General features: G+C 48.4%; 2 protein-coding genes and 1 pseudogene across 4 annotated transcripts in view; 1 reads left to right on the top strand and 2 right to left on the bottom strand.

Moving 5' to 3' along the window:
• LOC146334085 (uncharacterized) overlaps positions 1-27,838 on the bottom strand; it is a 28,675-nt gene extending 837 nt beyond the window's left edge. Inside the window, exons 1-7 of the mRNA XM_084824917.1 lie at positions 27,826-27,838; positions 26,223-26,539; positions 25,814-25,894; positions 23,437-23,488; positions 2,097-2,158; positions 1,033-1,078; positions 1-188 (exon numbers count right to left, since the gene is read on the bottom strand). The exon at positions 1-188 is cut by the window's left edge and continues 837 nt beyond it. Of these exons, the coding sequence (XP_084681043.1) occupies positions 148-188; positions 1,033-1,078; positions 2,097-2,158; positions 23,437-23,488; positions 25,814-25,894; positions 26,223-26,539; positions 27,826-27,838 (612 nt within the window). The 3' untranslated portion in view covers positions 1-147. The remainder of the gene's footprint in view (positions 189-1,032; positions 1,079-2,096; positions 2,159-23,436; positions 23,489-25,813; positions 25,895-26,222; positions 26,540-27,825) is intronic.
• A 571-nt stretch (positions 27,839-28,409) lies between these two features.
• Positions 28,410-28,799, bottom strand: LOC146334084 (uncharacterized; annotated as a pseudogene).
• A 25,477-nt stretch (positions 28,800-54,276) lies between these two features.
• On the top strand, positions 54,277-120,583 carry LOC146334083 (RNA polymerase II elongation factor ELL-like). Of its 3 annotated transcripts, XM_084825021.1 has the most exons (12): positions 54,279-54,503; positions 69,750-69,797; positions 85,722-85,843; positions 90,166-90,329; positions 94,426-94,679; positions 95,566-95,690; positions 98,507-98,603; positions 99,896-100,367; positions 110,976-111,042; positions 112,942-113,113; positions 117,187-117,231; positions 117,894-120,583. In XM_084825021.1, exons 1-12 carry the CDS (start codon positions 54,372-54,374, stop codon positions 118,008-118,010), a joined length of 1,815 nt encoding a protein of 604 aa, XP_084681147.1. In that variant the 5' UTR covers positions 54,279-54,371; the 3' UTR covers positions 118,011-120,583. The 3 variants fall into 3 exon arrangements, with proteins under 3 accessions (XP_084681146.1, XP_084681145.1, XP_084681147.1); XM_084825020.1 differs by lacking the exons at positions 117,187-117,231; positions 117,894-120,583 and having other exon boundaries at positions 54,277-54,503; positions 90,169-90,329; positions 112,942-113,602; XM_084825019.1 differs by lacking the exons at positions 117,187-117,231; positions 117,894-120,583 and having other exon boundaries at positions 54,278-54,503; positions 112,942-113,601.
• Positions 120,584-142,677: the final 22,094 nt, after the last annotated feature.

Below are 142,677 nucleotides of genomic sequence, written 5' to 3'. Positions count from 1 at the left end.
AGCCCCCCCCCCCCCCAAAAAAAAAAACCCATAGAGGAAGCGCCTGTAAATTTTAACACAGAAGACAAGCAAGAGTTTTAAGTGTCCTCGTTCATATCTTGGCTGTCTGTCCGGGCGATTTTGCGGGGTGGGGCAGAGTTTTCACCTTCAATATCCACTTGTTCTGGGTCTCTTTTCTTTGCTGCATTCTGAAGGGGAAGAGAGGGGGAGAGAAAGGGTGGGTAGGGGGATATTTATTATTTTCTGCGAATATCTATAGATGGCTGACATCTACAGATTACAATGTGGTGCAGACGGATCATTAAAAACATAAAAAACAGGTCCCAAGTTGTTTAGGGCAAGAATGGGCAGAAGGAAGATCTCCATGTGTTTTGGACTTCAATGCCCAGACGCCCCTCCTGAATGGCCAATAGTCAGGAATGCTGGGAGTTGGAATTCCAAACCTTCTGGAGATCTACTTTCTCTCCATCCCTGGTTTAGAACTTTAGCACCAAAGTCTTCAATCTGGGCTGGTAGCAATTAGGCCAGGCTTTCCCCAACCTGGTGTTCTCCAGGTGGGTTGGACTACAACTCCCAGAATCCCCCAGCCACCAGGTGGAAGGCACCAGGCCAGGGAAAGCTGGAAGAGGCAGGCAATGTAGTCCCATCAAGCACAGGTAACGTATGCTGCCAATACGTCACCCCACTCAACAATCAAAGCTAAAGCATCCTGTACCAGCTGCAAAAATGAGATTCACTTCAAAACAAATTTCTTTGCATTTTGCCTTCAGGCTTAGAAAGCTAGGATCTCCTCAAAAGCACAGACAGAAGCGGTGTGATCAATTTTCCTTCCAGACTTCTGACATCACGGCCTGGTTCACACATAACCCTAAGCCCTGATGCGGTTTATCAAAATCCGGCTTGTTGCCAGGTCCTGACCCGTCCCCACAAAGAAACCATGGCTTGGTAGGCAGAGACAGACCACGAACAGAAGCCACGGTTTGTGGTCAGCTTGCCACATCTGACTTCTTGAAACCACAACTTGTGGCATACCCGTGTTGCTGTCTTCCCTCAAAGAGAGGCACCTGGCAAGAGCAGCCTGAAAACAGAAAAAAGCCGGTAAAATGGGCAGGGAAGAAACAAACCAGAAATAGAGAAAACAAGCCAGACTTTCTTTGCTCGTCTGCAAGATAATTCATGGCTAAAGCAACAAACCACGGTGAACATTGACCAACAGCAGGGGTCCCTGACTTTTTTGAGTCAGTGGGCACATTTGAAATTTTGAGTGTGTCCTGGGTGCTCTCACAGAATGGCTGCTGTGCTGGGCGTGGCCAGTCCCAAACACTCGTTTCCCAGAAGGCAAATACGTAAGAGACGGAGGGAGCAATCCTATGGGGATAGGCAGCCGCCTCCGAACCTGATTTCGGCTGTCTAGGCACAGTGCTTTGGAGCAAAGGGGGGGGGGGAGACAGATGACGCATAGGAAGCATCATACCAGCCCTTCCAAGGTCCCTGCACCCAGGAACACACCCTTTCTTCCCACTCCACACTGCTCTTACAAGCGCGGATCCCGGGACGATCCACGCCACCTATGAGGCAGCAGGGGTGGGGGAGGCAGTTTTCTGGGAACCCAATAATCCTATGGCCATCCAGCTGCTGCCTTGTGGCTGTAGGATTGTGCCCTAAAAGAAAAATAACTTCCCAGAAAATCTAGGTCCAAAGCAGAGATGGGGGCCAAGCTGGAGGAGCAGGAATTCACTTTGCAGCATGCCAGCTTCCCCGTCTTCAAAAAAATGTTTGGGATATTAAAAAATCTGAAGGAATATAATAAAGATGAAAGGGAGTAGGGAGACAGGCAGGCGCCAAGAGAGAGATCTATGGGCACCTATGTTGATATCCACGGGCACCACCTTGGAGACCCCAAAACGAATGGCTTTGTGCTGCATGCGAATGCAGCAAGAAATCAAGAAAATGCCATTCAACTATTTCTCCCCCAAGCCATGCGCAGGACAGGGACAGCTGTGAAACGTCCCACACACGTGCACGCCTTGACAAACCCCATTTTAAAACTATCCAGACAGGTTGGTCTTGGAGCACAGTTTTCATCAAGGCCGTACCTTTTTGTCCCACTGCTGATGTAGGTAACGCAAGAGTATGTTTGTCTTTTCTGTTACAATGACTGCAGAGAGAGAGAGAGAGAAGGGAAACCTTAAGAGAACAGCTGAGCAAAAATGAATTGGAAGTGTGCTGAGATCAGGCCGAGTTCTCCGGATTTCCCATCATTCATTGCAAACCACAAAGCCCTGATCTCTCCATGCCAGCTTTACCCAGCAGGGGGAAATTCCTCATCTAATGTAGGCATTTAGCCATGCCTGTATCATCCAGCGACTAGTATGGCATGACCTTCTTCTCCACCCAAATAAAAATCCAGGGAAAGATGGGCATGGTGGAAAATATTTCCTTACCATGGGTGGGAGGTAATGCAGCTGTTTTTAGTTTTTTTTTTAATTGTTTTTTTAATTGTTTTTTGTTGTTTTGTGTTTTTTTTCTGGGGGATTTTGTTGCATTTTTAGGGGTGGGTAGCCTGCCTGATAGGCGGGAGCGAGGGGGCATGTGTCCACTTGATGGAGGCAGTGGGGGGAGTGTTGGGGGCCAGAACATACCGAGGCTGGGCGGCAGGCGCTGGTGGAGCGCTAGGGGCAGGCCATGCCAGGTAAGGGGAACAAGGGAGAGATGTGTAGTATCTGTCCCCTGCTCCGGGCCTGTCCAGAGACAAAGGATGGCTGGGGGAGGCGTGACCCCATCTTCTGGCCTTCGTTTGCTGCTCTGCAATGCCAGGTCTGTTACCCAGAAAACCTCCCTCATCCATGACATGATCCGGGATGAGGGTGCGGACCTGGCATGTATTATGGAGACCTGGCTGGCCGAGGCTGCTGCTCCAACCCTTGCAGCCGTGTGTCCAGCCGGATTTTCGTCTGCACAACAGCCGAGGGCTGGGGATCGGGGAGGGGGAGTGGCTGTTATCTACCGAGAGTCCTTGGTCTTCACCAGACCCCCTCTCCGGGAGACCAAGGTTGCTGAGTGCATGTACTGGAGGTTGGGCCCAAAGGGCAGTCTGGAGATTCTGCTCGTGTACCGTCCACCCCGCTGCACGACTGACTCCCTGGCCGAGGTGCTTGAGGTGGTCTTTGATGTGCATGTACAGTCCCCTAACTTATTGGTGTTGGGGGACTTCAACGTACATTCGGAGGCCATCCTCACAGGAGCACCTCGGGACTTCATGGAGACCATGGCCTCCTGGGAGATGCACCATATTCTAACTGGGCCCACCCATGTAGCCGGTCATGCACTAGACCTTGTGTTTGTTTCTGGAGAAGTGGGGAGTGATCTGGAAGTCGGGGGTATATCCACCACCCCCTTGTCATGGTCAGATCACTATCTGGTGACGTTGGACTTCTCGGTTCCACAACCCCTCCGCAGGGGTGGAGGACCCATTAAAATGGTCCGCCCCAGGCGTCTCATGGATCCGAATGGATTCCTGAACGCGCTTGGGGATTCTCTGGAGCATGCCAACGGCCACTCGTTCGAGACCCTGGTGGGTGGGTGGAACGCCGCAATCACTGGGGCATTAGATCGGGTGGCTCCGAAACGCCCTCTCCCCCTGAACAGGGCTCGGACTGCACCATGGTTCAGTCCGTGGTTACGAGCTCTGAAACAGGAGGTGAGACGGCTAGAGCGCAGGTGGCGGACGTCTCGCTCCAAAGACGATCAGACACGGGCTAGAGCTGTATCTTCAGCCTATCACGTGGCGGTGAAGGCAGCAAAAAAGGAATATTATTGCTGCCTCTATCGCATCTGCAGAGTGCTGTCCCAGGAGGCTGTTCCAAGTGGTCCGGAGCCTGGTCGGTCCTGTGGCTCCGGAACCACTGGAGCATTCTAAGGCCTCCTGTGAGGCCTTGGCAAGGCTCTTTGCAGATAAAATTGATCAGGTTAGGTGTGTTACTCTGCACGCTGTGGATACAGTTAGTGAGCAAGAGGCGGCCTGTGGCAAACCGGTTTTGTGGGATCGGTTCCAGCTTCTTCCTCCTGATGAAGTGGACAAGCTGCTTTCATCTGTAAGGCCGACCACCTGCTTACTTGATCCTTGCTCATCTTGGCTCATTATGGGCTGCAGAGAGAGACTGGGTGAGGGGATCAAGGTGGTGGTGAACGCCTCCCTTGAGGAGGGAGTGATGCCATCAGCCCTCAAGGAGGCAGTGATAAGACCGCTCTTAAAGAAGCCCTCCTTGGATCCCCAAGACTTGAGCAACTTTCGCCCAGTCTCAAATCTGCCATTTTGGGGCAAGATAATTGAGCGGGTGGCGGCGATGCAGTTGAAGGTACACTTGGAAGAAACTGGTTATCTAGACCCATTTCAGTCGGGCTTCAGGCCTGGGCATGGGACAGAAACGGCCTTGGTCACCTTGGTAGATGATACGAGGAGGGCTCTGGATAGGGGTGAATGCTCCTTCCTTGTTCTCCTCGACCTCTCAGCGGCTTTTGATACCATTGACCACGGTATCCTCCTGGACCGCCTGGAAGGGTTGTGCATTGGAGACACCGTATTGCGGTGGTTCCAGTCCTTCCTCTCTGGCAGGTACCAGAGGGTAGCACTGGGAGAGGAGGTTTCGGACCCGTGACCACTCACTTGTGGGGTGCCACAGGGTTCCATCCTCTCCCCGATGCTATTTAACATCTATGTGAAGCCGCTGGGGGCTATCATCAGGAGGTTTGGGGTGCAGTGTCATCAATATGCGGATGACACGCAGCTCTACCTCTCATTCAAATCTTCACCAGGGTTGGCCGTGGAATCCCTGTCCAAATGTCTGGAGACGGTGAGTGGCTGGATGGGGAGGAATAAGCTGAAGCTGAACCCTGACAAGACCGAGGTACTTTTGGTGGGAGACAAGAGGAGGCTGGGGGATGTTGACCTGGTGTTGAATGGGGTACGGCTACCCTTGAAGACCAGGTCCGCAGCCTGGGGGTCATTTTGGACTCCCAGCTGTCCATGGAGGCTCAGGTGTCAGCTGTGAGCCGGACAGCGCTGTATCAACTCCACCTGATACGGCGGCTGCGCCCCTTCCTTCCCGACCATCTGCTCCCATCGGGAGTACATGCCCTGGTCTCCTCTCGTTTAGACTACTGTAATGCGCTCTACGTGGGGTTACCCTTGAAGATGGTTCGGAAGCTGCAGCTGGTGCAGAACACGGCGGCTCGCCTGATTAAAGGCAGCCGCCGGCGAGATCACATCACTCCAGTGCTGAAGGAGTTGCACTGGTTACCAGTTGTTTTCCGGGCCAATTTCAAGGTGTTGGTTTTGACCTTTAAAACCCTATATGGTTCCGGCCCAGCCTATCTTAAGGAGCGCCTCCAGCAGCACCAGACAGGCCGCTTAACAAGATCAGCCTCTGATGGCCTTCTCTCTGTCCCATCAGCCAGGGCAGCTAGACTGGTGGGGACGAGGGAGAGGGCCTTTTCTGTGGTGGCCCCCACTCTGTGGAACTCCCTCCCTAGGGAACTCCGCCATGTCCCCTCTTTAATGAGCTTCCGCTGTGCATTAAAAACATGGTTGTTCAGGCAGGCATTTGGGGTGGGTTAGGGTATTTTAGAAAATGTTTTTATTGTAGAATTTTATTGTTTTAAACTGTTTTATTGTATGCTGTACATCGCCCAGAGTGGCTGGGTGACCAGCCAGATGGGCGATTAATAAATTTATTAATAATAAATAAAAAGTAAACTATGGAGGCACACCGGGAATTGCTCTGCACAAGAGCAAGTTGTAGATGTTCCGCGAAACCCAGAAGTGCGTGCGCACACACCCACGCACAGAACAACCACACAATAATGCTATTGCTAATTAACCTTCAGGTATGGCAGAGCTCTGAGGATCGTACACTGATGAAAGAATCTGCTCCAACGCTTCAAACATCAGGCGCTTACTTTCTTCTTCCCTTTTTCCTTTTCTATCGCGTCTATCAGATTGAGAACAGGGACTAATTTGTGTTTTAATGGGCCTGTTTACACATCACGAGAGCCCGCCGTGGGTCAATGGGTGTTGTCACATCATGCCAGGCGCCTGTGGGTACTATTTTTGCTTGGTGCCCAACTTGCCATGGTTTGCCATGTCGTGCAAAGCCAGGCATGCTGGGGTTGTCTGAAGGTTGAACAACTCTCAACCCCTAAACAAGCCACGGGTTAGGTGAGGGTTGCCAAACCCTCAAACAACCCCTGCTGCCTGGGTTTGCATGATGTGACAAGCCAGGACAAGCTGGGTGCCACACAAAAATGGCGCCTGTGTGATGCAGCAGCCCCCGTGGGTAAATTAAGCCACAGTGGGCTGTTGTGGCATGCAAGCCAAGTCAATACCTCTATAGCAGTTACAAAGTAGGCACATTACAAGGGCATTACAGCAAACTCCATGTTAGGCATAATTAGAAAAGGAATTGAGAATCAAACTGCCCATATCCTACTGCCCCTATACAAATCTAGGATGTGGCCACACTTCGAATACTGCATCCAGTTCTGGTCACCACACCTAAAAAAAGATATCGTAGAGATGAAAAAAGTTCAGAAAAGGGTGACTGAAATGATGAAGGGTCTGGAGCATCTCCCCTATGAGAGATGGCTACAACAGCTGGGATTGTTTCGCTTGAAAAAAAGGAGGGTCAGGGAGACATGAGAGACGTCTGCAAAATTATGCATTGGGTGGAAAACATGGAGAGGGAGACAGTTTTCTCCATCTCAAAATACTAGAACCCAAAGTGATCATCCTATGAAGCTTATTGGTGGGAGATTCAGGACAGATCAAAGGAAAGACTTCTTCACCCAGCGCAGAGTCAAACTATGGAATTCGCTGCCACAGGACATAGTGATGTCCACCACTTTGGATGGCTTTAAAAGGGGGTTGGACAAATTCCTGGACGAACAGGCTATCACTGGTCTTGATGGCTCTGTGCTACCTCCAGTACCAGAGGCAGTGAGTCTGTGTACACCAGTTGCTGGGGAACATGGGCATGAGGATGCTGTTGCACTCATCTCCAGCTTGAGGGTTTCCTTTGGGCAGCTGGTCGGCCACTGTGTGAACAGAATACTGGACTAGGTGGACCCTGGTTTATTTACAATATTTATTGATTTACAATATTCTTTGTACTGCTTAATATATTAAAATTCCTAAGCAATAAGAATCCTTGTTAGATCAGTTCAATGGTCCGTCTAGTCCAATGTCCTTCTTCTGACAGCAGCCAACCAGATGTCCCAAACGGGAAGCCCACAAGCAAAGGCAGAATTTCCCACACCCCCTGCTTATTTGTCATCAGTGGAGGTAGACTGCAAATGAACATGGAGGCTTTATTTAGCCATCATGGAAAAAAACCAACCCCATACAACCACCACCAATTCCCAGAAAAGTGGCCATGTTAGTCTACTGAAGCAAAAACAAGAAAAGGCCACCTGAAAGACCAACGATTTCATTCTGGCACCAGCTTTTGTGGACTATACCCCACTTCATCAGATGCTCGGCGGGATTATGGATAGCCCCAGGTTTATATACTATACATATTAGGGAGTGGATGGGAGAATTGTCAACAGTGGGGCAAGAAGGAAATTCAATGCATAAACAACATCGAAGGGAGGACCCCCCCCCCAAACAGAAATTCAATGCAGAAACGGACAACCACGTCATTAACCGTAGTCACACGCACCATAGTTCTTGCTGATACCACACGGACACAAAATCCCCCCCAAATCAAGTTGGGATGCTAATGCCACGGCCCAGAATCCTCCAAGAAGGGTGGTGTCAGGTGACCTAGAAGAGCCAATCTTGTACCACTCTGGTCCCCACTCAGGCCCTGAAGCTCACTGGGGGACTTTGGGCCCACCTACCTTGCAGGGTTGCTGTGATGATAAAGTGCAGGGGAGTGTAAGCCTCCTTGGGCTCTTTGCAAGAGGAAAACACAACAGGATATAAATGTAATAAGAAAGAAAAGTGTTCTAGCTGCTGAAAATGTGATTTGTTGTTTATTCGTTCAGTCGCTTCCGACACTTCGTGACTTCATGGACCAGCCCATGCCAGAGCTTCCTGTCGGCCGTCGCCACCCCCAGCTCCACTGAGGTCGAGTCCGTCACCTTCAGAATATCATCCATCCACCTTGCACTTGGTCGGCCCCTCTTCCTTTGGCCTTCCGCTGTCCCTAGCATCAGCACCTTCTCCAGGGTGTCCTGTCTTCTCATGATGTGGCCAAAGTGCTTCAGTTTCGCCTTTAATGTCATTCCCTCAAATGAGCAGTCTGGCTTTATTTCCTGGAGGACGGGCTGGTTTGATCTTCTCGCAGTCCAAGGCACTCTCAGAATTTTCCTCCAGCACCACAGTTCAAAAGCATCGATCTTCCTTCGCTCAGCCTTCCTTATGGTCCAGCTCTCGCAGCCATAGGTTACTACGGGGAATACCACTGCTTTAACTATGCGGACCTTTGTTGTCAGGGTGATGTCTCTGCTCTTCACTATTTTATCAAGATTTGTCATTGCTCTCCTCCCAAGAAGTAAACGTCTTCTGATTTCCTGGCTGCAGTCAGCGTCTGCAGTAATCTTTGCACCTAGAAAGCCAAAATCTGCCACTGCCTCCATGTTTTCTCCCTCTATTTGCCAGTTATCAATTGAGCTGGTTGCCATAATCTTGGTTTTTTTGAGGTTTAACTGCAACCCAGCTTTTGCACTTTCTTCTTTCACCTTCGCCATGAGGTTCCTCAGCCCCTTCTCGCTTTCAGCCAGCAAAGTGGTATCATCTGCATATCTGAGGTTGTTAATGTTTCTTCCAGCGATTTTAACTCCAGCCTTGGCTTCATCAAGCCCAGCACGTCGCATGATGTGTTCTGCGTACAGGTTGAACAGGTAGGGTGAGAGTATACAACCCTGCCGTATTCCTTTCCCAATCTTAAACCAGTCCGTTGTTCCGTGGTCTGTTCTTACTGTTGCTACTTGGTTGTTCTACAGATTCCTCAGGAGGCAGACAAGATGACTTGGTATCCCCATACCACTGAGAACCTGCCACAATTTGTTATGATCCACACAGTCAAAGGCTTTAGAATAGTCAATAAAACAGAAATAGATGTTTTTCTGAAACTCCCTGGCTTTCTCCATAATCCAGTGGATATTGGCAATTTGGTCTCTAGTTCCTCTGCCTTTTCGAAACCCAGCTTGTACATCTGGCAATTCTCGTCCCATGAATTGCTGGAGTCTACCTTGCAAGATCTTGAGCATTACCTTACTGGCATGTGAAATAAGTGCCACTGTTCGATAGTTTGAACATTCTTTGGTGCTTCCCTTTTTTGGTATGGGGACACAAGTTGATTTTTTCCAAACGGTTGGCCATTCTTGTCTTTTCCAAATTTGCTGGCATATGGCATGCATCACCTTGACAGCATCATCTTGCAAGATTTTAAACAGTTCAGCTGGGATACCGTCATCTCCTGCTGCCTTGTTATTAGCAATGCCTCTTAAGGCCCATTCAACCTCACTCTTCAGGATGTCTGACCACACCGTCAAATCTATCCCCGATGTTGTTGTCCTTCCTATACAGATCTTCCGTATATTCTTGCCACCTTTTCTTGATCTCTTCTGCTAGGTCCTTGCCATCTTTGTTTTTGATCATACCCATTTTTGCCTGGAATTTACCTCTGATGTTTCTAATTTTCTGGAAGAGGTCTCTTGTCCTTCCTATTCTATTATCTTCTTCCTCTTCCGCGCATTGCTTGTTTAAAAATATTTCCTTATCTCTTCTGGCTAACCTCTGGAATTTTGCATTTAATTGGGCATATCTCCCCCTATCACTCCCCTTCATGGATCACTGCCTTGTTGTGGTGAAGGGGCTTGCGTAACTCAGTGAAGCCATAAGCTAAGCCATAAGCTATGCCATGCAGGGCCACCCAAGACGGACAGGTCATGGCAGAGAGTTCTGACAAAATGTGGTCCACTGGAGAAGGAAATGGCAACCCACTCCAGTATTCTTGCCAAGAAAACCCCATGGAACGTATCCCAAGGCTAAAAGAGATGACGCCGGAAGATGAGCCCCTCAGGTCGGAAAGTGTCCAATATACTACTGGGGAAGAGCAGAGGGAATTTCCAAGTAGCGCCAGAAAGAGTGAAGTGGCTGGGCCAAAGCCGAAAGGACACTCAGCTGTGGATGTGTCTGGTGGTGAAAGAAAGTCCGATGCTGTAAAGAACAATATTGTTTAGGAACCTGGAATGTAAGATCAATGAATCAAGGTAAGCTGGAGGTGGTCAAATATGAGATGGCAAGACTGAACATCAACATCTTGGGAATCAGCAAACTAAAATGGACAAGAATGGGCGAATTTAATTCAGGTGACCATCATATCTACTACTGTGGGCAAGAATCCCTTAGAAGAAATCGAGTAGCCCTGATAGTCAACAAAAGGGTGGGAAAAGCAGTACTGGGGTACAATCTCAAAAACGACAGAATGATCTCAGTACGAATCCAAGGCAAACCATTCAACATCACAGTAATTCAAGTCTATGCCCCAACCACTGATGCCGAAGAAGCTGGGGTTGATCGGTTCTATGAAGACCTACAACACCTTCTAGAACTAACACCAAAAAAATATGTCCTCTTCATCATAGGGGATTGGAATGCCAAAGTAGGAAGTCAAGACATAACCGGGATAACAGGCAAGCATGGCCTTGGTGTACAAAATGAAGCAGGACAAAGGCTAATAGAGTTTTGCCAAGAGAACACGCTGATCATAGCAAACACTCTTTTCCAACAGCACAAGAGGCGACTCTACACATGGACATCATCAGATGGTCAATATCGAAATCAGATTGATTATGTCCTTTGCAGCCAAAGATGGAGACGCTCCATACAGTCAGTAAAAACAAGACCTGGAGCTGACTGTGGCTCAGATCATGAGCTGCTTCTGGCAAAATTTCGGCTTAAATTGAAGAACGTAGGGAAAACCACTAAACCATTCAGGTATGACCTAAATCATATCCCTTATGAATATACAGTGGAGGTGAGGAATAGATTTTAGGGATTAGACCTGATAGACAGAGTGCCTGAGGAACTATGGACGGAGGTCCGTAACATTGTTCAGGAGGCAGCAACGAAATCCGTCCCAAAGAAAAAGAAATGCAAGAAAGCCAAGTGGCTGTCTGATGAGGCTTTACAAGTCGCTGAGGAAAGAAGGGAAGCGAAAAGCAAGGGAGAAAGGGGAAGATATATCCAACTGAATGCAGAGTTCCAGAGAACAGCAAGGAGAGACAAGAAGGCCTTCTTAAATGAACAATGCAAAGAAATCGAGGAAAACAACGGAATGGGAAAGACTAGAGATCTCTTCAAGAAAACTGGAGATCTCAAGGGAATGTTTTGTGCAAAGACGGGCATGATAAAGGACAAAGAAGGCATGGACCTAACAGAAGCAGATGAGATTAAGAAGAGGTGGCAAGAATACACAGAAGAACTCTACAGGAAAGATCTTAATGTCCCTGACAGCCATGAAAGTGCGGTCACTGAACTTGAGCCAGACATCCTAGAGAGTGAAGTCAAGTGGGCCTTAGGAAGCATTACTAACAACAAAGCTAGCGGAGATGACAGTATCCCAGCTGAGCTATTTAAAATCCTAAAAGATGATGCTGTTAAAGTGCTGCATTCAATATGCCAACAAATTTGGAACACTCAGCAGTGGCCACAAGACTGGAAAAGGTCAGTTTACATTCCAATTCCAAAGAAGGGCAACGCCAAAGAGTGTTCAAACTATCGTACAATTGCGCTCATTTCACATGCCAGCAAGGTTATGCTCAAAATCCTACAAGCTAGGCTTCAGCAGTATGCGAACCGAGAACTACCGGAAGTACAAGCTGGGTTTCGAAGAGGCAGAGGAACTAGAGATCAAATCGCCAACATTCGCTGGATCATGGAGAAAGCAAGAGAATTCCAGAAAAACGTCTCTTTCTGCTTCATTGACTACGCTAAAGCCTTTGATTGTGTGGATCACAACGAACTCTGGCAAATTCTTAAAGAGATGGGCATACCAGACCACCTTACCTGTCTCCTGAGAAACCTGTACGAGGGTCAAGAAGCAACAGTGAGAACCAGACATGGAACAACCGATTGGTTCAAAATTGGGAAAGGAGTACGACAAGGCTGCATATTGTTGCCCTGCTTATTTAACTTATATGCAGAGTACATCATGAGAAACGCCGGGTTGGATGAATCAGAGGTCGGAATTCAGATTGCTGGGAGAATTATCAACAACCTCAGATACGCAGACGATACCACCCTAATGGCAGAAAGCGAAGAGGATCTCAAGAGCCTCTTGTTGAGGGTGAAAGAGGAGAGTGCAAAAGCTGGTTTGAAACTCAACATTAAAAAAACTAAGATCATGGCACTTGGCCCCATCACTTCCTGGCATAGAGAAGGGGAAGAAATGGAAGCAGTGACAGATTTTATTTTCTTGGGCTCCAAGATCACCACAGACGGTGACTGTAGCCATGAAATTAAAAGACGCTTTGCTTCTTGGGAGGAAAGCTATGGCACATCTAAACAGCATAGTAAGAAGCAGAGACATCACCTTGCCGACAAAGGTCCATATGATCAAAGCTATGGTTTTCCCAGTAGTAATGTATGGCCGTGAGAGCTGGACTATAAGGAAGGCTGAGCGCCGAAGAATCGATGCTTTCGAACTGTGGTGCTGGAGAAGACTCTTACGAGTCCCCTGGACTGCAAGGAGGTCCAATCAGTCCATCCTAAAGGAAATCAACCCTGAGTGCTCATTGGAAGGACAGATACTGAAGCTGAAGCTCAAATATTTTGGCCACCTAATGCGAAGAGAAAACTCCCTGGAAAAGACCCTGATGCTGGGAAAGATTGAAGGCAAAAGGAGAAGGGGACGGCAGAGGATGAGATGTCTAGATAGCATCACTGATGCAATGAATATGGACTTGAGCACACTCCGGGAGAGAGCGCAGGACAGGAAGGCCTGGCGTGCTATGGTCCATGGGGTCACGAAGAGTCGGATATGACTGAACGACTGAATAACAACAACCCCCTATCACTGTTGCCTTTTGCTTTCCTTCTTTCTTGGGCTGCTTCCAGTGTCTCTGCAGACAGCCATCTTGCCTTCTTGGTTTTCTTTTTCTTTGGGACGTTTTTTATTGCCGCCTCCTGAACAATGTTGCAAACTTCTGTCCATAGTTCTTCCGGGACCCTATCTACTAAATCTAGTCCCTGAAATCTATTCTTCACCTCCACTGCATATTCATGAGGAATATTAGTGAGCTCATATCTGACTGATCTGTGGGTCTTCCCTATTCTCTTTATTCTGATTCTAAATTGTGCAATAAGAAGTTCGTGATCTGAACTACAATCAGCTCCAGGTCTTGTTTTTATCGACTGCATAGATGTCCGCCACCTTTGGCTACAAAGGATGTAATCAATCTGATTTCGGTGTCAACCATCTGGTGAAGTCCATGTATAAAGTTGTCTCTTAGGTTGTTGGAAGAGAGTGTTTGTCATGCACAGTGAGTTGTCTTGGCAAAGTTCTATCAGCTCATGTCCCACTTCATTTTGTTCTCCCAGACCATGCTTGCCTGTAATTCCAGGTGTCGTTTGACTACCCACCTTAGCAAATGTGAAATGTTTTAATTGTGATATGTTTTAATTTTATTGTAAGTCGCCTTGAGTCTTTTTCCCCCCCAAGAAAAGCGTCTAAGAAATTATTATGATTATTCTTAATATATTTGAACACTAATGAGACTGCACTATCGCACCCTCTTTGTGGCAAAGTGCTCATACTTCTCTGCCAACATTACATCCTCGAATAACACGCACGCAGGAAGTCGCTTTATACAATGGAAACAGACCCTGGATCCATCTCACCCAGTAATGTCAGCACTGACCGGCAGCAACAGTTCTCCAGGGGTTCATAGAATCATAGATCATAGAACAGTAGGGTTGGAAGGGGCCTACAAGGCCATCAAGTCCAACCCCCTGCTCAATGCAGGAATCCAAGTCAGAGCATCCCTGGCAGATGGCTGTCCAGCCTCATCTTGAAGGCCTCCAGTGTGGGAGAGCCCACCACCTCCCTAGGTCATGGGTTCCATGGTCGTATTGCTCTAACAGGCAGGACGTTTCTCCTGATGTTCAGCCGGAATCTGGCTTCCTGTCACTTGAGCCCATGATTCCGTGTCCTGCACTCTGGGATGATCGAGAAGAGATCCGGGCCTTCTTCTCTGTGACAACCTTTCAAGTCCTTGAAGAGCACAGCACTATCATATCTCCCCTCAGTCTTCTCTTCTCAAGGCTAAACATGCCCAGTTCTTTCAGTCTCTCCTCATAGGGCTTTGTTTCCAGTCCCTTGATCATCTTTGTTGCCCTCCTCTGAACCCTCTCCAGCTTGTCTGCATCCTTCTTAAAGTGTGGTGCCCAGAACTGGAGACAGTACTCCAGATGAGGCCTAAACAGTGCTGAGTAGAGGGGAACTAGTACTTCCCGGGGTTTGGAAGCTATGCTTCTATTAATGCAGCACCAAATAGCATTTGCCTTTTTTGCAGCCACGCCACATTGTTGGCTCATATTCAGCTTGTAATTGACATCAATTCCAAGATCCTTCTCGCTCGTAGCGTTGTTGAGCCATGTATCCCCTATGTTGTAACTGTGCATTTGGTTTCTTTTTCCTAGGTGCAGAACTTGGCATTTATCCCTATTCAATGTCATTCTGTTGTTTTCTGGCCAGCACTCCAGTCTATTCAGATCACTTTGAATTTTGTTTCTGTCTTCCAAAGTATTAGCTATCCCGCCCAATTTGGTGTCATCTGCAAATTTGATCAGCATTCCCTGCACCTCCTCCTCCAAGTCATTAATTAAAATGTTGAAGAGCACTGGGCCCAGCACTGGGCCCTGAGGTACCTCGCTCATTACCTCTCCCCAGTTTGAGAAGATCCCATTGAGAAGCACTCTTTAAGTCCGATTCTGTAGCCAACTGTGGATCCACCGGATCGCTGTTTCATCTAGCCCACTTTGAGCTAGTTTGCTCATCAGGATATCATGGGGCACTTTGTCGAAAGCTTTGCTGAAAGTCGAGGTATATGATGCCCACGGCATTCCCACAGTCCACAAGGGAGGTGACCTGATCAAAAACTGAGATCAGATTCGTCTGGCAGGATTTGTTCTTGACAAATCCATGTTGGCTTCGAGTAATCACTGCATTGTTTTCAAGGTGCTTACAGATGGATTGCTTTATAATCTGCTCCAGACCAATTAGCCTGCTCAGCATAACTGGCAAACTTTATGCAAGCCACTTGTTAGATAAACTTAAATTATGGATTGAAGAGGAAAATCCATTGGCTGAGGAGCAGGCTGGATTTAGGGAGGGTAGATAAATTCAGGGTCACAGCTTAATTCTGCAACATTTAATAGAGAAGTACGCAGCTAAAACTGCGGTTTCACTATATGCAGCATTCATTGATCTTAAGACTGCATTTGACTCTATATCTACAGAAAGATTATGGGAGAAACTTGAAGTCACACCCATCGATCTAAGGCTTTTATATTTAATATGAGCCCTATATTCTAACACATCTTTGAAAGTCAGATGCAATAGGATTGGACATCTTACTGACTCCATTATAACATCAAAAGGAGTGAAACAAGGATGTGTTTTGGCACCCTTATTGTTTACTTTTTATATTAATGACATGATCAGCTGTCTAAATACCCGATATATTCCCCCCCCCAGTTTAGCAGATAGAAAGATTCCTGCACTCTTATATGCCGATGACACGGTATTACTCTCCAGAACTCCTGTGGGTCTCAGAAGAGCCCTACGGGCATTTAGTCTCTATTGTAATAAGAATTAGTTGGAGATTAACTGCCAAAAAACAAAGATTATGTCTTTTGGGAAGCGTCCTAAAATTAGGATATGGAGCATTAATGGATACAAAGTGGAGCAGGTGATGTGCTTTAAGTATCTGGGGGTGATGTTACAATCTTCAGGGGCAAGGAATGTCCATCATGAGTATGTGGCCAGGATTGGCCAAAGATCTGCTCAGGCTATATTAAAAAAATTTCACACTGATGGAGGGCAATATATACCTGCTGTCCTTAAATTATATCAGCCCAAAACACTATCTCAACTTCTCTATGGGACAACTCTAGGCCCAACATACTCTTGTTTTGGCCTATTAGAAAGAGTTCATTCCAAATTTATAAGGGCAATTTTCCGTATGCCCAGTTGTGTTTCTAACGCTAGTATGTGTTTAGAATCTGGCCTGATTAAAATAGAGGCTAGGGTAAGCCTTGCCTCTATTAACTTTTGGCTCAAATTAAATTATTGCCCGCAAGGATTAACTTCTTTAATCCTTTGGGACAGCTTTCGTTCTTCTTGGCCAACTGCAGTCCATCAAAAGAGTACATTGTTGGGATTCTCGCCACAGACTCTCCTAACGATGGGATTGGGTAAGGCGATGGTAACTACCAAACAGAGTGTGTTAGATACTGAATGGCACTGTGATATTAGCAGAGTACCAGACTCTCTGGCACCAGAGGACATCAGATACACTGTAAAAATGTCAGGCTATGTATTGTTCTTGGAGTCTCCTACTCTTCGCAGGGCTTTCTCTTTAGCCAGATGGCGAGTACTCCCCTCAGCGGTGCTGGAGGGGAGGTGGAGTAAGACTCCAGTGGCAGAGAGGTTTTGCCCTTGCGGTGTTGGAGTGGTTGAAACAACCGAACATGTTATCTTTTCTTGTCGGTTTTATCAAGAAATCCGTGTAAAGTTTATTTCTCCTCTGCTTAGAAGGTTTCTGGGCAGATCTGATGTCGAGGTTGCCCGGAAGCTTCTTTTAGGTGCTAATATGCAGTTAACAGATCTGTGTGCAAGGTTTTTTGCAGCTGCCTCTAAGATCTGTGGGGATATTGTATATAATGCTTTAAAATCCTAATAATATAAATTTTAATCTGTAATAGGTAATCTTAAATAATGTTTTATTGTTCATTTATTGTTTATATTGTTCACTTATTTATTGTTTGGGAACATTCTAGTTTATTGTGACATTTTTAGATTGTTTATACATATGAGCTGGTCATAGACTGTACTATTAAAATCTCTCTTAAAACTACTCTTAACCATTCCAACATACAGGAGAGCATTCACGCTGGCCAAGTTCAATGTGTTCCCTTCTGCACTTTTGGAGGGTAGATATAATGGTACCTTATACTCTGAGTGCTTATGCCCCTGTGAAGCTGGCATGGTGGAGACTGTGGGCCATATACTGCTGCATTATTCCTTCTATTATGATTTTCTGCATATTTTTATTACTCCTATTTTACAAGGAATACCTGGGAGATCTGATGTGTTCTATACAGATTATCTGTTGGCCGACCAGAATACTCAGGGAACCTCTAAGGTGGCCAGATACTGCGCTGCTGCAATTGTTTGTTGGCATAGGATGACAATTGTTTGATGATGTTTTAATTTGTTAAATATTTTACTATTATGAGTGGGTTAGGTGTAATTCTTATTTATTTGTATTTTGACTAATTCCTATTGCTTTTATATTATTGCATTTGTAGTGCTACCTCACTTTGCTGGTCTTGTGACCATAATAAACTATTATTATCTGCTCCAGAATTTTCCCAGGGATTGATGTCAGACTGACGGGTCTGTAGTTCCCAGGTTCCCACTTTTTGCCCTTTTGGAAGATAGGGACAACATTAGCCCCCTTCCACTCATCTGGCACTTCAGGCAGGAGTTTTTCCAGCCCTGCTTGGGGCTGTTGCTGGGGATTTGCAAGCAAACCTGGGCTCTACCACTGAGCCAGCCAGCCAGCTGAGCTTTTCTGGGTGGTGAAGAGGTGACTGCAGAGCCTAGGTGGGGAGATAACAGAACCCTCTGAGGCCTGCTGCGACAGGCTTGCTAGGTACCGCAAGATCAAGTCACTCATACAGTCAGGGCCAGAAATACTGGAGCAAGGATAACTGTTTTGGCAGTTGGCCTCTGCACACCACCACATTGAAGTTGAAAGGAGACACACCCAGGAGGGAGCGAAGTCAGGACTTCCAGCTGTAATTCAAGGGGCTTGACAAAAGTGGGGCACTAACCATTCAGGAAGGACAGCCAGTGGCATGCACACACACCCATCGTTGGTGGCTCATAAGTAATGGAACAAACCAACATCATTTCAAACTTAAGGATCGCCTTTAATACCTAGAGGAAAATCCTTCGCAGTCAATGACCGCCTGAAGTCTGGAACCCATGGACATGACCCAATGCTGAGTTTCCTCCCTCGAGATGCTTTGCCAGGCCTTGACTGCAGCTGCCTTCAGCTGCTGCTTGTTTGTTGGTCTTTCTGCCTTCAGTCTTGTCTTCAGTAAGTGAGAGGCATGCTCTATTGGGTGGAGATCAGGTGACTGACTTGACCATGGAAGAACATCCCACTTCTTTGCCTGGAGAAACTCTTGGGTAGCTTTTGCTGTATGTTTTGGGTCATTATCCACCTGCAATATGAAGTAGCATCCTATCAGTTTGGCAGCATTCGGCTGAATCTGAGCAGAAAGTACAGCCCTATACACTTCGGAATTCGTCCTGCTGCTTTTATCAGCAGTCAGGTCATCAAACACCAGTGACCTGGCTCCACTGGCAGCCATACATGCCCAGGCCATAACACTGCCTCCACCATGGTTGACAGATGATGTGCTATGCTTGGATCATGAGCTGTTCCTTTCCTTCTCCATACTTTTCTCTTCCCATCATTCTGGTACAAGTTAATCTTGGTCCCAGCAGTCCAAAGAATCTTATTCCAGAACTGGGCAGGCTTTTTTAGGTGTTTGCTGGCAAAGGCTAATCTGGCCTGTCTGTTCTTGAGCGTTACCAGTGGTTTGCACCTTGTTGTGAAGCCTCTGTATTTACATTCATAAAGCCGTCTCTTGACTGTAGATGTTGACAATGACATGCCTACCTCCTCAAGAGCGTTCTTGACCTGGCTAGATGTTATGAAAGCGTTCCTCTTCACCATGAGCAGAATTCTGCGGTCATCCACTTTAGTTGTCTTCCGTGGTCTGCCAGGCCTTTTGCTGTTGCTGAGCTTGACAATTAAGTCCTTCTTTTTCAGGATGCTCCACACTGTTGTGTTGGCCACTCCCAAAGTTTTTGCTATCTCTCCGATGGGTTTATGTTGTTTCCTCAGCCTCATGATGGCCTCCTTTACTCACATGGACACCTCTTTGGACCTCATGTTGGGAGTTCCAGTGAACAAATGTAACACTCAGAACCACCTCCAGGCCTGTTATCTGCTTGACTGGTCATGGAGTACCCAGGAAACAGGCCACCCCTGGCCATGCAGCTGCTTGCCAGCCATTTGTTCCATTACTTATGAGCCACCAATGATGTGTGTATGTGTTCATGCCACTGGCTGTCCTTCCTGAATGGTCAGTGCCCCACTTTTGCCAAACCCCTTGAATTACAGCTGGAAGTCCTGACTTCGCTCCCATCTGGGTGTGTTTCCTTTCAACTTCAATGTGGTGGTGTACAGAGGCCAACTGCCAAAACAGTTACCCTTGTTCCAATATTTCTGGCCCTGACTGTATATGCTCCAAATGTGACGCTCTTATCAAAACAGATCCAGACGAGGTGTCCAGAGCACCATCCTTATCGGCTCTGTAGGATCATTACACGGGCAGCCGCATTCTGTGCCAAGACCTTCAGTGGAGGTGCTTCTCCAAGTGGGACATTAATGCCATGACAAGGAAGAGAACTTTCTCGGTGGTGGTGCCCCAGTCGCAGGACGCTGACACCAACGTTATATGCTTTTTAGCACCAGGCTGAAACCTGTTTCCACAGGCATTTCCATTTATTCATTCCATTCCATTCCATTCCATTTCTATACCAGAAAAGCTCTCTGGGCAGTTCAGAACAATTAAAACAAGAAAACACAACACAATAAAATACATGATCAAAGTTGAAACCTACAGTATAAAAAACAAAACAAAATCCAAACATAAAACCTAACAGCAAGGCAAAGATTTTAAAACACAGGAACAGATTTAAAACCAAAGATGCTAAAAGACTAAAATGCCTGGGAAAATAAGGTCTTCACCTGGCACCACAAAGCGCATAATGTAACGTACGAACCTAAGAAGACCCTTGGTGGATCAGACCAAGGGTCCGTCTAGCCCAGCATTCTGTTCACACAGTGGCCAACCAGCTGCTCATGGGAAACCCACAGGCAGGACCCGAGCGCAACAGCACCCTCCCGCCCATGTTTCCCAGCAACTGGTGTGCATAGGCATACTGCCTGATAATGGAGGTAGCATAGAGCCATCAGGACTAAGAGCCATCATCTAACCCCCTTTTAAAGCCATCCAAACTGGTGGCCACCACTACGTCTTGCAGTAGCGAATTCCATAGTTTGACTCTGCGCTGTGCAAAGGAGTGCTACCTTTGATCTGTCAGCTTCATGGGATGATGTCGGGTTCTAGTATTTTGAGAGAGGGAGAAAAATGTCTCCCTCTCCACATTCTCCACACCATGCAGACCTCTCTCACTGTCACATTCTGTAGACCTCTCTCATGTCTCCCCTGACCCTTTTTTCCAAGCTGTTGTAACCTTCCCTCACAGGGCAGATGCTCCAGCCCCTTGATCAGTTTAGTTGCCCTTGTTGGCACTTTTTCCAACTCAATGTAGGCCCCAGGCAAGCCTCTCTGGGAAGCTCATTATACAACCGGGGAGCGGTTGAAACTGCCTTGTTAAGCTGGCTGATGTGAGCTGTCTATTTTATGTTTTTTTCCCCTAACTTTCAATTGTTGTCGCTGATGTTGTTGTTTTTCTTATCTATCGTATTAGGGAGTTTTTAAATTACATGTTGTAGACCGCCCTGGCATCGTAAGAGGGAAGGCGGTATAAAAACCTTTTTAATCATCAATTCTATAAAATAAAACTTCCAGGCACACTGCTGGTCTGTCTCCAATTGCTAGATGGGTGACGAATAACAATTCACACTTGGCCTTGGAAATGACTTAGGATAATGGAGGAGGACGATACATTCCTATTCTCCATTTATATGATTTAGCTTTTGCCAATTTATTTGGATGATCGTATTATCAAGCAACTGTTTGCCTAGAATGACCGTTTGTTCAAGATACATGGATGGATTAATTTGGCCCTCCAATGGAAGATTTTTCAATTAGAGTTTAGGCCAAAGTGTTTCTTGCAGGCCACTGACAAAGATGGATGTGGAAACACATTTGGCCCATGTGTAGTTTTTATGGTTTTATATATTCTGGTTTTAACTTCTATGTATTGTTACTTGTGTCTTTTTTACACTGTTACCGTATTTTGGCATTTAGGTTTTCTATATTCAAGTTTTAATTGTACATTTCGACACATATGTCTCTGTTTGTTGTTGTTGTTGTTCAGTCGTTCAGTCGTGTCCGACTCTTCGTGACCCCATGGACCATAGCACGCCAGGCCTTCCTGTCCTGCGCTCTCTCCCGGAGTGTGCTCAAGTTCATATTCATTGCATCCGTGATGCTATCTAGCCATCTCATCCTCTGCCGTCCCCTTCTCCTTTTGCCTTCCATCTTTCCCAGCATCAGGGTCTTTTCCAGGGAGTTTTCTCTTCGCATTAGGTGGCCAAAATATTGGAGCTTCAGCTTCATTATCTGTCCTTCCAATGAGCACTCAGGGTTGATTTCCTTTAGGATGGACTGATTTGACCTCCTTGCAGTCCAGGGGACTCGTAAGAGTCTTCTCCAGCACCACAGTTCGAAAGCATCGATCCTTCGGCGCTCAGCCTTCCTTATAGTCCAGCTCTCACAGCCATACATTACTACTGGGAAAACCATAGCTTTGATTAGACGGACCTTTGTCGGCAAGGTGATGTCTCTGCTTCTTACTATGCTGTCTAGGTTTGCCATAGCTTTCCTCCCAAGGAGCAAGCGTCTTTTAATTTCATGGCTACAGTCACCGTCTGCGGTGATCTTGGAGCCCAAGAAAGTAAAATCTGTCACTGCTTCCATTTCTTCCCCTTCTATATGCCAGGAAGTGATGGGGCCATATGACATGATCTTAGTTTTTTTAATGTTGAGTTTCAAACCAGCTTTTGCACTCTCCTCTTTCACCCTAAACAAGAGGCTCTTGAGATCCTCTTCGCTTTCTGCCATTAGGGTGGTATCGTCTGCATATCGGAGGTTGTTGATAATTCTCCCAGCAATCTTAATTCCGACCTCTGATTCATCCAACCCGGCATTTCTCATGATGTACTCTGCATATAAGTTAAATAAGCAGGGTGACAATATGCAGCCTTGTCGTACTCCTTTCCCAATTTTGAACCACTCGGTTGTTCCATGTCTGGTTCTTACTGTTGCTTCTTGACCCTCGTACAGGTTTCTCAGGAGACAGGTAAGGTGGTCTGGTACTCCCATCACTTTCAGAATTTGCCACAGTTTGTTGTGATCCACACAATCAAAGGCTTTAGCGTAGTCAATGAAGCAGAAATAGACGTTTTTCTGGAATTCTCTTGCTTTCTCCATGATGCAGCGAATGTTGGCGATTTGATCTCTAGTTCCTCTGCCTCTTTGAAACCCCGCTTGTACTTCCGGCAGTTCTCGGTTCGCATACTGCTGAAGCCTAGCTTGTAGGATTTTGAGCATCACCTTGCTGGCATGTGAAATGAGCGCAATTGTGCGGTAGTTTGAACACTCTTTGGCGTTGCCCTTCTTTGGAATTGGAATGTAAACTGACCTTTTCCAGTCTTGTGGCCACTGTTGAGTGTTCCAGATTTGTTGGCATATTGAATGCAGCACTTTAACAGCATCATCTTTTAGGATTTTAAATAGCTCGGCTGGAATACTGTCATCTCCGCTAGCTTTGTTGTTACTAATGCTTCCTAAGGCCCACTTAACTTCACTCTCTAGGATGTCCGGCTCAAGTTCAGTGACCACACTATCATGGCTATCAGGGACTTATAACATGTCTCTGTTACACGGGTTTTACTTTTTGAACTTTTTAGCATTAAAACCATTTTAATTGATGACATTCATGTCACTTAAGTTTTTTCAAACCAACAGCAAGGTACAGGCATCACCTTCATGTCACCAGAATTGCAAAGTTTCACAAAGGCATCTAGTTCGCTTGGGGGGGTGGGGTTAAAAATTGGATTAAAAATTGACTTTTGTGCCTGTTCCAGCAAAGGCTCTCTCATGTTCTTAAAGCAAGAATGGGGCTGAAGAACAAGGTATAAATGCTCTAAATTAAATCAAATTAAGAAACAAGAATTAAAACTCATGATCACTCAATGCAGATTAATTTCTACCTTAACTGTTGAGGGATTCAGACTACACAGGCTTGCTTTATACATTTAACAAACATCAGTGGGTCACGCAATCACAGTAAGGCAAAAAAGACTTACTTTGTTCTGATGGGTATTCCCGCGTAGGGAGATAAACCGATGGTCTTCTGTTCTGTAAATTTAAACAAACAAACAAACAACCAATGACATTTGAGAGATTTCTGGTTCAACCATCATCTTGTTAATTATCCACGATGCATTCGTAAATTGTAATTCTTGCTGTTACTGTTGTTACAGTGTCATCAGTCCATGTAACCTTACAGAGCCAAATGGGCACAAAAATACACACGTCTCTGCCTGCAAGGAGCTTACAGTTTAAAACGAGAGTCTTCCAGGGATTTGGGCTCTCAAGGACGAATATGAGGTATCCAAAAACCACAATACCGTTCATGAAGACAGGTTAGACATTTGGTTTATTTACTTAAAATATTTTACCACACCTTTCTACTCAAATCTGTTTTTGCCCACTTCACCTGGTGCGGGAAATTCCAGACAGGTTGAAATCTCAGATTGCTAGAACTCAGCAAGTGGGATTTTCCTATGTTATGCACCCTTCAGCTGACCCCACCTCCAATCTCCTGGAAAATTATTTCCCTGGGGACTTCTGGTTGGGCTCACCATTGTTTCCTGTGATCTCACCGAAAATCAGTTTGGAATGTGGTTTCTTAGAAACTAGTTCCAGAGGATAGACAGAGTGCAAATCCAAAGTCTGTAAGAAGTGTTGGATACTGGCTGGAAATGTACTATATGTCTGGAAAGCAACCTTAGAGCGTGAAATACACTTTACCATATTTTTATTAATAGAAATAGAGCATTACCTTACTGTGGCTTTTGGATTTTCTTCCCTTAAAACGTTTATTACAATATTAAGTTGATACAGATTCAGGTTTTACAAACGTTTGCAGTTTCCCTTTAATATGAACAAATCTGTTAAGTTAGCCTCAGAAACAGAGTCCAACACCTTTGGAGCCATTTCTTGGCAGACAAAATTCTCGCTACGTTAAACAAATCCTCGATGCTTTTCAAGAATTAATTCTTCACTGTACACCAGCAGAAACAGTAACGGGGCTAAACAAATTAAATGTAGAATAGAAGAGAGTAGCCTGCTGGTTAGACTGTAAGTGCCATCTGTTCTAGTCAGTACAGCCAATGGTGATGACTGATGGGAGGTGTAGTCCAACCACATTCCCCATCCCTAGAATAGAATATCCTAACATTTTCTCTAATATAGTTTTTAGAATCATAGAATAGTAGGGTTGGAAGGGACCTTCAAGACCATCGAGTCCAACCAAGTCAGAGCATCCCTGACAAGTGGCTGTCCAGCCTCATCTTGAACACTTCCAGTGTGGAAGAGCCTACTACCTCCCTAGGTTATTGGTTCCATTGTCGTATTGCTCTAACAGTCAGGAGGTTTTTCCTGATGTTCAGCCGGAATCCGGCTTCCTGGAACTTGAGCCCAGTCCTGCACTCTGGGATGATCGAGAAGAGATCCCGGCCTTCCTCTCTGTGACAACCTTTCAAGTACTTGAAGAGCACTATCCTGTCTTCCGTCAGTCTTCAATTCTCAAGGCTAAGCATGCCCAGTTCTTTCCGTCTCTCCTCATAGGGCTTTGTTTCCAGTCCCCTGATCATCTTGGTTGCCCACCTCTGAACCCTCTCCAGTTTGTCTGCATCCTTCTTAAAATGTGGTGCCCAGAATTGGACACAGTACTCCAGATGAGGCCTAACCAGTGCCAAGTAGAGAGGAACTGGTACTTCATGTGATTTGGAAGCTATACTCCTATTCATGCAGGCCAAAATAGCATTTGCCTTTTTTGCAGCCACATCACATTGTTGGCTCATATTCAGCTTGTGATCTACAACAATTCCAAGATCCTTCTTGCTTGTAACACTGTCAAGCCAAGTATTATTTTCCCTGAAACAATCTTATTTTTTTTTTTCTCCCAAACCAATACCACCACATACGAACACGCGGACTTCTGTTTTTCTGACATTTTGAACGAACTGCGCTACACAAAGGGCTTTGGATGGTTGCTTTTTTCCCCTAACGCACCAACCTGTCACCCACAATTTGTGTGTAAAGTATGTACCTCACCTCCTTTGGGGAACGCAACCCTTCGGGGGCAGGGACGTCAGTGTGGGATGTGCCACATTAATTTCCCATTTCTGGACTTGAGCAAGATGATGGGCTTGGAATTGGCACCCAAGCCGTTCTAGTAACATAATACAAACCCTAGATTGACAAGTGCAGACTAGCACTGGTACTTACATAAGGCATTTCCAGAAGAAATTACATAAAAGCAGGATAGTAGTCAGAGGAGGGTTTTCACTCAACTCAATCCTTTCAAACGACCAGAGTTCTGGTGATAGCGTCTCCCAGCCCTGAGTGCAAATCCCCACCAGTTTACAACCAATTGGAGGAAAGAAAGACACTCACCGATGCTTTACATACGGAGTCTGCGTGGAACCGGCTGAAATTACTTTTGTTGTAAACCGGCAACCCTTTCAGAAAGTCCGCCTAGATTTTTTTTTTTAAAAAAGGCCAGTCCCAGACAAGTTTTTTAAGGAATCACTTCCTTTGGCAAGTACACAGCCTTTCTAAGGAACTAGTCCCCCGGCTCGCCACTGCAGAGCCCCTCCAGGCCTCCCAACGGAGGCCCCCTCCCTGGGCAGCCTCTGGGCAGCGCCGGACACCCCCCCCCTTCCTCCCCCTTCCTCCCCCTCCTCCTCCTCCTCCTCCTCCACCACCACCACCACCACCACCACGCCCGGTTCCTGCCCAGAGCCTGGCACGCCCCCTCCCTGGGGGAGGGAGCCTCCTGCACGGGGGGGTATCCCCCACCTACCATCTTCCCCACCAGACGCCTCCTCAACAACTTCTCGCCCGTCACCGCCCAACCCGCCCCGCGACTGCTCGGCCACACCCCCTGGCCGGTGCCATTGGGCCGCCCGAGGCGGAAGCGGGCGGGCCATTGGCCGGCGCCGCCGCCGCTCCGGAGCCAGCGCCCGCCTCCTGCCTCCTCGGCGGCCGCGGAAGGGGAAAGGCGAGAGGGGTCGAGGATGGGCGGGGCTTCCGGTGTGGCCTCACGGGTAACGTAGTCTTCGCTCCTATCGCGCTGTCTCCGCAGACGGGAGGCGAAACGGATGCCTTCAGCTTCTGCCCCTGCCCAGGGGGGAGCGCCTGCGTCCTCCCCCGCCTCACGCAAGATATTGTTGGACTCCAACTCCCATCAGCCAATGGTCAAGGCTGGAAATTCTGACATCTGGAATTCTGCACCTGTCTTAAGAGCCTCTTCAGAGCAATAAGCAAAAAAGGCTCTGAGCCAGGGGTGTTGGACTGCAACACCCATCATCCCCAGCTGCAGGCTGGGGGTGATGCGTGTTGCAGTCCGATACCCCTGGAGGGCCTCAGGTTGGGGAAAGGCTGGCTCAGACCATTACATCCTCAGCCACACATTCCTAAAATCCATGCTTTGGTTGCACATACGACCCACAGGTTGGTTAGACTATTGCAAGGCAGTCTGCGCAGGGCTGCCCTTGGGAGCACGTTCGCAAATTGCAGCTGGCGCAAAAGGCGGCCTCCAGGTTGCTTTCCTGTCCTTCTGCCCATATTACACCAAGTCTTGTGTGGGTCAAGCGTGCACGCTGCAAATGTCTTTCCGGGCTCAGTTCAAGGGGCTGGTCTTCACCCTACGTGGCTTGGTGACAGGGTATGTGAAAGACCGCCTCCTCCCATATGAACCTGCTCCTGGGCTCCCAGATGAATTTGCTCCTAGGTTACAATTGTATTCTGAGGCCCTGTTGTATGTCCCATCCCAAGAGAGATTCAGTTGGCAGGAACACCGGACAGGGACTTTTGGGGGGCAGCACCTTCCCCTATCTTGCATCCTTGACATTTGGGCCTGCATCTCATCATTCCCAGCCAGCATGTCTGGGGGATGCTATAGATTGTAAGCCTGCAGGCAGCCACTGCATTGTTTTATTCATTTTTCCACCTAAAAAATGTTAGGTGCTTCGTGTTAGTAGTAGTATCGTTATTATTTCCTCCGAAGGAGACAAGGCAGGATATAAATGTAATAAATAAGCTCTCGGTTCTCACTTTCCCCCACCCACAATTCTATCCTCAGAACAACCCTGTGAAGCTGAGCGACTGACCCAACATTATCAGTGACTAGACATACAGATTCGAAACCAGGTCTCCCTAATCATAGGCCAGGACTCTAGCCACAATGCAGCACACTGCCTCTCTGTCTCTTTTTGCTGTATTTATTATTTTTATTGTATATCTTTACAAGCAATGGTGCATTTTAAGGCACAATCGTATGTATGTTTAGACAGAAAAAAAAGTCTGACATCTCCCACCATTCCCCAGCCAGCAATGCTATGCTGGCTGGGAAATGCTGGGAGATGTCGGACTTTTTTTCTGTCTAAACATGCACAGGATTGTACCTTCAGTCTTCATCGTAAGCCACCTTGTGTATTATTATTTTTTTAATAGAAAGGCAGGATGTCAACTTTGATGATAAATAATACAGTTTATGTCTGTGTGATGAAATGACAGAGGTGACTCGTTGTTACATCTCAAAATGTCCACTTTTCTGTTTGTTTTAAATGCATGGTGCTGGTTATTTCTTTTGACACGATGGATTTTTTTTCTTATACAATCAAGGAAGGATGTCAATCCTGATAAAGTAATATCCGTGTAATAAAATGAGCAGAGAACTTGTTACGGTGTAGGCAGTTTTTAATAATGACATCTCAGACATTCACTGTTGTCGTTTTTTCAAAACACACAATGCTAATTAGTCATTTTGACACTAGAAGAGAGCTCAGCCAATGAGTTGTCCTAGAAGAAAGGATGCTGGACCCACAATCCAGGCAGGAAACAGCCCATATCGTTTGACATGGAAGATCTGAGGTTCAGGTTGTCGAGTGGAATTCCTCCCCACCTAAATATCAAAAAAGGTGGCTGATATTCTGAGCGTAGAGCTTCCGATTTTCTCGCTTCAGCTTTCATTCTGATAGTGACCATTTTAATGGCTCAGAGACTTCCTCCCATTCAGCATCCTTTGGAGAATGATTTCAATCCAGCTGGGCTCGCGGATGCATTTAATCCAGCCATGTTTGTGCTTCCGCTTGAGATTCAATGGCTGGTACTCGTTGCCGCGGGCTTTGGTGCGGACCTGCTGGCTAATCCAGGGTGCTGCCAGGCCAGGGAGATCTGGGGAGACCCTCAAAGGCTCCAGAGACAGGCAGGGGTTGAGAGTCCGTCTCCACAGTGTGGAGAAAACAGAACAGATTCTGCGCTGGTAAATAACCGAGGCTGAGGCTCACCAAATCAAGAGGAGAGATCTGGGGATGCATAGTGAGAAAACAAAGATGGAAAGGAAGGAAAGGTTCCTCCTGTGCAAGCACCGGGTCATTACTGACCCCTAGAGGGACGCCACTTTCGCTGGCGTTTTCATGGCAGACTGTGACGGGGTGGTTTGCCATTGCCTTCCCCAGTCGTGACTACCTTTCCCCCGGCAAGCTGGGTACTCATTTTACCGACCTCGCAAGGATGGAGGGCTGAGTCGACCCGAGCCGGCTACCTGGGACCCAGCTTCTGCTGGGATCGAACTCAGGTCGTGGGGAGAGTTCGGTTGCAAAGCTAAAAAGTATTAATATTGCTTCATATTATTATTATTACATTTATTTGTTTATTCATAATACTTATATACTGCTTAATATAATAAAATCTCTAAGTGGTTTACATATAAATATTAAAAATCACTATTTAAAATAATTTCAACCACAATAACAATGTTTAAAAAGGGTTGTTTATTTAATTTTTTATCACTCTCCTCAGCCAAAAAGTCTCCTAGAACAGTTTACATGCAATTAGTTACACAAGACAGGCCCAGCCCACAGGCTTACGATGTCAAAATACACGACACACAAGCAAAAAGGCAGGGAAGAGGAAAAATGAAGTCATCTTTCCGCAGGGTTATCCTGTCCTTCCTCCAAGGAGCGCAAAGTGGTGTACAGGGGTCTCCCCCGGCCCCATTTTATCCTCAAAACAATCTCAGAGGCTCCAAATCACCCAGAGACACTCTGTGCGTGCTCAGAGGCTCCAAATCACCCAGAGATGCTCTGTGCGTGCTCAGAGGCTCCAAATCACCCAGAGATGCTCTGTGTGTGCTCAGAGGCACCCAGAGTGTCTGGGTGGAAACTGACCGCATACAGCCCCAGAGCAGTTCTGATTCTGAGGAGGATCAGCAATCCGTGGGAGAGGAGCTGGCTCATCCCTCACAGGCACAGCAGCTGGCAGAGATTCCTCCTGCCGGCATTCATGGGAGAGAGAGTGACCCTGGCAGTGAGAAAGTGCGGGAACGGGGCTTGCTCGACGCAGACGCAGAGAGTGACGAGCGATGGAGGGCGCGGAAAGGAGGCGTAGCGCCTGTTTGGCACACAAGCAATGGCCGCGTCCCGTGGACCCAAGGGAAAGAGGGAGGATCTCTCCCCAGCCCATAAGTTCAGGGTCTTCCCATGATTCTCCTTCAAATGGGGACCAACTGCCTACCCGGAGCATAGGCTACTCCTCTGTTCCTTGCTTAGTCGCTGGTGATTAGCATCTGAAAGAGTCATTAAGTTGTAAAAGGATTAAAGCCTTGAAAAGAATCCTTTTGTCTGTGTCTTGAGTTGGCTATTGGAGTCTACTGGAAGAGGCCGCTAGGGCGCTCCTGACACAGAGGCTCCAAATCACCCAGAGGCGCTTTGTGCGTGCTAAGCAGCACCAAATCACCCAGAGGTGCAATGTGTGTGCTCAGTGGCTCCAAACCACCCAGAGGCACTCTGTGCGTGCTCAGCGGCGCCAGAAAGAGTGAAGCGGCTGGGCCAAAGCCAAAAGGCCAAAGCCGAAAGGACACTCAGCTGTGGATGTGTCTGGTGGTGAAAAGAAAGTCCGATGCTGTAAAGAACAATATTGTTTAGGAACATGGAATGTAAGATCAATGAATCAAGGTAAGCTGGACGTGGTCAAGCATGAGATGGCAAGATTGAACATCGACATCTTGGGAATCAGCGAACTAAAATGGACAGACATGGGTGAATTTAATTCAGGTGACCATTATATCTACTACTGCGGGCAAGAATCCCTTAGAAGAAATCGAGTAGCCCTGATAGTTAACAAAAGGGTGGGAAAAGCAGTACTGGGGTACAATCTCAAAAATGACAGCATGATCTCAGTACGAATCCAAGGCAAACCATTCAACATCACAGTAATTCAAGTCTATGCCCCAACCACTGATGCCGTAGAAGCTGAGGTTGATCGGTTCTATGAAGACCTACAACACCTTCTTGAACTAACACCAAAAAAAATGTCACAAGAGGCGACTCTACACATGGACATCGCCAGATGGTCAATATCGAAATCAGATTGATTATGTCCTTTGCAGCCAAAGATGGAGAAGCTCTATACAGTCAGTAAAAACAAGACCTGGAGCTGACTGTGGCTCAGATCATGAGCTGCTTCTTGCAAAATTTTGGCTTAAATTGAAGAACTTTGGGAAAACCAGTAAACCATTCAGGTATGACCTAAATCATATCCCTTGTGAATATACAGTGGAGGTGAGGAATAGATTTAAGTGATTAGACCTGATAGACAGAGTGCCTGAGGACCTATGGACGGAGGTCCGTAACATTGTTCAGAAGGCAGCAACTCAATCCATCCCAAAGAAAAAGAAATGCAAGAAAGCAAAGTGGCTGTCTGATGAGGCTTTACAAGTAGCTGAGGAAAGAAGGGAAGCGAAAAGCAAGGGAGAAAGGGGAAGATATACCCAACTGAATGCAGAGTTCCAGAGAATAGCAAGGAGAGACAAGAAGGCCTTCTTAAATGAACAATGCAAAGAAATCGAGGAAAACAACAGAATGGGAAAGACTAGAGATCTCTTCAAGAAAATTGGAGATCTCAAGGGAACATTTTGTGCAAAGATGGGCATGATAAAGGACAAAGAAGGCAGGGACCTAACAGAAGCAGATGAGATTAAGAAGAGGTGGAAAGAATACACAGAAGAACTATACAGGAAAGATCTTAATGTCCCAGATAGTCATGATAGTGCGGTCACTGAACTGGAGCCGGACATCCTAGAGAGTGAAGTCAAGTGGGCCTTAGGAAGCATTACTAACAACAAAGCTAGCGGAGATGACAGTATTCCAGCTGAGCTATTTAAAATCCTAAAAGATGATGCTGTTAAAGTGCTGCATTCAATATGCCAACAAATCTGGAACACTCAACAGTGGCCACAAGACTGGAAAGGGTCAGTTTACATTCCAATTCCAAAGAAGGGCAATGCCAAAGACTGTTCAAACTACCGTACAATTGCGCTCATTTCACATGCCAGCAAGGTTATGCTCAAAATCCTACAAGCTAGGCTTCAGCAGCATGTGAACCGAGAACTACCGGAAGTACAAGCTGGGTTTTGAAGAGGCAGAGGAACTAGAGATCAAATCGCCAACATTCGCTGGATCATGGAGAAAGCAAGAGAATTCCAGAAAAACTTCTATTTCTGCTTCATTGACTACACTAAAGCCTTTGATTGTGTGGATTACAACAAACTGTGGCAAATTCTTAGAGATGGGAGTACCAGACCACCTTACCTGTCTCCTGAGAAACCTGTACAAGGGTCAAGAATCAACAGTAAGAACCAGACATGGAACAACCGATTGGTTCAAAATTGGGAAAGGAGTACGACAAGGCTGCATATTGTCGCCCTGCTTATTTAACTTATATGCAGAGTGCATCATGAGAAACGCCGGGTTGGATGAATCACACTGTTGCACAAAATGCTAGTTTCGCCCCCTGGAGGCTAGTCCAATTTGCCCCAAAGAGGAGAGTCAACTTCAGGCTGGGTCCAACTCGATTTTATTGTTTGCAAACAGTTCGACAAAGGAGCTCACGCTCAAAGCAGAGTCGACCCTGGGCGACCTCCGCGCTACAGTTTATCACTTAGCTTGCATTCCTCAGCCAGCGTGTTACTTTTGATTGGTTGCCAGCGGTTTGCTTGGCAACCTTATCTTAGGGTTACTGTCTGCTCATTCCAGGCATGCGCAGCTCTTACAGTACTATGTGCTGCTTAAGACACATACAATGGCTTTTAGGTTACATTTTTACTACAATTCCCCCCTCAAAAGGCTTTTCTCAAATTTATACTCTCTTTGGTCCCGCGGTGGACTATGCACTTAAAGGCGCAAACTATTATTGCTGTGGCATTGATGGTTTTCTCTAAACAGCAAGTGAGGCCTAGGACGCCTTTGTTCTAGCTACTAGAATGTTGACAACAAAAACACTTTTTTTTTGAACTTTTGGAACTCAGTTTTGTTCCGTTCATCAGGAACCCTTGAAAGGAGAGCGCCCTCTTTCTGTAGAGCTACTTGAGTCCTTTCAGGGGTTCATTATTCCAACGGTGCCCTTCAGGTGGGTCAGCTTCCGGTGTGACCCTCTCTGGTGCGGGTGATGCCTTTATTCAGTGTGATGAATCCACTTCTTTTCTTTGGCGACTTTCATAGCAATGGGAGTGGTAAGTAGGATCTGAAACAGACCCTTCTGCTTCTTGGTAGGTGGTTCATCTTTCTAGGACTGGATTAGCACCCAATCTCTGGGACTGAGATTATGCACTGGAGCATCTAAAGGCCAGGATTGGTGCGGTGTCGCAAACCTGTGAAAACAAAACAGACTGCAAGGCAGTAATGTTAGAAAAAGAGACTCCGTAACTGTTGGCGTCTCAAGTTACATAAAAGCCCGAGTGGCGAAAAATGTAGGCAGAGCAAAAAGAAAATCATACTGATGTGCTCATGACTAACAGTTTAGTAAGCTGATACTGACTGTTTATTGGCTATTGACTTGGTGAGCCGATGTACTAACTGTTTCATTGGTTACTAGTAAGAACAATAGAAGCAATATGGTATAAAAGGCTTTTGCACACGTGTCTCGAGGTCCAGACTGCTCTGCACCCGTTTTGCAAAACGTTTCAATAAAATAGTGTTGGATCCACTGCTGCCTGCCTGGCATCCTTTCCTTCTAAACCGAAAGCAAGGACTATTTTTATCTAACAATTTGGTGCCGTGACTCGGATCCTGCTTCGGGGCGCGTCCCCTTCGCGCTGAGCCGAGGGGCCACGGAGGAGAAGTGGCCACAGGCGGTTGTTTACACTGCCTTCTCCTCACGATGGCGGCGGCAGAGGCGCTCGGGGACCAACGCCAGAGGAAGAGGGAGACGTTATCACTCCTTTTAGGCACCGGCAGTGGATCAATAAGCAGCTGGATGCAGCTGCGGGCGGGACAGAAGAGGCTTTTGGGGTAAGTGAAACAGCTTACATTAGGGGATAAACGCGGGACGGTGGTGTGTTTGTGCTTGTGTGAGACGCCTACGGGCGAAGCGAGTGGGGAGCCCCGATCTGCATTTCCTTACCCCGGAGACGGGCTAGGTCAGAGGAGGGCGAAGCGCAAGAATTGCTGACTGAAATTCCCACCGTCATGGGCGGGTCCCAATCTAAGTCTGCGAAGAAGTCCCATACGCCCTTGGAGTGTTGTTTGCGCAATTGGTCACGTTTTAAGCAAGATTATAGAACTAAGATGACAAAGGATCATCTTGCCTTTTTTTGCACTCGGGAATGGCCAGTATTAGAACCCAAATGGCCACCTGAGGGGTCTTTTGACCCAACCTTGGTATCTGATGTGCGAACAACAGTAGCACAGAGGAGAAGTTGGGACCAGTTCCCTTATATTGATTCGTGGGCAACTTGTGTACCCCTCGGCGGCAGGCCCGCCCCATGGGTAATTAAATGTATATCCTTGGCCCTCCCTGTGATAACTAAGAAAAAAATTGACCTTCCCTATTAGAGAGGTCCCCGACTCTACCGCCCAATATCCTCAAGAGACGTTGTTTGTTTATGTCCCATTCACGACATCTGACTTGTATAATTGGAAACAATTTAACCCCTCCTTTGAGGAGGACCCCAGTCCATTGTTGTCCTTAATAGAAAATGTGAGGCTCACACACAATCCTACCTGGGACGACACACAGATGTTATTAAACACTTGTTTCCTTAGTCAGAAACCGATTATTCTTGCCGGCGCGCGCCAAGCTTAGGGAGGAGCTCCCCCTCGTGACCGAAGATCAGATAGCAGCAGTGTTGCCTTTAAGACAGCCTGATCGGAGACTAGCCACCGCTGCACAAAGGCAGAGGCATGCCGTATTTTCGGCTCATTTTAGCAGGCATGAGACAAGCTGCGCAGAGGGCCCCAATTTGCAAAAAGTTCTGACTTTAAAACAAGACAAAAACGAGCCTCCTGCCATGTTCCTCCGAAGGCTAAGGGAAGCCTTCACCAAATATACTGACATTGACTTGAATGATCCAAATAATTTAAGGATCCTCACGACTCAGTTCGTGGGAAATAGCTGCCAGAACATCAGAAAGAAGTTGCAAAAAGTTGAAGTAGCTCAAAAGGTTTATGAGAGGCGAGAAGAAGAAAAAGGGGAAAAAAAAGAAAAAGACAAGAAGCAGGCCAAGCTCCTTGCTGCGGTTCTTAAACCTGACAAAGAGGGAGCTAGAAAGGGGAGGAAAGGGGGAAGGAAGGGATCTCCCCTGGGGAAAGATCAATGTGCCTTTTGTAAGAAAATGGGGCACTGGAAGCGTGACTGTGAGGCTTTGAAGCAGAAAGAGAGAGGGGAAAATACAAGAGGAGCGCAGAGAGTTCTGTATGAACAAAAAAGAGATTAAGACAGACCGGGGCCCGGCCCCCTCTTAGCCGTCTCTGAGGCAAGACGGGACCCCATGGTCAAAATAAAGGTTGGGGGCCGCTCCTACAAAGCCCTTGTAGACACAGGGGCCGCCCCGTCCGTCCTCCCCCTCAGTGAGCCCCCAACGGGAGGTGGGGGGTTCACCACCATAATGGGGGTCGAGGGAAGGGCAACCCAAGTGCCCCTCTCTCGTCCCCTGTTCACCAAGGTTGGGAAAACACACCTAGAACATGCATTTGTCTGTACCCCCTCCTGTCCGGTGGCATTGCTAGGGAGGGACTCATTGACTAAACTCCAAATTGAGATTGCTTTTACTCCTGACGGAAGGATGGAGATACGGCTCCCTAAACAGCAGAGTAGTAACTACCAAATGGCCCTTTTAAAGGTTGCAGAAAAATCCACCCCAGAGGCCACCGAGGACTGGAGCCTAATAGAAAACAGAGTCAACCATCTAGGGGGGGTTATAAAGTGTCAAAAGAAAAAGTACAGTTGGCCCAACCAACGGTAAAATTCCTAGGCCACCACTTAACTAAAAGGACTCGGAGCCTAGGGCAAGAAAGAGTCGGAGTCATCCGTGACACTCCTGTCCCTAAGTCCCCCCACGAATTGAGGGCCTACCTGGGGTTGACCGGATTCTGCCGACTATGGATAGCAAACTATGGGGAAACAGCGCGGCCGCTGCATGAGGCGCTGCAGAAAGAATAAATAAGTCTTTCCTCAGTCTTAAAGCTGCTCTTGTGTCACCACCCGCACTGGCCATACCAAATCCCAGCCGGCCATTTAGACTTTATGCGCATGAAAATAAGGGCATAGCTTGAGGAGTGCTTTGCCAGCGAAAAAGGCCCTCTTGGAGACCAGTGGGATATTATTCCAAAGTCCTAGATGTCGTAGCATGAAGATGGCCAAGTTGCCTAAGAGCAGTAGCGGCAGCAGCTCTGATCTGTACCAAAGCCGAGAGAATGACGATGGGAGGACCCATTGAAGTTTGGGTGCCGCATGGAGTGCCGCAAATTTTGAGATCAGGAGGAGGAAGCAAATTTCTCAACGCAGCCCGGCATTCCCGATATGAAATAGGTTTACTGACAAACGAAAACCTCACTTTTAAGGCTTGCTCTAGCTTTAATATCGCCACACTACTGCCAACATTACTGGGCACAAACGGATCAGGACTCCCAGATCATGACTGCCTTGAAGTATTAGACCTAGACACCAAAGGCCGACCGGACCTTGAGGATGAACCAATAGAGGGAGCCAGAGATCTGTTTGTAGATGGGTCTAGCTATATGCTGGATGGAAGGCGCTACACAGGAGCGGCCCTCTAGACAAAAATGTGCACGAAGAAAGGTTGCCTCCTCATTTCTCCGCCCAATCCGCTAAGTTGGTAGCCTTAACAAGAGCCCTGCAGGCAAGCAAAAGGAAGCGAGTATACCGATAGCAAAAATGCCTTCGCCGTTGTGCATGCTCATGGGCAACTGTAGAAAGAGAAGGGATTCCTTACAGCAAACAGACCTCCAGTGGCTAATGGCGGCCTAATAGTAGATCTTCTAGATGCCCTCCAGCTACACTCACAAGTAGCTGTTGTCCACGTCCGAGCCCATGGGAAAGAAAAAGAGGAAAAATGGAGACAGGGAAACCAGAAGGCAGATGAGGCCGCAAAAAGAGCAGCCAAAGAGGGAATCCAAGGAACATTCCTCATTCTACCCAAAAGAAAAGAGCGCCCCACATACTCCCCTGCTGAGTTACGGATGGCACAAGAACACGGAATAAGTCCCTGCGACGACAGATGGATCCAGATGACAGATGGAAGACTGCTTCTTCCACAGACCCTGCAGAGGGTTGTTCTAAAACACGTTCACCATTCTCTTGGACACCCTGGAGCATCAGCCATGATTGACTATTGCAAGAGGCTGTTTGTCTCCCCTAGCATAACTGTATGTGCCCACCGACTGGCCGCAACCTATAAAGTCTGCCAGAAAACCAACCCTCCCAGGGCACCCCCTCCTCCAAAAGGAGGGCGACCATGGGCCTACTATCCTTTCCAGAGGGTGCAAATTGATTTTGCTGAGATGCCACCATGTAGGGGTTACAGGTATTTGCTTGTAATAGTATGTCAAATGACAAGGTAGATAAAGGCGTTTCCATGCAGAAACTGCCAAGCTAAAACTGTTGTTGCTAAATTGTTACAGGAGGTGGTGCCCCGGTTCTCCCTGCCCGAAGTTATAGAGTCCGATCAAGGCTCACATTTCACCTCAGTTATTACACGGGGGACGGCACAAGCTCTAGGAGTAGAGTGGCATTTACATTGCCCCTGGAGGCCCCAGGCAAGTGGACAGGTTGAAAGAATCAATCGGAGCCTCAAGGAGACTTTAACCAAACTCCAACGAGGGGTGAAGCTCACTTGGGTTGAGGCTCTGCCAATAGCTTTAACGAAGCTTCGAAGGATGCCAAGAAAAGACATAAAATTGTCCCCCTTCGAACTGATGTTTAGGTTCCCGCCTCGGGTACACTGCGAAAGGAGGGAGGAAGTCAAGTGGGAGGTGGGTGATCAGATGCTAAGAGATCAGTTGACTTCTCTACAGTCTGTTCTTTCACAGCTACGAGCTTATTCCGTTCCGTTACAGAGACTGCCGGTAGATGCACCTATCCATCTCTTCCAGACGAGAGACGAGGTGTTGCTAAAAAAGTGAAATAAAGAAGCTTTAAAGGAAGGGTGAGAGGGGCCTTATTTGGTGAGACCAACCAGCCACGCGTGTGTAAAGCTTGTGGGTTCTAGCAAATGGACACATTGCAGCCAGATAAAGCCATTTAGGCGACCCTTGCTTCCTTCTGTCACCTGGAAAGAACAGAAAGACACGGGCAACAGTCCTTTGCTCCCTGGCACCCCTCCGGAAGCTGCCAGGGACACAGGCGAAGAAGCCATCCAGGAGCCACAATCACCTGTAATATACAAGTCACAACATCTGGGAGAAGCTCGAGATCGAATTACAAAAAACTTGTAATATGAAGCAAGTATTGTGGGTGTTGTTGGTAACGTTAGTCAAAAAATATTAACATAGATGGTGATACCTCAAGGACTTGGGCTTGACAGCTTTAAGATAAAACCCCGAAATGTCACACCTACAGCCCTCAGACCACTTCTGGTACAGATCCCTGAGAAAGAGAGGCGTCCCTGGAGAACCAGGTTAGGGATCTCAATAACAGAAGAAACTGATAATGTGTAGTTAGAGTAGATAAAGTATACAGCCAAGTCTTTAAATAAGTCTGACTGTTTTGTTTGTGCCACAGAGAGATCTGTAGCAAAGGTGCTACCCTTTCCACTAGGATGGAACACTCCTTCCCTCCTCACCTGTGTGATCCGTTTGTTCCAGCACCCTAACGCATGGGGAGAAAAAAAGTGCCAGACTCTCAATAAACTATACCCGTGATGCTATAAAGAGATTGGCTGAGCAACTAAATGCCACCAGCCAAATGGCTTGGGAAAATCGGCGTGTTCTTGATATGTTAGCAGAAAAAAGAGGGGTTTGTGTCATGCTAAGTGGACGGTGTTGCACCTTCATCCCTAACAACACTGCCCCAGATGGCATGGTAACAAGGGCTTTGCAGAGCCTCACCGCCTTGTCTGAAGAATTAGCCAAGAATTCAGAGATTAACAACCCCGTGACTGCCTGGTTAGAGAGATAGTTTGAAAAATAGAAACACCTAGCAGCCTCAATCCTTATTTCGCTTGTAGTGATGATAGGAGTTATAGTGTTATTTAGTTGTTGCATTATCCCCTGTGTTAAAGGCTTATCCCAGCGATTGATAAAAACCGCTCTGTCAAAACAGATGCTCTTGCTTTATTGTACCAATAAAGAGGCTCCGTTTTAAACGCTTTAAGACATGAATAAAGACTTAAAGGAGGGAATTGTTAGAAAAAGAGACTCCGTAACTGTTGGCGTCTCAAGTTACATAAAAGCCCGAGTGGCGAAAAATGTAGGCAGAGCAAAAAGAAAATCATACTGACGTGCTCATGACTAACAGTTTGGTAAGCTGATACTGACTGTTTATTGGCTATTGACTTGGTGAGCCGATGTACTAACTGTTTCATTGGTTACTAGTAAGAACAATAGAAGCAATATGGTATAAAAGGCTTTTGCACACGTGACTCGAGGTCCAGACTGCTCTGCACCCGTTTTGCAAAACGTTTCAATAAAATAGTGTTGGATCCACTGCTGCCTGCCTGGCATCCTTTCCTTCTAAACCGAAAGCAAGGACTATTTTTATCTAACAGTAACACAATCTTGAATCTTAAAACTCTTACTTCTAAATTTACATTTAAGCTGTCAGCCATAGGTAATATCCGAGGTGGGCGCTTATAGAACGTTTAAAGGGTGTCAATTTAATACTTCCCTTGGGGGCGCACCGTACTCGAGTCAAGGTGATTGGCAAGGCCTGTGGCCTTTCAACTTAATCTTTAAACAAATTTTAATGAGCATTGTCTTTAAGGTGCGGTTCATCTTCTCAACTTGACTTGTAGATTGAGGTTTCCAAGGGGGGTGTAGCTTCTAGTTAGTTTGTTATGCCTGGGCCACTACTTGCGTCATTTGTCCAACAAAATGGGGCCCCTGATTTGATTCACTCTCTTTAGGTAACAAGAGCTTGGGGATTACTTTTTAACAGGATCTTGGCTACTGTCTGAGCAGTGCAGTCAATTGCCTTTATCATTACTAGCAGGTACCGATAGCCACCCCTTCATGGATCACTGCCTTGTTGTGGCGAAGGGGCTTGCGTAACTCAGTGAAGCCATAAGCTATGCCGTGCAGGGCCACCCAAGACGGACAGGTCATGGCAGAGAGTTCTGACAAAATGTGGTCCACTGGAGAAGGAAATGGCAACCCACTCCAGTATTCTTGCCAAGAAAACCCCATGGAACGTATCACAAGGCTAAAAGAGATGACGCCGGAAGATGAGCCCCTCAGGTCGGAAGGTGTCCAATATGCTACTGGGGAAGAGCAGAGGGTATTTCCAAGTAGCGCCAGAAAGAGTGAAGCGGCTGGGCCAAACCCGAAAGGACACTCAGCTGTGGATGTGTCTGGTGGTGAAAAGAAAATCCGATGCTGTAAAGAACAATATTGTTTCGGAACCTGGAATGTCAGATCAATGAATCAAGGTAAGCTGGAGGTGGTCAAACATGAGATGGCAAGATTGAACATCGACATCTTGGGAATCAGCGAACTAAAATGGACAGGCATGGGCGAATATAATTCAGGTGACCATCATATCTACTATTGTGGGCAAGAATCCCTTAGAAGAAATGGAGTAGCACTCATAGTCAACAAAAGGGTGGGAAAAGCAGTACTGGGGTACAATCTTAAAAATGATAGAATGATCTCAGTATGCATCCAAGGCAAACCATTCAACATCACAGTAATTCAAGTCTATGCCCCAACCACTGAGGCCGAAGAAGCTGAGGTTGATCGGTTCTATGAAGACCTACAACACCTTCTAGAACTAACACCAAAAGAAGACATCCTCTTCATCATAGGGGATTGGAATGCTAAAGTAGGAAGTCAAGAAATCACCGGGATAACAGGCAAGCATGGCCTTGGTGTACAAAATGAAGCAGGACAAAAGCTAATAGAGTTTTGCCAAGAGAACATGCTGATCATAGCAAACACTCTTTTCCAACAGCACAAGAGGCGACTCTACACATGGACATCACCAGATGGTCAATATCGAAATCAGATTGATTATGTCCTTTGCAGCCAAAGATGGAGAAGCTCCATACAGTCAGTAAAAACAAGACCTGGAGCTGACTGTGGCTCAGATCATGAGCTGCTTCTTGCAAAATTTCGGCTTAAATTGAAGAACGTCGGGAAAACCACTAAACCGTTCAGGTATGACCTAAATCATATCCCTTATGAATATACAGTGGAGGTGAGGAATAGATTTCAGGGATTAGACCTGATAGACAGAGTGCCTGAGGAACTATGGACGGAGGTCCGTAACATAGTTCAGGAGGCAGCAACTAAATCCATCCCAAAGAAAAAGAAATGCAAGAAAGCAAAGTGGCTGTCTGATCCGGCTTTACAAGTAGCTCACGAAAGAAGGGAAGCGAAAAGCAAGGGAGAAAGGGGAAGATATACCCAACTGAATGCAGAGTTCCAGAGAATAGCAAGGAGAGACAAGAAGGCCTTCTTAAGTGAACAATGCAAAGAAATCGAGGAAAACAACAGAATGGGAAAGACTAGAGATCTCTTCAAGAAAATCGGAGATCTCAAGGGAACGTTTTGTGCAAAGATGGGCATGATAAAGGACAAAGAAGGCAGGGACGTAACAGAAGCAGATGAGATTAAGAAGAGGTGGAAAGAATACACAGAAGAACTATCCAGGAAAGATCTGAATGTCCCTGATAGCCATGATAGTGCGGTCACTGAACTTGAGCCGGACATCCTAGAGAGTGAAGTCAAGTGGGCCTTAGGAAGCATTAGTAACAATAAAGCTAGCGGAGATGACAGTATTCCAGCCGAGCTATTTAAAATCCTAAAAGATGATGCTGTTAAAGTGCTGCATTCAATATGCCAACAAATCTGGAACACTCAACAGTGGCCACAAGACTGGAAAAGGTCAGTTTACATTCCAATTCCAAAGAAGGGCAACGCCAAAGAGTGTTCAAACTACCGCACCATTGCGCTCATTTCACATGCCAGCAAGGTGATGCTCAAAATCCTACAAGCTAGGCTTCAGCAGTATGCGAACCGAGAACTACCGGAAGTACAAGCTGGGTTTAGAAGAGGCAGAGGAACTAGAGATCAAATCGCCAACATTCGCTGCATCATGGAGAAAGCAAGAGAATTCCAGAAAAACGTCTATTTCTGCTTCATTGACTACGCTAAAGCCTTTGATTGTGTGGATCACAACAAACTGTGGCAAATTCTTAAAGTGATGGGAGTACCAGACCACCTTACCTGTCTCCTGAGAAACCTGTACGAGGGTCAAGAAGCAACAGTAAGAACCAGACATGGAACAACCGAGTGGTTCAAAATTGGGAAAGGAGTACGACAAGGCTGCATATTGTCACCCTGCTTATTTAACTTATATGCAGAGTACATCATGAGAAATGCTGGGTTGGATGAATCAGAGGTCGGAATTAAGATTGCTGGGAGAATTATCAACAACCTCCGATATGCAGACGATACCACCCTAATGGCAGAAAGCGAAGAGGATCTAAAGAGCCTCTTGTTGAGGGTGAAAGTGGAGAGTGCAAAAGCTGGTTTGAAACTCAACATTAAAAAAACTAAGATCATGGCATCTGGCCCCATCACTTCCTGGCATATAGAAGGGGAAGAAATGGAAGCAGTGACAGATTTTACTTTCTTGGGCTCCAAGATCACCGCAGATGGTGACTGTAGCCATGAAATTAAAAGACGCTTGCTCCTTGGGAGGAAAGCTATGGCCAACCTAGACAGCATAGTAAGAAGCAGAGACATCACCTTGCCGACAAAGGTCCGTCTAATCAAAGCTATGGTTTTCCCAGTAGTAATGTATGGCTGTGAGAGCTGGACTATAAGGAAGGCTGAGCGCCGAAGAATTGATGCTTTCGAACTGTGGTGCTGGAGAAGACTCCTACGAGTCCCCTGGACTGTAAGGAGGTCAAATCAGTCCATCCTAAAGGAAATCAACCCTGAGTGCTCATTGGAAGGACAGATAATGAAGGTGAAGCTCCAATATTTTGGCCACCTAATGCGAAGAGAAAACTCCCTGGAAAAGACCCCGATGCTGGGAAAGACTGAAGGCAAAAGGAGAAGGGGACGGCAGAGGATGAGATGGCTAGATAGCATCACGGATGCAATGAATATGAACTTGAGCACGCTCCGGGAGAGAGCAGAGGACAGGAAGGCCTGGCGTGCTATGGTCCATGGGGTCACGAAGAGTCGGACACGACTGAACGACTGAACAACAACAACAACCGATAGCCATGAGTCTGGGGCAACTCTGAAAAGTCAATTTGAAATCTCTGAAAAGGATAGTAAGCGCATGGGCGACTTCTCATTTGAGCTGGGGGCTCAAACATCTTTGCATCATTTTTGAGGCACAAAGGGCAGTCAGCCACTGTTCTCAGGTCTTGGTCTAACCTGAAGGAGGTGCTATCTGCCTCGGGCGCACCCAAAATCAGGGTGTTAAAGGGGGATGATCCCTTTATTAGCTAACCATAATTTTTGAACTTCTCAATGAGCGGCTTCAAGCCTGCACAGGTGGCTTTCTTCAGAGGATACTGCCTCACGCACACAGGGCTCTCCCTTTTTAAAGAAGATTTTAATTTGTGTTATGCATTTGGTCGGGCAGGGGTTCTGTCTGCCCACACACATGGATCAACATTCTCTAAAATCTCAGTCTCTTTGGCCTCTGACACAATCTTGATTGCTTGAAAGGCCATTTGATAGTTTGAGCCCTGCATTGCTGGCAGCTGTACTACAATCTGATTATCACGGAAGAAGATTTTAGCTTGCAGTTTTGTTAACAAGTCCCGCTCCATGAGGGCAACCAGGTATGCAGATGAAACTATAAAGGCATGTTCCAGTATGTTATTTCCAGTCTTCGTGAGGAGGGGCTTACACATGGGCAATTTAGTTTTTTTTTTTTCCCTTTAATTCTTTTTACAGTTACATGCTTCCCACTTTTTCTCGCTGGTGGGCTTCATAGGGATCATAGAAAATGTGGCTTCAGTATCTACTAGGGCCTCACAGTCCTTGCCACCAACCCTTACTTTTACCTTGGGATTCTCCAGAGCATTTGTTTGTAGGGTGGTGGCCCTTCAGCTAGACTCCCCCCCAGCTCCGGAGGGGAGCTCTGCCCACGTTTGGCAGCCTTCAGGGTGAGTCTCTTTTCTCTTCTCTTTTAACTCTGGAAAATCTTTCTTCTAGTGGCTCATCTTTTGACAATACGCACATTTATTGAGCCCCGGTTGGCCCTTTCCTTTTCTGCCTCTCCCCCCCACTGTGGTCGCTTCTGTGCTCTCAAGCCGCGGTTTATATCTCTGCCCATGGTGGCTGCCAGCATTGCCTTTTCCTTTTTTCAGGAATGGCACTTTTTTATGTGCTCTCATGTGCACCATAGCTCTAAAAACTTCATGATCTGGGGTCTGATAAGGCTAAAGCAGGCGGTGATATTAAGGCTTGCTTCAATTTAAGAAAAGCCTTTTTTATTTTAATTGTCCACTTCTAGTGGGTAATATTTTTGTTAAAGCTTCATACGGGGGCTTCGCCCCTTTTTATGGCTACTATAGCCTCCTTCTTGTAACAGGCACACTTATCTTTTGGCTTGCCTGTTCTGCAGATCATGTTTCAAATTCTCTGTGCCATGCACCAGTTTTAACTCTTTGTCTTCTCTGCAAGTTAGGCTGCTTGCCATTGCTTCAACAGAGACTCACTTGCTTAGATCTTCTTACTAATCTCAACAGCACACATTTGGGATACGTTTTCTTTTTTTTTAAGCCTTTTTGTCTGCTACTTTCTTCTGCCTTCTTTTATACCTTTTTCATATCATTAAAATCTTACACCATGACTGGAAAACATTTGTTTTGCATCGTAGGGCATGGTGGAGCAGATCTAACAATTATACTGCTCCTCTGACTGCATGGTCAGGGTCTATCAAAATCAAGGGAAGGGCATTTTCATACATGCAAAGAGTTCCAAGCCACCATTTTTGCATCAGCAACTCCACACTGCATGAGTTTTGGCAGAGTGTCAGGTTTGCCTCTGAGCAAATGGAACGTCAGAACAGTTCAGATTTTGAGAAAGAGCTGGAACACATGGGGCAGGAACTTTCTTAGGCTTCAGAAACAAAGCTGGGCTTAGAAGTATCACGGGAGAGTGGGGGACTCTTTCCCTCTCACCTCTTAAGTTAAGAGAATTTGCTGCCCCCCTTTTTAAAGGGAAACTAACTTTCGTGGTTTCTCTTTGAACTTTTTGAAGGCTGTTTCCTTTGTAGTCTGTGAATCTCTAGCAATTTGCATATGTGTGCTTCATTAGGGTAAATGAAATCAAAGCTTTGGAAATCATAGCATCATAGAATACTAGGGTTGGAAGGGGCTTACAAGGCCATCGAGTCCAACCCCCTGCTCACTGCAGGAATCCAAATCAGAGCATCCCTGACAGATGGCTGTCCAGCGTTGTCTCCAGTGTGGGAGAGCCCACCACCTCCCTAGGTAATGGGTTCCATTGTCATATTGCTCTAACAGTTAGGACGTTTCTCTTGATGTTCAGCTGGAATCCAGCTTCCTGTCACTTGAGCCTATTATTCCGTGTCCTGCACTCTGGGATGCTCGAGAAGAGATCCTGGCCTTCCTCTCTGGGACAACCTTTTAAGTACTTGAGGAGTGGTATCAGATCTCCCCTCAGTCTTCTCTTCTCAAGGCTAAATATACCCAGTTCTTTCAGTCAAATGCAGCTTTTTATCTGAGTGTTGAAATCACAAATCAAACTGTACACTGAGCTGATCACAAACAAACACACAATCTACAACAACGGGAGTTTAAGGCTATGACAAGCCTCACAGTACTTTTTATGGCAAGTCTTTAACTGTCCAAAGTTCCAGTCCATGTGCAGAGTGCCTCTAACAAAGAAGGCTTTGGGCCATAAAGAAGGGATGTTCTTAACAAAAGCTCTGTGTCTCTTCATCAGTTCGAATGGGGAAGGTGTAACCTTACACCTCTTCTAGATTCCTCCACAGGTAAGAACAGAGCAGTGCTGCTCAGCTTTCCAGCTGTGATGCTTTTCTTGTTTTTTTGAAATCTCACTCTTTTGTCAGGTCTTCACAGACACCTTCCAGCCTCTCTGCTTGCTAAGGCTAAACCAGCCACAGGGCGAAGGGGGGTTAGGCAAGTCCCCCTTGGCTCTGCTCTGAGCAGGCTGACAGAGAGAAGCTCACACAGACCCTGATATTTTAAGAACTTGCTCTGTCTTTGTTTCTTGATTTTGCCACAGTCCTTAAGTCGTCAAACAAATCTCTTTCTTCAGAAGTTGCAACGTTTTTCAACTGCTTTTGCTTCTTCTAACAAACGTGGATACGGTGGCAGACAAACTGTCTCTGGCGGGCCCCCTCCCTCCCTCCCCCAACAACCTCTCCTCCCAACCTAACAGACCGAATCAGACCGGGGGGAGCTCAGGGCACCTTGGGCAGGGTCTCCCAGTCTTCAAGCTCCTTCCGTGGGGCTTGAATCGGGGGGAACAGGGGCCTTGGGCTTCACCTCGGAGCATACCATCATGACTTTACAATATTGAACTTTATATTCAACCTTTTCTCGCCTTCAGTGGATTTTGGTTGGCACTCATCCAAATGCTGATAACCTCACCTTCCCTGAGGCAAATTTATCTCTCACTACTTGATTCAGACACCACCCGGGGTCTCTTGCCCCTGCGGTCCTTTGCCAGTAACACATTTGCACATTTACACTTCTGTAACTAAGGGGGATTCTTTCCGCACCAATTCAACCAACCATCAATATAGGCAAATTGATCCCATTGCCCATTATTCACCACATTTTTATATACAGCATTTACAAGATTTACACCAAAGGATCCTATGTCTGGCCAACTAATTCCAAATGCTGGCCATTCCAATTGACAGAGTGTAACCTGCTTGCCTTTCGACATCTTAGTACACGGAGCCTGACAAACCTCAGACGCTCCGAAGGCAACTCAAACAGAAAGACAGAAGGGAAATCAAGTACTTACTCCGCCCAGCACCCTGGCGCCGTCTCTTCAGACCCGTTCAGCCTGGTTGACTCAATCAATGGAGTCCACGCCTTTAACCTCCTGGGTGTCCGGACCCCCGTTCTCTGGTGCCGTGGCAGACCTCAAAGGCAGTCCGGCGCGCCCCACAGGCACCTTCGCCGGTTCTGTCGTTTGACCCCAGGGTGGTCCAAGGGACTCCTGACTACTCGCCAAATTGTTGCACAAAATGCTAGTGTCGCCTCCTGGAGGCTAGTCCAATTTGCCCCAAAGAGGAGAGTCAACTGCAGGCTGGGTCCAACTTGATTTTATTGTTTGCAAACAGTTCGACAAAGGAGCTCACGCTCAAAAGCAGAGTCGACCCTGGGCAACCCCGGCACTACAGTTTTATCACCTCAGCTTGCATTCCTCAGCCAGCGTGTCACTTTGATTGGTTGCTAGCAGTTTGCTTGGCAACCTTATCTTAGGGTTACTGTCTGCTCATTCCAGGCATGCGCAGCTCTTACAATACTACGTGCTGCTTAAGACACATACAATGGCTTTTAGGTTACATTTTTACTACAACAGGTCGGAATTAAGATTTCCGGGAGAGTTATCAACAACCTCAGATACGCAGACGATACCACCCTAATGGCAGAAAGTGAAGAGGATCTAAAGAGCCTCTTGTTGAGGGTGAAAGCGGAGAGTGCAAAAGCTGGTTTGAAACTCAACATTAAAAAAAATTAAGATCATGGCATCTGGCCCCATCACTTCCTGGCATAGAGAAGGGGAAGAAATGGAAGCAGTGACAGATTTTACTTTCTTGGGCTCCAAGATCACCGCAGATGGTGACTGTAGCCATGAAATTAAAAGACGCTTGCTCCTTGGGAGGAAAGCTACGGCAAGCCTAGACAAGAAGCAGAGACATCACCTTGCCGACAAAGGTCCGTCTAATCAAAGCTATGGTTTTCCCAGTAGCAACGTATGGCTGTGAGAGCTGGACTATAAGGAAGGCTTAGCACCGAAGAATTGATGCTTTTGAACTGTGGTGCTGGAGAAGACTCTTACGAGTCCCCTGGACTGCAAGGAGGTCCAATCATTTAATCCTAAAGGAAATCAACCCTGAGTGCTCATTGGAAGGACAGTTTCTGAAGCTGAAGCTCCAATATTTTGGCCACCTAATGCAAAGAGAAAAGTCACTGGAAAAGACCCTGATGCTGGGAAAGATCGAAGGCAAAAGGAGAAGGTGATGGCAGAGGATGAGATGGCTAGATTGCATCACAGATGCAATGAATATGGACTTGAGCACACTCCAGGAGAGAGCAGAGGACAGGAAGGCCTGGCATGCTATGGTCCGTGGGGTCACGAAGAGTCGGACACGACTGAACAACAAATGCATATATATATATGTATATGTATATGTATATTCTTACTGCTCTCTGAATAAAGATATACACATACTCTTTCTGTTAAGTAGCCTTCCCAAGCCTGGGCGGCCTCCAGATCTGCTGGACTACAACTCCCATCCCCAGCCAGCATGCTGGCTGCGGATGATGGAAGTTAAAGCCCAACATAGCTGGAGGCCACCCAGGTTGGGGAAGGCTGAGATTTATTTATTGATTGATTGAAAACATTTCTGGGCCGCCTTTCAGGGCTGAAGCCTTCCCAAGGCAACTTACAGCAGTAAAATACATAAAAATAATTAAAATATTAAATGTGATAGAAACATAACTATAAAAACAGCAACAACGATACCAGCAGCAACAGCAACAACAGCAGTCATTCCAAGAGAAGGCCACGGTAAAATAATATGTTTTCAAGGCCTTCTTAACAGCCTGCAGTGATGGAGCACAGCGGACCTCCAATGGCAGCTTGTTCCAAAGGTGTGGGGCCACTGCAGAGAAGGCCCTCTCCTGTGTGGTCACCCACCTGACTGCTCTCACAGGTGGGCAAGCGAGAAGGGCCTCTCTTGCTGATCTTAAAGTGCGGGCAGGCTTATAGGGTTAAGGCGGTCCTTCAAGTAACTTGGTCCCAAACCGTTTAAGGCTTTAAAGGTCCAAACCAGCACTCTGAATTGGGCTCGGAAACACACCAGTAACCAGTGCAGTTTGCGCAGTATAGGCATTATGTGAACGAATTGCCTCACCCCCACCAACACTTGGGCAGCCGCATTCTGCACCAGCTGGAGTTTCTGAAACGTCTTCAAAGGCAGCCCCACATATAGCACATTACAGTAGTCCAGCCTGGACGTTACTAGTGCGTGGATAACTGAGGCAACGTCAATCCTCTCCAGATAGGGTCGCAGGTGGCATACCAGCCTAAGCTGGTAAAAAGCACTCCTGGACACCGCAGCCACCTGGGCATCCCCAGTTAGCTCAGAGTCCAGGAGGACTCCCAGACTGCGCACTTGGTCTTTCAGAGGGAGTGCAACCCCATCTAAGAGCAGTTGTAAACCTCCATCCGAAGTAGTTGACTTTCCAACCCACAGTACCTCCATGTTGTCTGGATTACGTTTCAGCTTGTTTGTTGTTGTTGTTGTTGTTCAGTCGTTCAGTCGTGTCCGACTCTTCATGACCCCATGGACCATAGCACACCAGGCCTTCCTGTCCTGCGCTCTCTCCCGGAGTGTGCTCAAGTTCATATTCATTGCATCGGTGATGCTATCCAGCCATCTCATCCTCTGCCGTCCCCTTCTCCTTTTGCCTTCAGTCTTTCCCAGCATCAGGGTCTTTTCCAGGGAGTTTTCTCTTCGCATTAGGTGGCCAAAATATTTGAGCTTCAGTATCTGTCCTTCCAATGAGCACTCAGGGTTGATTTCCTTTAGTATGGACTGATTTGACCTCCTTGCAGTCCAGGGGACTCGTAAGAGTCTTCTCCAGCACCACAGTTCGAAAGCATCAATTCTTCGGCGCTCAGCCTTCCTTATAGTCCAGCTCTCACAGCCATACATTACTACTGGGAAAACCATAGGTTTGATTAGACGGATTTTAAAAAGCTCAGCTGGAATACTGTCATCTCCGCTAGCTTTGTTGTTACTAATGCTTCCTAAGGCCCACTTGACTTCACTTTCTAGGATGTCCGGCTCAAGTTCAGTGACTGCACTATCATGGCTATCAGGGACATTCAGATCTTTCCTGGATAGTTCTTCTGTGTATTCTTTCCACCTCTTCTTAATCTCATCTGCTTCTGTTAGGTCCCTGCCTTCTTTGTCCTTTATCATGCCCATCTTTGCACAAAACATTCCCTTGAGATCTCCGATTTTCTTGAAGAGATCTCTAGTCTTTCCCATTCTGTTGTTTTCCTCGATTTCTTTGCATTGTTCATTTAAGAAGGCCTTCTTGTCTCTCCTTGCTGTTCTCTGGAACTCTGCATTCAGTTGGATATATCTTCCCCTTTCTCCCTTGCTTTTCGCTTCCCTTCTTTCCTCAGCGACTTGTAAAGCCTCATCAGACAGCCACTTGGCTTTCTTGCATTTCTTTTTCTTTGGGATGGATTGAGTTGCTGCCTCCTGAACAATGTTACGGACCTCCGTCCATAGTTCCTCAGGCACTCTGTCTATCAGGTCTAATCCCTGAAATCTATTCCTCACCTCCACTGTGTATTCATAAGGGATATGATTTAGGTCATACCTGAATGGTTTAGTGGTTTTCCCTACATTCTTCAATTTAAGCCGAAATTTTGCAAGAAGCAGCTCATGATCTGAGCCAAAGTGAGCTCCAGGTCTTGTTTTGACTGACTGTATAGAGCTTCTCCATCTTTGGCTGCAAAGGACATAATCAATCTGATTTCGATATTGACCATCTGGTGATGTCCATGTGTAGAGTCGTCTCTTGTGCTGTTGGAAAAGAGTGTTTGCTATGATCAGCGTGTTCTCTTGGCAAAACTCTATTAGCCTTTGTCCTGCTTCATTTTGTACACCAGGGCCATGCTTGCCTGTTATCCCGGTGATTTCTTGACTTCCTACTTTAGCATTCCAATCCCCTATGATGAAGAGGACATTTTTTTTGGTGTTAGTTCTAGAAGGTGTTGTAGGTCTTCATAGAACCAATCAACCCCAGCTTCTTCGGCATCAGTGGTTGGGGCACAGACTTGAATTATTGTGATGTTGAATGGTTTGCCTTGGATGCATACTGAGATCATTCTATCGTTTTTAAGATTGTACCCCAGTACTGCTTTCCCCACCCTTTTGTTGACTATGAGTCTCCATTTCTTCTAAGGGATTCTTGCCCACAATAGTAGATATGATGGTCACCTGAATTAAATTCGCCCATGCCTGTCCATTTTAGTTCGCTGATTCCCAAGATGTCGATGTTCAATCTTGCCATCTCATGTTTGACCACCTCCAACTTACCTTGATTCATTGATCTGACATTCCAGGTTCCTAAACAAAATTGTTCTTTACAGCATCAGATTTTCTTTTCACCACCAGACACATCCACAGCTGAGTGTCCTTTTGGCTTTGGCCCAGCCGCTTCACTCTTTCTGACGCTACTTGGAAATTCCCTCTGCTCTTCCCCAGTAGGATAGTGGACACCTTCCGACCTGAGGGGCTCATCTTCCGGCGTCATCTCTTTTAGCCTTGTGTTACGTTCCATGGGGTTTTCTTGGCAAGAATACTGGAGTGGGTTGCGATTTCCTTCTCCAGTGGACCACGTTTTGTCAGAACTCTCTGCCATGACCTGTCCGTCTTGGGTGGCCCTGCACGGCATAGCTTATGGCTTCACTGAGTTACGCAAGCCCCTTCGCCACAACAAGGCAGTGATCCATGAAGGGGCCAGCTTGTTTACCCTCATCCATTAATGACTTCACGCGTCTTCTTTTTTGCCCTGCAGTGCTGCTGTTAGAGACACAGACCCCCGCTCCCACCCAGTGGCCTCTGATACTGGAGATAATCTATAGCCATCGCATCTAGTAGCTTTACCCTCCATATCCAATCCTCTTTTAAATCCATCCAAGCGGGTGGCCATCCCTACATCTTGTGACAGTAGCGATTTCCACAGTTAAATTCTGTGCTGTACAAAGAAGTCTTTCCTTTTGTCTGTCCTAAATCGCCCACCATTTAGTGTCATGGCATGAACCCATTGGGTTCTAATATTATCAGAGTGGGAGAAAAATGTCTCCCTCTCCACTTTCTCCACACCAGGCATCATTTTGTCCACCATTATCATGTCCCCTATTCCTTATTTATTCATCCCTGGCATTGCCTGTAAAAGAATATTAAGAGCGGGTCTTGTGGCAGTAGCAATCTACATCTTGTGATCAGGTGACAGTAGTGAATTCCACAGTTAAACTCCGCGCTGTACAAAGAAGTCTTTCCTTTTGTCTGTCCTGAATCACCCACCATTCAGTGTCATGGCATGAACCCATTGGGTTCTAATATTATCAGAGTGGGAGAAAAATGTCTCCCTCTCCACTTTCTCCATACCAGGCATCGTTTTGTCCACCATTATCATGTCCCCCATTCTTTATTTATTCATCCCTGGCATCACCTGTAAAAGGATATTAAGAGCAGGATCAGGAAAGAGCCCTCTTTGCCCTGGAAGGTTATAGGGCGAACCAAAACTAGATAGACCAGCAGTCTGCTTCAGCATAAAACAGCTTCCTTTTCCAAGAAAGCACTGAGGTTTGCGTACATAGGAATTGCAGATGTGAATATATGCGCCAGCATCCACTTTGCAAGACACATGAGAGATCACGTAAAGGACAATCTTTAAAAAAAAAGAAAAAAAAGACTGTTCCTGTTTGCAGGTTTATCTTTTTGTTTTTAAAAAGACACAACACAAAAGGAAAAAGGGAAGAGGAGGGAGGAGGAAAAAAGCAGGTGGTCTGTCAGCAGGTCCCACTTCAACTCACCTTCCATCACAGAGGTGGTAGCTGGACGCATGAGGATAATGTGCAGCCATCGATATAAGGGGGTGTTCCAACACCTGTGTGTAGTTGCGCAGTCGTGTCCAGAAAGGGAACCCGGCGCATGGGCCAGTCTGGGCTCAGGTTGATGGAGCGGTGGAGGGCACTGAAGTCTTGGTGGACTTTCTCCAGGGCCTCCTTCCCATGGATCCAAACGATGCAGGAGTCATTGGTGTATCTCAGGTAGGGGAGAGACTTCTGGGGCTGGGAACTGAGGGAACCCTCGCTGTGTGAGTCAGCCATAATTATAGACTGGCATATTGGAAGTGGCTGTAGGTTGAGAAAAAAAGCAGCCATGCTTAGTGGCCAGATGTGTTTCGAGCACTGGGATATGGGTGGGCCACTTGTGGGCCTCCCAATGTTTGGGCCTACAGCCCCCAGGATCCCTCCTCATTGGCTATGGTGGGTAGGGCTGATGGGAGTTGTAGGTCAAAACATCCAGAGGGCCAAACGTTGCCCACTCCTACATTAGGAGGCATAACATTCCTGATGCCTCATAGCCCATCTTTGTGGGGGATGCTGGGGCTATTAATCCAGCCACCTCTGCACCTTGGTTACCTGGGCTTGCTCAAGATCTTGAAAAGGGACCGGGCTTCCAGGAGGTGGAGCCCAACACAACATCCCCTGGCTCGTTTTGAATCAGGAGACTTGGGTCTCCTTTGATCCAGGAGAGTTGAAAGCTACCAAGTGCTGTCCTTTGGCAGAACAGCTTCAGGTGGGGAGAAAACGTCAGCTTGGAAATTACACAGAGTTCTTTGCCAAGCAAAAAGGAAGCCCAGCTCTCAGCAATGGCGAATATCTGCCTCTCTCCTTCCGGAGGCAACGCACCACCTTTTGAATTTCCATATATGGTTTCCTTATGAAATTGCAGAATGGGGAGAGATTAAGCCGAGCCTGGAGACTGAAAGCAAAATTCTGGGTTTAAGTTTCTGGAAGTTTTTCTGCCTTGTCCCCCCTTCCTGTCTGGGGGATGCTGGGAGTTGTAGTCCAATACATCTGGAGGGCACTAGGTTGCAGGGGAGACTGCTTCAGAGCAGGGATGAGGAACCTGCGGCCCTCCAGATGTTGATGGACTACAACTCCCATCAGCTCCAGCCAACATGGCCAATGGCCAAAGAAAATGTGATTTTAATATTTATATGTAAACCACTTTGGGATTTCATTATATTAAGCGATATAGAAGCATCACAAATAAATTAAAACAAACCCTGTGGGACTACAACTCCCAGCATCCCCAGCTAGCACGGGGAAAGGGTCCTGGTTGATGGCAGTCGTAGTCCGGCACCATCTGGAGCAGCCTTCCCCACCCACAGAGGTTTCAGACTACAGCTCCCATCATCTCCAGCCAGCGGGGGGGACTCGGGGGTTCATGGGAGTCGTAGTCCAGCACCATCTGGAGCAGCCTTCCCCATCCCCTAGGGGCTTCAGACTACACCTCCCATCATCTCTGGCCACTGGCGGGTGGGAGCTGCCGTCGACAGCCCCCCAGGGCCCCCGCGGGGTGCCTGTCCCCGGGTGGGCGGGGAAGACCGCTCCCGCCATGCCTCGCGCGTGCGTGTCCGCGGCGCGGCAGAGGGCGCGTCCGGCGCCAGCGCTGCCGGAGCGGAACGTCCCCCAAGATGGCGGCGCTGGCGGAGCGGAGCTATGCGCTGTCGTGCGGACGGCTCGGGTGCGGCACCCGCGTCTCCGTCTTCCACGTCAAGCTCACCGAGTCGGCCCTCCGCGCTTTCGAGGCCTACCAGGGACGCAAGGTGGGTTCGCGGCGGCGAAGGGGGAGCGGGGAAGGGGCGGCTCCAGCCCCTCAGACACGGAGCAGGGGAGGGGAAGAGGCCCCTCCTAAGCCGGCTGGTCGGGGGGCAGTGAGCCCTCTCATGGGCAGAGCAGGGGAGGGCAGGGGAAGAGGCCCCGCCTCGGAAACACCGGGGGGAAGGGCGGAGAGTCCCCTCGTAAAGAGTGGGGGAGGGGCAGGGGAAGAGGCCCACCCTCATAGACAGAGTGGGGGGGGGAGGATCGGAAGACCCATCCTCCCCATTTGCAGAGGAGGGCCCCAAAAAGAAGGGGCTGGAGAAGGAGGGATCCCTTCCCCCTCTCATAAATATAGTGGAGGGGAGAGGAGGAAAGTGGGGATCCCCTCTCTCCCTAGGAACTAGTCTGTGAAGAGAATTGCCCCCCACCACACACCCATACACTGCCCAAAAACACATACACTAACCCTACACACACACTCCTGCCAGCCCCAGCCAGCCAGATCAATGGTCTGGCATGATGGGACTTGTAGACCAAAGTGACCTGGAGGGCGCCGAGTTGGGCAAGGCGGGTGGAGGGGATTTGGCGAAGGGTTGCGTGTAATGTTGAGGTGTGGTGAAGAAAGGCATAGCCTCCCCTGCCAGTGCTGGGGGGGGGGGGGGGAGGTGCTGGACTGGAGGTATATTGAGGGGGAATCCGCCCCCCCAGTCTTAGTCTGTGAGGCGCTGCCCCTGCAAAGTAGGCCAGAAAAGAGGGGATGTAGTGTGTGGTAGGGAGAATACTGAGGAAAAACAGCCCTCCCATGCTAAGCTTCTAATCTTCTCCCGCTCCAAAATGTGCCTTTTTATATAAATACTGGAAGGAATGAGGTGGTTGAAACAAGCCTTTCCCAACCTGGCACTGTCCAGGTGTGTTGGGCTGGAACTCCCATCATCCACAGTCAGCATGCTGGCTGGGGATGATAGGAGTCATAGCCCAACACACCTGGACAGGACCTGGTTGGGAAAGGCCAGTTTAGAGCTTAGTCAGAAAAGATAATCCCTTCCCACCCCCCTTCTTAGTCTGAGAGAAAAGGTTCCCCCGTTCCAGGAAGAGGGGGCCCTCATAGGTTGTGGGGGTGGGAGGAATAGGGGAGGCAAAGGGACATGAGCTTTAAACAGGAAATTTCTCCCCCTGCCTCACACACACACACAATTCGGTGCAACCCCGAATAATGTCATGGAAAGGAAAGGGGAGCCCCCTTGTCAGTACAGGGGTACTTTTGAGGTGAGATGCATGCCTTGCCATCTATGGGGGAAATTTGGCACTCCCTGGAAAGAGCCACCCCTGAACAAGTGCTCTGGAAAAGAGGGGAGCCCCACCAGAGATTGTGGGGAGGAGAGGGTGGCTCTCCCCACAGTAGGGGCTTGGGGGTCTTAGGTTGGGCACAGGGTGAAGGAAAAAATAGAGCTTTGCACTGTGCTTCTGTTCTCCCTCTCTCCCAAATATCCTTTATTTTTAATGTATTCTTTGCCCCTGGGCAGAAAGGTGGGGTATAAATTATAGTAATACCCAACAATGCAGAACCGTGTAGAGAACGCCTCCACCTCTGGATGGCAGGAAAATGGGGGAGTGCTTTAGAAAATCTGGCGAGCGAGAAAGCTGTAAGGTGGAATTGGGGAGTGTGGGGAAGGAGTTCCTTAGCTGGGAAGGAGGGTGCATTTGGAAAGGGGAACTTGGCTGAGGACCAAGCGTTCTGTGATGGTGGGGGGGGGGGCGGTCTAAGTGGGAGATCCTTTTTCCATTTGCTATGATCAGGTGCAGAAAGGGCAGGTCCCCACTGGGCTCATCAGCTGTCCCCCCTCGAGTGGGGTGGGGATGAGTAACTCTCCTGTCTTTTGACGGGGTGGGGACTTGGGAAATGAGAGGTCCAGTAGGATGGCTGATGAATGCCCCTTTGTCTGTTGGGGGGATTCCCCAAGTGTTGGGGCATCTGTATGAGGAGCCCCTGTAGCAGGGGCTTGGGGCATTACACCCTCGGCTGCTGTATTTTGTGGGGTGGGCTTCTTGTTCAGACCAGCAGGCATTCAAGAAGATGCCTGGATAAGGCCTCCTTCGGTCGTCTTCCTCAGGCTTTGTGCCAGGGCATGCTCTGATGCCTGGCTCTCACCACATCTGCAGGGGGCGGTTTTTTGGTCTTAAGATGGAGAGAGGAAGTTGGCACTTGACGTCAGTCATGGAAACATCTCTCCTGCCCACCTTTCTCTCTCGAACCAGAGAGCCCTGTCTACCTCAGAAGCTTGCATCCTGTGGCTGCCCCAAATCCATTGCCACTGCTGTGTGGTGGGTTGTGGTTGGAGATCTTGTTTTCCAGTCTTTGGGGCAGGGGGGCCTTTCTCATTGCTGCTGTTATCCCCTGCCTCGAGCAAAAATACACGGAGTGTACCGGCTTGCTTTCTCATCCTCCAAGAGTGTTGCGTTTGGCCAAGAACATGGGCATTGAATGGTAGAAGGAGGCTTTGTCCTTTTTGTTAAGTTACAGATCCTGAGCAATCCCCCCCCCCCCAACTTTGGGTGTTCCTTCACCAGTCCTTGCCACCTTCTGCCTCGCTGAATGACATTGTCTGGTGATGAAGCACCCAGCTTGGGTGTCTCAGGGGCCTGCCAAATTCTGTACTTTAGAGGCTCTCCTTTGGGACGGGGATGTCGAGATGCCCCTTGGTCTCTCAAAGTGAACTTTTGGACAATGTTTTAAGCAAGGCAGCTAGAGAAGGAAAACGTCAGCTCCTCTTGTTTTGGCACTGGTTTGGGCATCCCATTTAAAACATTAAACATAAAAATCTCTCCCCAGCCCCCTAACTCTGCTCTCCTTCCATCAAAGGTGGGTGGACAATAGCCGAGAGGCAAGCCTGTTTATCGTTGACAATTGTGGCCTCTGGTGAGGGCGATCCGGGACTGTGTCATGGCTCTATAACATGGGGTGTTAGTTACCCGGTGGGCCTCAGCTGAGCCGGCAGGAGGAGGGGTTTTGTGCTAATTGCAAGCTGGGGCATTGATCCACTTTGCATGGGTTTCTTACAGCCATTGCTTGTTAATGAGTGTTTATCAGTTGCAGGAAAAGTTGCAGGAAAAGGGGGTGGCTGGGCAGGGGGGGAGGTTGGCTGATGACTTTCTCCCCCAAAACCATGTGGCGGTGTGTGGTTGCTGCCATGCTCCATCCTTTGACGGCATGTGCGCTTCCTAATGAAGAGAAGCGTCCATGTGGTCCCCCCCTCCCCGCCATCAACCCCCACATAAAACCACAATTTCTAGCTGGCTGCAGTGTTGGCTGGCGTTACGGCAGTGCTGTTCCATGCGCTGTACTCCAAGAATATTGGGTCATGTGTGGTTGGTGTGAATGGGCATGCTGTCTGGGAAAGATGGGAGTTGCAGTCCAACGCATCTGGAGCACCCCAGGTTGGGCAAGGCTCCTCTTGACCCTCTACTTGTGGGGTGGACCAGCAGCTTACCTTGCCCCGAAGCCGTCGTTTGGTCCTTCCTGCTCAGTTCTGCGTAGGCCCAACATACCAGGATGGTTCCAGGTTGGGGAAGACCAGTTTCAACTGTAATCAGAACAGTTCTCCCCCCTTTCTTAATTTGAGAGAAAAGGTGCCCCCTTTCCAGTAACTGGGGTGACCCCTCATAGGTACTGTTGTGGGGGTGGGAGGATTTGGGAGGAATAGGGGTGGCAAAGCTGTGTGGGGTTTAACCAAGACATTTACACACACATGCACACACGAAAAACTCAGTGCAGCCCCGAATAATATCATGGAAAGGAAAGGGGAGCTCCCTTGTCAGTATAGGGGTGCTTGTGGGGAGAGATGCATGCCGTGGGCATCTGTGGGGGAAAGTTGGCACCCCTGTCTACTAACTGGCAGCAGCTCTCCAGGGTTTCAGGCCTTTGGGTCTTTGCCAGCCCTACCTGGGGATTGAACCTGGTGCCTTTTGCGTGCGAAGCAGGTGCTCTGCCTTCTCCTGAATGGTCCCTCTCCTTTTCCAAAGGGCTATTCAGTGGAAGTCCCTTTTGGCATTCGCCATTCAGGAGAGCATTGGCATCTTGCAGGTTTCAGGACAGGAGGTTGTTGGCATGGGCCTGTTCAGACAGCGCTTTTTAAGTGTATGCCGAAATGTGCGGATGCAGCCCATAGGTATGTGAAAACCCGATGGGCGTAGATCCAAGCTAGGCTAGACTGCAGGTTTCCGTTGGACCAGTGCAGGATTGTTGGCATGTTGCGTGCCGAGCTGCCCCATGAGTAGCAGGAAAGAATATTATTTGGCCTTGAGGTCCCGATCCGTGTCTCTGGTCATGACACTTGGTCATGAAGCTTGCCAGGTGGGAGGTTCTTCTAGCCTCTCCTTCACAGGAGAAGATGTTGGAGAGAGAGAGAAAGAGAGTGAGTGTTATCAAATTCTGGAAGAAAACACAAATTCCGGCTTTGTGTTTCAGAGCTCAGACCCCGCCCCTGCCTTGAACGGAGGGTCTTGGGCGAGTTGCCTTTCTTTTACCGTCACCAGTTTGCCTTCTGGGAAATGGGCCTTTTGTGGCTGGCAGCACCCACCGCGGCAGCGATTTTGTGAATGGGCCGGCTCCCCTTGCATGGTGGTCATTTTGTGAGTGCCTGTAATGTTCGCTCAAACTTCCAGATGTTCCCACCGGCCCAGAAAGTTTGGGATAGTGGCATTTCTAACAAGGCTGCACATGTGCCCTATTGGGAGATCGCATGGCGCAAAGGTGGAGGTGCCCATCTCCTCACCCCTCCAAATCCCAGAGGAATAGGTCAGTGTACTGTGATTAGCAACGGCTTACGTGGAATGGATGCTCCTCCAAGCCTCCAGGCCAGTCTTGAGTTCCTTAGAAGTTTGACGCAGAAGTCCAGGAACTGGTAAAGTCGTCTGTACCTCTGTGCGCCTTGCAGGTGGTGCCTCCGAATGTGAAATATCCTTTTGTCCGGCCCCACCCTGTACTTAAACCTTCTCCGACAGGTCCCTGTCGTGCCTCCTGTCGCAATCCTCCCAGGAGAAAGCCATTCCACCACACTCCAAGCAGCTAGGAGGATTTGTCTCTGCTCCCGGCGAGGTGCCTTCACCTCTTGCTTGCTCGCCGCTGAGGCCTGTTGCAACCAAAGCCCAGTGGCGTCACCGCGGCGGTTGTGACATCCCGAAACGAGCCAGCTTGGCAAGGAAGTGGCTCTCCTGAGGGAGGGAGCACCATCCAGCGGGGACTGGCAGGGATGCAAAGGAGCAAGGTGGCTAGAAAGCCCTGGGTCCAAGGTGAGCTTAGTAGCAGAGCTCTTGCTTTGCACGCAGAACGGCCCAGGTTCAATCCCCTCCACCTCTGCTTGAAGAGGATCAGGGGGCATAAAGACCCTCTAAGTGGGAGCCACTGGCCGTCACCACAGACAGACAGTAGGCTGACCATTCATTCATCCATTGTATTTCTATACTGCCCCGTAGCCGAAGCTGTCTGGGTGGTTCACGAAAATTTAAAAACCATGACAATACATTATATGAAGTATAAAGCCATTCCCATAATGACATAGAACAAATAGCACACACCACAACATATCTCTAAAACCATTTAAAACAATCAACCAGAGGCAATCAGAAGACTCATTACATGCTGCCAGATGGCTGAGAGAAGAGGGCAGTTTGAACCCAGCGCCAAAAAGATGGCAACGTTGGCCCCAGTCAGGTTCACAAACATTAAAACCACAAACTACAGAACAACAACAAAAGTATAAAATATAAAAGCTGAGAACGACGGTATAAAAATGCAGCCAGAATAAAACCTAGCAACAATGGCAGAGATTGAAAATACAGTTGCGGATTTAAAACAGCAAAGTTAAAAGACGACGCTAAAATGCTGGGAAAATAAACAGGTCTTCACCTGGCGCTGGAAGGAAAGTACGACATAGGTGCCAGGTGAACCTCTCTAGGGAGCTCATTCCACAACCAGGGGGCCATAGCAGAAAAGGCCCTCTTCCTGGCAGCCACACCGACTAATGGTCTGACTTTGGGAAACTGGCTTTCCCTATCTCCAATCCCAGGGACCGTCACTCCCGGATTAGTCGAGCGCCCCTTTCAGCCCGGGCGCTGTCTGTCTGTCACCCTGCACCCATCAGCTGGCCGAGGCAGTCCTCCTTTTTAGGGGAGTGTCATAGCTCAGCAGCAGCCCCCCTGCTTGGCAGGCCGGAGCTCCCAGGTTCAGTCAGCTGCAGCTCCAGGTACGCGGGTCAGGGAACAGGTGAGATGCTTCTCTGCGTGAGACCCTGGAGAGCCACTGCTGGTCAGGATAGAGCATATTGGGCTGGATCCTGTGCTTATTGAATATTCAAGGAGGAGGGTGGCACTGAGGTTTCCTTCCCTTTACCTCGTCCTTGTTTCTGGCCCTCTAGCACAGCTTTCCAAATCAGCCCCCCCCCCCCCCCCCCAAGTTACGAGGCTTCAAAAAAAGATGCTTTCTCCCTGCCCATATGTACTCGGTAGTTATATGTGACTCACTGACAGCTGAGGAATAACACAACTCCTTCCTGGTTTGCAGAAGTGTCCATCTCTGCTTGGCAGTCCTTAGTCGCTGTAGTTGGGCGTTCAAGCACACACTTCGGCCAAGAAGAGCGCGTGCCTGCAGCTCCCCTGTTCCAATGCTCTGCCCAGCCTGAGCCTCAGACGAGGTTTTATTGACATGCTCCCATCCAGCATTGGCATGGTAATACTGAACTACCTTGCAAGGCTGTTGGAAAGATTACTGAGATGCGTGTCAGATTCTAGGGGGCTAGCCATGTTGGCCTGTTGCAGCAAACACATCCAAACTGTCTGATGTCACCTTAGAGCAGGGATGAAGAACCTGAGGCCTGGAGGACAAATCCAGCCCTCCTGAGTTCCCAGTCCAGCCCTACAGGGTTCCCAAGAGGGACACACACACACGCGCGCGCGCGATGTTTTGGTGGCTTCCCAGCTGTTGCGCACTTTCCCCCATTCTAAAAGGCTCTCCTATGGCTTAGTTCCTGGCAGTAAGAGCTTTATTTGACCCTTGTCATGTTCCTCCCACCCCACCTCCCAGCCTGGGCTTTACAGGCTGACAGATTTATGATGGCAGAATCTTTGGTGGACTTATTCTTCTTTCTTTCTTTACTGTATTTTTATCCCGCCTTACAATGTCAAGGGGGAAGGTGAGAGGAGGGACGGACGTCAGCAAGGCCCAGTCTGTGCTAGCTAGTCCACGGGAGCGGAAGCCCTCTCGGCTGACCAGCATTCAAAAGAGGAAACACCGGGACGGTCTGTGCTATTCTGGGAATTCTCTGCACCTCCCTGTGCTGCTCCAGAGATTCTGGGGCTCCATTTTGCTAAGGGTGGTGAATTCTGGCCCTAATAATCCGGAGCGGGGTGCTTTCTGTGAACAGTTCATTTGAACACCAGAAGCGACCTCCTTCTCCACCCAGCCCAAGAGATGCTCTCCAAGGTCTCAGACTGAGGGAGGTCTTTCCCCTACCATACCTGCTGCTGGAGAGATGCTTCAAAACAGAGCCCCAATTTTATTTTTTTTAACGACCTGCATAGGTTCTCTCAGCTCGTTTTCTGGGAAGTGTGGCGGTCGGGAGACGGGGTACTCGTATGCATGGATTTATCACCGAAAGGGACCCCAAGTCGGCACATTTGCCCTCTGAGATCTGATTTCCCCATCCTGGCGCCCTCCAGATGGCTTGGACTGCGACTCCCATCATCCCCAGACATCAGACTTTCCTCCTCTCTTCCCCCATCCCACTCCCCAGAGCGTTGGCAGAGGCTTTTCCCAGCCCTGTTACTGGAGACCGCTGAACCGCAGATGTCAAGGGCTCAATCTGGCAGGCATTGCTTCTCCGGAGCCCTGCTTCTCCCCCTGGGAGTTCACGTTGAGCAGGAGAACCAAGGGAGGGTGCTGAGTGCCTTTGGAGGGCTGCCAAGGTTAGCAGACGCCAATCCAAACCGATCACTGGTAGAGCAGGTGGGGTGGCCTCAGTGTGGGGCCGGCAGGACCTATCCCTGCTCCTGGGGCCGTTGCTCCAGGATTAGCTGAGTGAGCCATTCAGCCTGGGCTCTTGCCTGTCCCCAGGGTTCAGCTCTTTGTCGGCTGGCCGGGGTGTCTCTTACCCTCCTCGGAGGGTTTTCTGTTTACTCTCTCCCCCCTTTCCTGTCCTGGGGAGCATGGGCGAGAGGGTGCTGTTGCACTCATGTCTGGCTTGGCAGGTTTCCCACGGGCAGCTGGTTGGCACTGCTGTGAACCGAATGCTGGACTAGATGGGTCTCATCCAGTACGGCTCTTCTTATGTTCTTACGAAGCCTGTGACAGATCAAGAGGGCAATAGCACCCTCTCGCTCGTCTCCCGCAGCGTGGTGACCCCAATCCTTGCCATCATGACTGGTAGCTTTTGATATGCGTATCCTCCATGCGTTTGTCTAATCCTTTTTTTAAAGCTGTCTGAATTTGTGGCCGTCACCACATCTTGTGGAAGTGAATTCCATCGTTTGACTATGTGCTGCATGAAGAAGTCCTTTTACCTGTCTTGAAGCTCCCACCACTCAGCTTCATTAGAGAACCCCAGCTTCTAATATTACACGAGAGGGAGAAATATTCTCTGTATCTGTTTTCTCCACACCATGCATAATTTTATGAAACCTCTACTGTGCCCTAGTTACTAAACTAAAAAGCCCCAGGCTTGTAGGGGAGGTTGCGTTGGCCCCCTGATCATTTCGGTTGCCCTTTTCTGCACCTTTTCCAGCTCTACAGTACCCTTTTTGAGGTGTGGTGACCAGAACTGTACACACTGTTCCAAGCATGGTTGCACCATGGATTTGCAAAATTACCGGTTTTATTTTTAACACGTTTCCTAATAATCCCTATCATGGAATTTGGCCATGTTCACAGCTGCCGATAACTGGGTCAGCACTTCCATTGAGCTCCCCGCCATGACCTCAAGGTCTCCTTGCTGGTCAGTCACTGCCAGTTTAGACCCCATCAGTGTATAGGTGAAGTTAGGAGTTTTTTTGTACCTGTCTGCACCACTTTACATTGAACCATATGGGCCTTTTTTAGCCTGAGGACTTTTTCTAGCCTGCTAGTAGGCTGTATTTCCATTCCGCCATGGAGGAGGAAAAGCCCCCTCCTCTGCAGTTACTTCTTAGCAGACTCCTTTAAAAAATTGCCTTTGGAGCTGATGAAGGAGAGATCCATCCCCCCGTCAGCCCGCTTGTTCACCTGCATGGAATTCCTGGTCGTCTGTGGCAACCAGGCAAATCGTTAAATGCAAAGCTGCAATAGAGATGTTCAGAACTTCGGTGTGGGGAGACCGCAGTAGTGCAACTAGCTAATTTTAGATCCTGGATGTAATGGTCTCCCCCCACCCAGGTCCTTCTCCAGATGGTCATGTGGATTTCTTTAATTGTGTGTTTCACAGTGCACATTTCTGTCAGGCCCATGTGAAAGGGGCTTCTCCTGTGTTGTTCCCATTCTGTGGAATGCACTATCTCAAGAACCATGATTGACCGCTGCTCCCTTGGCTTTTACAAAGGGGGTGAAGATGCTTCTTTTTAACCTAGCCTTTTAAATTATGTAGTTTTAATGTTGTACTGTTCTTCTCTTGTTTCAAGGTTTTATGGTTTTACATTCCTGTGCACTGCCTTGATCAGCAAATACGGTGGCATCTAAATGTTTGTTTATTATTATTAATAAAATAAATGATGGTGAATGGTCATAAGAACATTAGAATCATAGAATAGTAGGGTTGGAAGGGGCCTATAAGACCATCAAGTCCAACCCCCTGCTCAATGCAGGAATCCAAGTCAGAGCATCCCTGACAGGTGGCTGTCCAGCTTCATCTTGAAGGCCTCCAGTGTGGGAGAGCCCACCACCTCCCTAGGTAACTGGTTCCATTGTTGTATTGCTCTGACAGTCAGGAAGTTTCTCCTGATGTTCAGCCGGAATCTGGCTTCCTGCAACTTGAGCCCAATATTCCATGTCCTGCACTCTGGGATGATCGAGAAGAGATCCTGGCCGTGACAACCTTTCAAGGACTTGAAGAGCGCTATCCTATCTCCCCTCAGTCTTCTCTTCTCAAGGCTAAACATGCCCAGTTCTTTCAGTCTCTCATTCTTTTGTCCACCTCTATCATGTTTCCCCTCACTTGCCCAAGCTAAGCAATCCCAGCTGTTGTAACCTTTCCTCATAGAGGAGATGCTCCAGCCCCTGGCTCAGTTTAGTTGCCCTTTCTGCCCTTTTTCCAACTCTACAATATCTTTGTTTAGGTTCCTGTCTTGTTGTGAGGCTTTCTGATGCCTGTGTAAAGTGCTCCGAACACTCATATGGGTTAGAGAAGAGCTGGGTATTGGTTATTGCTTGGGGTGGGGTGGCTTGGAGGCCAAATGGTTTGGATTTGCAGCCTTGCGCAGTCGAATGTCTGTTCCAGTTTCACACATGCTTAATTGCTTGAACTGGTGCTGGCCTGCAGGGCTGATGGAGAAGAGTCGACAACTCATGGTAGCCTTTGGAAACTTGCTCCTGACGCTGGCATCCAGCTCAGAAGCATTTAGGCAGATGGGGGGGGGGGGGGCTATTAAGTGTTGGTGGTGATTTAAAAGGGGAAGCTTCCATGTTCAGAAGCACTCTACCTCTGAATCACAGATGGCGGAAACAAATACGGGGAACGTCGCATCCTTTTTGGCACCTGGTGGCCTCTGTTGGCAGTGGCACCCTGGGCCAGATGACGCCTTGCTCTGAACCAGGAAGGCACTCTTTACAGTCAGGGCCAGAAATATTGGAACAAGGATAACTGTTTTGGCAGATGGCCTCTGTACACCACCACATTGAAGTTGAAAGGAAACACACCCAGGTGGGAGTGAAGTCAGGACTTCCAGCTGTAATTCAAGGGGGTTGACAAAAGTGGGGCACTAACCCTTCAGGAAGGACAGCCAGTGTCATACACCCCCCCCCCCCATCCTTGGTGCTCATAAGTAATGGAACAAACCAACATCATTTCAAACTTAAGGATCGCCTTTAATACCGGGATGAAAATCAGTTTGGCAGCATTTGGCTGAATCTGAGCAGAAAGGATAGCCCTATACACTTCGGAATTCATCCTGCTGCTTGTATCAGCAGTCAGGTCCTTAATAAACACCAGTGACCCGGTTCCATTGGCAGCCATACATGCCCAGGCCATAACGCTGCCTCCACCATGGTTGACAGATGATGTGCTATGCTTGGATCATGAGCTGTTCCTTTCCTTCTCCATACTTTTCTCTTCCCATCATTCTGGTACAAGTTAATCTTGGTCTCAGCAGTCCGAAGAATCTTATTCCAGAACTGGGCAGGCTTTTTTAGGTGTTTGCTGGCAAAGGCTAATCTGGCCTGTTTGTTCTTGAGCGTTACCAGTGGTTTGCACCTTGTTGTGAAGCCTATGTATTTACATTCATAAAGCCGTCTCTTGACTGTAGAAGTTGACAATGACATGCCTACCTCCACAAGAGCATTCTTGACCTGGCTAGATGTTATGAAAGGGTTCCTCTTCACCATGAGCAGCATTCTGCGGTCATCCGCTTTAGTTGTCGTCTGTGCTCTGCCAGGCCTTTTGCTGTTGCTGAGCTTGCCAGTTAAGTCCTTTTTCAGGATGTTCCAAACTGTTGTATTGTCCACTCCCACTGTTTTTGCTATTTCTCCGATGGGTTTATGTTGTTTCCTCGGCCTAATGATGGCCTCCTTCAGTCACATGGACACCTCTTTGGACCTCATGTTGGGGGTTCCAGTGAACAGCTACCAAATACAAATGTAACACTCAGAACCACCTCCAAGCCTTTTATCTGCTTGATTGGTCATGGGGTATCCAGGAAACAGGCCGCCCCTGTCCATGCAGCTGCTTGCCGGCCATTCGTTCCATTACTTATGAGCCCCCAACGATGGGGGTGTGTGCATGCCACTGGCTGTACTTCCTGAATGGCTAGTGCCCCACTTTTGTCAAACCCCTTGAATTACAGCTGAAAATCCTGACTTCGCTCCCATCTGGGTGTTTTTCCTTTCAACTTCAATGTGATGGTGTACAGAGGCCAACTGCCCAAACAGTTATCCTTGTTCCGATATTTCTGGTCCTGACTGTACATTATGGCTACTCCCAGTAACATCAGGTTACTGACTGATGACTTGCTGGGGTGAGTTAGATAAATTCTTGGAGGATAGGTCTGTTCATGGCTGTTAGCTGTGGTGGTTTAAACCAGGCTTCCCCAACCCAGCATGGCTGGCTGGGAAGGATGGGAGTTGTAGTCCAACACATCTGGAAGGCCCCCGGTTGGGGAAACCTAGTTTATCAGATGTTTGAGAGCTACGTACATATGCGATCTGCTTCTGCGTGAAGTGCACATGCAAAAATGGCTTCCCTTTGGGCATGTTCCTCTGGCCTGTCCGCCTTCTTAACCTCTGGATTGTACTGGGGACACTACAGAGAGATCTCTCATGCGGGGAGCAGCTTTCTCAGCCGTCCCTGTTCGCATGCAGTGGGAAGCTAATTATCGCCCCAGCTGTGCAATCAGTGCCACCTGGAGAGTGCTAGGGTGCCTATTAGCAGGCACTTCTCGCCTTGCCATCTGACCCCATTCCTGTCCTCCTTTGGGTCCTTCCTTCAGCACACCCTGTAAAGCTTCCTGAATATTTTGAAACCTCTCTCGCTTGCTCACTCGCTTCCCCCAAAGAAGCAAACAGTTCATTGGAGTGTGGAGGGAGCGCTGCGTGTTGACGACTCATCGTGCTTCCCCTGTACCATTCTGAGGTTACGGAGAAGGGCAGGGAAGAGGAATGTGCCCAAAGGAAGCCAATTTTGATGCAAAAGCAGAGGGCCATGCAGCACTCAATTATGTAGCTCTGGCAGACCAGGCTTCCCCAACTGTGTTGAACTTCAAGTTCACATTTCCTGCCATTATTTTCTCATTCCTGATGGGCGGTACCTTGGAAGAGCATGTGAAATGGGGGCGGGGGGGAATAGGAAATGGAGGGCAGTTTTGTTGCTGCCCTGCAGCCCTAGTCCACAAGTTACTAGTCCTCAAGAACAACAAACAGTCTTGTGGCACCTCAAAGACAAACTGATTTATTTCTCCATGGACACGAAAGCTTACGCCAGAATAAGTAAATGTGCTGGTCTCTCAGGTGCTACGAGTCTCTTTGTTGTTTTTGCTGCAACAAGCGAACACTCTGGAAATTGGTAGCCCTCAAGAAAAGTGCTTTACTAGCTTGCGTGCTCATACGTTGTCTGTGGCCTCCGGGGGACAGGAAAAGGGCAGGATCGCTTCTGCCCCACATTCCCACCTGTGCCCATGGGAGACGTTTGCTTTCACGTGCTTGAAATTTGAAATTCTGGACTGAGGGCTAAGATGCTGCCCCGTCATGCTTGTGTTAATCTACAGCAGTCTCCCCCAACCTGGTGCCCTCCAGATGTGGTCCAACACATCTGGAGGGCGCCAAGTTGAGGAAGGTTGATCTATGGGATGTGGCAGGTGCTAGACGTGATTTGGCTGGACATGGGGCCTTGGGTACTTAGCTTTAAAGATGCTACTGGCTCTTCTGGCTTTAAAGTCAGTGAAGGGAAGAGAACCTCCAGTGATGCGCTAATGGGATCTTTATTATTTGTGGGGAGGGAGGCAAGGAATGGGGAGCCGTTCCCTTTTGTCAGCCTCCTCTGCAGTGATGCCTCACTCCTGGGGGCCAGGGGAGTTATGGAAACCATCGGCATTGCCCTGCAGGGACAGCCGTGCCTTTGACTTTGCACCATGCCTCACTAACACAGAGAGATAAATTTGGAACTTGATGTCATGAGCCGCCACCGCATCTGCTGAACCTGCCGGCTTGTGTCTGTTGCCGCTGTGCAGCATCTTCTCATAGGGGACCTGAGAGAGTAGCTTCTAATGAACTGAGGGACTCTGTGCCCCGGGTCCCTTGAGAACAGAGCTACCAAGACATTGGAGAGGTTCGTTCTTTTTCCCTTCGTGCAGTGCGTTCGTTGTGAGGCCTGGCCCGGAGAATTTACCGATCTGTCTGCAGTCGGGGCTAGTCAACGAGATAAAAGTTCGATTCACCCGCATACCTTTATGTCAGCCTTTCCCAACCTGCTTCCCTCCAGATGAGTTGGACTGCACCACCCATGCTTCCCAGCCTAACACATCTGGAAGGTACCAGTTTGGGGAACCTGGTAGACTACATGGGGAGGGAGGAGAAGGAGCCAGCTTGAAAAGTTTTGTAAACTTTTCTGCCTGAGCGCCTGGAGACTGACCTTGTTCGTCGCAGGCAACCCTGCAGGTAAGGCATGAGCCACACATATGTTCAGATCTGCGGGGTCTTGGTTCCTTTCGCCCACCCCAGTTAACTTTCTGTTTCGAGGGTTTTTCAGAAGGGCACTTCAGAAACAACTTCAGTTGGAAACCAAAAGCTGGAATAATATGGGTTCTTTTTTTCTTTCTTTTGTTTCCCTGGTTGGAAGCCAGGGACTTTTCCTCTTCAGCTGCAAAAGGAGAAGTTGCCAAGAAAAGATTTTATTGTGGGCTTTTGTGTGGGGGGAAAGATGCCTGGGTCGGGCGTTCAGAGGAAGGGTTAAATACCAGAGGGTCTCCTCTTGAAGAGAAACAAGTTTCCCCCCTTCTCTCTGTGTCTCTCTCTTTCTCTCTCACGCACACGCAAAGTGCATTGTGATTTTGCACTGTACGGTAGCTGCAAGAATCAGCTCTTTCCAGCCATCCAGCAGGCCATGGGGAGGAGGGAACCGACCCATTCGGATGCCGAGAGCTCAGCTCAAATCTCAATTCTCGTTGAATAACAATCTGCACGTGTTTCCTGTGCATAAAAAGGCAGAGGTTTAAAAGTGCCAGCAGCATATGGGAAATCTCAGAAGTGGAGGGGGTGATCAATACCATTTCCAGGGGGGCAGCTGTGGGGCCAGAGGCAGATTCTTGAACAGATGGGTCTTCCCCAACCTGGTGCCCTCTGGACTACAACTCCTATCATCCCCCCAGCCAGCATGGGAAGCTCAATGCTGTACCCCACAACAGATGGCAGAACGCTTCCGGTCTCCTGGGTCTCTTGCCAGAGGAGTTCTTTCCTTGGCTATCAAGGCTGTAGCCCTTAGTCAACATATTTGAGCCCAAAAGGAATAACATCAATATTTGTGTCCACTTTATGCCTGTGACTTGGCTAAATATTTTTCTTCTCCTCCGGCCTTTCTTCTCTACAGGACGCCGTGGTGCTGAAGCCATCGATTCAGTTTCAAGGAAGCCAAGGGGTAAGTTGGAAGGCTGTGCTTAGATGTCGTTGTTCATTTGCGGGATTTGTAGAGGTAATTTTTAAAAAATTCTGGAGGGAGTTGAGGCCTGTGAATCCAGGGGCCGTTGCTTCATCTGAGTCCTCCTTGAATTGGTAGAACTGCATGTTCCAAGGGAATTACAAAGTTCCCTGGTACCACTGTTGTGCCAGCTGAGGGTGGGATTTACTGAGGAGAATTAAGGACGACAGAGGTGCTGAGCTCAAGTACCACTAATGGATACTCCACTGCAAATGCCTCTTCCATCTTTTTCTTTCTCTCTCTGGCCTCTCCCCCCCCCCCCTGCCCCCGCCCCCCTCCATCATTTTCAACAGTTTATTTCTACACTTCACTTCTGGTTTTAGGACCAGGGTGGTGAAACAGGCACTTCTGCCAACTTGAGGAGGTGGGGTGGATGCATTTGCCTGGGAGAGCTGGTGGCTATGGGAGGGTTAAGCAGCTACCTCTTTAAATATTTAATTTTCCGCTTCGACACCTTTCATTTATTACATTTCTAAACCGCCTGACAGCCAAAACTCTCTGGGTGGTTGGCAAAGATTAAAACCCTAAAAAATGCCATGTGATAACATCGTAAAATCATTTACATGGAAAAATAGAAGGCAATTTTACACCATCGACAATAAAAAATCCCAGGACCTGTTGACAAAGATGACAACGTTGGCACTGTGCGGACCTCACTGGGGAGATGTTCCATAATTTGGAGGTCACCCCCAAGAAGGCCCTCCCCAAGAAGGCCCTCCCCTTGTATGGAAGGCCGTCCTCCGAGCCTCCCTCGGAGAAGGGCCTCAGATGACAATTGTAGTGTATGGGCAGGTTGTATTGGCCCCAGGAGCGTAACCAACTCACCTGCAGTGTTAGAGGGGCCTAGAGATCCATAATGCTTGCTTAAGTTCATTATTAGTGCAATTCCCTTGCTAGTAAGCCTCTGAGCATGTGAAGATGAGTCAAAAGCCGATACATTCCACACTAATGAGCCAGAAGGCCTTATCAAGATGTGCCTGAGAAGCAAAGTGTGCTTATGCTGAGCTGCAGGTGGCTGTGCTGAGAACCAAATGCTATTAGCCTATGCTGGGAATGAACGCGAGGGGTGCTTGCTAGTGTTGTGCTGCCTCATTGCTGATATGTATGGTATAAAACCCATTTGACCCAATGGCTGTGGGTTCAGAGAAGCTGTCTGATCCAACCATTGGGTACGCCTGTGTGCTGTAAGTTACTCAATAAAGTACTCCTTGTAAGTAAACCTGGGTCTGATTTATCACTATCTTGGCACCTCTAAATTAAGAGGTTGAAGCCCACAGCCATGGCTCAACAACCCTACGAGCGAGAAGGATCTTGGAATTGTTGTACATCACAAGCTGAATATGAGCCAACAATGTGATGTGGCTGCAAAAAAGGCAAATGGAGAGCCAGTGTGGTGTAGTGGCTAGAGTGCTGGACTGGGAGTTGGGAGATCCGGGTTCTAGTCCCCACTCGGCCATGGAAGCTCACTGGGTGACTTTGGGCCAGTCGCAGACTCTCAGCCCAACCCACCTCACAGGGTTGTTGTTGTGAGGATAAAATGGAGAGGAGGAGGAGTATGTACACCGCCTTGAGTTCCTTGGAGGAAAAAAGGCGGGATATAAATGTAATAAATAAATAAATAAATAAATAAATGCTATTTGGGGCTGCATTAATAGAAGCATAGCTTCCAAATCCCGGGAAGTACCAGTAACCCTCTACTCATCACTGGTTAGGCCTCATCTGGAGTACTGTGCCCAGTTCTGGGCACCGCACTTTAAGAAGGATGCAGACAAGCTGGAGAGGGTTCAGAGGAGGGCAACGAGGATGATCAGGGGACTGGAAACAAAGCCCAATGAAGAGAGACTGAAAGAACTGGGCATGTTTAGCCTTGAGAAGAGAAGACTGAGGGGAGACAGGATAGCGCTCTTCAAGTCCTTGAAAGGTTGTCACAGAGAGGAAGGCCAGGATCTCTTCTCGATCATCCCAGAGTGCAGGACACAGAAGAATGGGCTCCAGTGACAGGAAGCCAGATTCCAGCTGAACATCAGGAGAAACGTCCTGACTGTCAGAGCAATACGACAATGGAACCCATGACCTAGGGAGGTGGTGGGCTCTCCCACACTGGAGGCCTTCAAGACGAGGCTGGACAGCCATCTGTCGGGGATGCTCTGACTTGGATTCCTGCGCTGAGCAGGGGGTTGGACTCGATGGTCTTGTAGGCCAACCCTACTATTCTATGATTCTATGAATACACAGGTTCATACGGGAAGAGGTGTGCCATCAGGTATTGCGCTCCCGAGCCATGTAAAGCTTTATAGATCAAAACCAGGACCTTGAATTGGGCTTGGAAACATACAGGCAGCCTTTTTCAGTCCGCAAAGCAGCATGCAATAGATTTCTACAAAATTGCAAAATAACCCCTTCTAGCCACCTTCCTCAACCTGCTGTGTTCTGGATGTGTTGGCCTGCAAATTCCAGCATCCCCCAGACTGCAAAGCTGGCTGGGGCATGCTGGGAGTCGTAGTCGGATACACCCATCTATATGGAAGTAATATGTCGCCATCTTGGCTAGTAGCTGTTGATTGCCTCTGTGAAACGGGAACATTAACGAGAGCAGTGTTTGGCGGACCCATGAGTGCTCCTTGAGAAAGTCATGGCTTAATCATCTGCCACACCAGTAAAATAAAATTTTAAAATGCCACGCGCAATTAAAACAATAACTATTCAAGCCACAGCGTAAACTCCAAAAGCCCCAGTGGATGAAATAGATTTTGGCAGTTGCCGTGATCATTGCCACTTCGCAGAGTTGTCCAGGAATGCCCTCTCACTTGTCGACGCCTGCTTCTCCTCTGACAGAGATCTTCAGGAGATCGGGCCAGATTCGCACACATGTGTGATTGGCGTGTAAGAGTTGAGGAACGTGGGGCTTCACCCTCAGCCCTCAACTGCCCTAAAGTTTTCGCTGAGTCCGAACATCCGGTGGTACTCAAGCGATGCCCGTTGAGGCCTTCAGAGTCATTGCTGGGGTTAATTACAAGCAGGGCCAGCGTCAAGGTTTGGCGTGGTCGGGCACCTGCCCAGGGCCCATACCCCAGCAGGGGCTCTGACAAGAACCCCCTGGAGTTGCACCTCCTTTTCCCCATTTCAGCCTGCTTGTCCACCTGACAGCAGCACCCAGATGACAGTGGTGGAGAGAGGGAGAAGGAGCGGATGTTGCTGCCTACTTTCTCCCTGGCTCTTCACCTGTCGAGCAAGCAAATGGTAGCAGTGATGAGGAAGAGGAGAATGAGGAAGCGTGACTGGTGACCATGGTGGTAGACTCAGTGAGGGAGGAGGGGGCCCACAGCGGGCCCTCCAAAGCCTAGAGGCAGCACTGCTCAGAAGACAGGAACTTGGGAGCTCCGAACTTTGTCTGCCAACTCCTTCCCCGCCCCCCCCGCCGCCGTTCCTTGTGGCTGAATGAATTGCATGACGCAAGCATGCTATGCAAACCTGCATGACTCATGTAAGCCGCCTTGAACTCCTGTGTGGTGCGGATGATTAGCGCAGGAAGAGCAGGGCGGCAGGGGTAAATGTGCTTGGTTAGGCTGTGGACTTAAAGGGCGAAGCGCAGAGTCTTCAGACCAGGGAGAGCAGCTTCTCCCCTGAGCTGAGCGAGTCGGGAGTTAATTGGCACCCTGACGCCTGCTGCTTAAAGAGGGAGGCTGGTCCATCCCAAGCCGAAGAGAGTTCTGGCAGGTGTGGTGGCGTAGGAGTGCGGGCATGACCCCCACTTGCCTTGTCAGTGGCTGATGGGTTGCGCTTCCCTTGAAAAATCCAAAGGCGCAAGAGGGCGCGAGTGGGGGCGGGCAGGGCGTGTGCACGAGGGGGGGAGGGGGGGTGCGCACACGTGAGGGAGGGGGAGGGTAAGCGCGTGAGAGAGAGACCTTCACGCTAAAATGATCCAGGGGCTGGTGCATCTCCCCTATGAGAGAAGGTTACAACAGCTGGGATTGTTTAGCTTGGAAAAGGGTAAGTGAGGGGAGGCATGAGAGAGGTCTGCAAAATTATGCCTGGTGTGGAGAACGCGGATAGGGAGACATTTTTCTCCCCCTCTCAGAATACTAGAACCCAATGGGATCATCCCATGAAGCTGATTGGTGGGAGAATCAGGACAGATCCAAGGAAGGACTTCTACACACAGTGCAGAGTTAAACTATGGAACTCCCTACCACAGGATGTAGCAATGGCCACCCATTTGGATGGCTTTAAAAGGGAGTTGGACAGATTCCTAGAAGAGAAGGCAATCAGTGGCTACTAGTCCTGATGGCTATGGGCTACCTCCAGGACCAGAGGCAGTGAGCCTATGGACACCAGCTTCAGGGGAACATGGGCGGGAGGGTGCTGTTGCGCTCATGCCCTGCTTGTGGGTTCCTGGTCGACAGCTGGTTGGCCTGTGTGGACAGAATGCCGGACTAGATGGACCCTTGGTCCGATCCAGCAGGGCTCTTCTGATGTTCTTAACTTCTGGAAATCCTTTTTAGTTCAGATATGAATTCCCACCAGAAAAATAAAACTGCCGTTATTGTTGGCAAGGGATGGGTTGCACCTCACAAAGGCTGGGAAGAATGTGTTTGGCTACAGCATGAAGAACTTCATCAGGAGGGCTTTAAATTGAATCCTACGGGGAAGGGAGATGTAAAGTTTGGGGTAACAATGGACGAAGGCTCATGCACCGCAGCAGAGAGAACAGCTTTAATAGCACCCAATAATAGTCTTCGGACACATGTAGGAAGAAAGCCAGACTATGAAGCACATGGTCTTCGGTGTCTATATACTAATGCTCGGAGTATGGGAAACGAACAGAACGAACCTGAACTCTTAATACAGGAGGGAAATTATGACTTGATAGGTGTAACTGAGACTTGGTGGGATGACTCTCATGACTGGAATACAGCAACTGAAGGATATAACTTGTTCAAAAAGAACAGGAGGAACAGAAAGGGAGGTGGGGTTGCACTGTATGTGAAAAATACCTATCTCTGCACAGAAATACAGGAGGAGGAGCTTGGTAGCCCCATCGAGAGCAGCTGGATCAAAATAAATGGATCAAAGAATAAAAGGAACCTGATGGTCGGAGTCTACTACCGGCCACCCTATCAAGGAGAAGACAAGGATGAAACTTTTGAAAAGCAAGTAGCCAGTGTTTTAAGGAAGCATGATGTAGTAGTAATGGGGGACTTCAATTTCCCTAATATTTGTTGGGAGACAAATTCTGCAAAACATGGCCCCTCCAGGACATTCCTGACTTATGTGGCGGATAACTTCCTCCTACAGAAAGTAGAGGAAGGAACTAGAGGATCGGCTATCCTTGACTTGATCCTAACCAACAGAGATGACTTAGTGGATAAAGAAGCAGTTACAGGAACTCTCTGGGGAAGCGACCATGTTGTACTTGAGTTCGTGGTTCTAAGGGAAGCAGAAGCCGAGTGTAGTCAAACGCATACCCTGGATTTTAGGAAAGCTGATTTTAATAAACTCAGAGCAATGATCAGTAAGGTTCCATGGCAAGCGACGCTAACGAGAAAAGGAGTCCAAGATGGGTGGGAGCTTTTAAGAAAGGAAATTCTCAAGGCACAATCACAAACAATTCCAACAAGAAGAAAAGGTGGGAGACAACGGAAGAAGCCAATGTGGCTTCACAAAAAGCTTAGAGATGACCTGAAAACAACAAAGGACACATATAGGAAGTGGAAAGAAGGCCAAGTAACAAAGGAAGAGTACAGGCAGGTAGCACAGAATTTCAGGGATGGTGTCAGGAAGGCTAAAGCTGAGAACGAGCTGAGGTTAGCGAGGGATGCTAAAAACAACAAAAAGGCTTTCTTCAGCTACGTGCATAGTCAAAGGCAGAGAGAAGAAATGGTGGTTCAGCTCTTAAATAAGGATGGCAAAATGATAACAGATGACAAAGAAAAGGCAGAGGTGCTTAATTCCTGCTTTGGCTCAGTCTTCTCCCAAAAGAGGGTCTATGACCCCCCTGGCAAAGGCGAAGTACAGGCTGAAGGGGCAGGATTGCAGCTTGAGTTCGATAGGCATGTGGTCAAGGAACACCTAATTACCTTGCATGAGTTCAAATCTCCAGGGCCAGATGAACTGCATCCTAGAGTAATAAAGGAACTGGCCGAAGAACCCTTAGAACCGCTGTCTATTCTCTTTGAGAAATCATGGAGGACAGGGGAAGTGCCAGATGACTGGAGGAGGGCTAATGTTGTCCCTATCTTCAAAAAGGGTAAAAAGGAGGAACCTGGGAACTACAGACCAGTCAGTCTGACATCAATCCCTGGGAAAATTCTGGAGCAGATGATAAAGCAATCCATCTGGAAGCACCTTGAAAACAATGCAGGGATTACTCAAAGCCAGCATGGATTTGTCAAGAACAAGTCCTGCCAGACAAATCTGATCTCATTTTTGGATCAGGTAACCTCCCTTGTGGACCATGAGAATGCTTTGCCCGTAACATACCTTGACTTCAGCAAAGCTTTTGACAAAGTGCCCCATGATATCCTGATGAGCAAACTAGCTCAAGGTGGGCTAGATGAAACAACGATCCGGTGGATCCACAGTTGGCTACAGAATCGGACTCAAAGAGTGCTTATCAATGGGACCTTCTCAAACTGGGGAGAGGTCACGAGCGGGGTACCGCAGGGCTCGGTCTTGGGCCCAGTGCTCTTCAACATTTTTATTAATGACTTGGAGGAGGCGGTGCACAAAATTGGGCGGGATAGCTAATCCTTTGGAAGACAGAAACAAAATTCAAAGTGATCTGGATAGATTGGAGCGCTGGTGTTGCACAAAATGCTAGTTTCGCCCCCTGGAGGCTAGTCCAATTTGCCCCAAAGAGGAGAGTCAACTTCAGGCTGGGTCCAACTCAATTTTATTGTTTGCAAACAGTTCGACAAAGGAGCTCACGCTCAAAGCAGAGTCGACCCTGGGCAACCTCCGCGCTACAGTTTTATCACTTAGCTTGCATTCCTCAGCCAGCGTGTTACTTTTGATTGGTTGCCAGCGGTTTGCTTAGCAACCTTATCTTAGGGTTACTGTCTGCTCATTCCAGGCATGCGCAGCTCTTACAGTACTATGTGCTGCTTAAGACACATACAATGGCTTTTAGGTTACATTTTTACTACAATTCCCCCCTCAAAAGGCTTTTCTCAAATTTATACTCTCTTTGGTCCAGCGGTGGACTACGCACTTAAAGGCGCAAACTATTATTGCTGTGGCATTGACGGTTTTCTCTAAACAGCAAGTGAGGCCTGGGACGCCTTTGTTCTAGCTACTAGAATGCTGACAACAAAAACACTTTTTTTTTTAACTTTTGGAACTCAGTTTTGTTCCGTTCATCAGGAACCCTTGAAAGGAGAGCGCCCTCTTTCTGCAGAGCTACTTGAGTCCTTTCAGGGGTTCATTATTCCAACGGTGCCCTTCAGGTGGGTCAGCTTCCGGTGTGACCCTCTCTGGTGCGGGTGATGCCTTTATTCAGTGTGATGAATCCACTTCTTTTCTTTGGCGACTTTCATAGCAATGGGAGTGGTAAGTAGGATCTGAAACAGACCCTTCTGCTTCTTGGTAGGTGGTTCATCTTTCTAGGACTGGATTAGCACCCAATCGCTGGGATTGAGATTATGCACTGGAGCATCTAAAGGCCAGGATTGGTGCGGTGTCGCAAACCTGTGAAAACAAAACAGACTGCAAAGCAGTAACATAACCTTGAATCTTAAAACTTTTACTTTTAAATTCACATTTAAGCTATCAGCCATAGGTAATATCCGAGGTGGGCGCTTATGGAACGTTTAAAGGGTGTCAATTTAATACTTCCCTTGGGGGCGCACCATACTCGAGTCAAGGTGATTGGCAAGGCCTGTGGCCTTTCAACTTAATCTTTCAACAAATTCTAATGAGCATTGTCTTTAAGGTGCGGTTCATCTTCTCAACTTGACTTGTAGATTGAGGTTTCCAAGGGGGGTGTAGCTTCTAGTTAGTTTGTTATGCCTGGGCCACTACTTGCGTTACTTGTCCAACAAAATGGGGCCCCTGATTTGATTCACTCTCTTTAGGTAACAAGAGCTTAGGGATTACTTTTTAACAGGATCTTGGCTACTGTCTGAGCGGTGCAGTCAATTGCTTTTATCATTACTAGCAGGTACCGATAGCCATGAGTCTGGGGCAACTCTGAAAAGTCAATTTGAAATCTCTGAAAAGGATAGTAAGCGCATGGGCGACTTCTCATTTGAGCTGGGGGCTCAAACATCTTTGAATCATTTTTGAGGCACAAAGGGCAATCAGCCACTGTTCTCAGGTCTTGGTCTAACCTGAAGGAGGTGCTATTTGCCTCGGGCGCACCTAAAATTGGGGTGTTAAAGGGGGACGATCCCTTTATTAGCTAACCATAATTTTTGAACTTTTCAATGAGCGGCTTCAAGCCTGCACAGGTGGCTTTTTTCAGAGGATACTGCCTCACGCACACAGGGCTCTCCCTTTTTAAAGAAGATTTTAACTGGTGTTATGCATTTGCTTGGGCAGGGGTTCTGTCTGCCCACACACATGGATCAACATTCTCTAAAATCTCAGTCTCTTTGGCCTCTGACACAATCTTGATTGCTTGAAAGGCCATTTGATAATTTGAGCCCTGCATTGCTGGCAGCTGTACTACAATCTGATTATCACGGAAGAAGATTTTAGCTTGCAGTTTTGTTAACAAGTCCCGCTCCATGAGGGCAACCAGGTATGCAGATGAAACTACAAAGGCATGTTCCAGTATGTTATTTCCAGTCTTCGTGAGGAGGGGCTTACACAGGGATCATAGAAAATGTGGCTCCAGTATCTACTAGGGCTTTACAGTCCTCGCCACCAACCCTTACTTTTACCTTGGGATTCTCCCGAGTGTTTGTTCGTAGGGTGGTGGCCCTTCAGCTAGACTCCCCCCCACTGGAGGACCCTGCCAGCATTTGGCAGCCTTCAGGGTGAGTCTCTTTTCTTTTTTCTTTCAGCTCTGGACAATCTTTCTTTTAATGTCTCTTCTCTCGGCAATACTCACATTTATTGAGCCTCGGTCGGCCCTTTCCTTTTCTGCCTCTCCCCCCCACTGTGGTCGCTTCTGTGCTCTCAAGCTGCTGTTTATATCTCCGCCCATGGTGGCTGCCAGCATTGCCTTTTCCTTTTTCCAGGAATGGCACTTTTTTATGTGCTCTCATGTGCACCATAGCTCTAAAAACTTCATGATCTGGGGTCTGATAAGGCTAAAGCAGGCGGTGATATTAAGGCTTGCTTCAATTTAAGAAAAGCCTTTTTTATTTTAATTGTCCACTTCTAGTGGGTAATATTTTTGTTAAAGCTTCATACGGGGGCTTCACCCCTTTTTATGGCTACTATAGCCTCCCTCTTGTAACAGGCACACTTATCTTTTGGCTTGCCTGTTCTGCAGATCTTGTTTCAAATTCTCTGTGCCATGCACCAGTTTTAACTCTTTGTTTTCTCTGCAAGTTAGGCTGTTTGCCATTGCTTCGACAGAGACTCGCTTGCTTAGATCTTCAACGACACACATTTGGGATAAGCTTTCTTTCTTTTTTAAGCCTTTTTGTCTGCTACTTTCTTCTGCCTTCTTTTATACCTTTTTCATATCATTAAAATCTAACACCATGACTGGAAAACATTTGTTTTGTATAGTAGGGCATGGTGGAGCAGATCTACCCGTTATACTGCTCCTCTGACTGCATGGTCAGGGCCCATCAAAATCAAGGGAAGGGCGTTCTCATATGTGGAAAGAGTTCCAAGCCACCATTTTTGCATCGGCAACTCCACACTGCATGAGTTTTGGCAGAGTGTCAGGTTTGCCTCTGAGCAAATGGAACGTCAGAACAGTTCAGATTTTGAGAAAGAGCTGGAACACATGGGGCAGGAACTTTCTTAGGCTTCAGAAACACAGCTGGGCTTAGAAGTATCACGGGAGAGTGGGGGACTCTCTCTCTCTCACCTCTTAAGTTAAGAGAATTTGCTGCCCCCCTTTTTAAAGGGAAACTAACTTTCGTAGTTTCTCTTTGAACTTTTTGAAGGCTGTTTCCTTTGTAGTCTATGAATCTCTAGAAATTTGTATCTGTATGCTTCATTAGGGTAAATGAAATCAAAGCCTTGGAAATCATAGAATCATAGAATAGTAGGGTTGGAAGGGGCTTACAAGGCCATCGAGTCCAACCCCTTGCTTACTGCAGGAATCCAAATCAGAGCATCCCTGACAGATGGCTGTCCAGCCTCGTCTTGAATGCCTCCAGGGTGGGAGAGCCCACCACCTCCCCAGGTAATTGGTTCCATTGTCGTATTGCTCTAACAGTTAGGACGTTTCTCCTGATGTTCAGCTGGAATCCAGCTTCCTGTCACTTGAGCCCATTATTCCGTGTCCTGCACTCTGGGATTATTGAGAAGAGATCCTGGCCTTCCTCTCTGGGACAACCTTTTAAGTACTTGAAGAGTGCTATCAGATCTCCTCTCAGTCTTCTCTTCTCAAGGCTAAATATACCCAGTTCTTTCAGTCAAATGCAGCTTTTTATCTGAGTGTTGAAATCACAAATTAAACTGTACACTGAGCTGATCACAAACAAACACACAATCTACAACAACGGGAGTTGAAGGCTATGACAAGCCTCACAGTACTTTTTACGGCAAGTCTTTAACTGTCTAAAGTTCCAGTCCATGTGCAGAGTGCCTCTAACAAAGAACGCTTTGGGCCATAAAGAAGGGATGTTTTAACAAAAGCTCTGTGTCTCTTCATCAGTTCGAATGGGGAAGGTGTAACCTTACACCTCTTCTAGATTCCTCCACAGGTAAGAACAGAGCAGTGCTGCTCAGCTTTCCAGCTGTGATGCTTTTCTTGTTTGTTTGTTTTTTTTGCAAATCTCACTCTTTTGTCAGGTCCTCACAGACACCTCCAGCCTCTCTGCTTGCTAAGGCTAAACCAGCCGCGGCGAAGGGGGGTTAGGCAAGTCCCCCTTGGCTCTGCTCTGAGCAGGCTGACAGAGAGAAGCTCACACAGACCCTGATATTTTAAGAACTTGCTCTGTCTTTGTTTCTTGATTTTGCCACAGTCTTTAAGTCGTCAAACAAATCTCTTTCTTCAGAAGTTGCAACTTTTTCAACTGCTTTTGCTTCTTCTAACAAACTTGGATACGGTGGCAGACAAACTGTCTCTGGCGGGCCCCCTCCCTCCCTCCCTCCCCCAACAACCTCTCCTCCCAACCTAACAGGCCGAATCAGACCGGGGGGAGCTCAGGGCACCTTGGGCAGGGTCTCCCAGTCTTCAAGCTCCTTCCGTGGGGCTTGAATCGGGGGGAACAGGGGCTTTGGGCTTCACCTCGGAGCATACCATCATGACTTTACAATACTGAACTTTATATTCAACCTTTTCTCACCTTCAGTGGATTTTGGTTGGCACTCATCCAAATGCTGATAATCTCACCTTCCCTGAGGCAAATTTATCTCTTACTACTTGATTCAGACACCACCCGGGGTCTCTTGCCCCTGCGGTCCTTTGCCAGTAACACATTTGCACATTTACACTTCTGTAACTAAGGGGGATTCTTTCCGCACCAATTCAACCACCCATCAATATAGGCGAATTGATCCCATTGCCCATTATTCACCACATTTTTATATACGGCATTTACAAGATTTACACCAAAGGATCCTATGTCTGGCCAACTAATTCCAAATGCTGGCCAGTCCAATTGACAGAGTGTAACCAGCTTGCCTTTCGACATCTTAGTACACGGAGTCTGACAATCCTCAGGCGCTTGACTTTGCTAAAGTTCTTTAGCATGCATCCCAAGGGAGTGGCAGAGCTTTCTAAACGGGAGCTACCCGCCCCCATTGTGCCTACCTCTATTTGAAACCACACACGGAGCCTGACAAACCTCAGACGTTTACACGGAGTCTGACAAACCTCAGACGCTCCGAAGGCAACTCAAACAGAAAGACAGAAGGGAAATCAAGTACTTACTCCGCCCAGCACCCTAGTGCCGTCTCTTCAGACCCATTCAGCCTGGTTGACTCAATCAATGGAGTCCACGCCTTTAACCTCCTGGGTGTCCCGACCCCCGTTCTCTGGAGCCGTGGCAGACCTCAAAGGCGGTCTGGCGCGCCCCACAGGCACCTTTGCCGGTTCTGTCGTTTGACCCCAGGGTGGTCCAAGGGACTCCTGGCTGCTCGCCAGTTTGTTGCACAAAATGCTAGTTTCGCCCCCTGGAGGCTAGTCCAATTTGCCCCAAAGAGGAGAGTCAACTTCAGGCTGGGTCCAACTCAATTTTATTGTTTGCAAACAGTTCGACAAAGGAGCTCACGCTCAAAGCAGAGTCGACCCTGGGCAACCTCCGCGCTACAGTTTTATCACTTAGCTTGCATTCCTCAGCCAGTGTGTTACTTTTGATTGGTTGCCAGCGGTTTGCTTAGCAACCTTATCTTAGGGTTACTGTCTGCTCATTCCAGGCATGCGCAGCTCTTACAGTACTATGTGCTGCTTAAGACACATACAATGGCTTTTAGGTTACATTTTTACTACACTGGGCAGAGAACAACAGAATGAAATTTAATAGGGGTAAATGCCAAGTTCTGCACCAAGGAAAGAGAAACCAAATGCACAGTTACAAGATGGGGGATATGTGGCTCAACAACACTACAAGTGAGAAGGATCTTGGAATTGTTGTCGATCACAAGCTGAATATGAGCCAACAATGTGATGTGGCTGCAAAAAAGGCAAATGGCATTTTGGGCTGCATTAATAGAAGCCTAGCTTCCAAATCCCGGGAAGCACTAGTCCCCCTCTACTCAGCACTGGTTAGGCCAGTTCTGGGCACCACACTTTAAGCAGGATGCAGACAAGCTGGAGAGGGTTCAGAGGAGGGCAGCCAAGATGATCAGGGGACTGGAAACAAAGCCCTACGAAGAGAGACTGAAAGAACTGGGCATGTTTAGCCCAGAACAGAAGACTGAGGAGAAATAGGATAGCGCTCTTCAAGTCCTTGAAAGGTTGTCCCAGAGAGGAAGGCCAGGATCTCTTCTCCATCATCCCCGAGTGCAGGACATGGAATAATGGGCTCAAGTGACAGGAAGCCAGATTCCGGCTGAACATCAGGAGAAACTTCCTGCCTGTTAGAGCAATACAACAATGGAACCAATTACCGAGGGAGACGGTGGGCTCTCCCACACTGGAGGCCTTCAAGATGAGGCTGGACAGCCATCTGTCAGGGATGCTCTGACTTGGATTCCTGCATTGAGCAGGGGGTTGGACTCGATGGCCTTGTAGGCCCCTTCCAGCCCTACTATTCTATGATTCTATTCCTGGTGCTGCTTAGTAGAAACCAGGCATTTTCTCATTTCTGTATCATTTCGAGCAATTGCTGGTAAGAGAGCAAAAGTCGCAGCTGCAGCCGTTCTATTTTTAAGGGCAGGTGGCAGCCAGAGAAATAAACAGCAGCAGCATCTCCCTGCCCTCAGAGAGTGCCTGCCGCCTCTGCTGAGCAGCCCAGAGTCCCTCAAGCGTCTGCCGTAAATCATTCCCAGGAACCGCTGGTGAGATCCGCTCCACCACCAAAACAAGCCTGGCCTCTTAACATAAATGTTAATAAGGGACTGGAAGTGGCGTGGCGTGGCCCTTTCCCCCGCCTCTCTTTGTGAGGCTGTCAAAGGAATTCTGCAAAAGTACCAAAAGTATCATAAATCGGGCGGGGGTGTGTGTTTCCATCAGGAACCGCCGCTCTGTGCCCAGGTGGCCTTGTTTGCTTGTAGGCCCTGTGTGGAGTCAAGGGCTTTGTTTGGGTTAATGCCTCCTTGCATGGAGAAAACCAGCTTCTCAGGGTTTTTCCCTGACAGGCTATTTTTCTACATGCGGGGTGTCTTTGATTGTTCTTTTCATAGGGAAGCATTTAAATAGTTGGTGGGAACAATGCAAAGGGCCTACTCTGTGACAGCCCCAGAACTCCTTCCCCCAAGAGATCCACCGTTCCCCTTCTCCTTTGGTCTTTGTTGCCAGTTAAAGATTTTTCTCCTTAGATTCCTGCATTGAGCAGGGGGTTGGACTCGATGGTCTTATAGGCCCCTTCCAACCCTACTATTCTATGATTCTAAGCGTTTAGTTTGCCTTTTGTTTGATTTCTTTCCTTTTCCCCTGATCCCCTCTTTTCTTGTCTCCCTCTCATAGTTTTGATTTACTCTGCTGTCATCTACTGGCTGATTATGATTTGGCTGTATTTATTTTTTCGGGATTTCTTTTCAAACATTGTAAGCTATTTTGAACATTCCTTGTTGGAGGGGGGAGGCAAGTTAAAAGCCCCATCAATAAATGCAGACAGGTTGTAAAAGAATGACTACAATTCAGATATTTAAACATGGACACATACCGAAACTGTGTTCAACCTCCCTGGGGGGTTCCCCCCGCCTCCCCTGGTCTCCAGTGAGTTGCAGCGCACGTCATCAGTCTTTCTGCCTCCCCCCACCCCCCATTTCTCACTACTTGTTTCCCAAACTTCAGCGTTTGGTCATTTTTAACAGGTTAGATTAAACTTCAGATTGTCGTGCTTAAAAACAAAATTACTGTTTTTTTAATGCAAGTACCATCTTGGGAGAGGCATTCTCTCCCATGCAAGAGGCATGCCTCATCTTAGAATAGCTCTCCTAGGCTCGGGGGCAAAGCCTCCACTTTGCACACAGAAGGTCCCAAGTTCAAGCCCCAGAGCATGTCCAAGGAGTTCAGGTAGCAACTGATGGAATGCCCTGGGAAGAGCTACCAGTCAACGTAGACACTGGGGCTGTTCACACAACATGCTAACCCCCACTCAGCGGTTGTATGTGGTTTGTTGTTGAACCATGGGTTGTTGGTTGAACCATGAGTTAGCGTGATGTCTGAACCAGGGACATTTTTCCACAGGGTGGCTTGTTAACCCTGCAGTGTGACTTGTTAGCCACCCTAACAACCCAACAGTTAGCCATGGGTTCTCAGGGTGGCCTGTTCGAGAAAAATAAGCCACACTGCGGAAAATGCCCTGGGTTCAGACAACCTGCTAACCCACGGTTCGACAAACCACACTCAACCACTGAGTGTGGGTTAGCGTGTTGCGCAAACCCAGTCGTTCATTGGGCTAGGAAAGGAGTGGGCAACCTTTTTGAGGTGGGAGCTGCATTGGCTCTGGCAGAGCCCTTTGGCGGGCGCACGAGTGAGTGGGGCTTGTGAGTGGAACCAGAGCAAAAGCAGTCATTGGAAGGGTGAGATTAAAGACCCCCCCCCCCCCCGGTGATCCTGATGCTCTTAGCAGTGGAGAAGCAGCAGTCTTGATTGGGATCACGGATGTGGGGAGAAAGAGGTGTTAACCTCCCCCCACGGCCCAGTGATCCTGACCAAGATCTCTGTTTACCCATGGCTTATAGTGGGTGGGCTTCTGGGGACGATGTGGACCACACCAAGAGTGTCTGAGAGCTGCATCTGCTACACAGATTGCCATATGTGGGCTAGATGGATGACTGCCGCGACCTGGCATACGTAGCGTGCCTCTTTGAAGGATGCACAGGCATGCCTCTGGAGGGGGTAGGCCCTTCTTTGCCTCAGGTGTTTATGCAGAGACTGAGCTGTAACCACACCCTGCAGCACAGAGCCTATGTTGAACAGGCCAGATGAACTCCGAGGACCCTTCCAACCCTATGATTCTGTACATTTTCCTGTAGAACTCTTTCTTTTTCCTCCTAGGCAAAGGAATGCCAATTTAATAATTTGATTCATCTAAAACTCCTGCGATAATTGGCTATGGATTCTTGAGGATGTTCTGCTTGTCTCCCTCGCTGTTTAACTTCGCCGCTTTTCTTTTTCGACAGCACATCTCGATCCCCAGACCGGACTGCCTGACAGGAGCCCGAGTGTTCTCATTTTATCTCTCCCATATCGGCAAAGACAGCCCCCAGGGGAGTTTTGACTGCATCCAGCAGTATGTGTCCAGGTGAGTGGTGCTCTTCAGCTCCGAGAAGAACGGGGGGTTGCCGCAGATTCTTCCAGATGAGCAGAATGCATCTGCGCCTGATCCTGCAACTCTTTTTAAAAAGTATTGTTTAGCTTTATTCCTGTGGTAGCACCCTGATTTCAGAATGCCCTCCCAAAAGAGATCCAGTTGATCCCCAAATGTTACCTTTTGTCCGAGTATTTTAAAAATTTGACCTTTTACAGTGCAGTGCCAAACAAGCCTACTCAGAAGTAAACCGCATAGAATTCAATGGCACTTACTCTCATGTTAACGTGTATAGGATTTAACTATTTATTTTTAAACTGAATTGACCCTTGTGTTTTTGTTCAGCTTCTCAGTTGAAGGGTTGCTGTTTTAATTTGTCTTTTAACGTATCATTCTGTATCGTTTTTATATTGGGTTTATTCGTTCATTTGTTTGTTTAATGCTGTGTACACTGGTTCTATGAAGACCTACAATGCCATCTAAAACTAACACCAAAAAAAGATGTCCTTTTCATCATAGGGGATTGGAATGCTAAAGTAGGAAGTCAAGAAATCACCGGGATAACAGGCAAGCATGGCCTTGGTGTACAAAATGAAGCAGGACAAAGGCTAATAGAGTTCTGCCAAGAGAACACGCTGATCATAGCCAACACTCTTTTCCAACAGCACAAGAGGCGACTCTACACATGGACATCACCGGATGGTCAATATCGAAATCAGATTGATTATGTCCTTTGCAGCCAAAGATGGAGAAGCTCCATACAGTCAGTAAAAACAAGACCTGGAGCTGACTGTGGCTCAGATCATGAGCTGCTTCTTGCAAAATTTCAGCTTAAATTGAAGAATGTAGGGAAAACCACTAAACCATTCAGGTATGAACTAAATCATATCCCTTGTGAATATACAGTGGAGGTGATGAATAGATTTCAGGGATTAGACCTGATAGACAGAGTGCCTGAGGAACTATGGACGGAGGTCCGTAACATTGTTCAGGAGGCAGCAACTCAATCCATCCCAAAGAAAAAGAAATGCAAGAAAGCCAAGTGGCTGTCTGATGAGGCTTTACAAGTAGCTGAGGAAAGAAGGGCAGCGAAAAGCAAGGGAGAAAGGGGAAGATATACCCAACTGAATGCAGAGTTCCAGAGAATAGCAAGGAGAGACAAGAAGGCCTTCTTAAATGAACAATGCAAAGAAATCGAGGAAAACAACAGAATGGGAAAGACTAGAGATCTCTTCAAGAAAACCGGAGATCTCAAGGGAACGTTTTGTGCAAAGATGGGCATGATAAAGGACAAAGAAGGCAGGGACCTAACAGAAGCAGATGAGATTAAGAAGAGGTGGAAAGAATACACAGAAGAACTATCCAGGAAAGATCTGAATGTCCCTGATAGCCATGATAGTGCGGTCACTCAACTTGAGCCGGACATCCTCGAGAGTGAAGTCAAGTGGGCCTTAGGAAGCGTTAGTAACAACAAAGCTAGCGGAGATGACAGTATTCCAGATGAGCTATTTAAGATCCTAAAAGATGATGCTGTTGAAGTGCTGCACTCAATATGCCACCAAATTTGGAGCACTCAACAGTGGCCACAAGACTGGAAAAGGTCAGTTTACATTCCAATTCCAAAGAAGGGCAATGCCAAAGACTGTTCAAACTACCGTACAATTGCGCTCATTTCACGTGCCAGCAAGGTGATGCTCAAAATCCTACAAGCTAGGCTTCAGCAGCATGTGAACCGAGAACTACCGGAAGTACAAGCTGGGTTCTGAAGAGGCAGAGGAACTAGAGATCAAATCGCCAACATTCGCTGGATCATGGAGAAAGCAAGAGAATTCCAGAAAAATGTCTATTTCTGCTTCATTGACTACGCTAAAGCCTTTGATTGTGTGGATCACAACAAACTGTGGCAAATTCTGAAAGAGATGGGCGTACCAGACCACCTTACCTGTCTCCTGAGAAACCTGTACGAGGGTCAAGAAGCAACAGTAAGAACCGGACATGGAACAACCGATTGGTTCAAAATTGGGAAAGGAGTACGCCAAGGCTGCATATTGTCGCCCTGCTTATTTAACTTATATGCAGAGTACATCATGAGAAATGCCGGGTTGGATGACTCACAGGTCGGAATTCAGATTGCTGGGAGAATTATCAACAACCTCAGATACGCAGATGATACCACCCTAATGGCAGAAAGCGAAGAGGATCTCAAGAGCCTCTTGTTGAGGGTGAAAGAGGAGAGTGCAAAAGCTGGTTTGAAACTCAACATTAAAAAACCTAAGATTATGGCATCTGGCCCCATCACTTCCTGGCATATAGAATTTATTTTCTTGGGCTCCAAGATCACCGCAGACGGTGACTGTAGCCGTGAAATTAAAAGACGCTTGCTCCTTGGGAGGAAAGCTATGGCAAACCTAGACAGCGTAGTATGAAGCAGAGACATCACCTTGCCGACAAAGGTCCGTCTAATCAAAGCTCTGGTTTTCCCAGTAGCAACGTATGGCTGTGAGAGCTCGACTATAAGGAAGTCTGAGCGCCGAAGAATTGATGCTTTTGAACTGTGGTGCTAGAGAAGACTCTTACGCGTCCCCTGGACTGCAAGGAGGTCAAATCAGTCCATCCTAAAGGAAATCAACCCTGACTGCTCAATGGAAGGACAGATACTGAAGCTGAAGCTCAAATATTTTGGCCACCTAATGAGAAAACTCCCTGGAAAAGACCCTGATGCTGGGAAAGATTGAAGGCAAAAGGAGAAGGGGACGGCAGAGGATGAGATGGCTAGATAGCATCCCCGATGCAATGAACATGAATTTGAGCACGCTCCGGGAGAGAGCGGAGGACAGGAAGGCCTGGCGTGCTCTGGTCCATGGGGTCACGAAGAGTCGGACGCGACTTAACGACTGAACAACAACACCGCCCTGGGACCCCTTGTGGATGAAGGGCGGTTTATAAATTCTACAAAGAAATAAATATCAACATGTTGGGTGAAGCAGAAGAGAAAACCAAAAGAAAGCAAAACTCTGGTGCTGGGTAGTACAAATTATTTATTTGTTTGTTTATTTATACCCCGCCTTTTTTCCTCCCTAAGGATCTCAAAGCGGGTTACATAATCCTCCTCTCCCTTTTATCCTCACAACAACAGCCCTGTGAGGTAAGTTGGGCTGAGAGTCTGCAACCGGCCCAAAGTCACCCAGTGAGCTTCCATGGATGATGTACTATAATTATGTATTATAGGTCAACGCATGTCAGATTCTGAAATGCTGTGAGAAGTTTAAAAGACATTGTAACTGAGCTTATCTAAGGCAGAAGGCCTCACAAACCTGTCATAAGGTTTTGCTTACATGCAAGAGCAGCATAGATAGAATAAGAGAGTATAGATAGGTATAGAACAGCTAGCTAAGAGAGGCAAGGATTGGTTCTATAGGCCTGATCAAAGATTGGGGCTAGCTTGAGCCAGAGTGAGTTTCAGGAAGTTGCTGGTAGCAAAGTCATTTGACTTCACTAAAGAGAGAAGTTTAAGGGAAAGGTTTGTGGTTGATGCACATTTTTTAGATCCGTTACCAACGGCAGGATGCAAAGACAGGATGCTTAAGGAGACACCGGGGGACATTTTGACTTTCTTTGGAATTAACAAAGAAGTCAGCAATGATGTTAGTAGATGGGAGGTGCGTAGATTTTAGAGTAAGGGGCTTAGAATGAGCCAGGACACCTTATCATCACCAATCAGCAAGCTTAAAACATAAAAGTTACCAGGTATGGAAATAGGTGTGGAAACTAGCATATTACAAGGGTATAAAACACAGCCTCACCCCAGGTGCCATGTTTTACCTTCGTTCAGGTTTCCTGGGATCTTTTCCACACCCCTTACAAAGGGTCTTTAAAGGAAAACCGATCCTCCGCTGATGAATTTAGTCAGCTAATTCTATTCTTATTCTATTTCTGTATTAAGTAGGAAAGCTGTGTGTTCCTGTTACCTTTTTTGAATAAAAGCATGCTGTTCTATTTTAAACTGTTGTCTGCATGAATGGAAATCAGTGAATCTCGGCATCAAGGCAACCACTTCTAGCCTGTGCCAAATTTTAGTAGATAGGAGGTGGGAACCTGTCAGTATTTTAAACAGATAGTTTGAGTCGAAATCACCAGTAAATTTGATTTCCTTCCACCGCGTTGAGCTATAGCGAATACTTCACACTATCCAGCGCCTGAGTTTGCCCTTTTGGAGGGTCTAATTTTTGAGGCACTAGGGTTTTTCCCCCATTTCACAAAGCAGAAGAAATCAGGTTGCTGCCCCGAGGGGCTTACAGTCCACTCTTTTCCCGCAGCAGTGGGCACATCCAGCTGGATTGTCTTGGCAGCATCCAGCACAAGATCACCATCTGTGCCACTGACGAATCCTACCAGAAAGCAAAGCAGAGCATGGCCCTGGTGGAAGAGGAGACGCGCAGCCGGGGAGCTATCGTCATCAAGCCGGGGGGCCGCTACGTGGGTAAGGGGCACTTTGCCTTTCCGTCTTCGTAGCAAGCTGGGTGAATGTTTCTGAGCTTGGCAACTTGAGAGGGTGAATATGAGCCAAAAATGTGATGTGGCTGCAAAAAAGGCAAATACGATTTTGGGGATGCAGTAATAGAAGCATAGCTTCCAAATCCCGGGAAGTACTAGTTCCCCTCTACTCAGCACTGGTTAGGCCTCATCTGGAGTACTGTGTCCAGTTCTGGGCACCACACTTTAAGAAGGAAGGATGCAGACAAGCTGGAGAGGGTTTAGAGGAGGGCAGTGAAGATGATCAGGGGACTGGAAACAAAGCCCTATGAGGAGAGACTGAAAGAACTGGGCAGATGAGGCCTAACCAGTGCTGAGTAGAGGAGAACTGGTACTTCCCGTGACTTGGAAGCTATACTTCTATTAATGCAGCCCAAAATTGCATTTGCCTTTTTTGCAGCCGCATCACATTTTAACCTCCTACTTCAGGGCTGGGCCACTTGTGGCCTTCCAGACATCTTGGCTTACAAATCCCATCATCCTTTACCATTGGTTATGCTGGCTAGGGCTGATTGGAGTCATAGGTTGGCCACCAATTGCCCATTCTGGTCTACATGTTGTGGTTTTGAAACATTTTTCACGATAACCATAGCAGCTATTGTGAACATTTTAAAAAATCCCCTTACTTTTTAAAAAGAAAGGAAGAAAAGAAGGTGTGGAATCCCTATCAGAGATGCTGTAGAAGCAGATTTTTTCCCAGGGGCAGGAGGATTAGACTAGATGACCTTCAAGGCCCTTTTCTCCCATGGCAGCCATTTTGTGGCAGTGCCCAGGACAATTTCTCAAATTATCAAAGGCCCCCAAAGTGGCCTCCCCCTGCCCTAAAACATTGACGCTGAAGTCACTCTGTGTATTGTCCAGAGATCTGGGTCCTGTGAGGCAGTCCCATGGGGAGTGAAACCCGGCAGGGAGCCACCCTGCAACGTTCTCCAAATGATCCCTCTGAACCTGCTCTCTGATGCTGCTATGTGAAATGATTTCTAGGCCGCCTTTGAGGATGGAAACGCCTCATGCCCCAGATCTCTCAGAGAGACTCCCTGGCGTTGGCCACTGCCTCCCCCCACTCCTTGGAGAGCCTGAGTCTGCACGCAGCTATGCTTTCCGGGTGGCTGAGTTTATCCCTGACTCATCTTTTCTTTTAGTCAGCCAAGCACATCAGGAAGGAAGTATCATGTTTTCCTGTGTTCTGGGAAGAACGCACGACTTGCTGGGGCAATCCTTATCAGTTAGCGGTGGAGGAGGTTGTCCTACTCCCCGGTCCCCCTAGGCAGTGAGCTTATTGAAATGAAAGTTCAGCGCGAGGGGGGAGAGGACAGGCTTCTGGTCATTCCTCTTCTGCAAAAATAAGTGTGTCACTTTTTTTTTTTATAAAGTACCTCCAAAAATCTAAGCTTGCCTTCCCAACTCTGGTGCCCTCCACACATACCAGACATCAGCTCCCATCAGCCACAGCCAGTGGTCAGGAATCCTGGCACTTGTCGTGCAAAACTTCTGGAGGGCACCAGGTTGCTAAAGCGAAAAGCCAAAGGCAAGCTTTCCGATCTAGCGAGAATTGTTTTTAAAAACAAAAAGGAAGGTAGATGCAGAAGGGACAGGAAAGCCCCTTCATGTCAGCAAACGATCAACACAACTCTTGCCCCATATCTGCTTTTCGACACAAGTCACTTTGCTTCTAGCCCTTTGTCTCATCCTGGGTCAGAATTGGGGAGCCGTATATGTCACAACAAAAGAACATGGGGCGCAGTCCCATCGGGACGCCTGTCTACCTCTGAACTCGAAGGCTGACGGACATCCTATGCGGAGTGGGGGCAGCACGGAGGCGGTTTTGCTAGGTGGGCTTTTTCGCCCGCCTAGCTGGGGCTCTGCAGGCAGGGAGGGAGGCTAGCGAGGTCAGAGGAGTCTTCATAAGCCAGCCTCCCCAGTCCCCTTTCTGCCCACAGAACTGTCCCCTTTCTCCTCTCCGAGGTCGCTTTTGCAAGCTCGGAGAGGTGGCCAGCACAGTTCTCTCTGTGCCAGCAGGGGGAGGGGCTCGGAGCTCAGACTTATCCTATCCCCCCACGACACTGTCTAGGGGCCATGGGATTGCTCTTCCCAGGGAGCCTTGGGGAATCTTGGGGGCAGGGTAAACTACGGGGAAATCTCCCACCCCCTGGTTCTGTGATGCTGCAGTGCTGAAATTGGGGGCTGGGGCAGTGGTACCTTATGTAGTGCGTAGAGAGGGGCAGTTAGCCCCCTCCTCACCCTGAATGGGAGATTTCAGGGGGCTCGTGTGCTTTTTCCCCAATTAGCCATTATTTTATATATTTATTTATTCTAACTTATTAATCTGCAACATAACCAAAAAACCCCAAACAAACAGCAGCACCCTGGTGTCAATTCACAATGCCATGAACAAAAATTCAACATTCATATCTTAGATATACGTATTACTATAAGCAGTCCGTGTGTCTGAATAGGTATCCAGGTGAGATTGATGCTGGTAGGATATATGTTCAAATGTAGGGAAAGCAGGAAGATTCTCAAACCACTGGACAATAGATGGTGGGTGTTTATCCTCCCAAGCTTATAATATAAGGGCACAATCCTATGTGGGTTTAGACAGACAAAAGTCCTACAACTCCCAGCATGCCCCAGCCAGCCTTTGGCATGCTGGGAGTTGTAGGACTTTTGTCTGTCTAAACATGCATAGAATTACACCCTAAGTGTGTTTGCAACTATAAGCTCTCTACTGTCACTGTCTGTCTATTACTCCTCATGCCACAGAAATACAACTTCGAAGCACATGGGCATCTGCAAATATCAAAGATGGTTACCGCCTGTCCTCGTTCTGATGGGTATTGTTTACGTGTACAAGGTCTTAAGCCTAGAGCAGCCTTTCCTGACCTGTAAAGCCCTACTCAGCTTGGGACCAGGCTGTTTGAAAGACCACCTTCTCCCTTAGGAGCCCGCCTGGGTTTTCAGATTCTCAGGAGAGGGCTTCCTTTCTGTCCTGCCACCATCAGAGGCACAGCAGGCAGGAACATGAGACAGGGCCTTCTCAGTGGCTGCACCCAGGCTCAGGAGCTCCCTGCAACGGGAAGCCCAGGTAGCACCATCTTCGTTGTCCTTCCACCGGCAGGCAAATAAGTTTGTATTCAGACAGGCTTTTGGATTTTTGGCCCATGCTGAAGTAGGTTTTAACTGGAGGGTGCTTTTGTATTTCTTGATATGTTTTTAATTCTACTTATATATTGTAGTTACAATTTTATGTTTTATTTTCTACTTTATTAGCCGCCTCGAGTAGTATTTGGCATGGTAAAGCAGAATAAATTTTTTTGATAAATGAGGAGGAGGTAGGAGGGCACAAGGGATTGGACAGACACCCACGAGGTCTAATCGAGAAGGCAATGAGGACCTCAGCTAGACCTATGGAGACACGGGAAAACCTTCTTGGAGTTTGTCGGGAGAAGGAAAGGGAGAACGGGGAGTGAAAAAGGGGAAACCTTCTTGGAGTTAGTGGAGAGAAGGAAAGGAAGAACGGAGAGCGAAAAAGGGAAAACATTTTTGGAGTTAGTGGGGAGAAGGAAAGGAAGAACGACGAGCGAAAAAGGTTGGAACACTAATATACATATCCCAAGCCAAAGAGAATAAAGGGGGACTCTTTTGATGTCTGCTGTGCTCAGGGAGTTTGTTTTGTGAACCAGGGTACTAGAATGATGGGGACTTTTCCTTAAAGATTACCCACTGTCCTGGCTCGCAAAATACAGGCTGCTAAGGGCAGAGGAAGAGCGATAATGGGGTGGGGAGGGGGGAGGTTGGCAATGCCTTAAGAAATTTCCTATGTACAAAATCATAAAACTGGAGCTGGAGGAAGAAGGTAGCCTAGGAGACTTTAGAAGGAGGATGCGGAGACAGGGAAACTGACTGTGAGAGAGCAATTCCCTCGGGGGGCAGAAGGGGAAAGAACCCCCAGGGGAACATGAACTGAACGATCGGAAAGTCTTCCTTTTTAAGGCGCAACTGGATCCTGTTGACCAGGCTTCTGTTTTCTCCCGCCCCCCCAGGCAAGACAGTCAAAGTGCACAAGCCCACGCCGGGGGTTTCCGACGCCGTCCCCTCACGGATACACCCGACGCCCATCAAGATCCCCAGCGTCATGAAGAAGAGCAACAGCGCTGTCTCTGGCCGGCCTTTCAGGGACCGGGTGATGCACTTGCTGGCCCTCAAGCCTTACAAGAAGCCGGAGCTGCTCCTGCGTCTGCAGAAGGATGGCCTTTTGCCGCAGGATAAGGATGCCCTGGACAGTCTCCTGCAGCAGGTGATTCTGGGCCCGCCGCATTGTCCCAGAAACACCCACGCCCCCTTTTGCTGTTGTTCCACATGCAAGAGGCAAAGAGACGAAGTAACCTTCGTGGAGGATCCTTCATGGCCATCAGCCGCAATATCTGTAATGGTGGCCTGGAGGAAGCCATGAAGACTCCACAGGCCAGATGGGGAACCCTCTGAAGGCCAGCTTAGCCCCTGCAGGCTGGAGGTCCCCCACCCTTGATCTCAGCGGAGCCTCTGTTGGCAGAGGTGGTCTGCCTCCAAAAGCTCAACACTGTCACCCCCGTGCTTTTTTGGCTATCTTGCTGATGGCAGTTGGAAACAGTGTGCTGGGTTAGGGGGGCCTAATGAGAGATTTTGAAATGCTGATGGGAAGGGTGGCGTCAGAGTGAGTCAGGCAGGGCGATACATAGGGGTGTATATCCCCATTCCTCTTCGGTTTCTGAGCCCTTGCATGGATGGGTATGTACTCTGTGCCTCAAGAAACGATAATCCTTGGGCCAGTATAATGTACAGAGCTGTTCCCCCACCACAACCCCAATTGCAATTCTGTTGTTCAGGTTTTTAAAATGTTGGCCTCTCTTCCCTGGCAAGTAACAGAGAAGAGGAGCCTTCCCCAGGCTGACAGGGGTTTTGCTCCACATCCAGGAGGACTAGAACCTTTTCAAAATGCATAAGCATAGCCTTTTCTAGTTTGCCAAATCTTGCCTGGGAAGGAGGGCGTAGCATGCAAAAGCCAGGGAGGTGTGGGGCTCGTGCAGCCCCTGTGAAATGAACTGCTTCATTAGCAGTGACAGGGCTGCAGGGTTACCTGGTCTCTCTCAAGCTTCCCATGCCGAATGTGTAAAATCAACTTTCCTCTCCTCCTTGTCCTGCAGGTTGCAAACATGAACGCCAAAGACAGCACGTGCACCCTGAAAAATTATCTTCACAAAGAGCTGCAGAAGGACTGGCCTGGCTACTCAGAAGAAGACCAGCAGCTGCTGAAGAGGATCCTTTTCCGGTAGTAGTTATAGTGTCTCTCTCTTAGGATTGGGGCCATTCAGTTGGTGCACTTTTAAAGCAGCCTCTGTGCTTTCATCTTTAGTATTTTTCGAGTCCTAGGTTCAAATCCCTCACTCAGCCACAAAGCTCCATGTTTTTTTTGTGAGGAGGGGGCAACCATGCACCCCAGGGACTGGGCAAAAGGTAGATCTCCAGATGTTTGGGACCTCTAACTCCCAGAAGCCCCTGCCAGCGTGGCCAAGGGCTAAGAATGCTGGGAGTGAGAAGTCCAAAAACATCCGGAGATCTTCTTTCTGCCCTTGGCGTACGCTACCCTCAAGCCCGTGGAGGAAGGTTAGGAGAAAACAATGTTACAAATGAACCAGTCCAGATATTGCTGCAGAGGGGATCTCGGCAGCAAACCCTCCTTGCGTTTGGACCCATGCAAACATAGCTGCTCCCCCCGCCCCCCCAGCAGAAGATGGCATCGGGCTCAAGATTTGCAGCTTCCATTTCTTTTCCTTTGATTTTTGAAAAGCCACGTTTCTAGTCCTCATTATTTGTGAAGAGGAAGCTTGTAATTCTGTGGGCAGTGCCTGCTTGAAATCTCAAGAGGCCAGGGAGGTGGTAAGGTAAGATTTCCAGCAAGTGGAGGGGGGGCCGGAATCAGACAGCCATCTCTCTCCTATGGACAAACAAACAGAACAACTCTGCTTTTCTAAGTGCCGAATGTGGATTACCTGGGTGCAGAATTATTATTTTTTGACACGGAGAGTGCCTGGCCCTAGTCGGAGCCCTCCGGGCCTGGTTGCCTTGGCTTTGTTTGCCCAGTAGGCCGTATCCTTCCCAACATCTATTTTTAGGCTGCTGCTCACCCAAATGCCACCTTGTCCTCTGGAGGAGGAGTACTTGAGTCAATATACCGCCCCCACCCCAGTGGCACAATTTTGTGCAGGCCGTTTGTAGTCTGTAATTTTCCGTTTAATTGCAGCCTGGCTCTTAATACATTCCAGACCCTCTTGGTTTGCCAAAGGAAATTCCTGGCATTTCAGGTTCTCGTTAAACCAGCAGCGTCTCCTCTCTGAGCGAAGCAGGCTTTACAGATGGCGGAAACTGCTCAAAGAGGAGAGGGAGGAAAGGAAAGAGAGAAGCAGGTTCTTGTCTGCCTTCACCAAAGAGCAACAACCCTGCAGTAGAAACACAAAAGGGGGAAGCTGAGACGCCTCTTGCTTAATGGGGCAGGGAAGCAGGGGGTTCAGGTGTCCAGTTCAAGTTTCCCATCTCCCCACCACCACTTCTTCAGCAGGGGCGGCAGGCAGGTTCTGTGTCAGAACTGGGCACCTTTAATTTAGAAAGCATTTTTCAGACTCCAAACTGCAGTGAAATTCTTCTAAATCTGCATTCCGTCCAGCCGGGTCATCATCTATGCCCGCTTGAAAGGATGGGATGTGCTGAATATTTGCCTGCAGATATTTTGGGGGTGAAAGAGGGGGCTGTTGGTAGGGGCTGGAACCCCCCCCCCCCATAAAAGCCTTAAATGTCTACCTCCTTTGGCTGCTGTTCAAAGCCATTGGCAGCAGCGGGTTCTTCTTTTCTCTGATGTTGCTTTCCCACTGCTTTCTCCCCCCGCCCCCGGCTTTCTCCTTCCTTGAGTCACCTGACATCACTGTCACAAAGCCCATTCTGAGTCGGGGCAATTCCTGTCTTTGCTCTGAATGTGCCAACACCTTTGCTCCAGTTAACAGCCCCACACCCCCCCAAAAGCACTAAAAGAGGTCGCTTTTCGTAGTTGATGAAAGCCCTCGCCCCAAAAAAGCTTCTCTCGCTTCTTTTTGGCTCAGCCTTATCCAAGAGATAAGAAGATCAGAAGAGCCCTGCTGGATCAGACCCAGGGTCCATCTAGTCCAGCATTCTGTCCAACCAGCTGTCAATGAGGAACCCACAAGCAGGGCGTGAGCGCAACAGCACCCTCCTGCCCATGTTCCCCAGAAGCTGGTGTCCATAGGCTCACTGCCTCTGGTCCTGGAGGTAGCCCATAGCCATCAGGACTAGCAGCCATTGATCGCCTTCTCCTCCAGGAATTTGTCCAGCCCCCTTTTAAAGCCATCCAAATGGGTGGCCATCACTACATCCTGCGGAAGTGAGTTCCATAGTTTAACTCTGTGCTGTGTGAAGCAGTCCTCCCTTTGATCTGTCTTGAATCCGCAGGTTGGTTGTCCAAACCTGCAACCTGTTGGGGCTTCCGTGAGTCGCCTCTTCAGATCCTCAGGTCAGTTAATTGGACTAACGGAAGTCAAGCCCCCAAATCCAATGTTTTTGGTTTTGGGTAGAACCAGAACAGAACCCAGACCTAAACGCTGTTTTCTTGAATATCCCCTCTGTGCTCTCCAGCAAAAGCTGTTTGTCGTTGTTTTCATACCATTCGTTCTTGTGTTTGTTTTGCAAATTCGTGTTAATGCAGGAGTGCTGAACCGGAAGCAGGTTCCCAGTCCAGCTTCCCCAGATGACCAGTCCCTCCCCCTTTCCCTGGATTGCCAACTGTTTGGTAGTTTCCTCGCTTTTGCACATTCCCCTTCTAAAAGGTTGAAATCCTTCCACTAAGGCTGAGTTACTGGCAGGAAGGGCTTGAAGCCAGGACATAAGTGGGGGGACCATTCTAGATGGTTTTTACCCAATCTTAAAAAATCATCTCATATTTGCTTGCCACGCTGCACCCGTTAGTGTTTTGACTTCTCTGCCATTCATTTGTACCAGAAAGTAGCCCAGCAGAGCAATGCTTTGCGTAGCCTTACGAGCCATGTCTGAACACCCCGCTCCTGCTTTGTTCCCCTGCAGGAAACTCTGCCCTCCGCAGAACACCAGCTGCCCCCCTGAGAACCCTGATCACAGTCCACCAAGGGACAACACAAACATAACTTCCTCCCCTCCCCAGGTAAGTGACAGCTCCTTGCGGGGGGTGCAGAGAGCCGTGGCAGGGGCGCAAGGCCAGTCGGCATTCCTACTTCCAGGCGGGCCAGAGGGTTTCCTAGGCTTTGGGATAAGGCGATAAAACCGGCCTTTCCTGACCTGGGTGCAGATGTGTTTTACTGGCTGGAATCAATGGGAGTTGAAGGGCACCTGGGTTGGGGGAGCCTGATACGCCGCAGAGTAGCAATGTAAATAATATAAATGTCTGTGGATGCGTGGAGAAATTGGGGTGAAAACGTAGGGATGTCAGAGAATTCCGCCACGGATCTCGAGGAGGCTGGATGCCAGCGCATTCAACCCCCCAAAATCGGTGGCGGAATTCTCTGACATCCCCCCCCCCCCCCCCCCCGGGACGAGACTTACCTGGGGTGGATCTTCCTGGCGGTGGCGTCTCTGGCGGCGGTTCGGCGGTGGCGGCCGGTCTTCTGACCGGCTGCCGCCACCACCATTTCCAGTAAAAACAAAAACAAAAACGTGATAGGCTACGTAAATGTTTATGTAGCCTATCACGGCTGACTTAAAAAACAACAACAACAACAATGCGCGGATGCAAATGGCGGTGGCCACGGCCGCTGCCATTTGCGTTCCTTATTTTGGCACGTCTTAGTCTATGTCAAGATTTACGTAGACTAAGATGGCGAAAATAAGGGGAATGCAAATAGCGTAGCGGGTGCTATTTGCGTCCCTTTTTCATTCACTGTTTTAGCCTACGTAAATCTTGACGTAGACTAAGACGTGCCAAAATAAGGAACGCAAATGGCGGCGGCCGTGGCCACCGCCATTTGTATATGCACGTGTTTTTTTTTTAAAGTCAGCCGTGATAGGCTACGTAAACGTTTACGTAGCCTATCACAGCTGACTGCAGGGACGCAAACGGCGGCGGCTACGGCCGCCGCCATTTGCATCCTTGCTAGCCAGCGGCCGGATGTCCAGCTGCTGGCAGCGCTGGCTGGCGGCTCCGCAGAATCCCTGCGGAGCACGGCCGGCCGGCCAGGATTCCGGGGGGGGGGGGAGGAACGGAGCGCCTCCCTCCCCGTCCAGGATTCTGGGGGGAGGGACGGAGCGCCTCCCCCCCCCACCATCAACATAATCCGCGAAAGGTAAGTGCCTTTTGTACATCCCTATGAAAACGGTTTCCCATCTGGTAGGAAGCACAGCCCCCCAGTGGCGATAGATTTAAAGCCTCTGTGTTTCAGGCTTCCCAAGCGAAGATGCTTCTCTTTTAACGCTGTGTTGAATTTCTCCTCATTCCCCCAGAAGCGACCCCAGCCGCTGGAATTCATGGACCCACCAGCCAACAAAAAGTCCCGGATTTCTCACTTCGCCCAAAGGACTCAGGCCGTTCTCAATGGCAAACTGAACTCTGCCAGCGGCAAGGAGGCCTCTTTGGCCGCTCCAGCAGCGCCCGCCGATCTGGTCAGCTCCGGCTCCGTCTTCCCAACCTTGGACTTGCTGAGGCCTCACGACCCGCTCTCTGATGTCAGCAATGACCTTGGCCACAACGGCAAAGACTTTGAGATGGCGGAGCCGGCCGAGAGGTTGGCAGGGGCGGGCTCTGTCCCAGCGAGCAAACACAATTGTGGCATGCACTCAAAGTCCCGGAGGAAGCTCAAGAAGCAGCACCGGGAGAGGGAAAGGAAGGAAGAGCAACAGCAGCAGTCCCGGGAGGAGGCAAACTGTGAACAGAAGAAGGACGTCTCGAACACGGGCCCCACGCAAGACATTGCAGGTGGGTGTGGCGCCAGGAGGCCCGTAGCTTTGAATGACTTGTGAGGTGCTGGCATTTACAGAGGAGAGAGAAACAAATGGCTCTTTCGACAAGCATGCTTCCTTTGTGCCGTTTTTTCCCATTCTAAAAGGCTTAAATTTTATTCATTTATTTAAAACATTGGTATCCCACCCTATATCATTAAGATCTCAGGGCAGCATACAGATAAAATCAGATTAAAAAAGCATACAGATAAAATTTATTTATTTTTTCCAATCTTTTATTGTAGATTTTTACAAAACAAACTGAAAACATAACAAAACCTAAAAAAAAAGCACAAAATAAAAATATGACAAGTTCAAAACTCCTCAGTTTCTAATATTACAATATTTGAGAAAGGAAAAAAAAGAGTGGGGGGGGAGAAATAGGTTACATATAAACTTCAGTGAAAGCAGACCAAATATCTGCATATAAGTCCATCTGCAAGTTACGCCTGTATACCACTCTTTCAGATGTTGCTACTGTTAAGTCTTCGGTCTGTTGCGTTATAGGCGGTGAGCTTTTATCCTTCCAGTATCGTAGTATCAGTCTTTTAGCAACCAAAAGGGTGCAAAAAATCCATTTGCGTTGACCATGTGTTACATTCCAAGAAGCAGGTAAATAGTTTACAAGATAAAATCAATTTAAGCAGTATAAAGCAATAATCATTTAAACAGCTAAAAACATATTAAACCATTAAACAAGCTAATACCAATTAAAATTTAAAACTGTGCTACTTTAGGGAATGCATTTAGCCCTCAAAGGCTATGGTAAAAAGCCATGTTTTTACTTGGCACTGAAATGAGATCAATGTCTGCACCAATCAAGCCTCCAAGGGGAGGGCATTCCACAGCCAGGGGACCACAGCAGAGAAGGCCCTCTCCCACTTCCCACCGTAGTGTATGTCTTGCACTGGTGGGACGCAGAGAAGGGCCCCTCCAACAGATCTCAGTCCTTGGGCAGGCATATATAGGGAGAGGCGCCCCCTCAAATATCGAGGTCCCAAACCGCTTAAGACTTTAAATGTCATCACCAAAACCTTGAATTCCTACCAGAAGCGTATTGGCAGCCAGTGCAATTCCTTTAAAATGTGTCTTATGTGATTTTTAAATGTCTCTCCCAAGGTCCTGGCAGGAAGGGCTTTAACCTAGAACACGGGGTATTTCTTTGCATTTTTGGCCCTTCCCACCCCTGGAAGCGTCTCCAAAATGGCGTCCGGCCCTCAGCCTGAAAGGGGTTCGACAACCCTGGTTTCGACGATGCACATGTTGTGTTGCATGAGGGGGCTTCTGAAAAGAAGCTGCCCATCCCACATGAGAGAAAGATGGACAAGTGGTCTGACCTGGTATTAGGCAGTTTCCTGCACGCTCTTCTGGGCTCATGGCGGACAGAACGGGGACTGGTTTTTTGTGGCCACGCCACCATGGGCTGCTGAGTTACTGGCTGAACCTCCACTATGCGCCAAGAACACTTACACCCCTCTAGGGACAGTGTCACGAACCTTCCCAAACACAGGCGCACGTCCCTCGGGTCACTCGTTGCTAGCCTGGCCAGCGTGGAAGCAGAGATCCAAAGTCCCTTTCGCGCTTCCCACCAAAGATCTTCAGCAGCATGGCACCTCTTTAATTTGGAGCAGCCGAAAAGTCGCAAAGACCTCTTTGGGCTAGGTGTCGAGCAAAAAAGCCAAGGAAGCAGGGGACATATTTTTGCTTGTTCGTTCATTCATTGCATTTCTAAACCATCCAAAAGCCAAAGCTCTCTGGATGGTTTACAAAGATTAGGGTGCAATCTTTGTACTTTTGTAAAGCACCCAGAGAGCTTCGGCTATGGGGCAATATAGAAATGTAATAAATAATAAATAAATGATAATAATTCTATGCATGTTTCGACAAAGACTTTTTTCTGTCAAAACATGCATAGGGTTGTGCTCTGAGATCCTAAAAATACCATATAAAACCATTACCATGCCAAAACATAAAACAGTTTTGCGCAATCAACAACAACAAAATCGCAGGACATGATGCAAATGGCCCCCTCCAGGAAATTCCTGACTTGTGTGGCGGATAACTTACTCCTACAGAAAGTAGAGGAAGGAACTAGAGGATTGGCTATCCTTGACTTGATCCTAACCAACACAGATGACTTAGTGGATAAAGAAGCAGTTACAGGAACTCTGGGGGAAAGCAACCATGTTGTACTTGAGTTCTTGGTTCTAAGGGAAGCAAAAGCCGAGTGTAGTCAAACGCGTACCCTGGATTTTAGGAAAGCAGATTTTAATAAACTTAGAACAATGATCAGTAAGGTCCCATGGCAAGCGACGCTAACAAGAAAAGGAGTCCAAGATGGGTGGGAGCTTTTAAAAAAGGGAATTCTCAAGGCACAATTACAAACAATTCCAACAGGAAGAAAAGGTGGGAGACAACAGAAGAAGCCAATGTGGCGTCACAAAAAGCTTAGGGATGACCTGAAAGCAAAAAAGCACACATATAGGAAGTGGAAGGAAGGCCAAGCAACAAAGGAAGAGTACAGGCAGGTAGCACAGAATTGCAGGGATGGTGTCAGGAAGGCTATAGCTGAGAACGAGCTGAGGTTAGCGAGGGATGCTAAAAACAACAAAAAGGCTTTCTTCAGCTACGTGCATAGTCAAAGGCAGAGGAAAGAAATGGTGGTTCAGCTATTAAATAAGGATGGCAAAACGATAACAGATGACAAAGAAAAGGCAGAGGTGCTCAATTCCTACTTTGGCTCAGTCTTCTCCCAAAAGAGGGTCTATGACCCCCCTGGCAAAGGCGAAGTACAGGCTGAAGGGGCAGGATTGCAGCTTGAGATCGACAGACGTACGGTCAAGGAACACCAAATTACTTTGAATGAGTTCAAATCTCCAAGGCCAGATGAACTGCATCCTAGAGTAATAAAGGAACTGGCAGAAGAACTCTCAGACATTCAATACTGAATAAATTTTGGGGAAATTCTCAAGGGTCGGAGATGGGTTTCTTGGGCTTACCTTACTAATGAGGTGGCCCCTTCATAATGAGCACACGTGTTCTCTTTTCCCTGGGAAAATTCTGGAGCAGATGATCAAGCAATCCATCTGGAAGCACCTTGAAAACAGTGCAGTGGTGACTCGAAGCCAACATGGATTTGTCAAGAACAAGTCCTGCCAGACGAATCTGATCTCATTTTTGGATCAAGTAACCTCCCTTGTGGACCGTGGGAATGCTGTCGACATCATATACCTCGACTTCAGCAAAGCTTTCGACAAAGTGCCCCATGATATCCTGATGAGCAAGCTAGCTCAAGGTGGGCTAGATGAAACAACGATCCGGTGGATCCACAGTTGGCTACAGAATCGGACTCAAAGAGTGCTTATCAATGGGACCTTCTCAAACTGGGGAGAAGGAACGAGTGGGGTACCGCAGGGCTCAGTCCTGGGCCCAGTGCTCTTCAACATTTTTATTAATGACATGGAGGAGGAGGTGCAGGGAACGCTGATCAAATCTGCAGATGACACACAATTGGGCGGGATAGCTAATCCTTTGGAAGACAGAAACAAAATTCAAAGTGATCTGGATAGACTGGAGCGCTGGGCAGAAAACAACAGAATGACATTTTATAGGGATAAATGCCAAGTTCTGCACCAAGGAAAAAGAAACCAAATGCACAGTTACAAGATGGGGGATACGTCGCTCAACAACACTACAAGCGAGAAGGATCTTGGAATTGTTGTCGATCACAAGCTGAATATGAGCCAACAATGTGATGTGTCTGCAAAAAAGGCCAATGCTCTTTTGGGCTGCATTAATAGAAGCATAGCTTCCAAATCCCGGGAAGTACTAGTGTTGCACAAAATGCTAGTTTCGCCCCCTGGAGGCTAGTCCAATTTGCCCCAAAGAGGAGAGTCAACTTCAGGCTGGGTCCAACTCGATTTTATTGTTTGCAAACAGTTCGACAAAGGAGCTCACGCTCAAAGCAGAGTCGACCCTGGGCAACCCCCGCGCTACAGTTTTATCACTTAGCTTGCATTCCTCAGCCAGTGTGTTACTTTTGATGGGTTGCCAGCGGTTTGCTTAGCAACCTTATCTGAGGGTTACTGTCTGCTCATTCCAGGCATGCGCAGCTCTTACAGTACTATGTGCTGCTTAAGACACATACAATGGCTTTTAGGTTACATTTTTACTACAATTCCCCCCTCAAAAGGCTTTTCTCAAATTTATACTCTCTTTGGTCCCGCGGTGGACTATGCACTTAAAGGCGCAAACTATTATCGCTGTGGCATTGACGGTTTTCTCTAAACAGCAAGTGAGGCCTGGGACGCCCTTGTTCTAGCTACTAGAATGTTGACAACAAAAACACTTTTTTTTTGAACTTTTGGAACTCAGTTTTGTTCCGTTCATCAGGAACCCTTGAAAGGAGAGCGCCCTCTTTCTGCAGAGCTACTTGAGTCCTTTCAGGGGTTCATTATTCCAACGGTGCCCTTCAGGTGGGTCAGCTTCCGGTGTGACCCTCTCTGGTGCAGGTGATGCCTTTATTCAGTGTGATGAATCCACTTCTTTTCTTTGGCGACTTTCATAGCAATGGGAGTGGTAAGTAGGATCTGAAACAGACCCTTCTGCTTCTTGGTAGGTGGTTCATCTTTCTAGGACTGGATTAGCACCCAATCGCTGGGATTGAGATTATGCACTGGAGCATCTAAAGGCCAGGATTGGTGCGGTGTCGCAAACCTGTGAAAACAAAACAGACTGCAAAGCAGTAACATAACCTTGAATCTTAAAACTTTTACTTTTAAATTCACATTTAAGCTATCAGCCATAGGTAATATCCGAGGTGGGCGCTTATGGAACGTTTAAAAGGTGTCAATTTAATACTTCCCTTGGGGGCGCACCATACTCGAGTCAAGGTGATTGGCAAGGCCTGTGGCCTTTCAACTTATTCTTTAAACAAATTTTAATGAGCATTGTCTTTAAGGTGCGGTTCATCTTCTCAACTTGACTTGTAGATTGAGGTTTCCAAGGGGGGTGTAGCTTCTAGTTAGTTTGTTATGCCTGGGCCACTACTTGCGTCACTTGTCCAACAAAATGGGGCCCCCGATTTGATTCACTCTCTTTAGGTAACAAGAGCTTAGGGATTACTTTTTAACAGGATCTTGGCTACTGTCTGAGCGGTGCAGTCAATTGGTTTTATCATTACTAGCAGGTACCGATAGCCATGAGTCTGGGGCAACTCTGAAAAGTCAATTTGAAATCTCTGAAAAGGATAGTAAGCGCATGGGCGACTTCTCATTTGAGCTGGGGGCTCAAACATCTTTGCATCATTTTTGAGGCACAAAGGGCAGTCAGCCACTGTTCTCAGGTCTTGGTCCAACCTGAAGGAGGTGCTATCTGCCTCGGGCGCACTCAAAATCGGGGTGTTAAAGGGGGATGATCCCTTTATTAACTAACCATAATTTTTGAACTTGCCATGCACCAGTTTTAACTCTTTGTTTTCTCTGCAAGTTAGGCTGTTTGCCATTGCTTCGACAGAGACTCGCTTGCTTAGATCTTCAACGACACACATTTGGGATAAGCTTTCTTTCTTTTTTAAGCCTTTTTGTCTGCTACTTTCTTCTGCCTTCTTTTATACCTTTTTCATATCATTAAAATCTAACACCATGACTGGAAAACATTTGTTTTGTATAGTAGGGCATGGTGGAGCAGATCTACCCATTATACTGCTCCTCTGACTGCATGGTCAGGGCCCATCAAAATCAAGGGAAGGGCGTTCTCATATGTGGAAAGAGTTCCAAGCCACCATTTTTGCATCGGCAACTCCACACTGCATGAGTTTTGGCAGAGTGTCAGGTTTGCCTCTGAGCAAATGGAACGTCAGAACAGTTCAGATTTTGAGAAAGAGCTGGAACACATGGGGCAGGAACTTTCTTAGGCTTCAGAAACACAGCTGGGCTTAGAAGTATCACGGGAGAGTGGGGGACTCTCTCTCTCTCACCTCTTAAGTTAAGAGAATTTGCTGCCCCCCTTTTTAAAGGGAAACTAACTTTCGTAGTTTCTCTTTGAACTTTTTGAAGGCTGTTTCCTTTGTAGTCTATGAATCTCTAGAAATTTGTATCTGTATGCTTCATTAGGGTAAATGAAATCCAAGCCTTGGAAATCATAGAATCATAGAATAGTAGGGTTGGAAGGGGCTTGCAAGGCCATCCGGTCCAACCCCTTGCCCAGTGCAGGAATCTAAATCAGAGCATCCCTGACAGATGGCTGTCCAGCCTCGTCTTGAATGCCTCCAGGGTGGGAGAGCCCACCACCTCCCCAGGTAATTGGTTCCATTGTCGTATTGCTCTAACAGTTAGGACGTTTCTCCTGACGTTCAGCCGGAATCCAGCTTCCTGTCACTTGAGCCCATTATTCCGTGTCCTGCAGTCTGGGATGATTGAGAAGAGATCTTGGCCTTCCTCTCTGGGACAACCTTTTAAGTACTTGAAGAGTGCTATCAGATCTCCTCTCAGTCTTCTCTTCTCAAGCCTAAATATACCCAGTTCTTTCAGTCAAATGCAGCTTTTTATCTGAGTGTTGAAATCACAAATCAAACTGTACACTGAGCTGATCACAAACTAACACACAATCTACAACAACGGGAGTTGAAGGCTATGACAAGCCTCACAGTACTTTTTATGGCAAGTCTTTAACTGGCCAAAGTTCCAGTCCATGTGCAGAGTGCCTCTAACAAAGAAGGCTTTGGGCCATAAAGAAGGGATGTTCTTAACAAAAGCTCTGTGTCTCTTCATCAGTTCGAATGGGGAAGGTGTAACCTTACACCTCTTCTAGATTCCTCCACAGGTAAGAACAGAGCAGTGCTGCTCAGCTTTCCAGCTGTGATGCTTTTCTTGTTTGTTTGTTTTTTTTGCAAATCTCACTCTTTTGTCAGGTCCTCACAGACACCTCCAGCCTCTCTGCTTGCTAAGGCTAAACCAGCCACGGCGAAGGGGGGTTAGGCAAGTCCCCCTTGGCTCTGCTCTGAGCAGGCTGACAGAGAGAAGCTCACACAGACCCTGATATTTTAAGAACTTGCTCTGTCTTTGTTTCTTGATTTTGCCACAGTCTTTAAGTCGTCAAACAAATCTCTTTCTTCAGAAGTTGCAACTTTTTCAACTGCTTTTGCTTCTTCTAACAAACTTGGATACGGTGGCAGACAAACTGTCTCTGGCGGGCCCCCTCCCTCCCTCCCCCAACAACCTCTCCTCCCAACCTAACAGACCGAATCAGACCGGGGGGAGCTCAGGGCACCTTGGGCAGGGTCTCCCAGTCTTCAAGCTCCTTCCGTGGGGCTTGAATCGGGGGGAACAGGGGCCTTGGGCTTCACCTCGGAGCATACCATCATGACTTTACAATATTGAACTTTATATTCAACCTTTTCTCGCCTTCAGTGGATTTTGGTTGGCACTCATCCAAATGCTGATAATCTCACCTTCCCTGAGGCAAATTTATCTCTTACTACTTGATTCAGACACCACCCGGGGTCTCTTGCCCCTGCGGTCCTTTGCCAGTAACACATTTGCACATTTACACTTCTGTAACTAAGGGGGATTCTTTCCGCACCAATTCAACCAACCATCAATATAGGCGAATTGATCCCATTGCCCATTATTCACCACATTTTTATATACAGCATTTACAAGATTTACACCAAAGGATCCTATGTCTGGCCAACTAATTCCAAATGCTGGCCATTCCAATTGACAGAGTGTAACCAGCTTGCCTTTCGACATCTTAGTACACGGAGTCTGACAAACCTCAGACGCTTGACTTTGCTAAAGTTCTTTAGCATGCATCCCAAGGGAGTGGCAGAGCTTTCTAAACGGGAGCTACCCGCCCCCATTGTGCCTACCTCTATTTGAAACCACACACGGAGCCTGACAAACCTCAGACGTTTACACGGAGTCTGACAAACCTCAGACGCTCCGAAGGCAACTCAAACAGAAAGACAGAAGGGAAATCAAGTACTTACTCCGCCCAGCACCCTAGTGCCGTCTCTTCAGACCCATTCAGCCTGGTTGACTCAATCAATGGAGTCCACACCTTTAACCTCCTGGCACCTTCGCCGGTTCTGTCGTTTGACCCCAGGGTGGTCCAAGGGACTCCTGACTGCTCGCCAGTTTGTTGCACAAAATGCTAGTGTCGCCCCCTGGAGGCTGGTCCAATTTGCCCCAAAGAGGGGAGTCAACTTCAGGCTGGGTCCAACTCGATTTTATTGTTTGCAAACAGTTCGACAAAGGAGCTCACGCTCAAAGCAGAGTCGACCCTGGGCAACCTCCGCGCTACAGTTTTATCACTTAGCTTGCATTCCTCAGCCAGCGTGTCACTTTGATTGGTTGCCAGCGGTTTGCTTAGCAACCTTATCTTAGGGTTACTGTCTGCTCATTCCAGGCATGCGCAGCTCTTACAGTACTATGTGCTGCTTAAGACACATACAATGGCTTTTAGGTTACATTAATGTAACCTAACTACATTAGGTTACATCTAGCTCAGAACTGTACACGGACTGGCAGCAGCTCTCCAGCCTTACCTGGAGATGATGGGGGGTGGAGTAGGGGACACACAACCATTGCCAATTCTGTCCCAGCATGCCTTGCTTGGGTCCTGAGATCGCTTATGCACCTGCCATACATCAAACCCAATTTAAAGCAGGCTCGCCAAACCTCTTTCAGCCTGGGGGCCAAATTACATTTCAGGCAAGCTCTCAGGAGCTGCATTCCAGTGGTGGGCAGAACCGAAGGCAAAAGGGGGCAAGGCCACAAATAACAGCATCTTTTAGCTTAAAGCTCTTAATGCTGGTGTGTCACCCTTAGGGGGCTGCACCAAAGCCAGAAAACCACCCAATGATCTGTGACTGGGGGAAAGGGTGGGACCGGGGAAAGTGGGGGGGGCTCTCTAGGGACCCCCAGATCTGGCTCGCAGGCATGCCGGATTTGGCCCACAACCCTGAAGGTTCTGCACCCCCGGTGTAAAGAGTTTGGTTGAACTCTGAAGCTTGCTTCCTGCTTTCCTAGGTGGTCCTAATAATGGTGGCACACTAGGAGTCTCTCCCCCCCTTTTTTTTTCTAATGGGTGAGCGTGGATGTGTTCATGTTTTATTTTTTTCTCCTATAAGCAGCTGTTTCTCAGAACATCCTGCAGGGCTACATGTACGTCCTGAGTATGATCACTAGGCGGCAGCCAAAGGCAACCCAGATCCCATGTCCTGCTCCTGCCCTCCTTCCTGTCCATCCCTCGTTCAGTTTCCTTCCTAGATGGATTTTTTTTTTTTACTAGCCACAACTAGAATTAAGATGTGCTCCAAGTGGCACTGCTGATCACGTCTGTGTACATGAACCAGCCTGCACGCCACAGCACGAAACCCTCTTTTATTTATTTATTTATTTATTCATTTCATTTCACTGCTTTACCACCCAAGAGCTGAAGCTCTCTGGGTGGTTCACACAAATTAAAACCACAGAGCGCAGCATAAAGCAATATAAAATATGAAAGCTTAGAACCACAATAGAACAGTACAACCAGAGTAAAACCTAGCAGCAAATGCAAAGATTTAAAATACAGATTTAAAACAGCAGAGCTAAAAGACTAGGGAGCTGAAATGCTAAAATACTGGGAGAATAAAAAGGGCTTCACCTGGCACCAGAAGGAGAACAACATAGGCGCCAGGTGAACCTCTCCAGGGAGCTCATTCCACAGCTGGGGGGCCACAGCAGAAAAGGCCCTCTTCCTGGTAGCCACCCGCCTCACTTCCTTTGGCAGGGCCTCCTGGAGAAGGACTGCTGAGGGTGATCTTAGGGTCCGGGCAGGCCCATATGGGAGGAGGCGATCCTTCAGAGAACCTGGCCCCAAGCCGTTAAGTTCTTTGAATGTTAACACCAGCACTTTGAATCAGGCCCAGAAATGGACTGGCAGCCAGTGCAGCTGGAAAAGTATGGGCACAATGTGATCTCGTTGGCCAGTCCCTGTTAACAATCTCGCTGCCCTGTTTTGGACCAGCTGAAGTTTCCGGACCGTTTTCAAAGGCAGCCCTGCGTATAACACGTGGCAGTAATCGAGATGAGAGGTTATCAGAGCACGGATAACTGTAGCTAGGCCATCTCTGTCCAGATAAGAGCATAGCTGGTATTTCAGCCTTAGCTGATCAAAGGTGCTCCGTACCACCAAGTCCACGCATGCCTCAAGTGACAGTTCTGGGTCCAAGAGCACCCCCAAACTACGAACCTGATCCTTTAGGGGAGTGCAGCTCCCCCCCCCCCTGAACAGGTTGAGCATCACCCAGCTGGGCAGGCAGACCACCCACTAACAGTACCTCTGTCCTGCCTGGATTGAGTCTCCGTTTATTGGCCCTCATCCAGTCCGTTATCGTGCCCGGGCACTGATTCAGAACAGCCGCTGCCTTGCCTGTGTTCAATGAAAAAGAGAGGCAGAGCTGGGGGTCATCCGCATATTGATGGCCAAGTCCTTTTAAGCCCCCTTTCTTTAAGCAGAATGCTTCTTGTGCAAGTGGCTGAAGTTGAAGATGTCAACCTTTTCTTTCTTTCCCCCCTTCTTCCCTTCTCGCCCCCAGGTTTGAACGAGATGTGCAACAGCTCCAGCGTTCCAACGTCCACATCAGAAACGCCGGACTACTTGCTGTAAGTGTTTGAGGGACCAGGGGTGGGGGGGTTGAATGTTGGTGGGGCCTGGGTGCCGCCTCCTGCAGTGGCCAGACAGGTGCCCCAGTGGGAACCCCACAAGCAGGGCAGTGAAGGCAAGACCCCTCTTCAGTTTCTCCCCCTGGCAGGCAATACCCAGGGGTAGACGTTCGCTGTGCATGGAGCTTAGAACAGCAGAAGAGCCCGGTTGCATCAGACCACAGGCCCCACTGGTCCAACATTCTGTTCCCCACAGTCACCTGTCAGATGCCCACGGGAGCCTACAAACAGAGCCCGTGTGGTGCAGTGGTTAGAGCATTGGTCTGGGACGCAGGAGACCCGGGTTCGAGTCCCCCCTCCATCATGAGGCTCACTGGGCGACTTTGGGCCAGTCACTGATGCTAAGCCTAACCTACCTCGCAGGGTTGTTGTGAGGATAACATGGAGGAGAGCAGGACCATGTAAGCCACCTTGGGCTCCTTGGAGGAAAAGCAAGATATGAACGTTGGTGATGATAAAGGCATGAGTGCAATGCCACCTTCCTGCCCATGTTCCCCAGCAACTGGTGCACATAGACACACTGCCTCTGAGACTGGAGGTGGCATATAGCTGTCATGACTAGTAGCCACTGATAGCCTCCTCCTCCTCCAGGAATTTGTCTACCCTCCTTTTAAAGCCATCCAAATAGGTGGATATCACTACATCTTGCGGTAGGGAATTCCATAGTTTAAGTCTGCGCTTCCTTCCTTGGATCTATCCCGAATCTCCCCCCAATCAGCTTCTTGGGATGACCCCATTGGGCTCTAGTATTACGAGAGAGGGAGAAAAATGTCTCCCTGTCCACTTTCTCCACACCAGGCATCATTTTGTCCACCTCGATCACGTCTCCCTTCACTCACCTTTTCTCCAAGCTAAACAGACCCAGATGTTACAACCTCTCTCTAGCCCCTGGATCATGTTCCTTGGCCTTTTCTGCCCTTTTTCCACCTCTACAATATCTTAGGTGTGGCAATTGGAACTGAACATAATAGTCCAAGCGCAGTTCCATTTTTAGTTTTCATGGCTGGTAGCCCTTGAAAGGCTGCTACCACCTCCTCCTCCGTAAATTTGTCTCCTCGTTTAAGCCCACCTCCGTGAGCATGGCCATCGCCACCCCTTGTCCCAGCGAATTCAAACTAAGTATTGCTATGCGAAGCAGTTCTTTCTTTTGCTAGTCCTCAGCTTATATTGCCACCACAACAGTTCTCCAGCAATCTCTGGGACACCAGGTCGAGGCAGCTGCTCTGTTATGCCCCCTAACACTTTTTTTCCTCCGTAACAAAAAAATCTCCAACCCTGTAGCTTTTCCTCGTAGGGGTGTCGCGTCAGCCCCCAGGTCATTTCGGTGGTCCTTCTCTGCACCTTTTTGGCTCCACAATTCTCCCTTCAGAGGGGGGCAATTTGAACCGTACTCAGCGTGCCTGACACCTCCAATTTATATAGAGGCATAACAATGCTGGCTGATACGTTCTATTCCAGCCTGGCACCCTCCAGATGGCTTGGACTTCAACCCCCATCAGCCCCAGGTCAGGAATGCTGGGAATTGTGGCCCAAAACATTTCGAGGGACGGTCGTTCCGTTCTTTTCCTGATAATTTAGGGCTTGGCTCCCAATATTCCCTTGGGCCTGACGTCATACACCGGCGGTAAGGAGGGCGCGACCCTCCAGCTGTCCTGGACTGCAAGTCCCATTGGTCCTGGCCAATGGGCAGGGACAATGGGAATTGTAGTCTAGTATCATCTGGAGGGCTACCATTCCCCCATCCCTGCAGCGTGTCTTCATTGCGTTGGTCATGAGAGGGCGGGGGGCGTGCTGGGTTTTCGTTGGTTTGCTCACGTTGAGTTCTCCTCCACGCTCCAGCAAATACGGCGCCATCGCCTCTTCCGAGCAGCGCCAGAGCTACAAGAACGACTTCAACGCGGAGTACGGCGAGTACCGCGACCTGCACGCCCGCATCGAGCGGATCACGCGGCACTTCATGCAGCTGGACTCGCAGCTGAAGCAGCTCTCACCGGGCTCAGAGGAGTACAAGGTCAGAGCGGGGGCAAGGGCGGGCAGCCGGAAGCGGCTGGCCATCCTGTCCAGGCCGCCTCGCAGCAGGGGGAACAGAGGGAGCCCCGTGTCTGTCTCTTGGCTGCGAGCTATAGCAGCAGCTTCCTGGCTCCTTGGTCGCCCTTGCAAAGAAGCCATTTCTGGGCATCACATTTTAAGGAAGGCCTTGGCAAGCTAGAGCACGTCCAGAGAAGGGCGCCCAGGAGGGTGGGGGCCTGGGAACCACACCCCCTGAGGAGCGGGCAAAAGAGCTGGGTGCATTTAGTCTGGAGAAGAGAATCATAGACTAGCAGGGTTGGAAGGGGCCTACAGGACCCTCGAGTCCAACCCCCTGCCCAATGCAGGAATCCAAGTCAGAGCATCCTTGACAGGTGGCTGTCCAGCCTCGTCTTGAACGCCTCCAGTGTGGGGGAGCCCACCGCCTCCCGAGGGAATGGGTTCCAAGATTGAGGGGAGACACAATAGCAGTCTTGCGGTACCTGAAGGGCTGTCGCACGGAAGATGGAGCAGAGTTCTTTGTTGCTCCCGGGGGCAGGACAAGAGTCTGTGGGTAGAAGTTGCATGGAAGCAGATTTCGGAGAAACATTTGGGGGATTAACAGGCCAGCTGAGGAGAAGAGGGGCTAGACACCTTACAGCTGTCCCCTCTTCTGGTTCTTCCCCCAACCTGATGGTTCCTGGCAGCCTTACCAGTCTGCCCTCGGGTCTGGTGGTGCTGCTGCTGAATGCCAGGTCGGCCCAAAATAAAATCTCCCTCATCCATGATTTGATTGTGGATGAGGGGGCTGACCTGGTATGTATTACTGAGACCTGGGCGGGGGAACTGGGCGGGGTCACGCTCTCCCAGCTGTGCCCTCCTGGGCACTCGGTGCAGCACCAGCACCGACTTGAGGGTCGGGGAGGTGGGGTTGCCGTGGTCTATAGGAATTCAATCTCCCTCTCCAGGCTTCCTGCTCATTCGAGTGCAGATCTTGAGTGTTTGAACCTTGTGTTGGGTACCCGGGACAGATTAGGGATTCTTTTGGTGTACCGCCCACCCTGCTGCCCATCAGACTCCCTGCCTGAGCTGACGGAGGTGGTCTCGGACTTGGTGTTGAGGACCCCTAGGATGATGGTCCTGAGGGATCTCAACTTCCATGCCGAAGCCGCTGTATCCGGGGCGGCTCAGGACTTCATGGCCGCCATGACAACCATGGGGCTGTCCCAACATGTCATCGGCCCAACGCATATAAAAGGACACACGCTTGATCTGGTTTTCTCGACTGGGCAGGAGGATGGTGATGTGAAAGTAGAGGAATTAACATCTGTCCCTTTGTCATGGTCAGATCACTTCCTGCTGAGGTTTAGACTCCTGGCAGCCTTCCCCGTCTGCAAGGGTGGGGGACCTATTAAAATGGTCCGCCCCCGGAGATTAATGGATTCCGATGGATTCCAGAGGGCTCTGGGGGATTTTCCTGCTGGTATGGCTGGTGCTCCTGTCGAAGCCCAGGTCGCTCTGTGGAATGCAGAGATGACTCGGGCGGTTGACACGCTCGCGCCCAAGCGCCCTCTCCCTCTGCGCAGAGCCTGGCCAGCTTCTTGGTATACACCTGAGCTGAGGGCAATGAAGCAAGAGGGGAGACAGCTGGAACGCAGGTGGAGGAAAACTCGTGCTGAGTCTGACCGAACACAGGTAAGAGCCCACTATCAAGCCTACTCTGTGGCGGTGAGGGTGGCAAAGAGACAGTTCTTTTCCACCAGCATTGCATCTTCTCCGTGTCGTCCAGCAGATATTTTCCGAGTGGTTCGCGGCCTGTTACATTCTGGGCCAGGGAGAGAGACGGTGGAACCCTCGGTAGCACGCTGTGACAAGTTTGCGCGGCACTTTGAGGATAAAGTCGCTCGGATTCATCATGAATTGGACACCACCATTAATGCAGTTCCATTGGTAGAGGCGTTCAGAGCACCGTCTGGTCCAGTTTTATTGGATGAGTTTCAGTTACTGAGGCCTGAGGATGCGGACAAGGTGCTTGGCCAAGTCCGATCGACCACTTGTGTGCTTGACCCTTGCCCTTCATGGCTTATTAAATCAAACAAGGAGGGGATGTCTGGCTGGGTCCAGGAGGTTGTAAATTCCTCCTTGAGAGAGGGCGTGGTGCCTGCCGCTTTAAAAGAGGCGGTAATTAGACCACTCCTGAAAAAGCCTAACCTGGACCCAGAGGATGTTAACAATTATAGTCCAGTGGCCAACATCCCCTTCCTGGGCAAGGTGCTGGAGCGGGTGGTTGTAGGACAGCTCCAGGCACTCTTGAATGAAACGGATTATCTAGATCCATTTCAATCGGGCTTCAGGCCTGGTTTTGGAACGGAAACTGCCTTGGTCGCCCTGTGGGATGACCTCTGCCGGGAGAGGGACAGGGGGAGTGCGACCCTCTTGATTCTCCTGGACCTCTCAGCGGTTTTCGATACCATCGACCATGGTATCCTTCTGGATAGGTTGTCTGGGTTAGGAGTAGGAAGCACTGCACTGCAGTGGTTCCGCTGCTACTTGGATGGCCAATTCCAGAGGGTGGTGCTTGGGGAGTATTGCTCTGTGCCATGGCAATTGTGCCATGGGGTTCCACAGGGCTCTATTTTATCCCCCATGCTGTTTAACATCTACATGAAACCGCTGGGGGAGGTTATCCGGAGGTGTGGGCTGAGGTGCCATCAATATGCGGATGACACCCAGCTCTACCTCTCCTTCTCATCAAAACCAGGTGAGGCAGTGGCTGTTCTGAATCAGTGCCTGGGCACGGTAATGGCCTGGATGAGGGCTAATAAACTGAAACTCAATCCAGACAAGATGGAGGTACTGTTAGTGGGTGGTTCATCTGCCCGGCTAAGTGATATTCAACCTGTTCTGGAGGGGGTTGCACTCCCACAACGGATCAGGTTTGTAGTTTAGGGGTGCTCTTGGACCCAGAACTGTCACTTGAGGCACAGGTGAACTCAGTGGCACGGAGCACTTTTTATCAGCTTATGCTGGTATACCAACTACGCCCTTCTCTGGACAGAGATAGCCTAGCTACAGTTATCCATGCTCTGATAACTTCTCGTCTGGATTACTGCAATGCGTTATACGTGGGGCTGCCTTTGAAAACGGTCCGGAAACTTCAGCTGGTCCAAAACAGGGCAGCAAGATTGTTAACAGGGACTGGCCTGCGAGCTCATATTACGCCAGTACTTTTCCAGCTGCACTGGCTGCCAGTCCATTTCCGGGCCCGATTCAAAGTGCTGGTGTTAACATTCAAAGCCCTTAACGACTTGGGGCCAGGTTACCTGAAGGATCGCCTCCTCCCATATGTGCCTGCCCAGACCTTAAGATCATCATCAGCGGCCCTTCTCCGTGAGCCCCTGCCAAAGGAAGTGAGGCAGGTGGCTACTAGGAGGAGGGCTTTTTCTGTTGTGGCACCCCGGCCCTGGAATGAGCTCCCTAGTGAGGTTCGCCTGGCGCCTACATTGTACTCCTTTCGGCACCAGGTGAAGACCTTTTTATTTTCCCAGGCATTTTAGCTTTCTAAATTTTTATCTTTGCTGTTTTAAATCTGTATTTTAAACTCTTGCACTGCTGCTAGGTTTTATTGTGGTTGTATTGTTATATTGTGGTTTTAATGTTCTATATATTTTAAATTGTTTTATTGTGTGTTGTTTGGTTTTAATTTTTGTGAACCGCCCAGAGAGCTTCGGCTGTTGGGCGGTATAGAAATGAAATGAAATGAATTTGGAGAAACATCCAAACAGCAAGAGATGTGCAGCACTGGGACAGAGACCACCTGGGAAGGGCTCTCCTTCACTGGGGGGTGTTTAAGCAGAGGCTGTGTGGCCACTTGTCAGGGACGCTGTAGCTGCATCCCTGTATTGCAGGGTCTGCATTGAGCAAAGGGGTTGGACTAGATGATCTCCAAGATCCCATCCAAGTCTAAGGTCTTTTCTGTGGAAACTGCTAGCCCAGAAAATGTTTACTAGCCCTCTCCGCTGCTAATGCTGCTGTTGTTGCTTTTAAATTCACACCCGTCATCTCATTCCCTTGCAGACTATTCACGATCAGATCTTGCAAGAATACCGGAAGATTAAAAAAGTGAGTTTTTTTCAATCTCGTTTCCTGGTGCCTCGTTTTTCCTCTGTGTGCGTGCATAGTGAGGAAAACCCTCACCTTTTTAGCCACTGAGGAGATCCCAGCTGGACCAGTCACAGGGTGCTGGGGGAAATGGGGAGTAGAGCAGCTTTCTCTAACCTGGTACCTGCCCCCCCCCCGATGGATTGGACTGGAACTCTCATCACCCCCAGGAAGGTTGGCTTTTCTTGGAGGAGGAGAGGTCGTAAGTAGAACCACCAAGTTCAGCAGCAGTGCACTTAGGAAAGCCCATTGCTGGGGAGCGAGCAAGAGGGGCTGGTCTGGCTTGGGAGGTGATGGGAGTTGTAGTCCAGGAACATCAGGAGGGCACCAAGTTGCAGAAGGGCGAATTAAATAAAATGCCCATTGCAGCCACGGAACGAGTCACATCTTTAAGATGTGGTTTCCACCCAGGCAGGATAAGAGGCACCTGGTGATAAAGGTCCTTTTTTCCTCCTTTTTTTTAAGGTCCTGTTTTCCTCCTTTTTTTGTTTCATAGAGTGTTTCACAGCAGGCAAATTAGGTAGTCAGTTGACCGACATGCTCACCCTCCCTCAATTTGCTGCTTTCCCTGGCATACTAAAGCGGTCCTTTTTTTTTCTTCCTTTGTCTCTTTCTCCGCACAGACAAACCGCAATTACAGCCAAGAAAAGAACCGCTGCGAATATCTCCACAACAAACTGGCCCACGTCAAAAAACTGATAGCTGAGTACGACCAACGGCAATTCCTGTCCTGGCACTGAGGCTCAGGGCTGAGCGGGCTGTGAACGCCCTCCACGCAGGGGCGGGGGAGTTAGAGATGTCTTTAACTGGGCCAGTTGTGCATTCAGTGACCCGTGGATTCAATCCCAGTAAGAAGTCCAACCCTTTACTGTACACAGCCAGGAGCTGACATGGCGTAACCCACTTCTCTGTTCTCTCTCCAGATATTAAAAACACTTAAAGGGAAGTTTGCTCAGTTTTGGATGCCAGCCCCACCTCCACTCCCCCAAACAGTTGACAGTTCAGCTTGTAGAATCGGGCCCTCAGCTCTGTTGCAGGTCCTATGGCGCTGACAGGAGGATTGCCCATGGTCCTATGGCGTCAGGTGCAGGGGAGCAGAGGGAGCGCTCTCCCCTATGCAAAGGGATGCTCATGCTCTCCATCACATGCCCGCATTCCTGTCTGCGCTCTCCTTTTTGTACCTCTGCCCTCTCTCTGCCGCCAACTGGCCAAGTTTTGGTGGGGACCTAAATTCAGGGTGGGGAGGTGGTGCTTCCCAGTCACGACTCCCCAGTGTGGCTGATCATTCTCAGCTGCACGTGTGCATTTGGCATGGCTGCCATTCCTGTGGCTAATCGTAGTCTCTGACTTTTCTAGGTTTTATAAGCTCGTTTTTGTTAACTGCTGACTGGTCTGGGGGGGTTGGTACTCTTTTTTTAAAGGTCTCTTCTCAAATGGTGCCCCCTGTCGTCCTCCTTCCTTCCTTGTCAAGATGTGGAGCTCTGTTACGGTGAAAAAGACTTACCACCCAGACCTCTTATCTGGAGGTGGTCTCTTACCTGGAGCGGGTCAGTAGGGGAGGTGAGGAGATGATATTCTTTGTTCTCTCTTGCTTTTGTGCAAACTTCCCAAAGGCACAACACAGAATCAAAGGAACACATCAGAGAAGGGGGATGTTGGAGCTCTGATGAATGTCTTCAACCAGTTTTTGGTTTCCTCTCCCCGCTTCCCCCATTCACCAGCCCAAAGGGAAACATTTTAGGCAAGGGAGGAGCACACCCCAAAAGCACAATACTGTTCACCCTGCTGTTTTTGCCATTTTCAGCCTTATTCCTGCCAGCTTCACTCCCCTCTCAGAAGGCTCCTTTTGGAACTGAAATGGCCTCCAGCGGAAGCGGACATTCCTCACCCGCCCTCTTGAGTGGGTCGTCCCACCGATGGCCACCCCCTCGGTCTCCAAATTGCACGGTTTAGTTTTTGGGTTTTGCTCCCAGCACTTTTTTGCAGGGCTGTTTCCAAAAACACTTGGGCCAAAATGCAGCGGCTGTGTCAGGGTGGGGTGGAAGGCTCACCCTCTTCTCCCCCCTCAGAGTGAAGGGGTCTTCCTAGAGCAGGCCAGACAAAGTGAGGAGAAGGCCTCGAGAAGGTAGGCTCAGCTGCTGGAGGAAAGTGGCGTTTCCAAGCACCACCCTAGTCCGCATGAGAAAAGGGGGACTTTGAAACAGGGAAGATGAGATTAGTTGACCCAAATCCCAGAGACATCATTCAGACGTGCACTACTTCATTTTCCTCCCCTGAAGCTCTGCGTGTTGTGGGGAACGCAAAGGTGGAAACACCTTCGCTAACCTTTCCTCAGTGGGAGTTGGCTGGAAGCCGAGGGGAAGAAATTCTTGAGTGTTCAGACTAGGCGTGAACCTCTCTCTTTTTGTAAGCGTGCAAGCGAGACATGGTTTATGTTCTCCACCAGTGTGGGGTATTTTCTGCTGGGATGCTGCTTTCATCGGCATGGCCTTTTGGGGGGATGTCAGGTTGCCTTGTTGAGCTTTGGTGAGGTGGCCAGGCAGGTGTGAGTCTTGTATCCTGCACAGGATCACGATGTGTGTGCGTGCGTATGTGCGTAGGTCACACCAGCCTCCCATGCTTCACTTCATTTTTGTTCCCTAATGTTGACCCTTCCCTTTGTTTTAATCTGCATCTTTTGACAGCAGTCCTAAATTAGTGCCCTACTGTTAGGATCTCTAGGATATTTTCAGCAGTGTGACTTGGGGATCCACACCGGAGCAGGGAGGTAGAAAGCATCTTTTTCTCTCCGTCAGCGAGTCAGTTCTTTTCCTTAACCCTTTTCCAATTTCTGACCAAGGTAGATAAATCTAGTGCAAAATACACCAAGTTTTAATTCCTTTAGAAAAGGAACAGGAACAAAAAAGGGGTTGTGAGTTAATGTTATGAGCGCCGACATCTCAGAACTTTAATATTTTGCGGGTGAGGGGTGACTGAATATTTTTGGAAGGAGATAATTAAAAAAAGAGATGGAACTCAGTTCTTTATATGATAACCTGTTCTATATAATATTTTTGCAAATGAGAGTTGGATACAAAGATGTATTGTGTACATTACACAGGGCGGTGTGTGTATATATATAAATATATATAAATAAATAAAATCTATATATTCTGGAACTTTCTAGAATTTGGAATAGATATTTAATGACTACCCAAATGGAGGGGAAAATATACTGTGAGCCTTTGCTTTGCTGCTTCATTCTGAGACTGTTTAAAGGAGCATCCTTTTTTATATTTTAAAAAAGTGCATTTATTTTCTGTTTGATTGCCATTTTAACAATTTACACCACTCTAGGCAAAATGTCGTGCCAGGGAGAAGGGGCGGGGGGGCTTTATAGGGATCCCTTCTTAAACTGATTTGAATATGATCTAACTTATTCATAGTGTGTTTTTGTAATAATTGTATGACAGGTGATAAAAAGATATCTTGAGCCATGACATTGTTTACAAGAAAAAGGTTTCAAACAAAAATAATTTTTCACATTGCCAAAATGTTACCATTTAAAAGCGGCGTAAAGCCTTTCTCTGCTTTCCTAATCCTTTTTTTCCCCTATTTTAAAAATCGGGGGGGGGGGGTTAATACACTCGGGGGGAGGAAAACAATAAAAATACAAAATCAAATGCTGATTTTTATTCAAGACCATTTTTTGCAACATATAAATAAAGTCATTCTATTGTAAATACATGTGCGCCATGAAAGTCATCTGTTGATGCGATAACTTTAATAACGATAACTCTTCCCTGGTGTGACGGCCCTGCAGAGCATTAATGTACATGGTCTTACCTGGGTCATCCTTACAACAGCTTTCCCCAGTTTGGTGCTCTCCAGAGGTGTTGGGCTACAGTTCCCATGATCCTCAGCCAGCATGGCCAATGGGAGTTTTATTCCCAACAGAACTCCTCTGTAGTCTGAAGAGCCTTGGGTTGGGGAAAGCTACCTTGTAACACCCTTATAAGGTAGGCCAGCTTCATTAGCCCCATATTGCAGGTGTGTGCATGCCAGACGTCCTGAATCAAAGGTTTGAGCCAAATAATTCGGTGGTTTCCTGGCTTTTGCCAATTCTAAAAGGTGGAGATGCCTCTCCTAAGGTTTAGTTACTGGCAGGAACCGCTTTTGCATTTACAGTCAGGGCCAGAAATACTGGAGCAAGGATAACTGCTTTGGCAGTTGGCCTCTACACCACCACATTGAAGTTGAAAGGAAACACACCCAGATGGGAGCGAAGTCAGGACTTCTAGCTGTAATTCAAGGGGTTTGGCAAAAGTGGGGCACTGACCATTCAGGAAGGACAGCCAGTGGCCTACACCCCCCCCCATCCTTGGTGCTCATAAGTAATGGAACGAATGGATGGCAAGCAGCTGCATGGCCAGGGGTGGCCTGTTTCCTGGGTGCCCCATGGCCAGTCAAGCAGATAACAGGCCTGGAGGTGGTTCTGAGTGTTACATTTCCATTTGGTAGCTGTTCGCTGGAACCCCCAACATGAGGCCCAAAGAGGTGTCCATGCGAGTGAAGGAGGCCATCATTACGCCGAGGAAACAACATAAACCCATCAGAGAGATAGCAGAAACAGTGTAGTGGCCAACACAACAGTTTTGAACATTCTGGAAAAGGACTTAAGTGGCAAGCTCAGCAACACAAAAGTCCTGGCAGACCATGGAAGACAACTAAAGCGGATGACCGCAGAATGCTGCTCATGGTGAAGAGGAGCACTTTCACAACATCTAGCCAGGTCAAGAACGCTCTTGCGGAGGTAGGCATGTCATTGTCAACATCTACAGTCAAGAGATGGCTTTATGAATGTAAATACAGAGGCTTCACAACAAGGCACAAACCACTGGTAACACTCAAGAACAGACAGGCCAGATTAGCCCTTGCCAGCAAATACGTAAAAAAGCCTGCCCAGTTCTGGAATAAGATTCTTTGGACTGCTGGGACCAAGATTAACTTGTACCAGAATGATGGGAAGAGAAAAGTATGGAGAAGGAAAGGAACAGCTCATGATCCAAGCATAGCACATCATCTGTCAACCATGGTGGAGGCAGCGTTATGGCCTGGGCATGTATGGCTGCTAATGGAGCTGGGTCACTGGTGTTTATTGAGGACCTGACTGCTGATAAAAGCCGCAGGACGAATTCCGAAGTGTATAGGGCTATCCTTTCTGCTCAGATTCAGCCGAATGCTGCCAAACTGATAGGACTTCGCTTCATATTGCAGATGGATAATGACCCAAAATATACAGCAAAAGCTACCCAAGAGTTTCTCCAGGCAAAGAGGTGGGATATTCTTCCATGGCCAAGTCAGTCAGCTGATCTCCACCCAATAGAGCATGCTTCTCACTTATTGAAGACAAGACTGAAGGCAGAAAGACCCACAAACAAGCAGCAGCTGAAGGCAGCTGCAGTCAAGGCCTGGCAAAGCATCTCGAGGGAGGAAACTTAGCATTTGGTCATGTCCATGGGTCCCTTCATGGATCACTGCCTTCTTGTGGCGAAGGGGCTTGCGTAACTCAGTGAAGCCATAAGCTGTGCCGTGCAGGGCCACCCAAGACGGACAGGTCATGGCAGAGAGTTCTGACAAAACGTGGTCCACTGGAGAAGGAAATGGCAACCCACTCCAGTATTCTTGCCAAGAAAACCCCATGGAATGTATCCCAAGGCTAAAAGAGATGACGCCAGAAGATGAGCCCCTCAGGTCGGAAGGTGTCCAGTATACTACTGGGGAAGAGCAGAGGGTATTTCCAAGTAGCGCCAGAAAGAGTGAAGCGGCTGGGCCAAACCCGAAAGGACACTCAGTTGTGGATGTGTCTGGTGGTGAAAAGAAAATCCGATGCTGTAAAGAACAATATTCTTTAGGAACCTGGAATGTCAGATCAATGAATCAAGGTAAGCTGGACATGGTCAAACATGAGATGGCAAGATTGAACATGGACATCTTGGGAATCACCAAACTAAAATGGACAGGCATAGGCGAATTTAATTCAGCTGACCATCATAGCTACTACTGTGGGCAAGAATCCCTTAGAAGAAATGGAGTAGCACTCATAGTCAACAAAAGGGTGGGAAAAGCAGTACTGGGGTACAATCTCAAAAATGATAGAATGATCTCAGTACGAATCCAAGGCAAACCATTCAACATCACAGTAATTCAAGTCTGTGCTCCAACCTCTGATGCCGAAGAAGCTGAGGTTGATCGGCTCTATGAAGACCTACAACACCTTCTTGAACTAACACCAAAAAAAGATGTCCTCTTCATCATAGGGGATTGGAATGCTAAAGTAGGAAGTCAAGAAATAACTGGGATGAAAGGCAAGCATGGCTTTGGTGTACAAAATGAAGCAGGACAAAGGCTAATAGAGTTTTGCCAAGACAACATGCTGATCATAGCAAACATTCTTTTCCAACAGCACAAGAGGCGACTCTACACATGGACATCACCAGATGGTCAATATCGAAATCAGATTGATTATGTCCTTTGCAGCCAAAGATGGAGAAGCTCCATACAGTCAGTCAAAACAAGACCTGGAGCTGACTGTGGCTCAGATCATGAGCTACTTCTTGCAAAATTTCGGCTTAAATTGAAGAAAGTAGGGAAAACCACTAAACCATTCAGGTATGACCTAAATCATATCCCTTATGAATACACAGTGGAGGTGAGGAATAGATTTCAGGGATTAGACCTGATAGACAGAGTGCCTGAGGAACTATGGACGGAGGTCCGTAACATTGTTCAGGAGGCAGCAACTCAATCCATCCCAAAGAAAAAGAAATGCAAGAAAGCCAAGTGGCTGTCTGATGAGGCTTTACAAGTAGCTGAGGGAAAAAAGGGAAGCGAAAAGCAAGGGAGAAAGGGGAAGATGTATCCAACTGAATGCAGAGTTCCAGAGAATAGCAAGGAGAGACAAGAAGGCCTTCTTAAATGAACAATGCAAAGAAATTGAGGAAAACAATAGAATTGGAAAGACTAGAGATCTCTTCAAGAAAATTGGAGATCTCAAGGGAACGTTTTGTGCAAAGACGGGCATGATAAAGGACGAAGAAGGCAGGGACCTAACAGAAGCAGATGAGATTAAGAAGAGGTGGAAAGAATACACAGAAGAACTATATTGGAAAGATCTGAATGTCCCAGATAGCCATGATAGTGCGGTCACTGAACTTGAGCCAGACATCCTATAGAGTGAAGTTAAGTGGGCCTTAGGAAGCATTACTAACAACAAAGCTAGCGGAGATGACAGTATTCCAGCCGAGCTATTTAAGATCCTAAAAGATGATGCTGTTGAAGTGCTGCACTCAATATGCCAACAAATTTGGAACACTCAGCAGTGGCCACAAGACTGGAAAAGGTCAGTTTACATTCCAATTCCAAAGAAGGGCAACGCCAAAGAGTGTTCAAACTACCGCACAATTGCGCTCATTTCACATGCCAGCAAGGTGATGCTCAAAATCCTACAAGCTAGGCTTCAGCAGTATGCGAACCAAGAACTACCGGAAGTACAAGCTGGGTTTCGAAGAGGCAGAGGAACTAGAGATCAAATCGCCAACATTCCCTGGATCATGGAGAAAGCAAGAGAATTCCAGAAAAACGTCTCTTTCTGCTTCATTGACTACGCTAAAGCCTTTGATTGTGTGGATCACAACAAACTGTGGCAAATTCTTAAAGTGATGGGAGTACCAGACCACCTTACCTGTCTCCTGAGAAACCTGTACGAGGGTCAAGAAGCAACAGTAAGAACCAGACTTGGAACAACCGAGTGTTTCAAAATTGGGAAAGGAGTACGACAAGGCTGCATATTGTCGCCCTGCTTATTTAACTTATATGCAGAGTACATCATGAGAAACGCTGGGTTGGATGAATCACAGGTCCGAATTAAGATTGCCAGGAGAATTATCAACAACCTCAGATACGCAGATGATACCACCCTAATGGCCGAAAGCGAAGAGGATCTCAAGAGCCTCTTGTTGAGGGTGAAAGAGGAGAGTGCAAAAGCTGGTTTGAAACTCAACATTAAAAAAACGAAGATCATGGGCCCCATCACTTCCTGGCATAGAGAAGGGGAAGAAATGGAAGCAGTGACAGATTTTACTTTCTTGGGCGCCAAGATCACCGCAGACAGTGACTGTAGCCATGAAATAAAAAGACGCTTGCTCTTTGGGAGGAAAGCTATGGCAAACCTAGACAGCATAGTAAGAAGCAGAGACATCACCTTGCCGACAAAGGTCCGTCTAATCAAAGCTCTGGTTTTCCCAGTAGCAACGTATGGCTGTGAGAGCTGGACTCTAAGGAAGGCTGAGCGCCGAAGAATTGATGCTTTTGAACTGTGGTGCTGGAGAAGACTCTTACGAGTCCCCTGGACTGCAAGGAGGTCCAATCAGTCCATCCTAAAGGAAATCAACCCTGACTGCTCATTGGAAGGACAGATACTGAAGCTGAAGCTCCATTATTTTGGCCACCTAATGCGAAGAGAAAACTCCCTGGAAAAGACCCTGATGCTGGGAAAGACTGAAGGCAAAAGGAGAAGGGGACGGCAGAGGATGAGATGGCTAGATAGCATCACGGATGCAATGAATATGAACTTGAGCACACTCCGGGAGAGAGCAGAGGACAGGAAGGCCTGGCGTGCTCTGGTCCATGGGGTCACGAAGAGTCAGACACGACTGAACGACTGAACAACAACAACAAGTCATCCTTCTCTTCAAACAAATCTTTCAGGTCCTCAAATATTGTTGTTATATCTTAATCCATTCCTCAAATGTTGTTGGTGTTTCTTAATCCCGGTCCAACGCTCTAACCACTGCACCACACTGTCTTAATGGAACCCACCGCTGCCTCCCCCAACTCTCAGCTGCACTGTAGGCAGACATTCTACAGGATATATCATTGTCCAGCATGGCATTGGAGTCCGTCACCTGTTAAAATTCGACCTGCCATGGGGCTGTTGAAAAGTGCTCACATGCTACTGGAAAGAAATTCCAGGGAGGCCCAGCTCTTCTAGCAATTGAAAAACACCAGCCCCAGCTGACTACAAAAATAAAAACTAAGGATCAGACCAAAGATCCATCCCATCCAACATCCTGTCCCATTTCAAGATCAGGGCTAAGGACAGAAGCAGAGCCCCACAGGGGTTCCCAACCTTTTGGCATTGGTGGGTAGATTTGGAAGCTGGGGCGTGTCGTGGGGATGCTGGGAAAGACTGAAGGCAAAAGGAGAAGGGGACGGCAGAGGATGAGATGGCTAGATAGCATCACCGATGCAATGAATATGGACTTGAGCACGCTCCGGGAGAGAGCACAGGACAGGAAGGCCTGGCGTGCTATGGTCCATGGGGTCACGAAGAGTCAGACACGACTGAACAACAACAACAACAACGGGTTCCAGGCTTCAGGCACTCATTGACTGTGAAGGATTTTCATCCAGGTATTAAAGGCGATCCTTAAGTTTGAAATGATGTTGGTTTGTTCCATTACTTATGGGCCCCCAACGATGGGTGTGTGTGCGTGCCACTGGCTGTCCTTCCTGAATGGTCAGTGCCCCACTTTTGCCAAACCCCTTGAATTACAGCTGGAAGTCCTGACTTCGCTCCCATCTGGGTGTGTTTCCTTTCAACTTCAATGTGGTGGTGTACAGAGGCCGACTGCCAAAAGAGTTATCCTTGCTCCACTATTTCTGGCCCTGACTGTAGATTTAGCTATTTAGATTTGAGCCAAATAATTGGTGGTTGCCTGGCTTTTCCCCATTCTAAAAGGTGGAAATGGTTTAGTTACTGGCAGGAAGAGCTTTCAGCTAAAATATGATGGTATTTCAGCCCTTCCCACAACTTTCCTCAGGCTGAAAGAGGTTTGACACCCATGAGTGCTGCCAAGAGCTCATGGGGCTGTGTGCATTGTATCATTAATCCTTACAACAGCCCTGTAGGGTAGGCTGATACAAGTATTAGGGCTCAGTCTCGCACTCAAGCTCTACCCACGTCAGTTCCTGCCTGCCGGTTTGAATTTAAACACGGGTGAGACATGCTACGGCAGGGAGTGAGCAAGGCAGAGCTGCCAAGTCAGAACTTGGGAAGTTCTCCAGCAGACGAGGGTGGGAAATCAAATGGAGAAGAAATACTAAGGGAGGAAAACGAAGAAATTTTAACTGAGGCAGAGCAGAGGGAATCCCACAAGGGCAAATCTTCCTGTATAACAGAGGGGAAACTGAGGCTTAAGAGCACAGACGGTCTGCATCAGTTTCACACACATTTGTTCATATGACCATTCAGTCCCCTTTCTGCCTTAAATCTGCATTTTTAAGAATGCACACAAAAATGTGTATTTAACTGCCGACTTCTGAATGTATTTTCTTACAAAATAAGCATTCCTAAATGAATTTTATCCTAAAATACTTCTTTAAAAAACCCAATAACCTCATTTTAATGAGGTTGGGTCAAGAACTCCATTGCAGTGCTGGAAAGTATGAAATCCAAAGGACATACCTTGTTCCAATCGGCACGGGAATCCAGAAAGTGTAGGTCCAGTTGGTTTGCTTCAAATCCTCAAGCATCCCTAGAATCCAGGCTTTCACAGCTTGGATGCACTCTACATGTTGTGGATGTCAACTCCTATCAGCCCCAGGCAGCATGGCTGATGAGAGTTGTAGTCCAAAATGTCTGGCAGGCACCAGTTTGGGGCAAAGCTCTTTTAAGCTGCACTCTTAACAAGCCTGATGCTGTGCAGATGTGTTGAACTATAAGTCCCATCATCTGGGGATTATGGGAGTGGCAGTCCAACACATCTGCAAGGCACTGGGCCAGGGAAGGCAGTTCTGCCCACTTGCCAGGGAATAAGACCTACTTATTCCTGAGTAAGAACTCAGTATGACTTACTTCTGAGTAGACAAACTGGGTTGCACTGTTGGCCCTGAAGCTGCCCTAGTAATGAGTTTGAAGTGACACGTGTTCAGGCCTAAATGGGTTGTTAAAATGAGACTTCCTGGGGGGTGGAGTATATTTGGGGGGCTACTGGACCGCAAGGAGGTCAAATCAGTCCATCCTAAAGGAAATCAACCCTGAGTGCTCATTGGAAGGACAGATAATGAAGCTGAAGCTCCAATATTTTGGCCACCTAATGCGAAGAGAAAACTCCCTGGAAAAGACCCTGATGCTGGGAAAGACTGAAGGCAAAAGGAGAAGGGGACGGCAGAGGATGAGATGGCTAGATAGCATCACCGATGCAATGAGTATGAACTTGAGCACGCTCCGGGAGAGAGCGCAGGACAGGAAGGCCTGGCGTGCTATGGTCCATGGGGTCACGAAGAGTCGGACACGACTGAACAACAACAACAACAACACGTGGCTTTAAAGTGGCTATCCAAGTAGGGGTTTTGCAAGCACCTCTGTGCTGTCAGATCAAGTGCAGAATTTAGCTCCTTGAGGACAGTTTCACCTTCTAAAAAAAGGAGGGTTTCTGTCCCTTGCTGTTGCAAAGATGCAATGAATAATCTGTTTGCCAGCTACCCTCACCAAAGCCAGCAAGGGCTTCTGAAGGGCGCAAGTAGCCCCTTGCACCAACCTGAATTACGCAAACGGATAAAGAGAGTGCCTCCAAATTTGCATGATTGATACAGGTTGCAGAATTTTTGCAGGGATGCAGAATTTTGATTCAGCCCAGAATACACGCATGTACGCCTGTACCCTAAATTCCAGCAAGCCTTGTTTATGTGCACTACAGGACGATGTAAAACAGGGGTACTTAATTTCAAGGCTGTGGGCTGGGCCCCAATCCAGCCCTCTGGTTTCTCCCCTGACAGCCACCCCCCGCCCCCAATTCTTGGGTGGATTTCTGGCTTTTGTGCAGTTTCCCCCCATTCTGAAAGGGTGAAAAGCCACAACTTAAGGGATGGAGCCTTAACCTGTGAACAGCACAGCTTGGCAAAGGTCTGCTTTTAAACCTTCAAAATTAAGCGAGTAACGCACTGAACAGAACGGAGTCACTCAGGTTTTGAGTTGGATTTGGTTTAATAGTAAGCAAGTACTGTTTATTGCTCAGCCCAAAGATCATTGCAGAAGATTCAGAATTAAAATTTAAAATGCTATTATGCAACATCAAAATTCACACAAAGTTCAAACAAGTCAGCTATAAAATACATATCAAGCCTTTACTACAGTTAAACTATCAAATATACTGAATTTTAATATAGATTTCCGAGTTTTCAGTATGTATTTGTGGCAGTAACGTGTAAATATTTAAAACTAGGAAATGGGTATTCAATTAGGGGGATCCAGACCTTTTTGACATTTTCTGTGCATGATTCGTAGCTGGGACGTGTGTGGTTAGTTGGCGGGGTCTCTCCCAACCTGTTGTACCCTCTTGATGTGTTGGACTACATCTCCTAGCATCCCCAAGCCAGCCTAGCTGGGATTTGTAGTCCATCTAGATAGCACAACAGACTGAGAAAGGCTATGTTCACAGGAAGATAAAAATGTTATGGGATGAGGCTATTTGCGTACACACACCCCCGCTGCCACATGGGCGCATCATGCGTGTGCTGCTGAGACCAGCGGCACAGGTGTCTGTACTTTACTCCTGTAAAGCATGCCCATTGCTCCCAAGAATCAGGACCAGGTCAGAGCTCTGCTCAGCCAGGTGGCGGTGAGCAGGCATGGAAATTTACTGCCGCCTCGGGTGGAGGCGTTCTGCCCATCGTCTCTGGATCCAGCTCTGGTGTCAGCCACTGAAATTTTAATGTGCCAGGCACAAATGCGTGCCCTGAATCCTAAAGCAAAGGTGATTGAGAGGCTGCCGCTGCCCTCCACAGAGAAGCAGCTCTGTGACTCCAAAGCCGGTGAGGGGTGTGTGTGTGTGTGTGTGTGTGTGTTTCTGTGCCTGTATTTGTGTGTCTCTGTATTTGTGTGGGTGTATCTGCGTGTGTCTGTTTCTGTGTCTGTGTGTCTGCATGTGGTGTGTGTGTTTGTCTCTGTGTCTGTATGTATGTGTGTCTGCATGTGGTGTGTGCATTTGTTTCTGTGTTTGTGTGTGTCTGTGTGCGGTGTGTCTCTCTGTGTATCTGTGTGTGCGTGTGTATGTTTATGTTCTACCTCTGCTGTGAAAACTACCAAGCTGGCAGGATATAGTGCCTTATCAGGAAGACAGGAATGCCAAGAATGTAGCTGCAAGAGAGTACGTGACTAGCTTTGTGCGCATGCTTGAGTGCTGAGAGGCGTTGTTTTTCTCCTGCCTCCTTCCAACTAGACAAAGAGATTAGCAGAGAGCAGGCGTAAGACAGCCCCCAAAGACTTTGTGTATATAAGCCTCTGGATCACACTGTTCAATTTGCCGTCTTTGTTTTTGGTGCCATAGCCCCAAAGACTGCCATATTCTGCAGAATAAAATTGTGTTAGACCAAATCTCTGCCTCCTCTGGTTCTTGGTGAGCAATTAGATAAGTCTACCAGGAACAGAACACAGTTTTGTAACAATTCTGGCGATCCAGTGTTGCACAAAATGCTAGTGTCACCCCCTGGAGGCTAGTCCAATTTGCCCCAAAGAGGAGAGTCAACTTCAGGCTGGGTCCAACTCAATTTTATTGTTTGCAAACAGTTCGACAGAGGAGCATCAAGGCTCAAAGCAAAGTTGACAAAAGGGCAACGCCCGCGCTACAGTTTTATCACCCCATCTTGCATTCTTTAGCCAGCGTGTCACTTGGTGTCAGGGTGGAGACTGAGCCCATAGAGCCCCAGAGCAGTTCTGATTCTGAGGAGGAACAGCAATCCGTGGGAAAGGAGCCAGCTCATCCCTCACAGGCTCAGCAGCTGGCAGAGATTCCTCCTGCCCGCATTCCTGGGAGAGAGAGTGACCCTGGCAGCGAGAGAGCGCTGGAGGGGGGCTTGCTGGATGCTCAGTGCAGATGCAGGGAGCGGCGCCAGATGGAGGGCGCCGAAAGGAGGCGCTCTGCTCGTTTGGCGCGCAAACAACGGTCACATCCCGAGGACCCAAGGGAAAGAGGGAGGATCTCTCCCTAGCCCATAAGTTCTAGGGATGTACGAAAGTCACTTACCTTTTTGCGGATTCAGTTCATGGTGGGGGGGGAGGCGTTCCGTCCTTCCCCCCGGAATCCTCGATGGGGCGGGGAGGCGATCCAGTCCTCCCCCCTGGAATCCTCGATGGCCAGCTGTGCGCCACAGCAGCTCCACGGAGCAGCCAGCCAGGCTCAGGCCAGGGCCGTCCGCAGCCAGATTTCCGGCGGCTGAGGGCTCTGGGTAAAACAAAACAAACGTGTACGCAAATGGCGGCAGCTACAGCCGCAACCATTTGCGTTCCTTATTTTTTGCCGTCTTAGTCTATGTAAATATTTACATAGACTAAGATGAAGAAAAGAAAGGGGAACACAAATAGCGTACTGGGCACTATTTGCGTTCCCCTTTCTTGTCTTCGTCTTAGTCTACGTAAATATTTACGTAGACTAAGACGACGAAAAATAAGGAACGCAAATGGCGGTGGCCGTAGCCGCCATTTGCGTACTCGTTTTTTGTTTTTTTTTACCCGGACGTGATAGGCTCCGTAAGTCTTTATGTAGCCTATCATGTCTATGGGGAAAAAAACAAAACACAGACTGCAAATGGTGGCGGTGGCAGCCGGTCAGAAGACCAGCCACTGCCACCGAAGCTGCCGCCATCCGAAACATCCACCCCAGGTAAGTCTCGTCCCGGGGGGGATCCGTGGGGGGTGGAGGGGGGTGGCAGGCCATTCCATGATGGATTTCGAGGGGTTCCATCATGGAATTCTCTGACATCCCTAATAAGTTCTGGGTCTTCCCGCAGTTCCCCTTCAAACGGGGGCCAACTGCCTTACCTGGAGCTTAGGCTACTCTGCTATCTTCCCCAGTGCTGTTCCTTGTTCCTCGTCCCAGTGCTGTTCCTTGTTCCTCGTCCCAGTGCTGTTCCTGAGTTGGCTATTGGAGGGGACTGCAAGAGGCAGCTAGGGCGCTCCTGACAGCTTGGTCCCCATTCCTCTTTTTTTTTCTCTCTGCTCCTACTGCCTCTGGAGGCTGCCATGAACTCAGCGGTGCAAGCTCTGGCGCAAGAGAACCAGGCTCTTCGTGATCAAGTGGCTCAACTGACGACTGCTGTACATGCTCTGCAAGCTGCGGTTCAACCCCCACCACCTCCGATTCCCCCCTGCTGCAAGTGCCCGGTGGCTCTGCCAGAGAAGTTTTCTGGGGAGAAGGACCTTTTCAGATTTTCCAGGCCCAATTGGAGCTGTACATGTGCCCACAGCCTGAGGATTTCCTGACAGAACAGGTTCGTGCGGACTTCATCATTAACCTACTCTCAGGCGTGGCAGTTAGATGGGCTTCGGGAGTCCTTCTCGCTAATAACCCCCTGCTCGGGGACTACCAAGGTTTCATGACAGCAATGGCCCATTTTTTCGGTGACCCCCTGCGCACACAGACGGCCTCTCGGGAGATTTGCCGCCTCAGGCAGGGCAAGGACTCAGTTTCCAGCTACGCAACAACTTTTTGCTTGCTGATGCACGATTTACAGTGGGATGATGCCACGCTGGTGGCTCAGTTTTTGGACAGTTTGAACGACGAGATCTTGGATGAGTCGGCGCGCACGCCCAGCCCGCCTACTTTGGAGGACCTCATCCAGACCTGCCTCCAGATAGATAGTCGGCTGGAGGGGCGCCGGCAGACCCGGAGGGGCACCGGGGGCCAAGATTTCCCTCCCCCCATGTTTCCTGCCCCCTCCCCCACCCCTGCAGTGGGGGCACAGGAGACCCTGATATAGCTGGGAGCTCCCCGAGCCCCGCTGCTACCGGAGGAACTAGAGCAGCAGCGAGAGGAGCACCGATGCTTTTGCTGTGGAAAGCTGGGACATTTCGCCAAAACCTGCTGCGCCAGACCTGCAGCCCCACTGCCTCCCCCTCCTCTCCTTCCTCCTCGTCCCCAGGCCTAACTAGGTTGCCCCCCAAGCCTGTTGGGGGTCTCCAGTGTGGGGGTTGGTTCCCCACCAGGTGGGTGCCTTCCGCAACCCCCCACCCTCCCATCTGCTATTGCATGTTCACCTCCGCTCCTCCCAGTGGGGTGGGGTGGAGGCCCTGGCTTTAGTGGACTCGGGGGCTGCGACCAGTTTCATGGATGAAACATTCTCTTCCATAAGATTCCTACCCTGCCCCTTCCTGCCCCCTTGGCAGTGGAGACCATCGATGGTCTCTTTCTTCGGGCGTGGTGCCCCGGATTACAGCTCCGCTCACTCTGCATGCCCAGTCCCACGTTGAGCAGATTCAGGTTCACTTGGCCAAGGTTCCCCAATACCCAATCGTGCTGGGAGTTTCCTGGCTCTCTAAGCATGATCCTCAGATTACTATGCGGCTTTTCGGGATGTTTTCGACACGAAGGAGGCCAACCAGCTCCCCCCCCCCCCTCCGCCCCTTTGACTGTGCCATTAACCTCATTCCTGGGGCGACCATCCCCGCCGGCCGGCTGTATTCAATGTCGGAGCCGGAACTTCAAGCTCTGCGGGAGTTTTTGGACACAAACCTCAGACGTGGCTTCATTTGCCCCTCCTCCTCCCCCGCCTGTGCCCGTACCATGTTTGTGTGCAAAAAATTGGGAGACCTCTGCCCGGTGCATGCGTTTAGAGTGTTGAATTCGGTCTCGATCCCTGACAAGTACCCCCTCCCCCTCATACCGGAGATACTGGAGCACCTAAGCCAGACCTCCAGCCAGGGGGTGACGGAAATCCCCCCCCTCTGATTCTTCCCCCGCAGAGCCTGGCGGCAGCTGCGGTACCTTGCTCTTGGGAGGAGCTCCTTCTCTCTGCACAGGCTCAGGATGCTTTTGTCCACACAAAAGTGGAGGAATTGGGGCTAGCCTCTGCCCCCCCAGTCTACCCCTTTCTCTTTGTGAGGTGGCCTGCTTTACCATTCCGGCCGGGTCTATGTGCCTTCTAGACCCCTCTGCGAGAAGGTCCTCCATCAGTGCCACGACTCCCCCACTGCTGGGCATTTTGGCGTCGCCAAGACCCTGCACGGAGTGACGCGGGATTTTTGGTGGCCTCGTGTCAAGGGCTCCTTGGAGAGCTCTCTCAGTCTAATCCAGTAGCCAAGTCCAGTCGCAGACAAAGGGATTCTTTTCAAAGCTTTATTCTTCTTTTACAACTTACAACTCTACAGGTAGCAACTAGATCTGAGCAGCAGCATCCCTATGCCCTTTGGTCCCCATTTGAAAGGCAATTACTGGCAGACCCCTGAATATAAGGACTAGGGAGAATCCCTCCCCTTTTCCCTTGGATCCTCTGGGCGCATCCATTCTTTGAGCGCGAACCATTTGGCGCCGCTCTCTGCGTCTGTGCTGCACATCCCCCCCAGTCTGCTATCTGTGCTGAGTCACTCCCTGGACTGCTTTCTAAACTAGGAATGTGGGTGGGAGGAATCTCCGTCAGCTGTTGGTCCTGGGAAAAAAGGAGCGCGCTCCTCTCCCGAAGGAGCGACTGCTCTTCCTCAGCATCAGAACTACTCTGGGATTCTATGGGCTCAGTGTCCACCCTGACACCTCGTGTGTGTTGGGACGTCAAGACCTATGTCGCCTCCTGCCCAACCTGCCAGCGGGCGAAGGCCCCCTCAGGCAAGCCCACAGGCTTGCTTCACCCCCTGCCTACCCCCTCGGGACTGTGGAAACTGCTCTCCCTTGACTTCATCACTGACTTGCCTCGCTTACACAGTAAGACCACCATTCTGGTGGTGGTGGATTTGTTTTCTAAAATGGCCCATTTCATCCCCTGCTCTGGGTTGCCCACAGCCAGGGAGACGGCAGAGCTGTTCGTGGCGCATGTTTTCTGCCTCCACGGATGGCCCGAGGGTCTAATTTCCGATAGGGGGCCCCAATTCACTGCCCATTTCTGGAGGGAGCTACTTGGGCTTCTCCATGTGACGCTCCGTCTTTCCTCTGCCCACCATCCCCAGACCGACGGTCAGACCAAGCGCACCAATGCAACTCTGGAGCAGTATTTGTGCCGTTATGTCAATTACCAGCAAGATGATTGGTTTTCCTTGCTGCCTCTCGTGGAATTTGCTTACAACAATGCCTGCCATGCTTCCACCCGCCAGACTCCATTTTTTGCCAATTTTGGTTACCATCCCAAGGCCTTCCCATCCACCCTAGCTCCGTCTTCGGTGCCGGCGGCCCGTGACTTTTTAGAGGAGTTGCGAGCGGTACACCACCTCTTATGGGACTCCCTCGAGCAAGCCAAGACAGCCTACAAGGCCTCTGCGGACCGGCGGCGCCATCCGGGTCCGTCTCTGCAACCGGGGGACTGGGTTTGGCTGTCCACCTCCCCTCTCACTCGCCCGCAAGGAAGCTCGCGCCTTGCCGCACAGGGCCTTTCCAGGTTACGGCCCAGATTAACCCTGTTGCTTTTCGCCTGGCTCTCCCCCCCTCCATGAAGATCCATCTTGTTTTTTCATCGGTCCCTGCTATCCCCCCTGGTTTCTGGCGGCCCTCATCGCTCAGTCGGCTCCCCCCCGCCGCCAGTGCTGGTGGAGGGGGAGGAGGAGTTTGAGGTTGCGGAGATTCTGGACTCCCGCCTTTCTCGCGGCCTCCTGCAATATCTGGTGGAGTGGAAGGGGTACGGGCCTGATGAGCAATCCTGGGAACCCGCGGAAAATGTGCATGCTCCGTTGCTGCTCAGGCGCTTCCACCAGCTGTACCCCCACAAACCCCGGGCCCCAGGGGAGGAGCACGAGGGGGGGCCTCATGGGAGCGGAGATGATGTCAGGGTGGAGACTGAGCCCATAGAGCCCCAGAGTAGTTCTGATTCTGAGGGAGAGGAGCCGCTCCTGGGAGAGGAGCGCGCTCATCCTTCCCAGGGCCAACAGCTGGAAGGGATTCCTCCTGGAAGGGATTCCTGGGAGACAGAGTGACCCTGGCAGCGAGAGAACACTGGAGGGGGGCTTGCTGGACGCTTGGCACAGACGCAGGGAGCGGCGCCAGATGGAGGGCGCGGAAAGGAGGCGCTCTGCTCGCTTGGCGCGCAAACAACAGTCGCGTCCCGAGGACCCAAGGAAAAGAGGGAGGATCTCTCCCTAGCCCATAAGTTCATGGTCTTCCCGTTCTCCTTCAAACGGGGACCAACTGCCTTACCTGGAGCTTAGGCTACTCTGCTATCTTTCCCCAGTGCTGCTCCTTGCTTAGTCGCTAGTGATTAGTATCTGAAAGAGTCATAAAGGAATAAAGCCTCGGAAAGAATCCTTGTCGTCTGTGTCCTGAGTTGGCTATTGGAGGGGACTGCAAGAGGCAGCTAGGGTGCTCCTGGCACTTTGATTTGTTGCCAGCAGTTTGCCTGGCTGCCTTATCTTAGGGTTACTGCTCACTCATTCCAGGCATGCGCAGCTCTTACAGTACTATGTGCTGCTTAAGACACATACAATGGCTTTTAGGTTGCATTTTTACTACACTAGCCAGGAGTTTTTCCTGTGTGACCTGGGAGCCGGGTGGACGCCGTATCAACCCAAGTGGAGGGCGCCCCAAACCATGTTTTGGTTCGTGATGAGGACTTGAGGTGGCTGCTGCCTGGTAGCCCAGCTAACAAAGGACTCCTGAAGAGACAAGGAGAGTGATGGTCTTTGGAAGACAGAACACTGTCTGGAGGTGGTTGAAGGCTAAGCCACGAGGTAGGTTAGATCCGTTTTGTCTGGGCCATTTGGGGAGTGAAAGCCTCCCATTTGCAGTTCAGCTGAGCCTCATCTTAAGCAGCAGTTGACAACCCAGGACCGACAGGATGGGATCAGGACAGTCCGTGGAGGAGAAGGGCCAAGACCCATTAGGATGCATGCTTAGAAATTTTAAGTTGTTCAAGCTGGATTATGGTGTTAAAATGACAAAAGAAGAGCTCATAAAGTTATGTAATAGAGAATGGGTAACTTTTAGTGTCTGCTGACCGACTAAGGGAAGATGGGAAAATACTGCTATTGCCAGGGTTTATGTTAAAGTAACTACTGACAGTCACTGAGACCAGTTTCCTTGTATTGATGCTTGGCAAACATGAGTATTGAAAAATCCTAAGTGGATAAGAAAATGTAAAGGTCAGTATTGTAAATTCATGATGGTATGCTCTGAGGCGAAATCCAAAGTCTCCCCGGTCCTATTCGGCCTGTTAGGTTGGGAGACGAGGTTGCTCAGGGTGGGAGGGGGTCCTCCAGAGACAGCTCATCTACCACTGTATCCAAGTTTGTTAGAAGCAAAAGCAGTTAAGAAAGTTGCAAATTCTGAAGAAAGAGACTTGTTTGAAGCCTTAAAGACTGTGGCAAAATCAAGAAACAAAGACAGAGTACGTTTTTAGAATGTCAGAGTCTGTGTGAGTTTATCTCTGTCAGTCTGCTCAGAGCAGAGCCAAGGGGGAGTCCCCCAACTCCCTGTCAGCTGCTGGTCTAGCCTTGGCAAGCAGGGAGGCTGGAAGATGTCTGTTTGGCAAGCAGGGCGGCTGGAAGATGTCTGTGAGAACCTGACAGACAGAGCGGGATTTGCAATAGAATTGCCCAAGTTGAAGTGTCACAGCTGGAAAGCTGAGCCGTGCCGCTCTGTTTAGTTAGAAGACTTGCTAAATGGCTAAAAGCCCTTATCTGTCAAAGAATCTAGAAGAGGTGTAAGGTTACACCTTCCCCATTTGAACCAATGAAGAGACAGAAAGCCTTTGCTGGGAACATCCTGTCTTTATTGCCCAAAGCCTCCTCTGTTTGGATCCATCAACATTTAGACTTTTGAGAGGCACTCTGCACATGGACTGTAACTTTAAACTGTCAAACACTTGCCATAGAAAGTACTGTGAGGCTCGTTATAGCCTTGAACTCTTGTTGCTGTAGATTGTGTGTTTGTGGTCAGCTCAGTGTACGGCTGACCACAAACATCATGGATCACTGTCCCCTTCATGGATCACTGCCTTGTTGTGGCGAAGGGGCTTGCGTGACTCAGTGAAGCCATAAGCTATGCCGTGCAGGGCCACCCAAGACGGACAGGTCATGGCAGAGAGTTCTGACAAAATGTGGTCCACTGGAGAAGGAAATGGCAACCCACTCCAGTATTCTTGCCAAGAAAACCCCATGGAACGTATCCCAAGGCTAAAAGAGATGACGCCGGAAGATGAGACCCTCAGGTTGGAAGGTGTCCAATATACTACTGGGGAAGAGCAGAGGGTATTTCCAAGTTGCTCCAGAAAGAGTGAAGCAGCTGGGCCAAAGCCGAAAGGACACTCAGTTGTGGATGTGTCTGGTGGTGAACAGAAAGTCCGATGCTGTAAAGAACAATATTGTTTAGGAACCTGGAATGTCAGATCAATGAATCAAGGTAAGCTGGAGGTGGTCAGACATGAGATGGCAAGATTGAACATCGACATCTTGGGAATCAGCGAACTAAAATGGACAGGAATGGGCGAATTTAATTCAGCTGACCATCATAGCTACTACTGTGGGCAAGAATCCCTTAGAAGAAATGGAGACTCATAGTCAACAAAAGGGTGGGAAAAGCAGTACTGGGGTACAGTCTCAAAAACGATACAATGATCTCAGTACGAATCCAAGGCAAACCATTCAACATCTCAGTAATTCAAGTCTATGCTCCAACAACTGATGCCGAAGAAGCTGAGGTTGATCGGTTCTATGAAGACCTACAACACCTTCTAGAACTAACACCAAAAGAAGACGTCCTCTTCATCATAGGGGATTGGAATGCTAAAGTAGGAAGTCAAGAAATCACCAGGATAACAGGCAAGCATGGCCTTGGTGTACAAAATGAAGCAGGACAAAGGCTAATAGAGTTTTGCCAAGAGAACACGCTGATCATAGCAAACACTCTTTTCCAACAGCACAAGAGGCGACTCTACACATGGACGTCACCAGATGGTCAATATCGAAATCAGATTGATTATGTCCTTTGCAGCCAAAGATGGAGAAGCTCTATACAGTCAGTCAAAACAAGACCTGGAGCCGACTGTGGTTCAGATCATGAGCTGCTTCTTGCAAATTTTCGGCTTAAATTGAAGAACGTAGGGAAAACCACTAAACCATTCAGCTATGACCTAAATCATATCCCTTATGAATATACAGTGGAGGTGAGGAATAGATTTCAGGGATTAGACCTGATAGACAGAGTGCCTGAGGAACTATGGACAGAGGTCCGTAACATTGTTCAGGAGGCAGCAACTCAACCCATCCCAAAGCAGAAGAAATGCAAGAAAGCAAAGTGGCTGTCTGAGGAGGCTTTACAAGTCGCTGAGGAAAGAAGCGAAAAGCAAGGGAGAAAGGGGAAGATATATCCAACTGAATGCAGAGTTCCAGAGAATAGCAAGGAGAGACAAGAAGGCCTTCTTAAATGAACAATGCAAAGAAATTGAGGAAAACAACGGAATTGGAAAGACTAGAGATCTCTTCAAGAAAATCAGAGATCTCAAGGGAACGTTCTGTGCAAAGATGTGCATGATAAAGGACAAAGAAGGCAGGGACCTAACAGAAGCAGATGAGATTAAGAAGAGGTGGAAAGAATACACAGAAGAACTATACAGGAAAGAAAAACATCTATTTCTGCTTCATTGACTACGCTAAAGCCTTTGATTGTGTGGATCACAACAAACTGTGGCAAATTCTGAAAGAGATGGGAGTACCAGACCACCTTACCTGTCTCCTGAGAAACCTGTACGAGGGCCAAGAAGCAACAGTAAGAACTGGACATGGAACAACTGATTGGTTCAAAATTGGGAAAGGAGTACGACAAGGCTGCATATTGTCGCCCTGTTTATTTAATTTATATGCAGAGTACGTCATGAGAAATGCCTGGTTGGATGAATCACAGGTCGGAATTAAGATTGCTGAGAGAATTATCAACAGCCACAGATATGCAGACGATACCACCCTAATGGCAGAAAGCGAAGAGGATCTAAAGAGCCTCTTGTTGAGGGTGAAAGAGGAGAGTGCAAATGCTGGTTTGAAACTCGACATTAAAAAACCTAAGATCATGGCATCTGGCCCCATCACTTCCTGGCATAGAGAAGGGGAAGAAATGGAAGCAGTGACAGATTTTACTTTCTTGGGCTCCAAGATCACCACAGACGGTGACTGTAGCCATGAAATTAAAAGACGCTTGCTCCTTGGGAGGAAAGCTATGGCAAACCTAGACAGCATAGTCAGAAGCAGAGACATCACCTTGCTGACAAAGGTCCGTCTAATCAAAGCTATGGTTTTCCCAGTAGCAATGTATGGCTGTGAGAACTGGACTATAAGGAAGGCTGAGCGCCGAAAAATTGATGCCTTCAAACTGTGGTGCTGGAGAAGACTCTTACAAGTCCCCTGGACTGCAAGGAGGTCAAATCAGTCCATCCTAAAGGAAATCAACCCTGACTGCTCAATGGAAGGACAGATACTGAAGCTGAAGCTCAAATATTTTGGCCACCTAATGCGAAGAGAAAACTCTCTGGAAAAGACCCTGATGCTGGGAAGGATTGAAGGCAAAAGGAGAAGGGGACGGCAGAGGATGAGATGGCTGGATAGCATCACCGATGCAATGAATATGGACTTGAGCACACCCCGGGAGAGAGCGCAGGACAGGAAGGCCTGGCGTGCTCTGGTCCATGGGGTCACGAAGAGTCGGACACGACTGAACAATAACACAACAACAGTGTACGGCAGGCTGAGTTTGATTTGTGACTTCAACACTCAGACCAGAGGCTGCATTTCCAAGGCTTTAATTCCATTTGCCCTAAGGAGGCATACAGGTGCAAATTGCTAGGGACTCACAGAACACAAAAGAAACAGCCTTCAGGGAGTTCAAAGGGAACTACGAAAGTTGATCTCTGTTTGGGAAAAAGGCGGCAAGCTCTCTTAACTGAAGGGGTGGGAGGGGGAGATCTCCCCCTCTGCTGTGACTCGCCCGGGCGCAGCTGCTGACGCCGAGCCAATCGGGCAGAGCGCCGAAGTTCCGCCCCTGCGACTCCCCGCTTGTGCCAGCGCCTGCGCCTTGCGTCTAAGAGTTCAGCTTGTCCTTCCCTCGCCTCCCCCCGTTCGCTATCACTCCCAGGGAAGTGTGAAGGGGGGCCTCTCCGTCCAGCTGTGCCTCCGAAGCCTGGGAGAGTTCCTCCCCCACGTGTTCCAGCTCTTCCTCAGAATCTGAACTGCTCTGGCACTCTATATGCTCAGGGGCAACCCTGACACTCCGCCAGAACTCATGCAGCATGGAGTTGCTGATGCAAACACAGTGGCCTAGAACTCTTCGCATGCATGAGAATGCCCTTCCCTTGATCTTGATGGGCCCTGACCATGCAGCCGGAGGAGCAGTATGATTGCTAGATCTGCTCCATCATGCCTCACCATGCAAGAAATGGTTTCCAGTCATGGTGTTAGATTTCAATGAAAATTTGTTGTATGTATTTTATATCTGTAAACATTTTTACTGTCAGTTGCAACCCCAAATGACACTGAGTGTAGTTCCCAATGGTTGATGTTAGTGCTACCCGAGACAAAGACAGAAGCAAAGACAAGGAAAGTGTGAAGAGAGATAGAGTAAGTAGCAGACAAGGCAGAAGAAGAGGAAGGAGGCAAAGACAAATAACATTTGTAGAGAAAAAGCATGGCTGTGCCCCCAGGTTGAATTGGAAGCAGCTGATGCCTAGAGCCCATTACCGGGGGTAGAGTAGCCACAATAATGTAAGAGTTCTGTAAGATGAGAAAATGTGACTAGAAAGAAAAAGGAGCCTATCCCGAATGTGTGTCATGGGGATTAGTGTAAGGCAAGAAGGTCTAAGTAAGTGAGTTTCTGTTGAGACAATGGCAAACAGCCTAACTTGCAGAGAAGACAAGTAAAGGGTTAAGGCTGGTGCACGGCACAGAGAGTTTGAAACATGATCTGCAGAACAGTCTGGTCAGAAAGAGAGAGAAGAGAGAGATTTCTCTTTCCAAACAAAGAGCAGATCCCCCCCCCCCCCAAATTGTACAGGCTGTTTGAGTCTATTTTCGGAAGCCATAATCCTACTTGAAGAGATGTATAAACCATGTTGAATGAGCTTTTGACTCCAGATGAAAGGTGGATCGTTAACATGATGTTAATTGCCCAAGAGAAAGTTACAGAAGACTAATAGAGCAGCAACAATGCCCCTGTCTCATTTGGTAGGAATTGCTTATAGAGTGTTTGTGAATCACGAGAAAGTAGAAAAGAAAGAAGCAGACAAAAGGGCCAGGCAGAATGCAGCTCTGATTGCAGCAGTAGTTACAGGGCGAGTGCCTGAGGGAGCAAATAAAAGCCTGAAGAAAGATTTTAGAAGCCAAGGGAAGCGTCTAGAGAAAGATGATTGTGCTTATTGCAAAGAGAAAAGGACATCGGCAAAAAGACTGCCCGAAGCTGAAGGGGCAGAAGAGGG

This window comes from Heloderma suspectum, chromosome W (genome assembly GCF_057233095.1).
Source record: "Heloderma suspectum isolate Gila_16-S chromosome W, 16-S_ref, whole genome shotgun sequence".
Taxonomy (NCBI): domain Eukaryota; kingdom Metazoa; phylum Chordata; class Lepidosauria; order Squamata; family Helodermatidae; genus Heloderma; species Heloderma suspectum.
This window is presented reverse-complemented; position numbering and strand designations above follow the sequence as displayed.

Coding starts and splice junctions, on each gene's coding strand:
- LOC146334083 (XM_084825019.1), top strand. CDS start 54,372: ATGGCGGCGCTGGCGGAGCGGAGCTATGCGCTGTCGTGCGGACGGCTC. Junction 85,844..90,165: donor ATCCAGCAGTATGTGTCCAG/GTGAGTGGTGCT, acceptor CTTTTCCCGCAG/CAGTGGGCACATCCAGCTGG. Junction 95,691..98,506: donor CTGAAGAGGATCCTTTTCCG/GTAGTAGTTATA, acceptor GTTCCCCTGCAG/GAAACTCTGCCCTCCGCAGA.